This window comes from Lethenteron reissneri, chromosome 53 (assembly GCF_015708825.2).
Source record: "Lethenteron reissneri isolate LAM-NWPU_2019-01 chromosome 53, ASM1570882v1, whole genome shotgun sequence".
Taxonomy (NCBI): Eukaryota; Metazoa; Chordata; class Hyperoartia; order Petromyzontiformes; family Petromyzontidae; genus Lethenteron; species Lethenteron reissneri.
In genome coordinates this window covers 3,895,991-4,040,169 of record NC_083831.1, presented here as the reverse complement: position 1 = coordinate 4,040,169, position 144,179 = coordinate 3,895,991, and the positions used below count along the sequence as shown (strand labels likewise).

The following is a 144,179-nucleotide window of genomic DNA, read 5'->3' as shown; positions in this document are numbered from 1 at the left end:
GAAGAACAGTGTGCTATGAAGAAGGACCATTGCTTGAAACGTTGCCTGTTATGCATTTCTCACTTCAAGGCCGCACACACACACACATACACATTCAGTGTTATTCATGAATGTCCTGAGTTTTTTTTATCATCTTATATTATACGTGCATAGGGCGCCTTTACCCGAGGCGCTTAACGTGAGTTAAACAACGGCGACTGGGTATAATGATGTGATCGGCAGGCGCTGTACAGGAATTGAGGAATAAGTGACAGCAGCGATAGAGGGGTCACTTGGGGGGGGGTCACAGAAGGGCTACAGGGGAGGGACGTGAGGGCGTGGAGGGGCGAGGGGAAGGACGAGGAGGTGATATCTATGGGACCTCTTTGTTGTGCCAGTGTAGAGAAGTTCCGACGGACGTACTCTGACACGGAGGTAAGTTATGGACTTTCGCCAGGGTTTATTAAAGCTTATCAATAACACACAAGGGTACACAACTCTCAGGGGCTAGGGGTCCTACTCTGAGTCCGGGTCCCTGCCGGCTAGCTCCGGTCTCTCTCTCTCGTGTCGGATCGTGGACTCTGCCGACTCTACCGAGCGTAGAGAGAAGCACCTCTACGGCTTCTAGATTTGAAGCTTTCGTGACTGCAAGGATTCATTTTCTTAGGTTTTTTCGGGAAAGTCACGTAGGTAAAACATCAAAATTAATGAAATTAAAATAAAATAAAAATAAAATAAAACAAAAATCACGACGTTTCGGAGGCAACACAAGTCTCCCTCATCAGGTGGGACCGTCACAGCCGAATTAGCTGCATCAAGTGAGGCAATGATTCAAGATGTAATCCCTTCAACTTGCTTATAAGGCATTACATCTTGAATCATTGCCTCACTTGATGCAGCTAATTCGGCTGTGACGGTCCCACCTGATGACGAGACTTGTGTTGCCTCCGAAACGTCGTGATTTTTGTTTTATTTTATTTTCATTATTTTTGATGTTTTACCTACGTGACCTCTACGGCTACCACCGGCTTCTCCCCAGACTCACCACTCGATCTCTCTCTCTACCCCTGGTCCCCTCTTCACCCTGCTTACTCTACCCGTTCCCACAGTGACCCCGCTTACGTCACGGGGTCTCCCTTAAGTACCCTAGGAGACGTGACGTCATCGCACTGAACGGCACACCTGACGTCACGTCCCCATTTTACTCCTCTACACCTGTATCAAAGTGCGAAAAGTAAGAATAGATTTCACCCTTTCTAGCAAATCAAACAGGCGGTGTCGATGCCTTTTGCGAGGAGTCAAGTCTGCATTGACCACACGTACTTGTGGCAAAATATGCAACAAAACAAAAACCATCCTCTGATAATGTTTGCATTGTCCTTGAAACTGATTGGTCTACACCAGAGACAGCCTTCGATATGGCCTAGTCGAGTCACCAGTGTCAGACCCGAGAACAACGCCACAAAAGCGAACATGTACAAACGAGATCTTACGTTTTCGTGACTGCGATGTTCCATACTATTTGGTTCTTTCGGAAAAGTCACGTAGGTATAAAATAAAATACATTTTTTTATTACTTTGTAAAAAAAATAGAAAAATCAAAAAATTAATTTAATTAAATCACGACGTTTCGGAAGCAACACAAGCTTCCGTCATAAAGTGGGATAACCACAGCAAGAAATAAGGTGGGAAAACCACTGCAGTCATTTTATTTCTTGCTGTGGTTTTCCCACCTGATGACGGAAGCTTGTGTTGCTTCCGAAACGGATCATTTTTTATTTTGCATTTTTTATTAAAAAGTTTTTTCTTTCATTTTATTTTATACCTACGTGACTTTACCGAAAGAACCAAAGAGAAAGTACAAACGACATTGCACGCATCACAGCATTCATAGCTCGGCCTGCCCAGCATGGGCACTTGAGAAGAGGCGCGAGACGTTATCCGCCAGCACGACGCCCACGTTCCTCTCGAGCAGTGGTTCTTAGCCCTGAGGGGGGGGGGGGGGGGGGTGCGGCATGCCCTTTCTGCGGGGGTAGCGAGACGGGGCGAGGATTTTGTCCGAAGGCAAATCATCGAACACACAAATTAAGCACGGACACGTAAGCACAACTCTTCTTCTTGGTTATTTCGGTAAAGTCACGTAGAAGGGAAATAATATAATAAAAAAAATAAACATAATAAAATACAATTCTCACGACGTTTCGGCCACAACGCAAGCAGCCGTCCTCAGGTGAAGAACAGGTCTGTCGGAAAGACAGACCTGCCGACAGACCTGTTCTTCACCTGAGGACGGCTGCTTGCGTTGTGGCCGAAACGTAGTGAGAATTGTATGTTATTATGTTTGATTTTTATTATTTCCCTTCTACGTGACCTTACCAAGAGAACCAATAAGATGAATCCCTGCAGTCACGAAAGCTTTAAATCGAAACACAACTCCTCTGTTCAATCACGTGCTTATTAACATTCTCAAAAAACGTTTTAGCCACGAAGAACCATTAAGAACCAGCAAAGCTGCAGTAACGGTTAAGAAACTACAGCCTTAATGCGTACTCTTAGGTTTTTTCGGTAAAGTCACGTAGGTAAAAAAATAAAATTAAAATTAATAAAAGTAAAATAAAAAATAAAAATCACGACGTTTCGGAGGCAGGTGGAACCGTCACAGCACGATTGCTGTATCAAGTATCAAGTACTTGATACAGCTATCGTGCTTGATACTTGATACAGAAATCGTGCTGTGACGGTTCCACCTGAAGACGGAAGATTGTGTTGCCTCCGAAACGTCGTGATTTTATTTTACTTTTATTAATTTTAATTTTATTTTTTACCTACGTGACTTTACCGAAAAAACCTAAGAGTATGAATCCTTGCAGTCACGAAAGCTTCAAATCTAGAAGCCCTAATGCGTTTTGACCCCACGTGGTCTCGGGCAGCCCGCGTCACAAAGAGGAATGGAGTGACGCGTGGTCGTGACCAGCGGTGTCGTAGGAGCAGCAGCCGAAGGAGGCAACACGCCCGAGAGGGGGGGGGAGGGGGATCAAGACAACCGCGGAGACGGAGCGATGGAATCGGCTCGTGCGCAGGAGCTCGACGTGTTGTTGATCTTTTTGTTGTTGTTGGTGCACCGCGAGACCGCGAGATATGGCGAAGGCTGAGAGGGAGGCCTTCATCCAGCAGTGGACATATCACAGCCGATAACGATGATGATGATGTGGCTCTAAAGCAGTAGCATCATGTGGCGTCATAGCCTTCATCCAGCAGTGGACATATCACAGCCGATAAAGATGATGATGATGTGGCTCTGATGCAGTAGCATCATGTGGCGTCATAGCCTTCATCCAGCAGTGGACATATCACAGTCGATAAAGATGATGATGATGTGGCTCTGATGCAGTAGCATGATGTTGGCGTCATAGCTTTCATCCAGCAGTGGACATATCACGGCTGATAACGATGACGACGACGTGGTTACGAGACGGTGCCACGATCACGAGCTCCACATGCACGCAAGACACTTTCGCCCTAACTCAATGCAGCTGCATCGCCCATCACAGCCGAGCCGCGTTGGGACACGTGGGTTGGATTAGAGACGCGATGGAATTCTCGACGATTCCTCTCGGGCAACTGCGGGGATTTTGTTTTGATTCATTGGTGGAATCTGCAGAATGTTTTTGAACTCTCTCTCTCTCTCACGCACACACGGACGCACAGCTACATGCCGTACGAGGTGTCTTGACTCGGGGCTTAATGGATCTTCTGGTTGTTGATGAAAATTTCTGATTGTTCCAGCACGCACTATTATTCTCTTGTGATGATGGGGTCGTCTCGTCATTTCACAGATGTGATTGCTATCATTGGTTCCTTCGGTAAAGTCACGTAGAAGGGAAGTAATACAATAATACAACTAAAACGTAATAAAATTCTCACGACGTTTCGGCCGCAACGCAAGCAGCCGTCCTCAGGTGAAGAACAGAGCGGTGTTCATTAGGACGCTGTCTTTCCGACAGCCCTGTTCTTCACCTGAGGACGGCTGCTTGCGTTGTGGCCAAAACGTCGTGAGAATTCTATTATGTTTTACTTTTTATTATTTTATTATTTTTCTTCTCCGTGACTTTACCGAAAGAACCAAGAATATGAATCCCTGCAGTCACGAAAGCTTTAAATCGAGATGTGATTGTTGTTTGCATTGGTCAGGCTAACGGGCCTCGTCACGTGGGAGTGTCGGCCTCTACGACTCACGTGGTGCGGGATTTGGTTTCGTGCCGAGGCAGACTGTGCGACTGTTGCAACATCGGTGGCTAGAGCCTGCTGATGAGTTCTAATGAAGGGGTAGCCAGCCCACGCTTTGTCTCTCTCATTGCATCATCATCATCTGCTGCTGTCAGTGCGGTCACATTTGTTCGAATGTATTGTGACGGTGAGCATAGGCTGGTGGAGAGATGTTAACTACCTCGCCTGGTGTATAGGATGGTCGCGGGTTCGATCCCGACCCCGACACCTGCTGCTGAATTTTTGGAGTTTGCGGTGTCTCTCTCCACGTGGTCGCGTGGGTTTTTCTCTGGGTCCTCCGGTTTTTCCACTCCACATTTAGAAATGAGTTTAGATTATTAGGCTGCTATGTAAATGTCCTCGTGATAAGCCACTTCGTCGGGTTATCGTTTGTGGTCAGGTCGCCTTTGAAAAAGAGTTGGAGAGCTTTAGTGAGCCTTACCTGGTAAAAAAAAAAATAGCCTTAGATTTATTTGTATTTTTTTGCATAAATGACACGTTTGTTTACGTGCGCCTTGTTTGAAACCGCATACAGATTTGGTTAAAAGAAAGCGGTTACCGGTTTGACGCACAAACACACACACACATGCAGATAACACAATGCGTAGAGCAACACACGTGACTCGCTTAGTGTTGTAACTGAGACGCGAAAGGAGCTGCCACGGCGTAATGGTTCTAGATTTGAAGTTTTGGTGGCCATACTCTTAGTTTTTTTCGGTAAAGTCACGTAGGTAAAAAATTAAATATAAATAAATAAAATCACGACGTTTCGGAGGCAACACTAGCTTCCGTCTTCAGGTGGCACCGTCACAGCAAAATCACTGTAGAGGTCGCCGGTTCGATTCCATTCTGCAGGCACATGCAGTCGAAACGGTGGTGGAAGTTCACATTGTTTGGGTCTTTCGGTAAAGTTTCGTCAATAGGTTCAAAGAAAATAACAAAAACCAAAAAAAAAACAACGACAATTCAATCACAACACATGCGATCGTCCTCCTGATGACGATCAAAACTTTGTAGTTGTTTTGTTTATTTTCTTTGTTATTTTCTTTGAACCTATCTACGTGACTTTACCGAAAGACCCAAAGTATACGAATTCCTGCAGTCACGAAAGCTTTAAGTCAAAACGGTGGAAGTTTTTTTATCCCCCCCCCCCTCGCTCCCAACGTTACCTCCATCCACCCAGCAGTCGTACTGAATTCAACCACAGCTGATCGGCAGGGCCCGTACGGTGGGCTCAAGTGTGGGTACCCCCACCTCTTGCAACAGTATAGAAGAGTAGACCAAATACCCTCCATCTCCGTCGAGTGGAGTGCCCTTCCAGCCGGCGGTAGCGCGAGCGAAGCTATTGCAGGGCTGCGCCTTTAGCGTCGTTCTCTCGTCTCTGTGAACATTGCCTCCTTCGGGGACTTATCAGGCGGCGCTCTCTGATTCGCGATTCGTTGCGAAGACCTCCGGGACCGCCAGGGAGGGCAGCATCAGCGAGCCTCAGGGTATCCTTGGTTGGATTGTGGGGGGGGGGGGGTATTAATGCATTCCATGTATGGGGGGGGGGAGGGGGGGTTACCCTTCACTAATGAGTTCCAGAGAAGTTTTAGTGGGGGGCGGGTTACGTTTCTTCAATTCCCCGGCATCTCATAGCGCCCGACATCACCTCTCAACCGCTAATTGCGGAAGTGCCTTGCTGCAGTCCAGCTGATGGGGTTCCCCCAGCGGTGGACGTCACCGTGTGTGTGTGTGTCACAAGGAGTACTCAGCACCGGGCTGCAAGTGGACATTCGTCTGCCAGGAGAGGGGGAGGGAGTGGGCGGCTATGCTACCATGTGGTTCTAGATTTGAAGCTTTCGTGACTGCAAGGATTCATACTCTTAGCTCTTTCGGTAAAGTCACGTAGGTAAAAAATGAAATTAAAATTAATAAAAAAAACGACGTTTCGGAGGCAACACAAGTCTCCGTCATCAGGTGGGACCGTAACAGCCAGATTTGCTGCATCAAGTGAGGCCACTTGATGCAGCAAAAGTGGCCTCACTTGATGCAGCAAATCTGGCTGTGACGGTCCCACCTGATGACGGAGACTTGTGTTGCCTCCGAAACGTCGTGATTTTCATTTTATTTTTTATTAATTTTAATTTCATTTTTTTTTTACCTACGTGACTTTACCGAAAGAGCTAAGAGTATTACCATGTGGTCCTGTATGCAGGAGGTTGTGGGTTCGATCGGGGGCCCTGACGCCTGCTGCTGTATATTTGGAGTTTGCCGTGTCTCTCTCTCCACGTGGTCGCGTGGATTTTTCTCTGGGTGCTCCGGTTTTCCCCTCTACACATTCAGAAACACGCGTCTCGAGTATGTGGCTGCTATGTAACGTTCGCACGATGATAAGCCACTTCGTTGCGCTATCATTTGTGGCGAGGTCGCTTCTAAAATAGCTTTACAGCTCAGTGGGCCTTACCTGATAACATACACAAAACATGTTTTAGTTGAACCAATGATCATATTTCGTTACTGGCAAATGAGGTTCCAATGGTGTAAATGCTTACCCCGAGCTCTCATACTCTGATGGTGCATTGTCTTTCAGTTGTGCGCCTTTTGGCGTCATCTGGTCCAACACCAAATGAGAATAGGCTCTAAAGAAAGCTGTCTCGGGTGTGGACCAATCAACTTCAAGGACAGTGCATACATTATCAGAGTTATGTGTTTTGTTTGCATTCCAACTGCAGGTATTGTGGGCAATGCAAACATGACTCCTTGTAAAAAAAGGTGTCAGTTTTGTTGCCAGATAAAAGGGTAAAAAAACAATCATCATGTTTTAGTTGAGTTGAGTTATTTTTTTGCTACCCGTGCAATTCATCGCCCGTTTTCTGCGAGCAGTTGACCAAATTTGGGCACGTTCGACAAAGGAGTTTCCCAGGCCACCAGCGGAACCTGCTCATGGCCCCACGCCGCTGGCAGCACGAGGCACGCACGCACCTCGCAGCACATTCGGGTGACGAATTCCAGCCATGAGTCGCAAACCCACGGGGGGTGGGGGGCAGGTGGAGGAGGGGGCTTCAATATCGGCAGGGGGGGTGTGGGATTTTTACTTTCGATAAAAAAAAAACATTTAATCGATTTGCTGCATTGCAATGACCGTCACGAAATGTAACGAAAAGGTTGCAAATAGGAGCATGGAAATGTGATTTTAGATTCTAGATTTGAAGCTTTCGTGACTGCAAGGATTCATACTCTTAGGCTTTTTCGGTAAAGTCACGTAGGTAAAAAATAAAATGAAATTGATAGAAGTAATAATGGAAATAAAAGAATAAATCACGGGTGATCACCCGTGATCACAGGTGATTTATTATTTGATTTGATTTTATTGATTTTAGATTTTAGATTTTTCGGCACGGGAATTTTTAGCAACGGAGAGGCGAGAAAGAGGAGGAACAGACGAACGGAGGGGGGGGGGCGATAAACATTGCGGCGACCGTAAAAATTAGAGACTCGGTGAAGTTGTGGCAGGACACGGCGTGGCTGATGGTGATGGCGGCGGCCCTGTTGGACAAGGGCTGGCGAGTGAGTGGCAGTCAAAGGGATGGAGCGCTCTAACGCTTAGGCTTTCGCGACCAATATCATCCATAATAGAGGTTGTCGCCTGCTGAAGCTAGTCGTAATTACTGGCCAAACGTCGTACTCAGATTGTAAATGTTGTGGCTTGGCTCTCCAACACACCGGTTAGTGTTGTACTAGTATACTACACTATACACTACACTACTACACACTAGTGCTGTACTAGTGACGAATTGTCCACGTTCTGTTTACGTGACAACCCTTACTCGTTGGCTGTGTCGGGTGGTGGCGGGTTTTTAACGGCACATTCATAGATTCACGCGGTCTAACCCCCCCAAAAAACTCAAACCTTTAATTGTAAACAATCATTCTAGATTTGAAGCTTTCGTGACTGCAAGGATTCATATTCTTAGGCTTTTTTGGTAAAGTCACGTAGGTAAAAAAAAAAATTTATGAAAAGTAAAATAAAAATAAAATAAAAATCACGACGTTTCGGAGGCAACACAAGCTTCCGTCTTCAGGTGGAACCGTCACAGCACGCTTGCTGTATCAAGTAATTTTTTTTAATTACTTTTTATATAAAAAAAGAAGTACTTTTTATATAAAAAAAAATGTTTTTACCTACGTGACTTTACCGAAACAACCTAAGAATATGAACCAATCATCTGTCCTGCAAGGACGACCAAGAGCCCGACGCGGTAAAAAGCGGCGGTGGCAGCTCCAAGGACTTCGCAACCGTGCTGAGTTACGCGAATACCAACAGTGACGCAATGACCGCGAATCGTCGGGGGTTGGCACGAATTCAGGGTAGCCACGGAGACAGAGCTCTGGCTAGGCGGGGGGGGGGGATGTTCGGGGTTGAGCGTGGAGACGGAGAAGAGGGGGCGGTGATCGAGATCGCAGGCGGCAGGGGAGCGGGGAGTGTTTGTTAAAAACAGACACGCGCGAGAAAGAGACTTTTGAGTTTCAAACAACTTTTATTGCCGCCAGCAGCAACGGCGCTGGAGGGGATTTCGATATGAAATACACACAGTCACCAGCAAACAAATGAAAATAAACGCTGCAAATCCACGCGTTGTGCAGGCGCTAAAAGCACCGCGCACAACACGAAAGAAAAGTCACGTGGTGGTGGTGGTGGTCGGGAGGTGGCTGTATTTGTTGTTTTTTTTTAATAGAACTTAGCTGTTGTTATTTGTTTTTTTTACCCTTTTATCTGGCAACAAAACTGACACCTTTATTTACAAGGAGTCATGTTTGCATTGACCACAATACCTGCAGTCGGAATGCAAACAAAAAACATAACTCTGATAATGTATGTGCACTGTCCTTGAAGTTGATTGGTCCACACCCGAGACAGCTTTCCTTAGAGCCTAGTCTCACATGGTGTTGGACCAGATGACGCCAAAAGGCGAAACAACTCAAAGACAATGCACCATCAGAGTATGAGAGCTCGGGGTAAGCATTTACAACATTAGAACCTCATTTGCCAGAAGAAAAAAATATGATAATTGTTTTTTTTTTACCCTTTTACAGACGCGCGAGGGAGGTTAAAAGTATGGATCCGTGGCTGTAGTTGGTTATTTTTATCGATATAAGTTGAACGACCGTCTGCGATCTGTGAATCGGAATAAACGCTCACCTCAAATTCCTGACGAGCAAGACGGTTTATTGCAGCTATACAGAGTTCCGAAGAGTTAAAGTAAACTAAGTGCCATAGAACGGGGACTTTATGTCAGCTGGCAATGGCAAATTGAGTCAAGAGTCTCTCTTTTTTGTTTGCGAGAACGACCACAAGCCACAGAGGGTCTTCACAAAAAACCGGTGCGGGTCACGTCCTCCGAGGAGATGGAGCAACGTGAGATCGGTTCATGCGCAGCAGCGAGACGGGATCGTGACGTCGCTGGAACGTCAAGGATAGCGAAAGGCGCGGGCGAGATTTTTATCCAGTGGTGAATTGACCCTGGTTGACGATGATGGTGGTGGTGGGGAGCGGTGGTGCAGCGGTTAACGCGCTGAACCTTGCGACCCGGGTTCGATTCCCGCTCACGGCCAACACCCGTGACGGATTATCTGAACCGGTACTGGGCCTCCCCTAGGGCGACTCGGCCTCAAATGAGTACATGGTGCAGTGTGCAAACATCGCCACTGGGGAGACAAAGGCGGCCGGGCGTGGTTTTGGCCACTTACTTCCTCGTGTACCGTGCCGGCCTTCATAGGAGCTCGCTCACAGCGCTTGCCCTAACAGTCTGTTAAGGCTATCTAGGGGTTTTTTGCATTTCATGATGATGATGATGATACCACTCTAAATTTGGGAATGTGGACGCACAATGTAGCATTGTGCTGCGTGGAAGACGCGTCAAGGGACACTGCTAAATCCTCTTTTGGTCAGATGTCCGAGTAGTAATATTTCAATAAAGACGCCTTAGGACGCCGTTCTTTCTTGTGCCTGTATAAGGCTGCTTTTTATGGGCGCACTACAAGACTCGCTGTCCGCAATAAACATCCCGTAATCTGCTCGACATCTCGGATCAACGTGTCCCGTGCAAGCGCTGCTCAAGCAACTCACCCAAGAATCGTCATTCAGGGTATTGTAAGTATACTGATGATGCTATGTAGTTTATACTCTAGTTGTTTATGTAGTTTATACTTTAGTTTTTTACGTGGTTGTTTAGTAACTGCAGCTACATACTATTAACATTCCTTTCCTTTGTTAATGCTACCCCCCTTCCCCCTCCCTTTGATGCTGCTAATCCTGCATAATGCACGGGCATAATCTTAATTTGAAACCCCCCCGCCCACCTCCTACGCATTTTCCATATGCTAAATTCATCTTGATATGCTAATTATTTTGTCAAGGTCGCTCTTCTTCCCACCTCCCCCCCTCCAACCCAGCTTAAATATACGCTCCAAGCTTGGCAGTGTTTCATTCTTCACCTGAGGACGGCTGCTTGCGTTGTGGCCGAAACGTCGTGAGAATTATTTTATTATGTTTTATTTTTATTATTCTATTACTTCCCTTCTACGTGACTTTACCGAAAGAACCAAGAAGATAACAGCGTGCAGTTAAAGCGTTAAATGCGGCGAGGAACCCTGGTTTTATCGCCGACATGACAGCGCTTACCAGGCTTGACGAATTACACAGAGCGAAAAAGTACTCTGCGGAAGCATCTGCTAAGATGTGTGAGGCCTGCGATGTGTGAGGCCTCCAAACAACTGCTACTTCAGCAGGTTTTTTTCTTGCTGTGGTTGTCCTACCTGATGACGATTGCTCGTGTTGCGATCGAAACGTCGTGATCTATTATTTGTTTTCTACCTACGTGACTACCGAAAGAACCAAATAGTATAACACTGTTCAACACAGTTTTTTCTGGCATAAGGTATTCCAACGGTTGTAAGGTAATTTTGGGGTGCTGATTCCAAATCAGTTTTTGTCTATCCCATCAGGTTTTTGAGATATCAAATATTGCATTTTCAATAAAAACTGCAGAAGAAAAATATTAATAAATGGGGATATCTACAGAAAATGATATTATAAACAAACTATCCTAAAAATACAGCACCATATTTTAACACTAAACCAGTCACTGACTCGCAACAACTTGCAATCATAAGTGACAGAGTTAATTTCGGGTAAAATCAATGAAAATGGGGTATGCCCATAGCATAAAAATGAGATGCGATAGAGCAAATCTGAGATCAGATTTGGAATCAGCACCCTGAAATTAGTTTTAAAAAGCTGCAAAAGTCCAGGCCAAAAAAAATGTTTTTTTTTGTTGACCAGTGTAAGACATAGAGGCGATTATTACGGACGGACACAAAGATACAAATGCTCCCGTATAGTCTTCAGCGGACTGTCGGGGCAAGTGCTGTTAAGGAGTAGCACATATGATGGCCAGCATGGCACACACTAACGGGTTGGGTGGCCAACACCATGCCCGGCCACCTTTGTTTCCCCAGCATTGATGTCTGCACACCGCAGCCGGATACTCATTAACGACTGAGTCGACCTATCGATTCGGCCGATGACCGATTCAATTACTCGCCACTGTTCGTGGTCGTGAGCGGAAATCGAACTCGGGTCGCTGGATTCGTGGTGCAGCGTGCTGACCACTGACACTGCCTTTCTGCACAGACAAATCAGACAAACATACGCGCACACAGACAGACACGCAGATATGCATACAGCAGACATGAAGACACAGAGAGAGAGAGAGTAATACAAATAGATATGGAAACAGACAGATACGTTGACAAACCAACACAAATGTTCACTTTTAATCTTTAATCTACGTTTACGCGGTCCTGTTGAGATTGTCACAGCCCCATTATTTTGTCATTGTAGATACATTAAGTAGCACTCACTCTGCGGTGGATGAATGAAGCCCCGTCATTGCTAGCTAATTATTCAGATATTTTGCTGCTAGACATTTACACATTATAAGCTATGTTTTGAACTATCATTTGTGGCCAAGTCGCTTCTGAAAAAGAAGTTAATCAGTGGCCGTTACCTGGTAAGACACAGATAGTTGAGTTTTATTTGTATATTTTTCAGAGTGATTTGTTTACATTTCCCATACTTTGCACTCCAATCCACGTGTTTGCATTGTTTGTTGACGAACCGTGCTGAGCCGCCCCTACCAGACACCTGTAAAACGAGCTTCATAGCTCATCGGATTTTTTCAGCATGAATGAACATTCTGACTCTTGATTCCGAGTTAAGTACTCGAACCAAGGCAACACCGAGCCAGACTTTGAACAGGCACAGGAATGCACAAGCAGCAGCTGCAGAGGCAATCAGACTGCGAGATGGACACTCGAGAGACATGGAAGGAGACTGACCATTGGGCAGATGGAGGGGGAGAAAAGCCAGATTGATGAACAGACAGATAGACAAACGCATGAATGTTCAGGTAAATGGTCAGACAAGAAAAGGAGAGACAGGCGGACAGACGATTGATGAATGGATCGATTGAGAGATTGATAGAAAAACAGACAGGCAGATAGCCATACACATGTCTATAGACTTTTACTTTTAAATAACTTTTATTTCCGCCAGCAGCAAAAAGCACTGGAGGCAATTTCGATATGAAATACACAAAGTCACCAGCAAACAAATGAAAATAAGCGCTACAAATCCACGCGCTGTGGCGCTAAAAGCACCGCGCACAACATTAAAGAAAAGTCACGTGGTGGTGGTGGTCATCATCGCGCACGCCACGGTGACGAGCGAGCGCTTCAGAAGGTGAACACGAGGGTGCCATCCACGCTGCTACAGAGGGGGGCTTTTCCGACTCCCCAGCGTTTGAAGAAGACGCGCACATCACCTGCATGTGTGTGGTACATGGCGTGCTCCAGCCGGAGCCGCGCCTTAAGCAGGCCTTTGAACACTGGAAGCACAGAGCAGCCGTCAGTGTATATACAAGGCAGGCAAGGTAAGCGGGCAGATAGATAGGCGAACAGAGAGACAGGTACACACAAGCACATAGACTGAGCAGAACTCACACAGAAGGAAGAAACAGACAGAGGCTTTACTCAGTTTAACACGTAGGCTTTCGCGACCAATATTATTCATAATCAACGTTTTTGGGTTTAGATCGCGTTATTTATAAATGTGTCGTAACCCTCCACCACCCGACACGGCCAATCAGTAAAAAAGTGTCACGTTGACAAAAGACAATTAGTTCACTGGTTTAGCCCACCGGTGTGTTGAAGCGTGAAACCACAACAATTTACTACCCCATGCACGGAAGGTGTTTTCGTGCGTGTGCGTGTGTTTCCTCCCGGTCATGAAGCCCTCTCTCGTAAACACGCAGGGCTCCCTATGGAGACGAGATGCGTGTGTCTGCGAGTGAGCATGCGTGCCTGCAGGAGGAGGCTCGTAAAGGAAGGGCTTTGCTGCTCAGTGGTGAGGCAGTCGCCCTCCAATAACAACACTGGCGCGGTGCAGACGAGCGGGGCGAGAATGCAGCAAGTTGGCACGGTAGGGGGGTGCAACTCGCGCGTCTTGCCGGTCATCTCAGTCAGTTAGGGGGCCGTCCATAAATGACGTCACGCGATTTTGGACGATTTTTGACCCCCCCCCCCCTTCGTCACACGGCGTTATAAAAAGTCAGACCCCCCCCCTCAAATATGACGGAACAAAGCTCTCCCCCCCCCCCCCCCAAAAAAAAAAACATGCTTCAAATCGCTTTAAACTATTGTCATTATAGTGCGTATTTAATGTGGCGCTGCACTCTGATGTTGTAGAAGACATTTATTAAAAAGTCTATTTAATTAAGTAGAACGTGTTGTCTATATTTAGAGTTGCACATTTCTCAACCCCCCCCCCCCCCGCTCGTCACACATCGTCACAAATGTCTGACCCCCCCACCCCCAGGTGCGTGACGTCATTTATGGACGGCTCCTTAACCCATTACACCTGCTCAGTCTGTCGCGTGATCTCATTTCAGGGAGCCTTCGACGCTTCACGTGGTCTCAACGTGCACCTGGCCTGGCACAGGTATTGGTGTATGTAGGTCGACTCAGCCTCAAATGAGTGGCTGGTGCGGCGTGGGGAGACAAAGGCGGTCGGGCGTTGTGCAGGCCACCCCGCCCCCTCGTGTGCCATTCCGGAGTTCATAGGTGCTCACTAATAGCACTTGCCCCAAAATAAGGGTAAGGCTTCTTCTTGGTTCTTTCAATAAAGTCACGTAGAAGGGAAATAATAATAAAATAATAAAAATAAAACATAATAAAATAATTCTCACGACGTTTCGGCCACAACGCAAGCAGCCGTCCTCAGGTGAAGAACAGGTCTGTCGGAAAGACAGCGTCTGAAAGGGCACCACCAGGTTTGACAAACCTGTTCTTCACCTGAGGACGGCTGCTTGCGTTGTGGCCGAACCGTCGTGAGAATTGTATTTTATAATGTTTTATTTTTATTATTTTATTATGTTTTATTATTATTTTATTATGTTTTATTTTTATTATTTTATTAGTTCCCTTCTACGTGACTTTACCGAAAGAACCAAGAAGATGAATCACTGCAGTCACGAAAGCTTTAAATCGAAATTTAAGGGTAATGCTTTATTGGGAATCTTTTTCTTTGTTGTGTCTGAATGTGGGGAGCAGTGGTGCAGCGGTCAGTACGCTGCACCACTAATAGATACGGCGACTCGAGTTCGATTCCCGCTCACGGCCATCAACACAAGTGACGATTATGTGAGCTGGTCGTGGGCCGCCACTAGGTTGACTCAGCCTCAAATTAGTACCTGGTGCAAACATCGGCACGAGGGAGACAAAGGGGACCTGGCGTGGTGCTGGTCACCCACCTCCTCCTTATGCCGTGCGGCCATTATAGGTACTCGCTAAGAGCACTTGCCCCAAACGTGTGTCAAGGTTATACGGGTCGTCTTTACCTTTGCATTTTGTACCTCTGTCCTGCCAGCAGCATGCACGCGTGCGTCAAAGTCAGTCGATGTCAGGTTGCACGTGGTCGGGTAAACTGTGAGTACTCCCAGCTCATACGACGACATCCGGTGCATGTGGAAGAGTAGGCCTTCAAAAGGCCCTTCTGCCAGCAGTGACGTCGACTCAGCCGATCATGCAATCCAGGGTCGCTAAAAGTGATGAGTACCAACTTGTTGGAAAGCCATAGTGGAATTTACGTAATAATATCAACCTTTTTAGTAGGGGAAACAATGGGATCGATACCAGGTCAGTGGAAAATTGGCTACCGCACAGATCCTTTAGATTCATACAAAAACTCTCTCGCTATATATAAAAACAATAATAATGAAAATAAAACACAGGAAGACCTCGTTGAGATTAATCCCCCCCCCCCCCCGCGAAAAAAATACTTTTTTTTTGCAGAGGGATGTGACTTGGGATGTTTGGACAATAGAACTTTCAAGCGGGTTTATTTTTAAATGTGAAAGGAAATCGGAGTGGCCAGAGACACCCAACGCGTGCGGGGGGGGGGGGGCAGACATCACGTAGACATGGGTCTACTTTCTGTACTGCCTCCTACAGCACCAGTCTCCGGTTGCTGAACGAATCCATGAAAAAGTTGCACTCATCGCACGCAACGTGCTTGCCACAAATGAACAGTAATCACCTTTCTGATCTCATCAAGGAGCATTAAACATCATCACGCGAACTCCGGCCATCCTCGCAGCAGCTTTTGGCTAACCGTCGAACCGTCGAACAAAGACGGTCGCCGCTGCATCGCGCGGCGCTTTCAGATGTGCTTCTGCGGCCGTCTGGAACGCTCCTCCTTCCGATATTAGGAAGCCGCTGGGAGCTATGCACTTATAAATGTTGACTGAGAAACCACTTCTTTGGAATTTCCTTTTCGTTTTTAGTTTGTTGTCCTTCTCCCGCACCACCGATCAGCACAGTTGGCCACATACGGTGCGAAAGAAGGTCAACATACGTCCACACATATGTAGAGACGGTAATAGGGTCACTATGGCGTGAGCGCCATCCAGGGTTTGGGTGTCTCGGCCTCTCTCTGACACCGGCGTTGGTATGGCAGGGAAGCGGGCCCTAGAGGACATGGCCCCGTTGACGGGTAGAGAGTTGACACACGAGGACGTGATCTTTGGGTGAACGTGAGAGGGCACGTGACCGGCACAAGGTAGCAAGGGGGCCCAAAAAGGTGGCTTGAGGGACACGTGACACTGACCCAGAGGACATGGCCCCGTTGACGGGTAGAGAGTTGACACACGAGGACGTGACCTTTGGGTAAACGTGAGAGGGCACGTGACCGGCACAGGGTAGCAAGGGGGCCCAAAAAGGGGGCTTGAGGGACACGTGACACTGACCTAGAGGACATGGCCCCTTTGACGGGTAGAGAGTTGACACACGAGGACGTGCCCTTTGGGTGAACGTGAGAGGGCACGTGACTGGCACAGGGTAGCAACGGGGCCCAACAAGGGGGCTTGAGGAACACGTGACACTGACCCCAGATCCTTCGGGAAAGATCCAGAGGAGGGCGTGCCCGGAGGCAGTTGCGAAGCCACGCTCGGGAGGATAAGAGGGATGGTCGGAGAGCAATCGTCGCTGCATTGTGGAATCAACTCGTCGGTCTTCGGTCGTCATTTCGGGATTGAGCTCGGTATCGTGGGTCAGGCAGGGTCCCTGACTGACCCGGTTATGTAGTTAACCCGTCATGGTCCAGTGTAGTTAACCCGTTGTGTGTTCAGTGTAGTTAACCCGTCATGGTTCAGTGTAGTTAATCCGTTGTGGTTCAGCATAGTTAACCCATATTCTTATTCTTGGTTCTTTCGGTAAAGTCACGTAGAAGGGAAATAATAAAATAATACAAATAAAGCATAATTAAATTCTCACGACGTTATTATATGATGTTTTATTTTTATTATTTTATTATTTCCTTTCTACGTGACTTTACCGAAACAACTAAAAAGATAATGCTGAACTGGTAACCAATTGGCACTTTTTGTTTAACATGACGAACCTAACTCATTGGCTGTGTCGGGTGGTGGCGGAGTTCAACGACACCAATTTACACGATCTAACACAACAGCAACAACAGCAACAACACCCCTCGACTATGCATAATCGAGAGCGTGTTGACACAGCTGGTAGCGCGATGCGAGCCCAGCGTCCGTGCCGGTTAATACTTGCTGCGTGAAACCCGTTAAAATACTTAGCGTTTGCCTGGGTTCACAGTGATTGTTCATAGATCCCGTGAGGTCACACACACACACACACACGCCAAAATGAATACAAGTAGGCCATTGTGTGCTGTCGTCACGGTCCACATTTCAAGTAATTTATTACACCGCAAATGACTCACTCGGGATTACACAGCAGCAGCAGCAGCAGCAACAATCGCCACCCTCTCAACAAACCCCCCCCCCCTGCCACACACACTGCGAAAACATGGCAGGACCCTCTTGAAAAAGAGTCAAGGGACTCGGTAAGGTTTTTTTTGTGACTTTACCGAAAAAACCAAAGAGTATGGATCCCTGCGAAAACTTCCAATCTAGAATTATTTTTTTTTTGGTTCTTTCTGAGCAAACAGGCATTGTAATTCTTATCATAATATTCAAATACTCGCCTGCGAATACACTGCCTTTCGTGATGGCCGTCGCACGATAACAATAGCGCCAATACCAAATACACTCGGTGATTTCGCATGGATGAGCTCGGCGTTTTCCGAGTTCGATTCCCAGCCACGGCTGACGTGAGCGTGCAAAGCGATTTTCGAACCGGTCCTGGGCCCGTCCGTCCGCCCGCACCGCCCCCCCCCCACCTAATGTCACCAAGCCACATCAATCCTGCGATTCACAAATACGAAGTAGGCATCGTCATCATCGTCGTCGTGATCCGATCCGTTACTCCTGATGCAATCGTCTAACCCGACCACTTCAATGTATGATGGCGTCCTCTGGTCTAGCACCAATTGAGATGAGGCTCAAAAGAAAGCCGTCTCTGGTGTGGACCAATCAGTTTCAAGGACAATGCATATATCATTAGAGTGTGTTTTTTGTTTGCATTTTGACCACAGGTATTGTGGTTAATGCACACATGATTCCTCGTAAAAAATGTTTCAGTTTTGTTGCCAGAAAAAAGGAGAAAACCCCTATTTTTTTTATTACACTTCAATGTAAAATTGTAGTTGTTTTGCTCTCCATACATTTCAGCCGTATGAAGAAGATTGTGTGAGTCTATGGGTCCCTGTGATGAGTCCATGGGTCTGTGGTGAAGTATGTTGGACTGTTTGAGTCTATGGCTTTCTGTGTGAACATATGGGCCACTGTGTGAGTATGTGGGTCTCGGTGTGAATATTGGCTCCGTGTGAGTTTATAGGTCTCTGTTAGTCTATGTGTTTCTGTGTAAGTCTGTGTGTCCCCGTTTGAGTATATAATTATCATTGTGAGTGTCTGCGTCTCTGTGTGAGTATATGCTTATCTGTGTGAGTCTGTGGGTCTGTGTGAGTCTCTGGGTCTCCGTGTGAGTCTATGGGGCTCTGTGCGAGTTTATTGGTCTTCGTGTGAGTCTATGGGTCTGCGTGTGATTTTCTGGGTCTCTGTGTGAGTTTATGGGTCTCTATGTTAGTATATCTGTCTCTGTGTGAGTCTATGGGCCCTGTGTGAACCTATGCGTTTCCATGTGAGTATATGGGTCTGTGTGTGAATTTATGGGTCTCTGTGTGCGTCCATGGGTCTCTGTGTGAGTCTTTGGATTCTCCATGTGAGTCTATGGGTCTCTGTGTGAGTTTAATTGATCTCTGTGTGAGTCTATGGGTGTCTCTGCGAGTTACTGGGTCTCCATGAGCGTCTATGGGTCCCTGTGTTAATTTATCGGTCCCTGTCTGAGTTTGTGGGTCTGTGTGTGAGTCTATGGGTTTTCTGTTTGAATCTATGGATCTCCGTTTGAGTCTAGATGTCTGTGTGTGAGTCTATGGGTATCCGTGTGAGTCTCTGGGTTTCTGTGTGAGTCTATGGGTCTCCATGTGAGTCTATGAGTCTCCGCGTTAGTCTATGGGTCTGTGTGTGAGTCTATGGGTCTATGTGTAAATCTATAGATCTCCGTGTGAGTCTTTGGGTCTACGTGTAAATCTATGGATCTCCGTGTGAGTCTATGGGTTTCTGTGTGAGTCTATGGATCTCCGTGTGAGTCTATGGGCTTCTGTGCGAGTCTGTGGCTCTCCGTGTGAGTCTATGGGTTTCTGTGTGAGTCTATGGGTTTCTGTGTGAGTCTATTGGTTTCTGTGTGAGGCTATGGCTCTCCATGTAAGTCTATGGGTTTCTGTTTGAGTCTATGGATCTCCGTGTGAGTCTATGGGCTTCTGTGCGAGTCTGTGGCTCTCCGTGTGAGTCTATGGGTTTCTGTGTGAGTCTATGGGTTTCTGTGTGAGTCTATGGGTTTCTGTGTGAGGCTATGGCTCTCCATGTAAGTCTATGGGTTTCTGTGTGAGTCTATTGGTTTCTGTGTGAGTCTATAGGTTTCTGTGTGAGTCTATGGCTCTCCGTGTGAGTCTATCGATTTCCGTGTGAGTCTATGGGTTTCTGTGTGAGTCTATGGCTCTCCGTGTGAGTCTATGGGTTTCTGTGTGAGTCTATGGCTCTCCGTGTGAGTCTATGGCTCTCCGTGTGTGTCTATGGGTTTCTGTGTGAGGCTATGGCTCTCCATGTGAGTCTATGGGTTTCTGTGTGAGTCTATGGCTCTCCGTGTGAGTCTATCGATTTCCGTGTGAGTCTATGGGTTTCTGTGTGAGGCTATGGCTCTCCGTGTGAGTCTATGGGTCTCTGCGTGAGTCTATGGGTTTCTGTGTGAGTATATGGGTTTCTGTATGAGTATATGGCTCTCCGTGTGAGTCTATGGGTCTCTGCGTGAGTCTATGGGTCTCCATGTGAGTCTATGAGTCTCCGCGTTGGTCTATGGGTCTGTGTGTGAGTCTATGGGTCTATGTGTAAATCTATAGATCTCCGTGTGAGTCTTTGGGTCTACGTGTAAATCTATGGATCTCCGTGTGAGTCTATGGGTTTCTGTGTGAGTCTATGGATCTCCGTGTGAGTCTATGGGCTTCTGTGCGAGTCTGTGGCTCTCCGTGTGAGTCTATGGGTTTCTGTGTGAGTCTATGGGTTTCTGTGTGAGTCTATTGGTTTCTGTGTGAGGCTATGGCTCTCCATGTAAGTCTATGGGTTTCTGTTTGAGTCTATGGATCTCCGTGTGAGTCTATGGGCTTCTGTGCGAGTCTGTGGCTCTCCGTGTGAGTCTATGGGTTTCTGTGTGAGTCTATGGGTTTCTGTGTGAGTCTATGGGTTTCTGTGTGAGGCTATGGCTCTCCATGTAAGTCTATGGGTTTCTGTGTGAGTCTATTGGTTTCTGTGTGAGTCTATAGGTTTCTGTGTGAGTCTATGGCTCTCCGTGTGAGTCTATCGATTTCCGTGTGAGTCTATGGGTTTCTGTGTGAGTCTATGGCTCTCCGTGTGAGTCTATGGGTTTCTGTGTGAGTCTATGGCTCTCCGTGTGAGTCTATGGCTCTCCGTGTGTGTCTATGGGTTTCTGTGTGAGGCTATGGCTCTCCATGTGAGTCTATGGGTTTCTGTGTGAGTCTATGGCTCTCCGTGTGAGTCTATCGATTTCCGTGTGAGTCTATGGGTTTCTGTGTGAGGCTATGGCTCTCCGTGTGAGTCTATGGGTCTCTGCGTGAGTCTATGGGTTTCTGTGTGAGTATATGGGTTTCTGTATGAGTATATGGCTCTCCGTGTGAGTCTATGGGTCTCTGCGTGAGTCTATGGGTCTCTGTGTGAGTCTATGGGTCTCTGCGTGAGTCTATGGGTTTCTGCGTGAGTCTATGGGTTTCTGTATGAGTATATGGCTCTCCGTGTGAGTCTTTGGGTTTCTGTGTGAGGCTATGGCTCTCCGTGTGAGTCTATGGGTCTCTGCGTGAGTCTATGGGTTTCTGTGTGAGTATATGGGTTTCTGTATGAGTATATGGCTCTCCGTGTGAGTATATGGGTCTCTGCGTGAGTCTATGGGTCTCTGTGTGAGCCTATGGGTCTCTGCGTGAGTTTATGGGTTTCTGCGTGAGTCTATGGGTTTCTGTATGAGTATATGGCTCTCCGTGTGAGTCTATGGGTTTCTGTGTGAGGCTATGGCTCTCCGTGTGAGTCTATGGGTCTCTGCGTGAGTCTATGGTTTTCTGTGTGAGTATATGGGTTTCTGTATGAGTATATGGCTCTCCGTGTGAGTCTTTGGGTCTCTGCGTGAGTCTATTGGCCTCACTGCGCTATCACCAACGCTTCCTGTGGGCGCCACTAATGCACTGCCCGCCCTTACCCGCACCAAAGGAAACGCCGCATGGTTATTGACCCCAGCTCTCACGCCCCCCCCACCACCATCCCTCCGTCTCCTCCTCACCGCCACTCGCACAATTGTCGCGCTCTTTGTGTAAATACACAAATACACATGAACATAAATACCCCCACCCCGTCGCTGCTCCCAGTGTGTCGCTTGTGCAGGGCTGTCGGGGCAAGTGCTGCTAACGAGCACCAATGGAATGCCACTGGGTGGTGGTGGTGGTGTGTGGCCAGCGGCAAAACGCCCGGCCGCCTTTGTCTCCCCAGTGCGGATGTTTACACGAGGGCATCAATCAGTCATTTGAGGCCGATCCCACTTACCGGAGGCACAATTTGATATCACTCGCCAATGATTATTTCGGTCGCGGCCAGGAAGGGAACCCGCGTTTTCCTGGGTATCAGGCGGTCGTGATTAAATTTGTATTTTTTTTTAAGTACAACACAAACATTCCTCGATTTGAGAGCCGCGGGCTACCAGCCGGCGCCTGAGCCGAGGCAAGGCGTGTTTATTATTCTCACGATTCGATGTACATGAGCCTACATCCCGCGCTAAGACACGTGGCTCAAAGCCGTTGGCAAGAGAAAATAGCCCAAAGGATGAGAAGGGCACACAGAAGCTCGAGTCCCATGGGCGATCTCTTGGCCTTCTCTCCCGTGGCACTGTGGGACTGTCTGGGCCTTCACTCACGTGGCACCCGCATTGTGGCACTCTCTGGGCCTTCTCTTCCGTGGCACCCGCATTGTGGCACTCTCTGGGCCTTCTCTTCCGTGGCACCCGCACTGTGGCACTCTCTGGGCCTTCACTCACGTGGCACCCGCATTGTGGAAGTCTCTGGGCCTTCACTCACGTGGCACCCGCATTGTGGCACTCTCTGGGCCTTCACTCACGTGGCACCCGCATTGTGGGACTCTCTGGGCCTTCACTCACGTGGCACCCGCACTGTGGCACTCTCTGGGCCTTCTCTTCCGTGGCACCCGCATTGTGTGACTATCTGGGCCTTCTCTCACGTGGCACCCGCATTGTGGAAGTCTCTGGGCCTTCTCTCATGTGGCACTGTGGGACTGTCTGGGCCTTCTCTCACGTGGCACCCGCATTGTGGAAGTCTCTGGGCCTTCTCTCCCGTGACACTGTGGAACTGTCTGGGCCTTTTCTCCCGTGACAATGTGGGACCCTCTGGGCCTTCTCTCACGTGGCACCTGCACTGTGGAACTCCCTGGGCCTTCAGTCCCGTGAGACCCGGGGAGTCCAGTTCGGCAGGGATCTTCAAGTCCTTCCACCTACAGACATGCCTCTGCTACATCAGCAATTTTTTTCTTGCTGTGGTTGTCCCACCTGATGACGATTGCTTGTGTGTTGCGATCGAAACGTCGTGATCTATTGTTTTTCTACCTACGTGACTTTACCGAAAGAATCAAAGGGTACTATTTCAAACTATGAACTAAACTATGTTTAATATTGCCAGGTAAGGCCCGCTGAGCTATGTAGCTCTTTTTCAGAAGCGACCTGGCCACAAATGATAGCTCAACGAAGTGGCTTATCATGTGAAAATTTATAGCAGCCAAATATTCTTAACTCATGCTTCTAAATGTCGAGGTATCTAAACCGGAGGACCTGGAGAAAAATATCACGCGACCACGGGGAGAGAGACACGAAAAACTCCAAATAAACAGGCATCGGTTCGGTATCGAACATCACGACCTCCTGCATACCAGGCGAGGTAGTTAACATCTCCTAGCCACCGTGATGATGATGATGAGAGAGAGAGACGCAAACTCCAAATATACAGCAGGGTCCGGGGTCGTACCCGCGACCTCCTGCATACCAGGCGAGGTAGTTAACATCTCCTAACCACCGTGATGATTGTAATGCGGGCGCGGGCGACCTCCCGGATGTGACGTCACGGAGAGGTGGAGTTAGGTGACGTGGGAGCAAGGTTAAGGTTCTTAAGAGATGAGACCGGAAGAGGAGAGAGAGTGAGACTGGACCAGAGTAAGGCCACGTTGGGCGAAGCCAGGAGGAGTGGCACGGGCGGCCAGCGGTGGCCAGCTAAGGGAGCAGCCAGCGGAGCTGCGAGAGAAGACAGCGGTGGGGCTGCTGGAGAGAAGGCGGTCGAGGAGCTGCAGTGAACACAGCCGGCGAGGCTGTGTGTGGGAGAGGCTACGAGAGCGACGAGAGGAGAGAGAGGCTGCGAGAGCGACGAGAGGAGAAACTGCAGGAAAGCAGCCAGTGGGGGCTGCGTGAGGGTAACAGCCAGCAAGGCTACGAGAACAACGGGAGACCAACAGAGGAACTGTTGGCGTGACGGGGTTAACAGCAGTATCAGTGTCGGTATAGAAGTCTTATAGAAGGACAGCCGTGTGGGTTACGAGGAAGAACCGAATAAAGGACACCAAGCCAGACTTCATGGTCGAGTCCTTTATTACATTGGTGTCGGAAGTGCAACGGCATGTCGAAACAAGTGAGAAAGAAAAATGTTCCAGCGCCAGCATCGGCTTCTTCGTCCGAAGACGAAGACTTCCCTCCAAACATGGATCCTGCTGGGGTGGTGGAGGAGAGCCCTGCTGAAACGAGTGCGGGGACGGGAGTTGAAGATGTAGCCGCAGTGTCAGGGCCGCCGACAACATCAGACGCTGATCTGCGATGGCTGCAGGTGGCGGAGCAACTGGAGACTCTCAAGGACGTCCTGGGCCAATTGTGTCATCTCGTCACCCCAAGGACGGCGACGGAGAGAGCGGAGAGTGCTCCACAGGCCGCCACGGTATCTTCACTCCCGGCGCCATCGGCCACGCGGCAGGAGGCCGCCATCTTGCGCGTTCCGCGGCGGGAAACCGCCATCTTGACCACGCCGCGGTTCGACGCCATTTTGAATTTGCCACCGGAGGAGCCATCGGCGGAGGGCGGAGTAAAGCGAAGTCGGAGTCGCCATCTCACCACGGTCAAAGAATTCGCCATTGGGGGCGACTGGAGCGCTTTCGCCTGCAGATTTTTGGCGGCGGTCCGTTCTGCGAGATGGACCGATGCTGAGGCCTTAGAAGTGTTGCCGACTCTTCTGGACGACGAATCTGTTCGTTTTTTTCGCTCCATTAAGGCCGAGAAGAAGAGGACATTATACGGAGTTTTTCAAGAAATGGCCGACGCCTACGAGCCACCTGACGACGCGCATCGGCGATTCGCTCAACGACAACGAGCGCCCGAGGAGTCGCCTGTGGCGTACAGGGGTGCGGTGCTTGATTTGGCTATGGCCGCGTATCCAGATACAACACCTGACCTGCTCGAGCCTCTCATCTTGGGCAAGATGCTCGAGCTGTCGCGGGATCTTGGGATTCCCATGCCGGTGTGCGGGCATGAGAAGCTCACCTCCCGGGCGGCGGCGAAATGTCTGGATGCGCAATTCAACCTACGACGATGGAAACAAGTCGCGGCGTGGACAGGGGGGCCCGTCGCAGAGGGTGGTGCTCTGGATTGGGACCCTACGAAGTCGGTATACGTGCCGGATGGGGGGGGCCCTCAGGAGCTGACGGCCGCCTCGGGGCCATGGTCAAGCCGCGGTGGACCGGCCTCTCGTGCTGCACCACCGATACGAGGCCGGCGCGATGCAAGGCCTGCGCTTCGGCGCAATGACGCCGATTGTTTCCGCTGCGGACGGAGGGGCCACTACGCGAAGGACTGCTGGGCCCGCATCCCGGGTCCGCCACAACAGGAGGCCTCATCACCGGCCAAGCCGACCAAGGAACCACCGAACCAGGCAAGTCGGCAGGCACCAGACACCCGGCAAGGCTTTACACCTCACCCATCACCTTCGTTGTGCGGTCATAGTGTTGTTGTTAAAGAGAGACCTTCGACGGGGCCTTGTCGCTCTGTGACGCAGTGGCGCAAATTGGCACGGAGGGTTGTCGCGGCCGCTACGGGTTCGTCCACCTTGCCGGGGTCTATACAAGGGGTGGACGTGCGCATTTTGGTCGATTCCGGGGCGTCCGCGACTATTATTTCGGATGTCATTTTTCATCTGTTAGGCATCCCACCCGGGGCCGTGCGTCCGGTTTACGGGTCGTGCGTCGCTGCGAACGGGGGTAGTATGGGCATCGTGGGCCAGGTGGACGCTAAAATATCTATCGGGGATGTGTCGGCCTCGGGCGTTGTGTTGATTTCAAGATCCTTGGCAGTTCCTTGTTTATTGGGCACTGATTTCCTGGCTAAGATGCCTATTTTGATCAAAATTAATGAGAATTGTATTGAACTGCCGGGTGGCCGTCAAATTTCGTTTCTGCCGTCGCCCTGGGGGCGACCTGCTTCGGCCGTCCAAGTGCAGGCGCTATCCGTGGCATCTGTTGACATTCCACCTGGTTCACAGATGCTTATTCCCCTGCGGTATCGGAAGCCCCTGCCTAGTCAGCTAGGAGCGGTTGGGATCTTGTTGTCACCTTCAGCCTCGATAACGGCCAGGTTGGCGCTGGTTGGGGCGCAAACCATCGTCCGGCCAGATCAATTACCGTTTTTGCAGGTGCTCAATGCGGGTACTGAAAATGTTTGCGTCCCGGCCGGCACGGTTGTGGCACATGCCACCACGGCATTTACGGCTCACGATTGTTCGCATAGCCAGGAAGTGGTTGCTGGTGTTTCCGAGCCTGTGGCTTCGGATGATCGCTGGATTGCTAGCTTATGTGACGGAAATTCTTCCCTGTCTGTGGATCAACGGGGTGCGCTTCACAAATTGTTATTGACGTATTCGGATGTGTTCAGCTCCAATGATTTGGATTTGGGACGCACCTCGTTGCTTCACCATCACATTGATACAGGCGACGCTGCCCCTATTCCGTTGAATTCGCACCGAATGAGTCCCGCCGAGCGAGAACACGTTCGGGGGGCAGTGGAAGACATGTTGGCTGCGGATATTATATCGCCATCAAACAGCCCATGGGGCGCGCCTGTGGTTTTGGTTAAGAAAAAGGATGGCAAATTGCGATTCTGTGTTGACTTTCGAAAATTGAATAAGATATCGGTGGCAGATGCGTATCCCCTGCCGCGTATGGACGACTCCCTCGACGCATTGTCGGGGGCTAAGTTCTTCTCTACACTGGACCTCTCTTCGGGATTTTGGCAGCTTCCCCTTGACGAGCCCTCACGGGAGAAGACCGCATTCCGTACGCCGCAGGGGTTATTTCAATTTAACTGCCTTCCGATGGGGCTGAATGCGGCCCCTGCCACATTTCAAAGGCTCATGGAGCTCGTTTTGACGGGGTTGCAGTGGGAGACATGTCTCATATATTTGGACGATATTATCGTCTTCAGCCGCACATTTGATGAACATTTAAGGCGTCTGGAGACGGTGTTCGCGAGGATGCGCTCCGCGAACTTGAAATTTAAACCAAAGAAATGTCACCTACTGCAACGGTCCGTCCGTTATTTGGGGCACATCGTGAGTGCTGAGGGGGTGTCTACGGACCCGGAAAAAACGGCGTGCGTCCGAGATTGGCCAACTCCGGCCACCGTGGGGGATGTACGTCGCTTTCTGGGATTTGCCTCGTATTATCGAAGATTTGTACCGAATTTTGCGACCATCGCGAGGCCCTTGCAGCTCCTTACGGGTAAGGGACGTAAGTTTGCGTGGGGACCGCCAGAAGAGGCGGCCTTTCAGAGTCTGCGTAATCTGTTGGCTACAGCCCCAACATTGGATTATCCGGATTTCGATCAACCGTTCATTCTTGATACGGACGCGAGTGACACAGGTATTGGCACGGTGTTATCTCAGTCTAAAGGGGGCGTAGAGCGCGTCGTTGCGTATGGTAGCCGGGTCTTGTCGCCCGCGGAAACCCGCTACTGTGTCACTCGCAGGGAACTCCTAGCCGTTGTTTTTTTCTTACGTCAGTTTCGACCGTACCTGTACGGCCGTTCCTTTATCGTACGTACGGATCATGCGGCCTTACAATATGCCCTTAAAATGGATCAACCTTCCGGCCAGCTGTCGCGTTGGTTGGACACGCTACAGGAATTTTCATTTCAAATTCACCATCGCAAAGGGGTGCGCCATGCGAACGCAGACGCACTTTCCAGATTGCCGCAGCGCTCCCCTTGCAAATGTGCGTCGGGGACGCATAGATGTACGCCCAGCCTATCCCCCCCTCAGCCGCTGGTGTTGGCTGTTGAGGAGTCGGATGCTCCTGTGGAACCGGGGCCGACTGATGGGGTTTTGAATCTGCCACGGTCTGTTTGGATAAGGGAGCAGATGATGGATGAGTCGTTAGTGTCCTTGCGGAAGCGATCTAAAGTGGAGATTGGGGGTCCGGTTACGGAGGGTGCGCCGGAAACCGCGATCCGAGATGGTCTGCTCATGTGGAGGGAAGGTCTCCAGGAGCGCTGGCGTCTGGTGGTGCCTGCGTCCCTGCGATACGAGTTGATTAGAACTCTCCATTGTGACACGCTATTACATCTGGGTGTGCAGAAGACCTTGTTGACGTTGCAACGTCATTATTTTTGGCACGGCATGGCGACGGATGTCGTGGGGCACGTCCGCGCGTGCCCTGACTGTGCCCGGCGTAAGCCACCTAAACATCCTTATGTGCCGCCCTTACAGTCAATTCAGGTGTCTCGGGTTAATGAATTGGTGGCACTGGACATTTTGGGACCTTTCCCACCATCGGCGAGGGGTAATAAATATTTGCTGGTCGGGGTTGAGTACCTCTCCCGTTGGCCGATGGCCTGGCCGTTGCCCGACCAATCGGCTGCGGCCATTACCGACGCCTTTTTGTTCGGATACGTTATGGACAAGGGTGCGCCGGAGAGACTCCTCACGGACCAGGGCCGAAATTTCTCGTCTAAATTATTGGCGGAAGTGTGTGCGGGCCTAGGGACTAAGAAGGTCCGGACATCCCCATACCATCCGCAAACGGATGGTATGGTTGAGCGGCTAAACCGGACATTGTCTGCCATGCTGTGCCATACGGTGAGTGAGCAACAATCGGATTGGGACCTGCACATCCCGGGGGTGCTTTCGGCGTACAGGATGACTCCTCATGCGGCTACGGGTTATTCGCCGTTTTACCTTATGTATGGTCGGGAAAACGTGCCGCCGATGGATGTGCAGATGGGAACCGGTGTAAGGGGACCTTGTAAACCACTTCCTGACTACATTCGGGACACTGTTCGCCGGGTCTCGGAGGCGCGGGAGAGTGCCCGTGTGGCTACGGCCAAAGCTCAAGCCCGGAATGAGAGGTATGCACGGCGTTCCAAGGGGGAATGCCCCTGGAAGGTTGGGGACCTGGCCTGGCTCCATTGCCCGCAGGTGCGGCCGGGTACCTCTCCCAAATTTCACAAACCTTGGCAAGGGCCCGTCCGCCTCATTGAGGTTCCCAATCCTCAGTCGGCGCGTGTTCAGATTGGTTCTCGCCGCTGGTTTGTTCACACGTCGCGCTTGAAACCGTATGTTGCTCCCCTACATGATGAGCCCTGCAGCCCTTCCGACCCCGCTGCAGACACATCCGCGAGACACGCCCGAGACTGATCCTTCAGGGACACGGGACGTTGGTGGACTTCCAACAGCGACAGGGGGATTTTACCCTGTCGCTCCTCAAACTCCATCACGTTCCCGTTCCGCGGGTGGGCCGCCGACCGTCCGGGACGGGCCGGCGACCCGCACACGTTCTAAATCCCTTGTGTTTCGTTGATTGTTACGTTGCATTATTGCTCTTACTGTGTATTTATTGCCTGCTTCTGCTACGTTACTTGATTATTATGTTGTGTTGATTGTTCCTACTGTTATATTGCATGCTTGGTGTCCTTTGGTGTGTCAGGGTCGGTTTCGCCCGCATTACTGTTGGTGTTGTTCAGCCGAGGTCGGCTGGGTTTTTCTCCACGGGGGAGGGTGGTGTAATGCGGGCGCGGGCGACCTCCCGGATGTGACGTCACGGAGAGGTGGAGTTAGGTGACGTGGGAGCAAGGTTAAGGTTCTTAAGAGATGAGACCGGAAGAGGAGAGAGAGTGAGACTGGACCAGAGTAAGGCCACGTTGGGCGAAGCCAGGAGGAGTGGCACGGGCGGCCAGCGGTGGCCAGCTAAGGGAGCAGCCAGCGGAGCTGCGAGAGAAGACAGCGGTGGGGCTGCTGGAGAGAAGGCGGTCGAGGAGCTGCAGTGAACACAGCCGGCGAGGCTGTGTGTGGGAGAGGCTACGAGAGCGACGAGAGGAGAGAGAGGCTGCGAGAGCGACGAGAGGAGAAACTGCAGGAGAGCAGCCAGTGGGGGCTGCGTGAGGGTAACAGCCAGCAAGGCTACGAGAACAACGGGAGACCAACAGAGGAACTGTTGGCGTGACGGGGTTAACAGCAGTATCAGTGTCGGTATAGAAGTCTTATAGAAGGACAGCCGTGTGGGTTACGAGGAAGAACCGAATAAAGGACACCAAGCCAGACTTCGTGGTCGAGTCCTTGATTACATGATGATGAGAAAGAGACACACGCAAACTCCAAATCAACAGGTATCGTCAGGGTCGGGATCGAACCCACTACCTCCTGCATACCAGGCGAGGTAGTTAACATCTCCCAGCCACCGTGATGATGATGATGAGATAGAGAGACGCAAACTCCAAATATACAGCAGGCGTCGTCAGGACCGGGATCAAACCCACGACATCCTGTATACCAGGCGAGGTAGTTAACATCGCATAGCCACCGTGATGATGAGAGAGAGAGACACGCAAACTCCAAATATACAGCAGCAGGCGTAAGGGTCGGGGTCGAACCCACGACCTCCTGTATACCAGGCGAGGTAGTTAACATCTCCTAGCCACCGTGATGATGATGAGAAAGAGACACGCAAACTCCAAATCAACAGGTATCGTCAGGGTCGGGATCGAACCCACTACCTCCTGCATACCAGGCGAGGTAGTTAACATCTCATAGCTACCGTGATGATGAGAGAGACACGCAACCTCCAAATATACAGCAGCAGGCGTAAGGGTCGGGATCGAACCCACGACCTCCTGTATACCAGGCGAGGTAGTTAACATCCCAGCCACAGTGGCGTCCCCCTCCCCAAAGCCAGGCTGTGTGGCTGCCTTGTTACTGCGGATAATATGCACGCGCTCGAACAGGATGCCATGAATCAAAGGCAGAGTAAATGATACGTTTTGTTCACGTTCATTCATGTGGGGATTCATTAAATTATGTTCCAGCGCCCATCCTTTCCTGCGAGCATGACCCGAAAGAAAAACAACTTGCGCACTTAACTAAGCAACGATAAAAAAACAACAACCTCGCTTTCAGATTTTCGTTTGACTTAACACGCACGATAAAATATATATATGCCGTGATGCAAACTTCTCGTTGGAAATGTTTCGTATTGAGCCGCGACGTGCATCGTGGGAATGTGATGATGAACGCACGGGCGCGTGCGTCAACGTGTGTGTCAGTGTGTGTGTGTCAGTGTGTGTGTGTCAGTGTGTGTGTCAGTGTGTGTGTGTGTCAGTGTGTGTGTGTCAGTGTGTGTGTGTCAGTGTGTGTGTCAGTGTGTCAGTGTGTGTGTGTCAGTGTGTCAGTGCGTGTGTCAGTGTGTGTGTGTCAGTGTGTGTGTGTCAGTGTGTGCGTCAGTGTGTGTGTGTGTCAGTGTGTGTGTGTCAGTGTGTGTGTGTCAGTGTGTGTGTCAGTGTGTCAGTGTGTGTGTGTCAGTGTGTGTCAGTGTGTGTGTGTGTGTCAGTGTGTGTGTGTATGTGTCAGTGTGTGTGTGTCAGTGTGCCAGTGTGTGTGTGTCAGTGTGTGTGTGTCAGGGTGCCAGTGTGTGTGTGTCAGTGTGTGTCAGTGTGCCAGTGTGTGTGTCAGTGTGTGTGTCAGTGTGTGCGTCAGTGTGTGCGTCAGTGTGCCAGTGTGTGTGTGTCAGTGTGTGTCAGTGTGTGTGTGTCAGTGTGTGTGTGCGTCAACGTGTGTGTCAGTGTGTCAGTGTGTGTGTGTCAGTGTGTGTCAGTGCGTGTGTCAGTGTCTGTGTGTCAGTGTGTGTGTGTCAGTGTGTGCGTCAGTGTGTGTGTGTGTCAGTGTGTGTGTGTCAGTGTGTGTGTGTCAGTGTGTGTGTCAGTGTGTCAGTGTGTGTGTGTCAGTGTGTGTCAGTGTGTGTGTGTGTGTCAGTGTGTGTGTGTATGTGTCAGTGTGTGTGTGTCAGGGTGCCAGTGTGTGTGTGTCAGTGTGTGTGTGTCAGGGTGCCAGTGTGTGTGTGTCAGTGTGTGTCAGTGTGCCAGTGTGTGTGTCAGTGTGTGTGTCAGTGTGTGCGTCAGTGTGTGCGTCAGTGTGCCAGTGTGTGTGTGTCAGTGTGTGTCAGTGTGTGTGTGTCAGTGTGTGTGTGTGTCAATGTGTGTGTCAGTGTGTCAGTGTGTGTGTGTCAATGTGTGTGTGTGTGTCAGTGTGTCAGTGTGTGTGTCAGTGTGTGTGTGCCAGTGTGTGTGTGTCAGTGTGTGCGTCAGTGTGTGTGTGTGTGTCAGTGTGTGTGTGTCAGTGTGTGTGTATCATGGATACATGCCGGGTCCAAGCAAGAACATCTGCTGGACTACATAGTGACGGACCAGCGGATGCGAACCCATGTCCTTGACACCAGGACCTACCGTGGAGCTGATCTGTCCTCTGACCATCGACTAGTCATCTGTAAGATGCGCCTGCCTTTCTTCCACTCCGGTGGTGGGTGTACACCCAGGATCCCATTCCAACCAAAAGTGGCCTGGTCTCAGTTAGCTGATGAAAGTTGCAAGCGAGAATTTCATCATCGCTTGCAGATGGGGTTGGCATCGTCCCCCACTCCACCTGATGTCGAGGGGAAATGGGCGAGGTTTAAGACTGTGACTCATGCAGCTGCAATGGCTGCTTTGGGTACGCGGTCCAGACCTCCCCAGAAACCCTGGCTGACAGAGGAGGTGTTCAGGTTAATTGAGAAAAAGCGTCAGGCCCACTCTCATCGCCTACAGCATCCCACGTCAGAGAATGAGGAGGTTTACCGCAGCCTTCGCTCGGAAGTTCGGAGAGCCTTAAGGCGCTGTAAGGATGGGTGGTGGTCGCGGGTTGCTGAGGAGATGGAGTCTGCCTCAGTGGCCCGTGATCACAAATCACTATTTAACTCCATCAAAAAAGTAACCTGCAGCGCCACACCTATTACCATCATTAGAGGAAAAAACGGTGATCCAATCTCCGACCCCCAGGAACAGGTTTGCAGATTTGCTGAGCATTTCTGTGAGGTCCTGGGGGAGGGAAATTCTCTCAGCCAGGAAAACATCATGGCACAAAGTGGTAATAACCCTGCTGAGGCTGCGGTGCCTCAAATATTGGAAGAGGTCACCCCCTGTGAGTGGCTGGCTAAGGTGCCAGCTGTTGAGGAAGTACTGAGGGCGATCCGGAGTCTGAGACCAGGGAAGGCATCGGGCAGAGATGATCTCCCAAGCGAAATGCTGAGGGAGGGTGGCGTTTGTGCACAGACTGCCCTATATGACATCATAACAACAGTCTGAACCACTGGACGGGTTCCGCAGGACTGGAAGGATGCCCTGGTGGTTCCCCTCTTTAAGAAGGGGGACCGTACCGACTGTAGCAACTACAGGGGCATCTCACTCCTCAGTGTGCCGGGTAAGGTCCTGGCAAGGATTATTCAACATCGCCTTGCTAGGCACGCTGAGGAGAGGCTTGCGGAGCCCCAATGCGGTTTCAGGAAAGGGCGGTCCTGCACAGATGCCATATTTTCTGTCCGTCTGCTACAGCAGAGGTGTAGGGAATTCCAAAAAGACCTACATCTCTGCTTTATTGACCTGGTCAAGGCCTATGATACCATCAGTAGGACTGGGCTCTGGGTTGTTCTTCGTGCTTTCGGAGTCCCTGACTATCTGCTCACGATTATTAAGGACCTTCATGATGGTGAGCGGGCCCGGGTAAAACTACGTGGCCGGGAGTCGGAGCCTTTCCCTGTACACCTTGGGGTGCGACAGGGATGTCCTCTGGCTCCCACATTATTTAACATCTATTTTGACCGCGTAGTTCGTGAAGCCCTCAATAGCTGTACCGGGGGAATTTCCATTTGGTACAGATATAATGGGAGGCTGATCGACGCCCGGGTGCGATCAAGGGATGGCTCCCTATTGGTCAACCATGTTATGTATGCCGATGATTTGGTAATAGCTGCTCATTCAGAAGAGGAGTTGGAGATGCTGCTGCTGAGACTGGAGCGTGCCACTAAGAGGTGGGGCCTTACCATCAGCCCCACCAAAACTAAGCACCTGCCTGGGTATTTTGTACCATCGGACACTCCACCCCCACAACTCCCAATTGGTGATGGGGCAGTTGTGGAGAGAGTGGAGAGTTTCCCATACCTGGGCAGTGTGCTTATGACCGGCTCCAGTCTATCAGCAGAGGTCTCACTCCGAATCAGTCGAGCGGCAATATCTTTTCATCGGTTGCGTAACGCTGTGTGGAAGCTACCTGGTCTGTCGCTCCGCACGAAGCTTCAGGTCTTCTCGGCCACGGTCATTCCCTCCCTTCTCTACGCTTGCGAGACGTGGACCCCCCTGGTGGAGCATCTTCGCCGGTTGGAAACATTTAGGCTGGCCTGCCTACGATCCATCCTGGGTTTAACCAGGCTGGATTGTGTGAGGAGCTCACAAATCCTTGAAAGATCTGGGCAAAGTCCCATCAGTGAGCTCCTCCGGCAGGCAAGGCTGCGTTGGCTGGGTCATGTAGCCCGCATGCCCAGCCACCGAATGCCTAAACAGCTTTTGTTCGGCCGGATCGAGGGGGCTAGACGGGCGCGGCACGGGCTGGAGAAGAGATGGAGTGATGTGGTACAGGAGGACGTGGAGCTGAGTGGACTTGCCGATGACTGGTACCAGCGGTGTCAAGATCGGCCTCAGTGGAGGAGGCTCGTGAAGGACGCTACTGGGCAGTTGGAGGCAGTCGCCCTCCAACAACAACGGAGGGCGGAGGAGCGACGCTCACAACAACGAGCGGAGCGCCGGGTGGCTAAAGCACAGCAAGTCGGCACAGTAGGGGGCACAGGTGGTGCATCAGCCAGTCATCTCGGTCATCTCGGTCAGTCGACCCGTGGCACCTGGGTCTGCCCCGTGACCTCCTGTCAGCGGGCTTTCGACACTTCACGTGGCCTCAAGGTGCACTTGGCCTGGCACAAGCATCGTGGTGACGTCACCGCCACTTAGTGGCGAATGGCGGTTGTTGTTGTGTGTGTCAATGTGTGTGTCATTGTGCCAGTGTGTGTGTGTCAGTGTGTGCGTCAGTGTGTGTGTCTGTGTATGTGTCAGTGTGTGTGTGTCAGTGTGTGTGCGTCAGTGTGTGTGTGTCAGTGTGTGCGTCAGTGTGTGTGTCTGTGTATGTGTCAGTGTGTGTGTCAGTGTGTGTGTGTCAGTGTGTGTGTGTGTCAATGTGTGTGTCAGTGTGCCAGTGTGTGTGTGTCAGTGTGTGCGTCAGTGTGTGTGTCTGTGTATGTGTCAGTGTGTGTGCGTCAGTGTGTGTGTGTCAGTGTGTGTGTGTCAGTGTGTGTGTGTATGTGTCAGTGTGTGTATGTGTCAGTGTGTGTGTGTCAGTGTGTGTGTGTCAGTGTGTGTGTGTCAGTGTGTGTGTGTCAGTGTGTGTGTCTGTGTATGTGTCAGTGTGTGTGTGTCAGTGTGTGTGTGTCAGTGTGTGTGTGTGTGTGTCAGTGTGTGTGTGTGTGTCAGTGAGCGGTGGGTGTAGCGGTTAGCGCGCTCCACTACGAACTCGGTGACACAAGTTCGATTCCCGCTCACGGACAACACCGGTGACGATTATCTGAACCGGTCCCGGGCCTCCCCTAGGTCGACTCAGCCTCAAATGAGTACCTGGTGCGGTGTGTAAACATCGCCGCTAGGGAAACAAAGGCGGTCGGGCGTGGTGCTGGCCACCCACCCCCTCGTGTACCGTTCCGGCCTTCATAGGTGCTCGCTAACAGCACTTGCCCCTACAGTCTGTTAAGGCTATACGGGGGATCTTTGTCTTTATCTCTGTGTCAGTGTGTGTGCGTCAGTGTGTGTGTGTCAGTGTGTGTGTGTGTTGGGTGGAGCGGTGGTGTAGTGGTGGGCGCGACGCTGCGTCACGAACCCGGCGACCCGAGTTCGATTCCCGGCTCACGGACAACACCAGCGGCGTTGATCTGAACCGGACCTGGGCCACCCACAGGATGACTCAGTCTCAAATGAGTACCTGGTGCGGTGTGTATTCATCATCACTAGGGAGACAAAGGCGGCCGGGCGTGGCGGTGGCCACCCACCCCCTCGTGTGCCGTGCTGGCCTTCAAAGGTGCTTGCTAACAGCACCTTACCCAAACAGTCTGTTAAGGCTACACGGGGGATCTTTGTCTCTGGTGTGGTGCGTGGTGTGGTGTGTGTCTGTTGTGTGGAGCGTGGTGTGTTGCGTATGTGTTGGTGTGGTGTGTTGCATGGGGTGGTGTGGTGCGTGGTGTCGTGTGTGTGGTGTGGAGCGTGTGTGTGGTGTGTGTGGTGTGTGGTGCGTGGTGTGGTGTGTGGTGCGTGCGTAAGTGTGCTCCATGGCGCGCGCCCTTTAATTATCTGCCTTTTGCGCGGCAGATGTCGAATGAGTAGAATGTCATTCGACATCTGGTCCGCGGATCGTTGTGGGGCTTCGGGCCGACCGCAGATCCTCAGCGAGGTCCCGTGTCGCTTGTCAGACCGCCTGCCCCCCCACCCCCTCGCGCGCTCTGTGCCACTCATCAGCAAGTCGGAGCCGCGCCCCAAACTACCGAACCCACCGAGGTATCCGGCCAACGCCAGCCCCAATGTGCCATTGAACAATCGGCAGACTTCCTTGACAGCGTTTGCGATTATACGCGACGCGATGGGTCCCAAGGCCAGCGCTGAATTATCAAACAATGATGACGACGCCGCCCAACTATGCCTTGATATTTGTGGCTATGTTAGCTTTTAATACGTACGGCATGCGCGCGTTCTGATTTTCGACAGTATATTTTGTAAACTTGTTCAAGATATCTCCAATTGCCGGCAACATATACTGCAAAAAAAACCTCGAATTATCTTTCTTCCATGCCTCCCGTTCCCTTCCTCCCGGTCCCACCACGTCTCTCCCTCCTGTTCCACGATTTCCTCAGCACGTAACCTTCTGGGCGTCACCCGTGACTCTTCCCTCTCCCTCGCCGATCACAACTCCGCCAGCGACCGTGCTTGCCCTTCCCAAAGCCACCTCTCACGACCCTGGACCCTACGAATGCAAGTTTCCACCTGGCAAGCAACGACAAAGATCCCCCGTGTAGCCTTAACAGAATATGATAATTGTTTTTTACCCTTTTATCTGGCAATAAAACAAGTAGTGCGCTTTTTGGCGTCATCTGGTCCAACACCATGTGAGACTAGGCTCTAAAGAAAGCTGTCTCGTGTGTGGACCAATCAACGTCAAGGACAGTGCATATTATTTTCATTATCAGAGTTGCTTCTTTTTGTTTGCTTTTTTGACTACTTGTGTTGTGGTTATTGCAAACATGATGCCTTGAATAAAGGTGTCAGTTTTGTACCAGTTTAAAAGGGTAAAAACCTACTACTATATTTTGCCACTGGTAAAAGAGATCTCATAGAGTGCATACATTATCAGAGTTATGTTTTTTGTTTGCATTCCGACTGCAGGTATTGTGGTTAATGCAAACATGACTCCTTGTAAAAAAAGGTGTCAGTTTTGTTGCCACATAAAAGGGTAAAAAAACAATTATCATATTTTGTTACTGGCAAATGAGGTTCTAATAGTGTAAATCCTTAACAGACTGTTGAGGTCAGTGCTGTAAGCGAGCGTCTATAAAGGCCGGCACGGCACACGAGGGGGTGGGTGGCCAACACCATTCGGTCCCATACCTGTCAACCCCTTATCAGTGCTGCCTACCTTGTTTACAGAACAACTCAGACCGTATTGGTCACCCCGTTGCCCTTATACATCTCAACGTTCATCCTCCATCACAAGCGGAGAAACACACACATAGACAATATGTTGTTGCCCGTGTTAAAACGGCTGCACACCGTATGGACCTAAAAACTCAAATTCCCTGTACAAGAATACGGCTAAACTGTATGGGTTGACAGGTATGGTATAGTGTAGTGCATAGTGTATAGTAGTGTAGTGTATAGTGTAGTGTACAGTAGTGTATAATGTCGTGTATAGCGTACCTGTCAACCCCTTATCAGTGCCATATCTGATCACAGCCCAATGCAGACCGTATTGGTTACCCCGTTGCTCTTATAGATCTCAACGTTCATCCTACAAAGTGCCATCACAAGGGAGAAACACAAATAGACGCATTATTTCTCGCCCGTGTTGAAACGGCTGTACACCGTATTGCCTTGAAAACTCTAATTCCCTGCGTAAGACTACGGCCTAAACCGGGTGGGTTGACAACTCTACGTTCAACTTTCGCAAAATCAGCCCGCTTATTTCCACCTCTGCAGCAAACCTACTCGTCCATTCCCTTATCCGTGTCCCCGTCTGGACCAACGCAACTCTCTCAAGCTCGGTCTGACCATGTATTCCTTTGACGCCCCTTAAACAAATGCAAAACAACTCTGCACGGCTCTCATATTCAACCACCACACCCCCCACAGTTCCCATAACCCGACCCTCCTCGTGCAATTGCGCCAGGCTCTCCCTGTCGACTGCCGTTACCTCTTCGAATTCCTCACCCTGGTCGACAAATCCCGTCTTGGTCTTGCCCCACCGTATCTTGCCACTCTTGTATATTTGTACGTGTCGCCTTCTCGTCCTCGCTACGTGCCCAATCTTTGCTGCCTCTCTCTCTCTCTGTCTGTTCTTTCTTCTCCTTGTGCACACATGTCGGTGATGTGCAGAGCGTCTTCTTCGAACGCTGGGGAGCCGGACAAGCCCCTCTCTGTACTAGCGTGGACGGCACCCTCGTGGTGTTCACCTTCTGAAGCGCTCGCTCGTCACCGTGGCGTGCGCGGTGACCACCACCACCACCACCACCACGTGACTTTTCTTTTGTGTTGTGCGTGGCGCATTTAGCGCCACAGCACGTGGATTTATAGCGATTCTAGATTTGAAGCTTTCGTGACCTCAATGATTAATACTCTTTGTTTTTTTCGGTAAAGTCACGTAGGTAAAAATTTAAATTAAATTAAATCACGACGTTTCGGGCGCGACACAAGCGTCCTTCTTCAGGTAGGGACGACTTAGCGACACACTTAAGTGGTTGTGCTTTCGCTAAGTTGTCCCCACCTGAAGAAGGACGCCTTTGTTGCGTCCGAAACGTCGTGATATAATTTATTTTAATTAATTTATTTATTTATAGCGATTGTTTTCATTTGTTTGCTGGTGACTTTGTGTGTTTCATATCGGAATCGCCTCCAGTGCTGCTGCTGCGGGCGGCAATAAAAGTTGTTTAAAAGTCAAAAAGTCTCTCCCTCTCTGTTCCTCCTTCTCATTTTGCTCAATCCACGCGGTTTTTCTCTCTCTCTCGTTCTTCTCCCCCCCCCCCCCCACAACTTCATTGGAACAAACTCCCCCCTCCACATTAAGCGGTCACCTTCGCTCACGAAGTTTCCACTCCTCACTCAAAACTCACACTCATTGTTCCCTAGCTGACCCCCAAGACCTCCTTCAACTCCCCCCCCCTCCACGTGACTGTTCCCTCTTCACATTCTCATTGCGTGGCTATCACTCATTAACTTTATTCATCGTCATCAATTTTGCTTTCACAGAATTCTCGCATCATCATCATCACAGATATTCCCCCATCGCTTCCTCTCATCTCTTTCATTCACGTCATCTCCACCATCACGCTGTCAGGTCGTTGTTGTAACATTGTCAGTTCATGTACAGCGCCGTGGTTAAGGCGATATATATATAAATGACGTTAAGATAAGATATTTACTGCTGTTTTTTACGTTTTATATCGGCAATACTTTTAACACAATGCGTCCTCAACAACATATTAAGCACACGCTATTAAATACGTTGCCAAGTAATGCTGTCTGCGTCGCTTTGAACACGTGTACACACACGGAACACGTGTACATACACGCACATGGAACACGTGTACACACGCACATGGAACACGTGTACGCACGAGCAGACACAGAACATGTGTACACACGCACACGGAACACGTGTACACACACCGAAACCTCGAGCTTCATTTGAATTGGCTCTATTAACGCAGACAACGTCAATTGTTTAACGCGTCACGTGGGACCCGTTTAACAATCATCGGGCGCGTGCAGCGGGTTAGGTGAATTGGTAAAAGCGGAAGAACGCAGCGTGGCGTTGGTGGTGGTGTGAGGTCGCGAAGACTGGACGTTGGGAAACTCCGCCTTAGCCAAATCCACTGCCGGATGAAAGCCTCCTCAAACCGTGTCGGTCATGCGAGTCGTTTGTTTGACCATACTTCACCACGCTCGTTGGCTGCAGGTTGGTGCTGGTAGGTGAAGGGAGATTCAGCGAATCACTTGATTTCGGCTCGAACTCATGTGGTAGGCCAGCTCACAGCGCAGTGTGCTGACCACTAGACCAGCAGCAGCACTTCGCCCATTGTCTTTAATCCCATGGGAAGTTTCCAACTGGGCCGGACCCGGAGTGGTCTTCACACTGTGGGGGGGTGGGGGGGGGGGGTCTGGGAAGGGAAGTGGGGAGACACGGCTCCGGTTCCCTGCTGCGATGGAGTCAACGACTTCGTCATCATCATTGTCATCGCCATCATCAGTCAGGCATGGTCGATCCACCGTTGTTTGAATGCCCTTCCCAAAGCCACCTCTCACGACCCTGGACCCTACGAATGCAAGTCTCCACCTGGCAAGCAAAGATAAAGATCCCCCGTGTAGCCTTAACAGACTGTTGGGGCAAGTGCTGTTAGCGATCACCTATGAAGGCCGGAACGGTGCACGAGGTGGTTGGTGGCCAGCACCACGCCCGTCCGCCTTTGTCTCCCTAGCGGCGATGTTTACACATCGCACCAGGTACTCATTTGAGGCTGAGTCGACCTAGGGGAGGCCCAGGACCGGTTCAGATAATCGTCACCGGTGTTGACCGTGAGCGGGAATCAAACCCGGGTCGCCGGGTTCGTAGCGCAGCGCGCTAACCGCTACACCACCGCTTCCACACACGCACGAACGCGCACATGCACGGCTCCACATCTCTACGCGACAGTGATTATCCTAGAATTGAAGCTTTTGTGACTGCAGAAATTACTATACTCATTGGTTTTTTTCGTTAAAGTCACGTTCTCTATGTGCTATGTGTGTGATGTTCTCCTATGTGTTCCCTCGCTATGTGTTTTACCCCATTTCCACTTGATGATGATCGCTTGTGTTGCGTTCGAAACGTCATGATTTATTTCAATTAAATTTTATTTAGTTTTATTTTATTTCTACATACGTGACTTTACCGAAAAAACCAATGAGTATTGGATTTGCGACCTCTCCCTCGTTCGGCTGCCATTCTTTCACCAGCCTCAACCCGTAGGCTGTGGGGCCCCACGTGACCACGAAGGCAGTAACCCCGGGCCTCTCGCGCGAGAGCTTCCCCACTCGCCTGCCACTGGGCCAGGGGCCCCTCTGACAACGCCGCGTCCTGATCACCCCGTGAGTCCCAATTGATTCTTGCCAACAGCGGGGACTCACGCGGCCGAGAGGAAGAGTGGAGAGCGAGCCAGATGGTGGGGGAGACTGTCAGGTCAGATGCTGGAGGTCTCGCTGCAGATTGCTGGATCTGGCGGACAGTCGAACGCGTCTTTGATAGCGAGAAGGTTTTTGTGGTGGTTGTGGTGGTTGTTGTTGCCCCATCGGCTCTGGCCACGGTGACACCTCCTGCGCAGCAGATTGCTGGATCTGGCGGACGGTCGAACGCGTCTTTGATAGCGAGAAGGTTTTTGTGATGGTGGTGGTTGCCCCATCGGCTCTGGCCATGGTGACATCTTCATCTTGAGGGCCTTCAACCGTAGGCACTCGAGGACCCGGTTAAATCACCGGGGCGGCTGAGACGCGGCTGCGAACCCAGCAAGCTTCAACGACGCGTGCCGGGTTCCACGTCCCGAACCTCTGGGTCAAGCGAGCCGCCTCCTGGCGTCTGAGAATCCTCGATTTGGGGGGGAGACAATGCAGTCATTAGCGAGGGATGTACCGAGTCAGCGTCTCTCCGAGGCGGGCAAGTTTACGGATAGAACGGATGAGACGACGGCTGCAGCGTTTCCTGCTCCAGGAAGGGGCCTCCTGTTGTTCCGCACGGCCTCGCGCGGGCTCAGCGATCGGCATTGGGTGGCCGAGTGACCGGGTGACGACAGGGAGACAGGGTGACAGGAAGACAGGGTGACAGGGAGAAAGAGAGACAGGGTGACAGGGTGACAGGGTGACAGGGTGACAGGGAGACAGGATGACAGGGTGACAGGGAGACAGGGAGACAGGGTGACAGGGTGACAGAGTGACAGGGTGACAGGGAGACAGGGAGACAGGGTGACAGGGTGACAGGGTGACAGGGTGACAGGGTGACAGGGTGACAGGGTGACAGGGTGACAGGGTGACAGGGAGACAGGGAGACAGGGTGACAGGGTGACAGAGAGACAGGGTGACCGGTTGACAGGGTGGCAGGGTGACAGGGAGACAGGGTGACAGGGAGACAGGGTGACAGGGTGACAGGGTGACAGGGTGACAGGGTGACAGGGAGACAGGGAGACAGGGTGACAGAGAGACAGGGTGGCAGGGTGACAGGGTGACAGGGTGACAGGGTGACAGTGAGATAGGGTGACAGGGAGACAGGGTGACAGGGTGGCAGGGTGACAGGGTGGCAGGGAGACAGGGTGGCAGGGTGGCAGGGTGGCAGGGAGACAGGGTGACAGGGAGACAGGGTGACAGGGTGGCAGGGTGACAGGGAGACAGGGAGACAGGGTGACAGAGAGACAGGGTGGCAGAGAGACAGGGTGACAGGGTGACAGGGTGACAGTGAGATAGGGTGACAGAGAGACAGAGAGATAGGGTGGCAGGGTGACAGGGAGACAGGGAGACAGGATGACAGGGAGACAGGGTGACAGGTTGACAGAGAGACAGGGAGACAGGGCTATGATCCAACGGGACGGCCCAAGCTGATTTGACCAGAGGACTTGGACACATTGTGAGTGCCCACACGCACCTTGACTCCACCGCACACGCTCTGCCGATGGACTGTGGGCAGAGGTGAAGGGTGATGGGAGTGAGTGAGGGTTCGTGAAGGTGGATTCACTCGGCTGGCGATTTGTCTCAGCTGGCCATGCGAACGCAAGCGGCGACCTCTGCATCGCAATCGTCCAGCGCTGTGGAGGCAGCGGCGGGGGGTTGGTGAGATCGCCGCACAGATGGGTTGTGGAAATCCCTTCCCCGCGGGCGTCGAGGGGGTGCCGTGACCTGGATGACCGGGAGCAGAGCCGGCCCAGCCACTAAGCGACCCTTGCAATTGAAAATGGCCCTGTGGCCAGCAGAGGGCCCCCTAGAGTCACTGCTAGCTAGTGGGTGAAAAAAATCATACATCAAAGGGGCCTCCAACCAAATTTTGCTTAGGGCCCCCAAAGGTCTAGGGCCGGTTTTGACCGGGAGAATGGGGAATCAGCGACGTCGTGCGGACTAATCGCCGTCTGTTCGCATCTATACGGGGCGAGCGCGTTGGCCGCTCACACGCAAGGCGTGGGGCTGTTTTTCCGGGTTACCTCTCACACGTGAACAATGCACACGACTAATCGTTGAATTGTTTTTCCCCGTGAACATCTGGCAAATACAAAGCGCGACGTGGCGGCAGGAGTAGCAGCGGCAACGGGGTCCTCCTGAAAAAGTTGTGCTGCGACTCGGCGTGGCGCACCTCGCGAGAGATAAATAAAATGAAAAGTAAAACCAAAAAAAAGCATCGCGTGCTCGTGTTTAATTGCGGGCTATTTTGTGCGGTTGGCGATGCTGCTATTGCCGTATGCGTACTTTGTCGACACGCACACACACACGCAATGATGGCAGGCAGAGGCGAGTGAGCGAGCGAGCGTGCGAGGGAGGGAAATGCGTGTCAGCCAGATGTTGGGTGACGAATGGCTTGCGTCGTGAGCAGAATATTTGCTTGTTTTCCTGCAGGAGGAATCCGATGAGCTATGAAGCTCTTTTTTCCACAGATGTCCAGTAAAGGGGCACTGGCTAAGAACGTAACGACATCAGACACAGTACAAAAACACGATCGGAGTGCAAAGTACAAGAAAGGTAAACAATGATACTCTGATGGTGCATTGTCTTTGAGTTGTGCGCCTTTTGGCGTCATCTGGTCCAACACCATGTGAGACTAGGCTCTAAGGAAAGCTGTCTCGGGTGTGGACCAATGAATTTCAAGGACAGTGCATAGATTATCAGAGTTATGTTTTTTGTTTGCATTCCGACTGCAGGTATTGTGGTCAATGCAAACATGACTCCTTGTAAAAAAAAGGTTTCAGTTTTGTTTCCAGATAAAAGGGTAAAAAACCAATTATCATACTTTTCTACTGGCAAATGAGGTTCCAATGGTGTAAAGGTAAACAAATCACACAGGCTTGAGTCGAAGCTTTCGTGACTGCAGGAATGACTCTTTGGTTCTTTCGGCAAAGTCACCTAGGTAGAAAATAAATTAAATAATAGTGTGCAATTACATTTATGTTCTTTCTACGTGACTTCACCGAAAAAAACAGAGTAAATCACGCAAAAACATACAAATACAACAACTCAACCCTCCCCATCCTACCAGCACGAAGTCCACTGAGGTATGAGCTCATTGTAGTAGCAATGTTGTGAGTCGAGGGGTCGGCTTAGGCCCTCTGAGCCGAGATGAGGAACGACGTCTGGGACCCCCCCCCCCCCCCCCACCGGGGTTGAGAAGAAAAATGGAACGAAAGTTTGTGGGTTGTTCAAATTGACTCCGTACAGCTTGGATGCATCCATGGATCACGAGGGCCTTGGCGAAGAGGCGGTCACCCTCCTCACCACGGTGGACAAACAAACAACAACAACAGCCGCGTTGGTCGTCGCCGGTTGTAGCTGCTGCATGATGTCCGACGTTTCGCACCAGCGTGTTGGCTTCTTCAGCAACTGGATTCGGTTCGCGAGCGAAACGTCGGAGATTGCGCCGAACGACACGGCGTTACGACGCGGAAAATGCACGACCACCACTCACCCACCCACCCACACACCCACACACCCACCACTCACCCACCCACCCACCCACTCACCACTCACACACCCACCCACCCACTACTCACCCACCCACCACTCACCCACCCACCACTCACCCACGCACCCACCCACCCAACACTCACCCACCCACCCACCACTCACCCACCCACCCACACACCCACCACTCACACACTCACCCACCCACCACTCACCCACGCACCCACCCACCACTCACACACCCACGCACCCACACACCCACCCACCACTCACCCACCCACCACTCACCCACCCACCCACCACTCACCCACCCACCCACCACTCACCCACCCACACACTCTGTCGCAAAGATCTGCACATTATTGAATTACTGGTGTAATTGGGGCAGTGGTCACAGTTGGTTTCGTGCAAACATCATTTAACGAAAAATACTCAAATGTAAATATTCTATTGAATTTATGTCATGAAAAATGTCTCTATGTATCACATTCGTCGTAAATTGACGATCATCTGCCGAAAGTTTTCCTTGAGATTAATTTTGTTGAATCAGTACTTCGATGTTGCTTGGATTTCTGCGTCTCGACAAAGCAACGTAATAAATGTATAACGGTGTGCAAAAGGAAATTATAAATGAAAAAAACAGCGGTCCTGGTATATTTTTGGAGAAAATTGATTAATTTTGTAACTACTAATTAGTTGCAATATTAATATAAGCTAGATTTGAAGTTTTCGTGACTGCAAGGATTCATATTCTTAGGTTTTTTTGGTAAAGTCACGTATAAAAGAAATCGTTGCTATTATTTAATTTATTATTATGACTTTACCGAAAAAAACCTAAGAATATTAATATAAGCCTTTCACGCATTTTTTTTCTAATTGCATGAAAATCCACGTAGTCTACCCGGCGTTACACACAGCATGCCGAGTCCCAGGCGTTAGGCGCACAACTAATGCATCAAATTGATCTCCAGTCAAATATAATAAATTCGAGTTGTGCTTTCTACGCGTGTAGATTGCACCCCCTGGTGGTAGAAAGACGAAGCTGCTGTGAGCCTGATTCGTAAACACTTTCGCTGCAACGTTTCCCCAAACAGAATATCAGAATATTTATCTTGGAGAAATCAGAACTCCGGTCATCGCGTCTGCCCACCGCCACGCGACTTCGTCTTACTACGTTCCACGCTGCACGCACCCGATGATTGTTTTCAGGAGGGTCCTGCCGTTGCTGAATCGCAATTTATTTCTTTATTTGAAAAACGTTTTTAGACAATTGATGATGAGTCGTGTTTATTGTTCCACGTGTGGTGGAAACCGGGAGGTCACGGGCTGGGTGGGGAAGGGCTGGGTGGGGAGGGTGGGGAGGGGCTGGGTGGGGAGGGTGGGGAGGGGCTGGGTGGGGAGGGGCTGGTCACCCCGTGGTGCCCTTATAAAACTCAACGTTTAACCTACTCACGCCGGCTTGTGCCCGCCCTCACAGTCGGGCATATTTGCGGAATACACCACGCCGCCGTTGACCCTGGCCATTGACCGAGCAACCCAACGTTCCTACCAGCTCCCTCCGCAGGAATGTGTTTTAGAAGTGCTTTTTTTCTTTGGTTTGTCCTCCTTCCCCCGCACCTCCGATAAACACGGTGGATCATGTACGGTGCGAAAGAAGTTCAACATAAGAACATCAATTTTATATATACACACAGCGAGTTTCATCGAGATTTCTAATCGTGAAGAGACGCAAGCGAACCACGAGGCGTCGCAATAGCAACACAATCACCAACATCGGGCAGAATAATCTCCCCACTGCGCTGCTACCACAGATGTAGACGTCAAAGCGTTCGCAGCAGGCTGCTCACAAACAATCTCATGATCTTCTTGGTTCTTTCGGTAAAGTCACGTAGAAGGGAAATAATAAAATAAGAAAATCAAACATAATAAAATAATTCTCACGACGTTTCGGCCACAACGCAAGCAGCCGTCCTCGTGTTTTGGCCGAAACGTCGTGAGAATTGTATTTTATTATGTTTAATTTTTATTATTTTATTATTTCCCTTCTACGTGACTTCATCAAAAGAACCAAAGAGTATGGATTCCTACAGTCACGATAGCTTCAAGCCAAGATTTAACTGAATGACAGTGTCTTTTCGACAGACCTGTTCTTCACCTGAGGACGGCTGCTTGCGTTGTGGCCGAAACGTCGTGAGAATTATTTTATTATGTTTTATTTGCATTATTTTATTATTTCCCTTCTACGTGACTTTACCGATAGAACCAAGAAAATGAATCCCTGCAGTCACGAAAGCTTTAAATCGAAATCTCATGATCATCATCATCATCCGCCTTCATTAATCCACTGCTGGATGAAGGCTTCTCCGAGCCGTCGTCATCTGTTACAGTCGCTGCAGTTGCAACGATTCGGCGAGCTTCTGCACGCGAGCTCATTCCACGTCTCCTTCTCTCAGTTTCAGTTCAGTTTCATTGATAGGTGTAGCCATGTGAGCGCCTCTTGAATCGGGTGCAACCGCGACAAACAAAAACATGAACAAAGAAACATCTTAAAGTGACAGAAACGTCCATAAAAAACCAGCAAGATCTTCCAGAAAAAAAGCACCGTATACCAACGCTGTGTGCAAAAATCCCAGTGGGATGCAAGTCAAACAATAACAACCATAAGACAATTTAGATTAAAGTTATCAGGCTAACTCCGTACTTTAACAAACAAACATGGCTAATCAGGAGGTACAGGGTGGAAGGACAATAAACTAAGGAAATAGACTTTTTAATAAATGTTTTTTCCCACAACATCAGAGTGCAGCGCCACATTAAATACGCACTACAATGACAATAGTTTAAAGGGATTTGAAGCATGTTTTTTTTTTGGGGGGGGGGGGGGGGGGGGGTGCAGAGCTTTGTGCCGTCATATTTGAGGGGGGGGGGGTCTGACTTTTGTGACGCCGTGTGACGAGAAGGAGGGGCGGGGGGTCAAAAATCGTCCAAAATCGCGTGACGTCATTTATGGAACGGCCCCTTAGGTCGACTCAGCCTTAATCGAGTACAGTGCCTGGTGCAATGCGCATGCATTAGTTCAAAGTTCATTTATTAGGTATAGCCCTGTGAGCCATTCGACTCTTGAATCGGGTGCAACCGCAACAAACAAAAACACATGAACAAGAAAACATCTTAAAGTGACTAAGTGCAAACGGAAAATCCAAGAAAAGACAGCAAAATATTGCAGAAAAATCACCGTACACCAACACTCTGTGCAAAAATCCCAGTGGGATGCAAGTCAAAGAACAACAACAACAACCACAAGACAACTTAGATTAAGGCCAAAATCAGTAGCACTGGGGAAACAAAGGCGACCGGGGGGGTGGTGGTGGTGCTGGCCACCCACTTCTCTGCGTGCGCTGCTACCGCTACCCACCGACCACGAAGAGCCGCTGGTAGCGCAGCGCACGACGAACCCGGCGAGCAACCGAACCTACAACGGTAGCGCGAATATTTGAACCGGTTTAGCGCCTCCCCCTAGGTCTACTCGGCCGTAAAAATAAATAAATAAAACTACAGCGCTTGGGGAGATGAAGGCGAGCGGGCGCGGTGTTGACGGCCTTCATAGGTGTATTCTCGCGAACAGCACTTGCCCCAACAGCCCTGTTGAAGTCTGGGGGGGGGGGGGGGGTGGGAATCTTTGTCTTTGTTATGTTATTCGTATGCGAGCTGCAGAGAGAGAGAGAGAAACGCGGGCTGCCGCGTGTTTACAATTCCCATGATCCGCGCGGCTCGCCTCTAGAAAAGGAATCGAGCTCCAATCAAAGACCCCCCTGCTCCTCCTCCACCACCACCACCACCACACACTCCACACACAAGACAAAGGTCTGCCGTATAGCCTCCACGGACTCCAGAGGCAAGTGCTGTTTACGTGCAACCTACGAAGTCCTGGACGGTTACACGAGGGGGTGGGTGGACAGCACCACGCCCGACCGCCTTTGTCTCCCCAGTGGCGATGTTTACACCCCGCGCCAGGTACTCATTTGAGGCTGAGTCTACCACACACATATAAACGCACGCGCATACAAAGACAAAGGCCCCCCTCCATGTAGCCTGAACAGACTGTTGGGGCAAGTGCTGTTAGCGTGCACAGATGAAGGCCGGCACGGCACACGAGGAGAGTGTGTGGTCAACACCTCGCCCGGCCGCCTTTGTCTCCCCAGTGCTGACGTTTACACAACTCATTTGAGGCTGAGCCGACCTCCTCCACAGAGACACACGCGCGCGCACACAAAGACAAAGATCCCTCCCCCCGAGTGTAGCCTGCATGGGCTGTCGGGGCAAGTGCTGTTAGCGCGCGCGAGACGGTGGCATGGCCAAGCCGCGCGCCCGATCGCCCTCGGCTCCCCCTTAGCGGTGACGATTACACGCCGAATCAGTTGTCCATTTGGGGCTAAATGTATTCTTCGCAGAGGCCCGGGGCTGGTTCATATCTTCGCCACTCTGAACTCTGGTGGCCGTGTGCGTAGCGCAGACCACTGCGCTACCGCACTTCCAATTAGGACGGTTGGCTACGTACGGTGCGAAAGAAGTTCAACATATATACATGCAAGCACGCACGCTCTCCCCACAAGACACGCAACAACAACAACAACAACCGCCGCTCGCCACAGAGGGGCGAAGACTTCACCCACGGCGTTTGTGCCAGGCTAGGTGCCCTTTTGTGGCCACGTGAAGCGTCGCCGGCAGGAGGTCGCGGGGTCACGGCACAGATCCATGTGCGGTGGGTTGATCGACTGGGATGACTGACAGGCCGCATCAGCTGTGTGTGCACCACCACTGCCAACACGGAGATTTTGCAGCAGCAGCAGCAGCAGGAGCACCACCAGTTGGTGAATTTTGACAGCGATGTCTGCGGTCAGGATCAGCCAAATCGCAAGCGGGACGTTTGGAGCACGCGAACTTTTGACCGTGGGTTCGTTCCGCCTGATGGTTTACTCAGCTAAAGACATTTTTGTTGTTGTTATTTTACAAGGCAAGGCCTCACTGAGTTGTACAGCTCGTTTTTTTCAGATGCGTCCTGACCACAAATGATAGCTCAAAGAAAGTGGCAGTATCACGTGGACATTGATAGCAGCCAAATACCTGAAACGCATGTTGATTCTAAATGTGGAGGGAAAAAAACCCGGAGGACCCGGAGAAAAATCTACGCGACCACATTGAGAGAGAGAGAGAGAAATACGCATACTCCAAATATACAGAAGGCATCAGGGTCCCGATCGAAGCCACGACCTCCTGTATACCAGGAAAGGTAGTTAACATCTCACCACAGCGACATCACCACCACCACCACCACCACCACGCGACTCATTGAACATCGCCGAGTGAGCCGCTTGAGTGTGAGTAGGCGGAGCGGTGGCGCAGCGGTTAGCGCACTGCCCTGGCAATCCTGGGGTCGATCCCACCCCCCCCGTGGCTAACGCCGGTAGCGGGCGATGATCTCGCCCGGTATGCAGGAGGACGTGGGTGCGATCCAGACCCTGACGCCGTATATATTTTGGGTTTCTGCGTGTCTCTCTCCCCCATGGTTGTGTGGATTTATCTCCGTGGTTTCCCCTCCACATTTAGCAGCAACATCACCGCGTTTCGAGTATTTGGCTGCTACAGTGTGTAGTAGCTACATGTGTAGTAGTAGCTACATGTGTAGTAGCTACGGGCCCCGCATTTTCAAGGGTCCCTCGCTAAATGCTTTCAAGCTATCAATTCCGGTTCAGTGATTCTGAACTTGCTTCATTACTATAGTACTATACTGCCTTCAACATTCATGAGCGACCGGGTGTTCAAGGTTAGCGATTCGTCGTATTATCTGGCTGTTTAGCAAATGGGAAAAATCCAATTACTTTACTATGCGAGTATAAAATGTGTGTGTTTAATATTTACGTGTTTTTATTTTATTTAGGACCCTCTTTGCAATATATGCTACAGGCCCCGCACTAGCTTATTGCGGCACTGACGCTACATACACGCGACAATTGTCATTGTTTCGAGGCACACGCCACAGATCAGCAGGGCGGTGATGACAGCGACGAGACGCCTCCTCTTGAGAGGAGCTCTCTCCGAACAACGAACCCGCATTGGTGCACAGAGACACACGGGATATGTCGCGCTCAGCTCACATAGCCAGCGGCTCATAGCAAGCGCTGAGCTCACATAGCTAGCACTCAGCTCACACAGCCAGCACTCAGCTCACATAGCCAGCGCTCAGCTCACACAGCCAGTGCTCAGCTCACACAGCCAGCGCTCAGCTCACACAGTCAGTGCTCAGCTCACACAGCCAGCGCTCAGCTCACACAGCCAGCGCTCAGCTCACATAGCCAGCGCTCAGCTCACATAGCCAGTGCTCAGCTCACATAGCCAGCGCTCAGCTCACACAGTCAGTGCTCAGCTCACACAGTCAGTGCTCAGCTCACACAGTCAGTGCTCAGCTCACCGAGCCAGCGCTCAGCTCACATAGTCAGCGCTCAGCTCACATAGTCAGTGCTCAGCTCACATAGCCAGCACTCAGCTCACATAGTCAGTGCTCAGCTCACATAGCCAGCACTCAGCTCACATAGCCAGCACTCAGCTCACATAGTCAGTGCTCAGCTCACATAGTCAGTGCTCAGCTCACATAGTCAGCGCTCAGCTCACATAGCCAGCACTCAGCTCACATAGCCAGCGCTCAGTTCACATAGTCAGCGCTCAGCTCACACAGTCAGTGCTCAGCTCACCGAGCCAGCGCTCAGCTCACATAGTCAGCGCTCAGCTCACATAGTCAGTGCTCAGCTCACATAGCCAGCACTCAGCTCACATAGTCAGTGCTCAGCTCACATAGCCAGCACTCAGCTCACATAGCCAGCACTCAGCTCACATAGCCAGCACTCAGCTCACATAGTCAGTGCTCAGCTCACATAGTCAGTGCTCAGCTCACATAGTCAGCGCTCAGCTCACATAGCCAGCACTCAGCTCACATAGCCAGCGCTCAGTTCACATAGTCAGTGCTCAGCTCACATAGCCAGCACTCAGCTCACATAGTCAGTGCTCAGCTCACATAGCCAGCGCTCAGCTCACATAGTCAGCGCTCAGTTCACATAGTCAGTGCTCAGCTCACATAGCCAGCACTCAGCTCACATAGTCAGTGCTCTGCTCACATAGCCAGCGCTCAGCTCACATAGCCAGCGCTCAGCTCACATAGCCAGTGCTCAGCTCACATAGCCAGCGCTCAGCTCACATAGCCAGCGCTCAGCTCACATAGCCAGCGCTCAGCTCACATAGCCAGCGCTCAGCTCGCATAGCCAGCGCTCAGCTCACATAGTCAGTGCTCAGCTCACATAGTCAGTGCTCAGCTCGCATAGCCAGCACTCAGCTCGCATAGCCAGCGCTCAGCTCACATAGCCAGCACTCAGCTCGCATAGCCAGCGCTCAGCTCACATAGCCAGCACTCAGCTCACATAGTCAGTGATCAGCTCACATAGCCAGTGCTCAGCTCACATAGTCATTGATCAGCTCACACAGCCAGCACTCAGCTCACATAGCCAGCACTCAGCTCACATAGTCGGCGCTCAACTCACATAGCCAGCGGCTCATAGCCGGCGCTCAGCTCACATAGCCAGTGATCAGCTCACGTGCAGTCAAGCCATCCGCGTGGCTTACATAGCCTCACATGGGCTGACACATAGCCTGGCATAGCTGACACGTAACGTGGAACAGCTGGCAAAGCTTGGCACATAGCCTGAGCCTGACGTAGCCGAGACAGAGACTGGCATAGGCTTTGATTGGCTGCCATAGTCGGATAATTTATTCTGACGTAGCCTGCCAGGTAGCCTGGCATAGCCTACCATAGCCGACACAGACACTGACGGTCTAACATCGTACGAGACGTACACTTGGCACAGCCAATGCAGAGACTGGCAAAGCCCGACGCGTAGCTTGACGACTCACACACAAAGTCCACCGACGGAGCCTGGCACAGATAGGACACGCTTGCTTTGCCATAGCTAGACACAGCCAATGTATAGCCTGATAGCAGCGACATGTAAACCTGACGTGCCGCTCGCTGCACGGAGCCTGTAGCCTTCAGACACCCTCGGTCGCACTTTCCGATGAGCACGTTTTTATTTTATTTTGGCCGCGTACGGTGGGAAAGAAGGTCAACAGATACGCGCACACATCACACATCACACGCACACCTACACTCCACACACACATCACACATCACACGCACACCTACACTCCACACACACACCACACATCACACGCACCATCAGCGCCGCCTCGAGTCCAAGGGCTGGCTCATAGCCCGCTGCCGGCTCGCACGTTTGGTTAATTGCGGAACGATGTTGCGATAGGGAGTTGTGTCACCTGCAGCGCGCACGCATACACACCTACACTCCACACACACACCTACACACACCTACACACACACACCTCACACATACACACCTACACTCCACACACACACAACACAACAACCGCCATTCGCCACTAAGTGGCGGTGACGTCACCACGATGCTTGTGCCAGGCCAAGTGCACCTTGAGGCCACGTGAAGTGTCGAACGCCCGCTGGCAGGAGGTCACGGGGCAGACCCAGGTGCCACGGGTCGACTGACCGAGATGACCGAGATGACTGGCTGATGCACCACCTGTGCCCCCTACTGTACCAACTTGCTGTGCTTTAGCCACCCGGCGCTCCGCTCGTTGTTGTGAGCGTCGCTCCTCCGCCCTCCGTTGTTGTTGGAGGGCGACTGCTTCCAACTGCCCAATAGCGTCCTTCACGAGCCTCCTCCACTGAGGCCGATCTTGACACCGCTGGTACCAGTCATCGGCAAGTCCACTCAGCTCCACGTCCTCCTGTACCACATCACTCCATCTCTTCTCCAGCCCGTGCCGCGCCCGTCTAGCCCCCTCGATCCGGCCGAACAAAAGCTGTTTAGGCATGCGGTGGCTGGGCATGCGGGCTACATGACCCAGCCAACGCAGCCTTGCCTGCCGGAGGAGCTCACTGATGGGACTTTGCCCAGATCTTTCAAGGATTTGTGAGCTCCTCACACAATCCAGCCTGGTTAAACCCAGGATGGATCGTAGGCAGGCCAGCCTAAATGTTTCCAACCGGCGAAGATGCTCCACTAGGGGGGTCCACGTTTCGCAAGCGTAGAGAAGGGAGGGAATGACCGTGGCCGAGAAGACCTCAAGCTTCATGCGGAGCGACAGACCAGGTAGCTTCCACACAGCGTTACGCAACCGATGAAAAGATATTGCCGCTCGACTGATTCGGAGTGAGACCTCTGCTGATAAACTGGAGCCGGTCATAAGCACACTGCCCAGGTATGGGAAACTCTCCACTCTCTCCACAACTGCCCCATCACCAATTGGGAGTTGTGGGGGTGGAGTGTCCGATGGTACAAAATACCCAGGCAGGTGCTTAGTTTTGGTGGGGCTGATGGTAAGGCCCCACCTCTTAGTGGCACGCTCCAGTCTCAGCAGCAGCGTCTCCAACTCCTCTTCTGAATGAGCAGCTATTACCAAATCATCAGCATACATAACGTGGTTGACCAATAGGGAGCCATCCCTTGATCGCACCCGGGCATCGATCAGCCTCCCATTATATCTGTACCAAATGGAAATTCCCCCGGTACAGCTATTGAAGGCTTCACGAACTACGCGGTCAAAATAGATGTTAAATAATGTGGGAGCCAGAGGACATCCCTGTCGCACCCCAAGGTGTACAGGGAAAGGCTCCGACTCCCGGCCACTTAGTTTTACCCGGGCCCGCTCACCATCATGAAGGTCCTTAATGATCGTGAGCAGAGGGTCAGGGACTCCGAAAGCACGAAGAACAACCCAGAGCCCAGTCCTACTGATGGTATCATAGGCCTTGACCAGGTCAATAAAGCAGAGATGTAGGTCTTTTTGGAATTCCCTACACCTCTGCTGTAGCAGACGGACAGAAAATATGGCATCTGTGCAGGACCGCCCTTTCCTGAAACCGCATTGGGGCTCCGCAAGCCTCTCCTCAGCGTGCCTAGCAAGGCGATGTTGAATAATCCTTGCCAGGACCTTACCCGGCACACTGAGGAGTGAGATGCCCCTGTAGTTGTTACAGTCGGTACGGTCCCCCTTCTTAAAGAGGGGGACCACCAGGGCATCCTTCCAGTCCTGCGGGACCCGTCCAGTGGTCCAGACTGTTGTTATGATGTCATATAGGGCAGTCTGTGCACAAACGCCACCCTCCCTCAGCATTTCGCTTGGGAGATCATCTCTGCCCGGTGCCTTCCCTGGTCTCAGACTCCGGATCGCCCTCAGTACTTCCTCAACAGCTGGCACCTCAGCCAGCCACTCACAGGGGGTGACCTCTTCCAATATTTGAGGCACCGCAGCCTCAGCAGGGTTATCACCACTTTGTGCCATGATGTTTTCCTGGCTGAGAGAATTTCCCTCCCCCAGGACCTCACAGAAATGCTCAGCAAATCTGCAAACCTGTTCCTGGGGGTCGGAGATTGGATCACCGTTTTTTCCTCTAATGATGGTAATAGGTGTGGCGCTGCAGGTTACTTTTTTGATGGAGTTAAATAGTGATTTGTGATCACGGGCCACTGAGGCAGACTCCATCTCCTCAGCAACCCGCGACCACAACCCATCCTTACAGCGCCTTACGGCTCTCCGAACTTCTGAGCGAAGGCTGCGGTAAACCTCCTCATTCTCTGACGTGGGATGCTGTAGGCGATGAGAGTGGGCCTGTCGCTTTTTCTCGATTAACCTGAACACCTCCTCTGTCAGCCAGGGTTTCTGGGGAGGTCTGGACCGCGTACCCAAAGCAGCCATTGCAGCTGCATGAGTCACAGTCTTAAACCTCGCCCATTTACCCTCGACATCAGGTGGAGTGGGGGACGATGCCAACCCCAGCTGCAAGCGATGATGAAATTCTCGCTTGCAACTTTCATCAGCTAACTGAGACCAGGCCACTTTTGGTTGGAATGGGATTTTGGGTGTACACCCACCACCGGAGTGGAAGAAAGGCAGGCGCATCTTACAGATGACTAGTCGATGGTCAGAGGGAAGATCAGCTCCACGGTAGGTCCTGGTGTCAAGGACATGGGCTCGCATTCGCTGGTCCGTCACTATGTAGTCCAGCAGATGCTCTTGCTTGGACCCGGCATGTATCCATGATGTTGTGTGGATGCGCCGATGCCGGAAGAGCGTGTTGGTAATTACAAGCCCATGGGCTGCACAAAAATCTAGCAGCCTCCTACCGTTATTATTGAGCTGATCTGGCCCATGCCTTCTAATCACTCCAGACCAGGTGTCAGCATCATGACCAACTCGGGCATTGAAGTCACCCAACAAGATGACTCTGTCCCGAGTGGCCACTTTAGCCAGCACCTGTGACAGGAGGTCATAGAAAGCGTCTGACTCATCGGCTTTGCTTGCATCCCTCCACGGATGTTCGTCTTCGGTGGGGGCATAAGTAACCACGACCACCACTCCTCGCCTCCGGTTGATGGGAAGGCGAGCCCAAAGTATCCTGGGGCTTACAGCTTCCCACACCTCACCGCCACGTTCCCACGCCCCCTTCATTCTTTTGTTCAGAAGAAGAGCCACTCCCTGTTGTTTGGCAGTCTCCTGCCCCGAGTAGAGGACTGTCCACCCCTCATGGTGGCAGGAGCCAGAACCGGTCCACCGGACCTCCTGAATGCCACAGAGATCCAGGCGGTACCGGTCCAGCTCCCGACAGAGGAGTGGCAGCCTCTCCTCCGCAGTGAGCGTTCGAACATTCCACGTGGCCACCCGCAATGGTTTTTTGTTGTTTCTGGAGGAGCCCCGAGGGTGAAAATTCAATCTCCTGGCTCCACCAAATGGGGTTTGGCCATTAGACGTCATAAAAGCCTGACCCCCACACACACACACCTACACACACACACACCCACACTCCACACCTACACACACACAGAGGAGTTGACACAACTGACACACACACAGAGGAGTTGACACAACTGACACACACACACAGAGGAGTTGACACAACTGACACACACACAGGGGAGTTGACACAACTGACACACACACACAGGAGTTGCCACAACTGACACACACACAGGGGAGTTGACACAACTGACACACACACAGGGGAGTTGACACAACTGACACACACAGAGAGGAGTTGACACAACTGACACACACAGAGAGGAGTTGACACAACTGACACACACACACAGGAGTTGCCACAACTGACACACACACAGGGGAGTTGACACAACTGACACACACACAGAGGAGTTGACACAACTGACACACACACAGAGGAGTTGACACAACTGACACACACACACAGGAGTTGCCACAACTGACACACACACAGGGGAGTTGACACAACTGACACACACACACAGAGGAGTTGACACAACTGACACACACACACAGTGGAGTTGACACAACTGACACACACACACAGGGGAGTTGACACAACTGACACACACACACAGCGAAGTTGCCTCAACTGACACACACACACAGAGAAGTTGACACAACTGACACACACACAGAGGAGTTGACACAACTGACACACACACACAGAGAGGAGTTGACACAACTGACACACACAGAGGAGTTGACACAACTGACACACACACAGAGGAGTTGACACAACTGACACACACACAGTGGAGTTGACACAACTGACACACACACACAGGGGAGTTGACACAACTGACACACACACAGCGAAGTTGCCTCAACTGACACACACACAGAGAAGTTGACACAACTGACACACACACACAGAGGGGTTGACACAACTGACACACACACAGAGGAGTTGACACAACTGACACACACACAGAGGAGTTGACACAAGTGATACACGCACTGAGAAGTTGACACAACTGACACACACACAGTGGAGTTGACGCAACTGACACACACACAGAGGAGTTGCAGCAACTGACACACACACAGAGGAGTTGCAGCAACTGACACACACACACAGAGGAGTTGACACAATTGACACACACAGATGAGTTGACACAACTGACACACACACAGATGAGTTGACACAACTGACACACACACAGAGGAGTTGACACAACTGACACACCCACAGGGGAGTTGACACAACTGACACACACACACAGAGGAGTTGACACAACTGACACACACACAGAGGAGTTGCAGCAACTGACACACACACAGAGGAGTTGCAGCAACTGACACACACACAGAGGAGTTGACACAACTGACACACACACAGAGGAGTTGACACAACTGACACACACACACAGTGGAGTTGACACAACTAACACACACACACACAGAGGAGTTGACACAACTGACACACACACAGAGGAGTTGCAGCAACTGACACACACACAGAGGAGTTGACACAACTGACACACACACACACAGAGGAGTAGACACAACTGACACACACACAGAGGAGTTGCAGCAACTGACACACACACAGAGAGGAGTTGACACAACTGACACACACACAGAGGAATTGACACAACTGACACACACACAGAGGAGTTGACACAACTGACACACACACAGAGAGGAGTTGACACAACTGACACACACACAGAGAGGAGTTGACACAACTGACACACACACACAGGAGTTGCCACAACTGACACACACACAGGGGAGTTGACACAACTGACACACACACACAGAGGAGTTGACACAACTGACACACACACACAGTGGAGTTGACACAACTGACACACACACACAGGGGAGTTGACACAACTGACACACACACACAGCGAAGTTGCCTCAACTGACACACACACACAGAGAAGTTGACACAACTGACACACACACAGAGGAGTTGACACAACTGACACACACACACAGAGAGGAGTTGACACAACTGACACACACAGAGGAGTTGACACAACTGACACACACACAGAGGAGTTGACACAACTGACACACACACAGTGGAGTTGACACAACTGACACACACACACAGGGGAGTTGACACAACTGACACACACACAGCGAAGTTGCCTCAACTGACACACACACAGAGAAGTTGACACAACTGACACACACACACAGAGGGGTTGACACAACTGACACACACACAGAGGAGTTGACACAACTGACACACACACAGAGGAGTTGACACAAGTGATACACGCACTGAGAAGTTGACACAACTGACACACACACAGTGGAGTTGACGCAACTGACACACACACAGAGGAGTTGCAGCAACTGACACACACACAGAGGAGTTGCAGCAACTGACACACACACACAGAGGAGTTGACACAATTGACACACACAGATGAGTTGACACAACTGACACACACACAGATGAGTTGACACAACTGACACACACACAGAGGAGTTGACACAACTGACACACCCACAGGGGAGTTGACACAACTGACACACACACACAGAGGAGTTGACACAACTGACACACACACAGAGGAGTTGCAGCAACTGACACACACACAGAGGAGTTGCAGCAACTGACACACACACAGAGGAGTTGACACAACTGACACACACACAGAGGAGTTGACACAACTGACACACACACACAGTGGAGTTGACACAACTAACACACACACACACAGAGGAGTTGACACAACTGACACACACACAGAGGAGTTGCAGCAACTGACACACACACAGAGGAGTTGACACAACTGACACACACACACACAGAGGAGTTGACACAACTGACACACACACAGAGGAGTTGCAGCAACTGACACACACACAGAGAGGAGTTGACACAACTGACACACACACAGAGGAATTGACACAACTGACACACACACAGAGGAGTTGACACAACTGACACACACACAGAGAGGAGTTGACACAACTGACACACACACAGAGGAGTTGACACAACTGACACACACACAGAGGAGTTGACACAACTGACACACACACACAGAGGAGTTGGCACAACTGACACACACACAGAGGAGTTGACACAACTGACACACACACAGAGGAGTTGACACAACTGACACACACACAGAGGAGTTGACACAACTGACACACACACACAGCGAAGTTGACACAACTGAAACACACACACAGAGGAGTTGACACAACTGACACACACACACAGAGGAGTTGACACAACTGACACACATACAGAGGAGTTGCAGCAACTGACACACACACAGAGAGGAGTTGACACAACTGACACACACACAGAGGAGTTGACACAACTGACACACACACAGAGGAGTTGACACAACTGACACACACACAGAGAGGAGTTGACACACCTGACACACACACACAGAGGAGTTGACACAACTGACACACACACAGAGGAGTTGACGCAACTGACACACACACACAGAGGAGTTGGCACAACTGACACACACACAGAGGAGTTGACACAACTGACACACACACAGAGGAGTTGATACAACTGACACACACACAGAGGAGTTGACACAACTGACACACACACACAGCGAAGTTGACACAACTGAAACACACACACACAGAGGAGTTGACACAACTGACACACACACACACAGAGGAGTTGACACAACTGACACACACACAGAGGAGTTGACACAACTGACACACCACACAGAGGAGTTGACACAACTAACACACACACAGAGGAGTTGACACAACTGACACACACACAGATAAGTTGCCTCAACTGACACACACACACAGAAGTTGACACAACTGACACACACACACAGAGGAGTTGCCTCAACTGACACACACACAGTTGAGTTGACACAACTGACACACACACACAGCGAAGTTGACACAACTGACACACACACACATGAGTTGCCACAACTGACACACACACAGAGGAGTTGACACAACTGAAACACACACACACAGAAGTTGACACATCTGACACACACACACAGATGAGTTGCCTAAACTGACACACACACACAGAGGAGTTGACACAACTGACACACACACAGAGAAGTTGACATAACTGACACACACACACAGAAGTTGACACAACTGTCACACACACACAGCGAAGTTGCCACAACTGACACACACACACACACAGCGAAGTTGACACAACTGACACACACACACACAGCGAAGTTGCCACAACTGACACACGCAACACAGAGGGGAGTTGACGCAACTGACACACACACACAGAGAAGTTGACTCAACTGACACACACACACACAGCGAAGTTTGCCTCAACTGACACCCACGCACACAGAGGGGAGTTGACGCAACTGCGCGTGACGCCCTCGCTGCGAGGCGCGTCTGTGCACGCGCACGCGCACAGACGCGCGCGTGCACGCGGCGAGCGAGCGGCGATGCTGCGCGTGTCCCCAGCGCACTCGTGCGTGAAGATGGAGGAGCAGGAGAGCGCCGAGTGGGGAGGATTTTACGCGAACCACGCGGAGGTGAGCGACACAGACGGGGGACACGAACGCAGGGAGACACAGGGAGACACGAACGCAGGGAGACACAGGGAGACGCACGCAGACACACGCAGACACAAACACGGCAGCATGAATACACAGACGGAGACATAAACGCAGACGCACACAGACAAACACGGCACTACATGCACAGACGGAGACACAGATACACAAACACAGGGACACAGAGACACAAACACGCAGGCACACGTACACAAACACGGCAGCATAAACACACAGACGGAGACACAAACGCACGATACACAAACACGCAGGCACGCGTACACAAACACGGCACCATAAATACACACACAGACACACTAACGCAGGCACACGTACACAAACACGGCAACATAAATACACAGACAGAGACACAAACGCACGAACACAGGAACACAAACACAGAAGCATAAATACACAGACGGAGACTCAGATACACGAACACAGAAACATGAACACACAAACACGGCAGCATAAATACACAATCATCTACACAACTGTGCGCAGACAAGCATACAAATCTATACACAAACCCATTCACGAACATGAAGACACAACCGCGCACAGACACATACACAAAGACATACACAAACATATAGAAGCCCACACGCAGACACATACACGCAACCGCATACAGACGCACATACACACGTACAAAGCTATACACAAACATATACGCATGCACACACAAACAGTACACACTAACACATATACGGTATACACACAAAGCAGACACACACTAAACGTTAACACTTAAACGTACACATAGACATACAAACAACCCCGTATAGACATTTACAGACTGTTGGGGCAAGCGCTGTTAGCGAGCACCTATGAAGGCCGGCACAGCGTACGATGGGGTTAGTGGCCAGCACCACGCCCGGCCGCCTTTGTCTCCCTCGGAGACGATGTTTACTACACACCGCACCAGGTACTCATTTGAGGCTGAGTTGACTTAGGGGAAGCTCAGGACCGGTTCAGATAATCGTCGCTGGTGTTGGCCGTGAGCGGGAATCGAACGCGGGTCGCCGGATTCCTAGCGCAGCGCGCTAACCGCTACACTACACACACGTGTTCACACCCACATACGTGTTCACACGCGTGTTCAGACATGCTTACTCACACGCGTTTTCACACACACACACATGTTTACACACACTCGTGTTCACAAACACACGCGTGTTCACACACACACATGTTTACACACACGCGTGCACACACACACGTGTTTACACGCACACACATTTTCACACACACACACGCGCGTGTTCACACACACATGTTTACACACACGCGTGTTCACACACATACGCGTGTTCACACACACACGTGTTTACACGCACACACATGTTCACACACACGCGCGTATTCACACACACACGTGTTTACACACGCGTGTTCACACGCATACACATGTTCACACACACGCACGCGTGTTCACACACCACGGAGGAGCACGATGACTGCAGGGTGATTTCAAATCCCCCCGCCAGCCTCTCTCCATCACCACTTAGCAAAATCCCTCATTCGACACAAACACTTCTCTGTATCATCTTGAAGAACACACTGGGGGTGGTGGCGGCGGTGGTGGGTGAGATGCGCCTTCATTGTCGATGCGTCTCACCGCGCCGATGATTCGCTTCGATCACAGAACTTTCGAGTGGCTTCGAGACATTTCGTTATACAGGGTGCTTCAAAAATATGTGAACACTTCAGAGAAATTTGCAACAGAAGATTCCAGGCAGGTGTTGACAACGACGGCGAACAAGTGGGAGACCCTTTGACTTGTTGAAGCTATTAACATTACACTTGTTATCATGTTACAGTGCATATTATCCTATTCTTTGGGTCTTTCGGTAACGGCACGTGCATCGGTTCAAATTGATAAAAAATAAAATTAACAAATCAGGCGGAGAGGTGACGACCGCTGGTGTTGCGATCGAAATGTTGCATTTTTTTGTTTATTTTTTTTTTTACTAATCGGGTTTTCCCCTTTTTTTTCTGGCAACAAAACTGACACCTTTTGCAAGGAATCATGTTTACATTAACCACAATACTTGCAGTCAAATGCAAACAAAAAGTATTGTGGTTAATGTAAACATGATTCCTTGCACAAGGTGTCAGTTTTGTTGCCAGAAAAATAAAGGGGAAACCCGATTAGTATATTTTGGTACTGGCAAAGGAGGTCCGATGATATATTTTATTTCTATTAATTTGAGCCTATCCACGTGACTTTACCGAAAGACCCAAATAATATGAATCCCTGCGGTCACGAAAGCTTTAAGCCAAGTCTATTTTCCGTTCCTTTTCCATTACAAACGATCTTCCCATATACGTGTCAAAAACAAAAAATAAGCACCATGCAGTATAACCATTGCAATGATAATGTCAACTTGTAACGCACCACCGCCGTAGACTATTCGCTCATTACCCTCGTAGAGAGCGAGAGAGAGAGACGGGGAGCTCACGACTCAGAGACGCTAGGAGGATGGAGGAACCACGGATAAGCAGGAAGGCAGCAACGTGGTCACGCCGTGGCTACGATCACCCAAGCGGCCATCTCCAGACGCCAGGGTGTTGTCGGCCCCAGAGAAAACCCACGCGTGGCGACAGAGGTGTACGATATCCCCGTGCAGATGGAACAGGTTGAGTCCACTGCTCTGTTTCGATTCAAAGCTTTCGTGACTGCAGGGATTCATCTTCTTGGTTCTTTCGGTAAAGTCACGTAGAATTGAAATAATAAAATAATAAAAATAAAACATAAAACACTGCTCTGCTTTACCGCATTCCACCTGGCGAGCCGGGGTACGGCTCCCATCTGTGCGGTGATCGACCAAACCTCGCTGCTGCCTCCTACGCATTGCAGGCCACGTGCCTAGCCACCACCGCCTTGCTTGACCATACTTCACCACGCTGGTCGGCGCGGGTTGATGAAGGGAAGGGGTGGGGGGGGAGTTGCCCACGACCGTTTAGATGTCGCTCGCCGCCGATGTTAGCCGTGGCCCGGACACGAACTTGGGTGACTGGGTTCGTGGGAGCAGTGCGCTAACCACTGCGCCACCGCTCCGCCGACACGTATGTGAACTTTACGACGCGTATATGTTGAACTCTCTTGACGAAGCAAACGCGGGAATGGGGGAGGGGTTCATCCAGAAGTAGATTTCCAAACGAGCTGCAGGTGATGGAAATTACGCATGCATCGATAATGTAGTGTTTTTTATTGGTTAAATCGCGTAAATATAAATGTGTCGTTAAACCCGCCACCACCCGACACATCCAATGAGTAAGGTGTTGGCACGTAAACAGAACGTGAGCAACTCGTTACTAGTACGGCAACACCGGTGTGTTGGAGAGCCAAGCCACACCATTTACAATCCGAGCACGACGTTTCGCCAGTAATTACAACCGGCATCATCAGGCGGGCAGACAGATTCTACATGCTTCCGCGCATGCAGAACTTCTTTCGCACCGTACGTAGGCCAATCGTTGCCAATGGCGTTGCGCGATGTCTACGCCGTTGCATCGCGTCTACCGCGCTCTCGAGAGCTGTCACGAAAACAGAACGAGAGCGGTGTCCTCGGCGTGGCGAGACGCTTCGGGGATGTAAGACGCACACCCAGCAGCGTTTCCTTTCAAACACGGAGACGTGAAAGGCTGCGTTCTTATAATGCGAACGAAACGCTGCAGAGGCCTATAGCGTTAATTACTCATCGGAATTTAACCAACGTATAATCACCGTCATCATCATCATCATCACCGCCTTGGTTATTATCTCCGCCGATTAGCACGGTTGGCTACGTACGGTTGCGAACGAAGTTCAACGTACACACATCGTCATCGCGACATTCAATGAAGGCCTCCTGTGTTCGTTGCACCTTTCTAAGGCGACGGAGTCGCGTGAACGATGACATACGGAGACGCACCTCCGATTAGCGCGGTTGGCTACGTACGGTGCGAAAGAAATTCGACGTGGAGTGATGCCGTGCCAGCCGCAACCTACGGCAAGGCTGAGTGACGATAATGAATTTTGCGAGATGAGTCACAGGTTTGTGTGACTTAAGTTTGCCGTGGGATTGACCGCGTGTCGTGCGAACGGAAAGCAATGCAAGGCGTAGCAACGTGGGTGGAAGAAGAAGGTCCATTTCAAAAAGGTCGGCGATGTTCGATAATTTTTCGTTTTATTACTCAACGGCTGTTAACCTTGGGGTGCGAGATGCCCTTTCTGATGGGGGGGTAGCGAGACATGTCCAGATTTTTTTTTTAAATAAGAAAAATCAGCAACAACACAAATGAAAAATGCGGGCACGTTACGTAACAACTTTGTTTCATCAGACCCCGTGTGTTTATTAACATTATACATATTTCGTGTTTTTTTTTAAAGGTTAAGAACCCACAGTGTTGTTGACGAGTGTGTTGTGTTGTTGCCATTAATTGCGCACCACTACCAACGCAGTGGTTGCAGCACCACCAACCACTTTGTTTATCATGTTCAGTGCTGCTCGCTAACAGTACTAGCCCCAACAATCTAGAATGGTCATACGGGGTGGCGGCTGTGGGGGGGGGAGGTTTACATAATTAGTTATTTCTATATATGTACATATTTGCGATGCGTGAATAATTGAAATAGCATAACAAGCAATGCGCTTACAAATGCGAGATCGCGTTCATCGAGATCAGGGGTCGTCGGCAAAAAATCTTCGCCTCCAGCGGCTCACGCGGTGCCACGAAAAGGAGCTGTTGCTGCTTCGTCGTCGTCACAGTTATTTATTAAGGAACCACTGTCTCCTAATCACATTCCATTGCGGCTCTTGAAATATTAGAGGTTTTTTTTCTTCCGTGTAACCGATTTTTTTTTTTTCAGATTCCATTGCGGCTTTTTAAATATTTAGAGGTTTTTTTTCGTGTGTACCGAAATATTTTATTTTATTTTTTTACCTTCTTGTTATTTTGGTTTTCCGACCCCCGCTGCCATAGATACAGATCATGCAGTGGGCGCTTTGCCAGTCGGCAATTGATGGTGTCGATTGCGCGAGTCTGACTATGAGATTCACAGCAGAGGTCGCAAACGGGTTTTGATTCCTTACCCGTACCCGTACCCGACCGCACAAGGGTCGCAATCGGGTACCCGTACCCTACCCGATACCCGACTACCTGTACCCGGCCGGGTATCGGGGAGGGTACGGGTACCCGATTGCGACCTCTGGGATGAAGCCACGTTGCAGGCACGGGTGGGTTGATTCTAGGAACTTGAATTGTGAGAAGAGACAAGACGTTGGAAATGAGTGACAAACGGTTACTCACCAGTGACTCACGGCCTACCCGTACCCGTACCCGGCTGGGTATGGGTAGCCGGGTATCGGGTAGGGTACGGGTATCGGGTACCCGCTTGTGACCTCTGATTCATAGTGGCCAATCCAACGCTTCACGTTTCATTCGCTCGCATTTATTCACTTATCCCGAAAGAATTCATGGTGCAGCATCATCATAATTACCAGCATCATCATCATAATCACCATCATCATCATCATTTCAATCACTGGTTCAGACATTACTCGTTACTACCACTGCAGCTACGGACGTTGCTGCTAATCGAACTCAGGCAGTCAGGTTCTTAGTCGTTTAGTATATATGTGTGTGTGCGCGTGTGTCAGTGGACACATCGGGACACCCATCCAAGCGAAATATTTTGAATTGAATGAGAAAAAAGAAGATTGCGGCGCGCTAACCGTTGCACCACCGCTCCCCATCGGTGGGATACAAATCACTTATCTATATTTACTTAATTGTAAGCTTTCGTGACTGCAGGAATCCATACTCTTTGTTTATTTCGGTGAAGTCACGTAAGTATAAAATAACATAAATCACGACGTTTCGGGCGCAACACAAGCGTCAATCATCAGACTTTACCGAAAGAACCAGAATATATTGACTTATTTTATATACTCAATTGTGTGGGTCTCGCTTTAGCACGACCAAACTGTGCGTTTGAAGAAGGACCATGAGCCGAAACGTTCCCTAATATATCTAATTTCCCTTTTGTTGAAGCACAGATGTTTAATAAAAGGACATTATTCACAGTTTTGCATATATATATTCTTGCAAGAGGGTAATTTTATAACGAAAAAAGATGACAACACAGTCATTAAAAACCCTGCCCTAACAGCATAACAAATATATTACAGGCGACGTTTCAGGCAATGACCATTTTTGTTATATATTGTCTAAATGGTATTTCCCTTTGATGGGGCACACCCAAAAAGTTAATGCGCCCCTTTTTGTTGTTTCATGCAAATGTGAGATTTTCGTTCGATACAACGGCAAATATTCCCGCAGCAAACAATGTTTGCCGCATTTACGTTATCGTTGAAGCAGAACTAAATATTCAACACACGGTAGGAGTAGTAGTAGTAGTTTGTTTGTCTAAAATAATTGTGAAAATTCGCAATAAGCATTTCTTTGAGTCAGACCACTCAGTAACGACTGTTATTGTCAACCCGTTTCGTCGTGTCCTGAAGATGCTTGACGCAGCTGCATATGTCACGTATCTTACCCGCACCAGCGATTAGCACGGTTGGCTACGTACGGTGCGAAAAAAGTTCAACATACATATATATACACATCCATACGTGTCTTGCACTGCCACTCGATTTGGTTGTGAGAATGGATCCTTTAACTCACTCACCAGCTCACTCGCTCACTCAGCAGCTCGCTCACCAGCTCACTCGCTCGCTTACCAGCTCACTGTCTCACTCACCAGCTCACTCGCTCACTCACTCGCTCACTCACCAGCTCCCTTGCTCACTCAGCAGCTCGCTCACCAGCTCACTCACCAGCTCACTCACCAACTCACTCACTCACCAGCTCACTCACCAGCCCACTTGCTCACTCACCAGGTCGCTCACTCGCTCACTCGCTCGCTCACCAGCTCACTCACCAGCTCACTTGCTCATTCACCAGCTTACTCGCTCGCTCACCAGCTCACTCACCTGCTCACTCACCAGCTCACTCCGCAGCTCACTCGCTCATTCACCAGCTCACTCACCAGCTCACTCCGCAGCTCACTCGCTCATTCACCAGCTCACTCACCAGCTCACTCCGCAGCTCACTCGCTCACTCACCAGCTAACTCACCAGCTCACTCCGCAGCTCACTCGCTCATTCACCAGCTCACTCACCAGCTCACTCGCTCGCTCACCAGCTCGCTCACCAGCTCACGCACCAGCTCACTCGCTCGCTCACCAGCTCACTCACCAGCTCACTCGCTCGCTCAACAGCTCACTCACCAGCTCACTCGCGCGCTCACCAGCTCACTCCGCAGCTCATTCGCTCATTCACCAGCTCACTCGCTCACTCACCAGCTCACTCAGCAGCTCACCCGCTCGCTCACTAGCTCACTCACCAGATCACTCGCTGGCTCACCAGCTCACTCACTCATTTACCAGCTCACTCGCTCGCTCACCAGCTCACTCACTCACCAGCTCATTCACCAGCCCATTCGCTAACTCCGCAGCTCACTCACTCACTCAGCAGCTCACTCGCTCACTCACCAGCTCACTCACTCACTCTCTCACCAGCTCACTCGCTCGCTCACCAGCTCACTCGCTCACTCACCAGCTCACTCACCAGCTCACTCACCAGCTCACCAACTCACCCGCTCACTCACCAACTCACTCGCTCACTTACTCGCTCACTCAACAACTCGCTTGCTCACTCACCAGCTCACTCGCTCACTCAGCAGCTCACTCACCGGCTCACTCGCTCACTCACTTGCTCACTCACCAGCTCACCCGCTCACTCACCAGCTCACTTGCTCACTCACCCGCTCACTCACCAGCTCACTCAGCAGCTCACTCGCTCACTCACCAGCTCACTCACTCGCTCACTCACCAGCTCACCCGCTCACTCACCAGCTCACTTGCTCACTCACTCGCTCACTCACCAGCTCACTCACCAGCTCACTCGCTCACTCACCAGCTCACTCGCTCGCTCACTAGCTCACTCACCAGCTCACTCGCTCACTCACCAGCTCACTCGCTCACTCACCAGCTGACTCACCAGCTCACTCGCTCGCTCACCAGCTCACTTGCTTGCTCACCAGCTCACTCACCAGCTCACTCGCTCACTCACCAGCTCACTCGCTCACTCACCAGCTGACTCACCAGCTCACTCGCTCACTCACCAGCTGACTCACAAGCTCACTCGCTCACTCACCAGCTCACTCGCTTGCTCACCAGCTCACTCACCAGCTCACTCGCTCACTCACCAGCTCACTCGCTCACTCACCAGCTGATTCACCAGCTCACTCGCTCACTCACCAGCTCACTCGCTCACTCACCAGCTCACTCACCAGCTCACTCGCTCACTCACCAGCTCACTCGCTCACTCACCAGCTGATTCACCAGCTCACTCGCTCACTCACCAGCTCACTCGCTCACTCACCAGCTCACTCACCAGCTCACCCCGCAGCTCACTCGCTCACCGGTGAGTTAGCTGAACAAATGCAACAACGGCCACTTCGTCAATCCCGTGCTTCTCACGTGGACATTTTCATTCGTTTGGCTTGGTCGGGTGGCGGAGGGTCCCACGACACTAATTATAGCCAGATCGTTACGTTGGCTTCACCCCAAAAATAATTTACGCGTTATAAAATGGCATTATTCATATTATTACGAAGGGTCAGATCGCGTAAATATGAATGCGTCGTTAAAGCCGTAAACCACACGACACAACCGATTCGTAAGGGATGTGCCACGTGAACAAAACGCACCAATTCGTTACTGCTGCAGTCCACCGGTGTGTTGGAGAGTAAACCCACAACATTCACTATCTGAGTACCACGTGTCTCGGCTATGACATCCAGCATCATCGGGCGATATTTATCCGGAATTGCAGTATTATGATTATACGTCAGTTATATTACTAACGCTCCTTACACATTACATTGATAATAATTGTTTTATTCATGGACAGCGTGATAATGAATACCACTTGCAAGGTTTACAGTTTATTACCTGACATTACTCGCCACCCATCCTCATAGACATACAAAATAAAGATCGCCCAATGTAGCCTCACAGGATAAAGTGATGTTAATGAAAACGGACACACACATATATATACAGTCTGTACATTGCATTGACATGCCCGGAAACTCACGTATACCTACAAAGACAAAGATCCCCAGTATAGCCTTAACAGACTGTTGGTGTAAGTGCTGTTAACGAGCACCTACGAATAACGGCACGGCTCACAAGAGATTGGTTGGCCAACACCACGCCCAGCCGCCTTTGTCTCCCTAGCGGCGATGTTTACACACGGCACAATTTACTCATTTGAGTCTGAGTCGACCTAGGCGAGGCCCAGGACCGGTTGAGATAATCGTGTTTGGTCTCGGCCTTGAGCCGGAATCGAACTCGGTTCACCGAGTTCGTAGAGTGCTAACCACAACACTACCGCTACACGACACATTTGAGACATGAAGATAAAGATAAAGATCCCCCGTATAGCCTTAACAGACTGTAGGGGCAAGTGCTGTTAGCGAGCACCTATGAAGGCCGGAACGGTACACGAGGGGGTGGGTGGCCAGCACCACGCCCGACCGCCTTTGTCTCCCCAGTGGCGATGTTTACACACCACAGCAGGTACTAATTTAAGACTGAGTCGACCTAGGGGAGGCCCAGGACCGGTTCAGATAATCGTCACTGGTGTTAGCCGTGAGCGGGAATCGAACCCGGGTCGCCAGGTTCATAGCGCAGCGCGCTAACCGCTACACTACCGCTCCCCATTAAAATTTGAGACATACCTATATACACACACACACTCATGTATACTCAGATAACCAACTCATATTCACACGTATACATTTTGCCTCACGTTAATTGTTATGGAATGCCTATGTGGAGGATTTTAAGACTTTTATTCTCAAGACGATTCGTCACATGTTGTGAAGTTAGATCAATCAGCTCACGCCTCGCTTGCTTGGGTAATTGCGTTAAAATGTAACACTGAGAACACACGGGGGTATCATTGAACTGTTGATTATTTGCGGACTAGTTCGCTAACTTAGGCGGAAGCTTCATAAAAAAAACAATTCCGATGATAATCATTATTCATACTCATGATGTTAACCAGCCGAGAGCGGTGGCGCAGTGGTTAGCACACTGCGCTATCAACGTGCCCGACCTTAAGGTTCATTCCCGACCACGGCTAACATCAGCGGCGAGTAGAGCAACCCGAGTCCTCTACCATTCACCATCCCGCGACGATCAGCGGTGGTGAAGCATGGTCACGCAACACGGATGAAGAAGGTTGATCCAGCAGTGGATTGAGACTGTCTGCGGATGATTTTTTGTTACCAGCAGCAGAGAGGCCGCTGTTGCTCTGCAAGGGAAAATGAGAAGAAAGCCGTCAAATAATCCGCATTTTTGCGACAAAAAATGACTAAATGCTAAGATGTATGTATGTTGAATTTCTTTTGCACCGTACGTAGCCAACCGTGCTAATTGGAGGTGCGCGGGGGAAGGACAAGAAACTAAAATAAGTTCTAAAGAAATGAGATTTCAACGTAGATGATTTTAAAGTGTCTAGTTTCCGGTAGCTTCCTTATATGGGAAGGAAGAACGTTCCAGACAGCCATAGAAGCAGCCCATCTGAAAGCGCGCGATGCAGCAGTGACCGTTTTTGTGGTGGATTGTGATTTTATTTTACTTTTAAAGAAGATTCTGGCGAAATAATTGCGTTAATCGGAGCAATTTTCAACGAGCCGTGGTCAGTCTTCTGTATTCATGACTCCCACTTCTTGGTGTCGCTAGCTATAATTACGCTGGTCTACAGCCACAAAGCTTCCGAAATAAAAATGTAGTCCAACTTTACTAATTCTGGGTCACTGAGAATGAAAATGACGCTAAAATGTGTTGATTGGCTCTAGTTTTCAAGATATGCTGCTGTGTCAGTATATACAACCCTTGACTTGGGAATGGCGGAGGATAAGCGAGTTATAAATGAAAGGGCTCTCAATTTAAATCAGAAATTACTAAAACACATCTTTGACTGGATCTATGAATAAATCTATGACTGGGTTTGGACAGTACTTGATTTTCAAAGAAAACAATGGCAGACATGAAATACCAATAACACTGGTCAACACACTTTTTTTGGCATAAGGTATTCCAATGATTATAAGGTAATTTTGGGGTGCTGATTCCAAATCTGGCATCCGTTTTTGTCTATCACATCAGGTTTTTGAGATATCAAACATTGCATTTTCAATAAAAACTGCAGAATAAAAATATTAAATAAATGTGGATATCTACATAAAATTATATTATAAAAACACTATCCTAAAAATACAGCACCAAATTTTAACACTAAAGCAATCACTGACTCGCAACAACTTGCACTCATAAGTGACAGAGTTAATTTCGGGTAAAATCAATGAAAATGGGGTATGCCGATAGCATAAAATGAGATGTGATAGAGCAAATTTGAGATCAGATTTGTAATCAGCACCCTGAAATTAGTCTAAACCAGCTGCAAAAGTCGAGGTCAGAAAAAAATGCTTTTTTTGTTGTTGACCAGTGTAGTTATTATTGGTATTTCATGTCTTGCCGAACGTATTTTTTCGCCGTTTCAGTTCAACCCATGTCCGTTTGTTACAGAGGAAATCGCGGTGTAGTCAGTAACCCAGCTAGATTCAGGGGAAACAGCCCGCAACAGCCACTAACCGCAGAGTCATTGTTGGTGTGGAGAAGTGCCGGCCAGCAGCCAGCCAGAAAACTCGAGGCATGGATTGTTTTGTTTAAAGTAGTATGATTGGGGACGCCGCGTTGGCGAGATGTTAACTACCTCGCCTGGTGTACAGGAGGTCGTGGGTTCGTTCCCGACCCTGATGCCTGCTGTACATTTTGAGTTTGCATGGTGGCGAGATGTTAACTACCTCGCCTGGTATACAGGAGGTCGTGGAGTCGAACCCGACCCTGATGCCTGCTGTACATTTGGAGTTTTCATGGTGGCGAGATGTTAACTACCTTGCGTGGTATACAGGAGGTCGTGGGTTCGATCTCGACCCTGATGCCTGCTGTACATTTGGAGTTTGCATGGTGGCGAGATGTTAACTACCTCGCCTGGTGTGCAGGAAGTCGTGGGTTCGATCCCGACCCTGATGCCTGCTGTGCATTTGGAGTTTGCGTGTCTCTCTCCCCGTGGTCGCGTGGATTTTTCTCCACTTCCTCCGCTACCCCATTCCCCCTCCACATTGAAAAATCACAATGCGTTTCAACTATCTGGCCGCTTTAAAATTCTACGCGACGAGAAGCCACTTTGCTGAGCTCTCATTTGTGATGAGCCTGGGTGTCTTCTGCAAAAGAGCTACGTAGCTCAGTGGGACCTTACCTTGTTAAAACAAACTATTATTTACTCTTTTTATTTTTCGATTTAAAGCTTTCGTGACTGCAGGGATTCATCTTCTTGGTTCTTTCGGAAAAGTCATGTAGAATGGAAAAAAATAATTAATACAAAAAAAACGTAATTAAATAATTCTCACGACGTTTCGGGCACAACGGCTGCTTGCGTTGTGGCCGAAACGTCGTGAGAATTATTTGATTATGTTTTTTATTATTTTTTTTATTTTTTATTTTATTTTGTTATTACCATTCTACGTATTATTTACTCGTTTTCATTTAACAGTTTCAACGTGTCTCGCAGGCCTACCCAACCATCGGAAGCATGGGGGCCATGACGTCCTTCAACTCCTACATGGCCATGAACACCGCCGCCGGACTGGTCACCCCTCCGCCCTGCTACGGCGGGGGTGCAGCCGGAGTCTCCCACGGGGGCACCTTCACGACGGGCGGCCCCCCGCAGAGTCTCAGAAGCCCCAGCCCCCTCGGCTCGGGGGTGCAGGGCTCTCCTCCCGGCGGCTCGCTCGGAGGGCTGCAGGCCGGCCACTACTCGGCCATCAAGAACGGGGGGCCCTACGGCCTTCACAGCGGTGGCCTCGGTGGCCTCGGCGGCGGAGGCGGCACTCTGGGAATTCGGACCTCGCGCGAATCTAAGCCGCCTTACAGGAGCAGCTACGCGCACGCAAAGCCGCCGTACTCGTACATCTCGCTCATCACCATGGCCATCCAGCAGTCGAGCGGCAAGATGCTGACGCTGTGCGAAATCTACCAGTGGATCACCGACCTGTTCCCCTTCTACCGGCAGAACCAGCAGCGCTGGCAGAACTCCATCCGCCACTCGCTCTCGTTCAACGACTGCTTCATCAAGGTGCCGCGCTCGCCCGACAAGCCGGGCAAGGGCTCCTTCTGGGCCCTCCACCCGGACTCGGGCAACATGTTCGAGAACGGCTGCTACCTGCGGCGGCAGAAGAGGTTCAAGTGTCACAAGAAGGCCCCGGGCAACGGTCTCGCCGGGGCTGCGGCCGCGACGAAGGGCGAGAGGCGGCAGCACGCGGCGAGGGATGAGCACAGGGAGCGGGAGGGGGAGGAGGGGGAGGAGCGGGAGGAGGAGGAAGGCGCCGTGGCCGTGACCGTGGCGAGGCGCGCGGACGTCAAAGGATCGACGCAATCGTCGTCGTCGTCATCGTCTGCGTCGGCGACTTACCGCAACGCGCCTGCTTTGTCGGAACAGCAGCTGTGCATGAATGGAGGCGACAGGTCCAATCATCATCACCACCAGCAGTTGCAGCAGCAGCAGCAGGATGCAGCACATCACGGCCATCACAACCACCACGGTCACCACCACAACCACAATCACCACCATCACCACAACCATCATCACCACGCCCTGCAAAACCAAGACGCGCTCAAAATCGACCCGCGCTGCAACTTCACCCACCCATTCTCCATCCACAGCCTCATGTCTGCGGCTGAGCAGCAGCAGCATCATCATCATCAGCAGCATCATCATCAGCAGCAACAGCACCATCATCATGAGCACATTGACAACCCTCGCTACTCGGCGTTCGGAGCCCTGGCCGCGTGCAGCTCTGTCGAGGCGACTCACGCAAAGGATCCCGTCTCGCCGCTCAGCGCCAACGAAGCCACCTACTACTGCTCGCAGGGCCTCTATCAGCGAGCCACCATCCTACACTCGTCATAACGACACACTACAACCCCTCCTCCTCTCCACCCCTGCCGCTGTCACCCCATCGCCCACCCCCCCTCTCAGCTGCCTAAGCAGTGGAAACTCAATCACGGGGGGGGGGGGGGTGATGATCATTGCATTCAGATCGGGCCGCAGAGTTGGTCACCTGGCTGGGTAGGTGGCGGTGCTGCCGGAGACGGGAGCCTCCGTCACTCGAGGCAGCTGCAACTGAAGAGCCCCCCACACCCAACCTCCCCCCCCCCACCAGCAGCGAGTGCGCGAGTTTGTCGCCCTGCTGCTTGCGAGTCGGCCGGACGCACGTGGCGCACGTGACGGGAGAGTTGTCTCGGAGTCTACCCGCGCGACGTTTCACGCCGACGCGATGTGACGGGACGGTCGCCTTCAGAGGCGTGCGGGCGTTGACTCAATTTGATGTCTCCGGGTGGACGTGGAGACGAGGGCGAGAGCGAGGGGGGGGGGGTTTGATCAACTTGCAGCGTCGTTTCAACTGCGGCACCCGGAGATGGATCGCGAACCGACGACTTCTGGATGGCCAGTGCGGTGTGCTGACCATTGCAGCAGCAGCAGCATCAGGCAGCGCTTGACTGATGACCCTAGCAAGGCCGGACCACACACTCCTCGTCATCTTTGTCGTCGTCGTTGTTACGTTGTTTTGTCTCTCCACGTGGGTCCACTTCCTACGGCTGTTAAACACTCACGAGTGGTGATTCGGGGATTACACCCCCTCCCCCTCGACCCCCCCGAACCCTCCCGACACCCCCCCCCCCTCGTTTTGGGTGGTCATCCTTCGTTGCTCACTTTGGGAACAAATCGCCCTCCCAAGATCCCTGTAAGTGGCAGCACCATTTGCTCAAAACGAACACGGACACACACACACGCACACGAGACGGTGATTATACAGATCAATAACACCACGATCGGATCATGGACAGAGCCGTCAATGCCCACCACCATCGCCACTATCATCATCATCATCATCACCACCTCGCCAGAGATGTCCACCATCCACCAGATCCCTCAACTGCTGCTCAGTGGAGACACAACGAAGCGTCTCACACCATCGTCTGATCCGTGAATATTTTCTTCCACTTGGACATCCGACTCGTGCAGAGACCACTCCAATGTTACGTTGTCGATACCCATTCCTCAACGCATACACCGTGTTTATTTGTATAATTTGTATATATATGTGTGTGTGTGAACTCTAGATGCGATGCTTGTTTTGGTATTCCGAGAACACTTCCCCCCCAAAACCTCCAGATTCTTGACTCCCGCTTCCACGCCTCCCCCCAAGTTGGTCCAAATGTGCCGTCAGCGAAATTGTCACGAGCCGAATAATCTGTGAGGAAATGTAACGGAGGGGGGTGGCGCATCAGTTGAACACAGATCGTTACTCGGAGACATCCTCCGAGTGGCGTTAGTTTGTGTCAACTTGGTCAAAGCATCGGAATTCATCTTCAGTGTTCGTTTCCGCATCTCAATTGTGATTCATATTCATATTTCTCGCGCGCGCACGTGTGTGTGTGTAATGTATGTATGGATGCATGAGTGTATTCACACGAAATACAACGGATTGATTTTTATTTTATATCTAGGGGGATTTTTTTACAGATTGAAGTGAAAATCGATAGTTGGTTCACTAAGAATATGGACGTGAACGTGGGGTTTTAGATGTTGCATTGTCACCTGGAGAAAATAAATATCTCGACGTTTTGGTCGACTGGCCGTTTGCAGGGAAAGAAAACATGTAGCGCAGTTTGGTCACTTGGTTAACGTCCATACACTGCACATCATTGGCTCTGCTCTGAGACAAGAATCATTATTCCATCATCAACACCGTTATCACCATCAGTTTCATCATCATCGTGATCACCAACATTACCACCACCACCACAATCATCATTATCATTTACATCATCATAAATTATTATCAACACCATCGTCACTATTATCGTTAATTTTAGCGCGTTTCACATATCCTGTGACGACTCTACTTGGTATAACATTATTGCCTGAATAAGGCAATTCACCCGAAACGTTAGACTCTTTCTTTCATCTCAGTCGCAAAAGCCACATGAATGTAAATGAACGGAGTGTTCCTTTAATGTTGTACAGCGCACGATTTTCATTTAAATTTAAAAATAAAATCTCACTGGCTATGCATATGTATACGCATGCATCAGCACAACTTCGCTCACTAATGTCATGATAATTAATCACAACTAAAATATGTTACAGACCTTGATCAATCCACTGCTGAATGTGATCTCATGGTAGCATCCGTTATCTTAGCCGAGCAGGTTAATTAAGCCAGAAGGTCACGCCGGGTTTGGCCACGGGGCTTCGTTTGACCATACTTCACCTCGCTGGTCAGTGTGGGGTTAGTATGGTGAAGTGTGTAGGTCAAGGGTAGCCGTGGCCGGGAATCGAACTCATGTGGCCGAAAATCGCCACCTCTCCAATCAGTAAACACGCGCGTGTGTTGACTTTCGTGTCCGCGATCATATCGATGTTGCTGCAGGCCAATACATCGGACATTTGGCAACCATTATAGTCAATTATTTGCTCATAAGTAAAATAAATCACCACCAATTTGCCGAACGTCCACTAAAGTTTGTTCTCTAAATAATCCGAGGTGAAAAAAATAATTTAATTTTCATATTTATATTTCCATTTTATAGAAGTGGTGCAAAAGCCAAACTGGAAACTAAAGTTTTGTTTACATCAGAAACATTCTAATTTTCGAACCTGGCTACGGCAAAATGTCGGGCTAGGATTCGTACAATGTTCAATTGTGTATTCGAACCTGGCCCTAGGACGCTTAGTCAAAATATAAAATCGGAATTTTCATCACAAAATTTTCGAGTGTGACATGTGTGTTCTTTGTTTTTTTTAAAGAGTGTGACGGTACAGCCAATAAAAAGCGGCCACATATTGCTGCCGGTTTAGCAATACGAAGCTTTTACGCGCAGAATTCAAGGCGCATCCTTGCAGCTGCTGGCGGATATCTTTACATTAAGAGAAAGCTATAAAGAACAGGTCTACAGACGATGTTTGGCCTACTCTTCCACGCTGGCCAGATGTACGAAACACGGAACAAACGCCAATTTAAATTGTAAGTTTCGCTAAGAAAGAGTTCGTAATGGTGCATGGGTGACGCTTTGTATATGTATGAGGTTTGTGTGTGTGTGTTTAAACATCGCCACTCAGAAGACAAAGGCGGCCGGGCGTGGTGTTGGCCACCCCACCCCCTCGCGTGCCGTGCCGACCTTCATTGGTGCGAGTCGATAGCAGCACTTGCAGTCTGTTCAGGCGACACGGGGGTGGGAGTCTTTGTCTCTTTGTGGCGGAAGGGAGCGGTGGCGTGAATGGTTGTCGCACCGCGCGCTATGTACAAATCCCTCCACTTCGAGTTGAATTCCCGACCGCGGCTAACGTCATTGGCGAGTTATTAATCTGAGTCTGTCCCGTGGACCGTCCTACATGTCAACTCAGAGTTTAGTGAGTTGTGTAAACATGGGGGCGACACAGACCGTGGTTCCGTGCCGGCTATGATAGGTGCTCGCTAACAGAAGGTGCCACGATTGGCTACGTACGGTGCGAAATAAGATCAACACGCGGGATTGGGTGTCGGTGTCTCTGTCGTTAACTTTCGATTTAAAGCTTTCGTGACTGCAGGGATTCATCTTCTTGGTTCTTTCGGTAAAGTCACGTAGAATGGAAATAATAAAAAAAAAAAAATTCAACATAATAAAATATTAAATTTCGATTTAAAGCTTTCGTGACTGCAGGGATTCCTCTTCTTGGTTCTTTCGGTAAAGTCACGTAGAAGGGAAGTAATAAAATAATAAGAATAAAACATAATAAAATAATTTTCACGACGTTTCGGCCACAACGCAAGCAGCCGTCCTCAGGTGAAGAATGCGTTCCAAATACATGTACTTCTTCACCTGAGGACGGCTGCTTGCGTTCTGGCCGAAACGTCGTGAGAATGATTTTATAATGTTTTTTTTTATTATTTTATTATTTCCCTTCTACGTGACTTTACCGAAAGAACCAAGAAGATGTCTCTCTCGTTGTTGTGTACAATCCTAACGTTGCATAACATTCGTCATCATCTGCCAATCAAGCGTGGGTTTAAATGTGAGATTAGTTACTGGATCGGTCGTTCAACTGCCCGGAAAACGCAAACGCTCTCGGGACAACATAAATAAGCACGAAGAAATGTACCACCAATTAATCTTCAGCCACTTGTCAATAGTTTGCAATTGTATACTGTATATACTGCATGTGCGCGCGTATGTACATAGCGTTCCAAATACATTTAATTCTTTATAGCGCACACGTCCACGTGTATACTGTGATGTATACTGTCATGTATACTGTCGTGTTCACGCGCGCACTGGGTACGCGTGGGTGGAGCGGTGGTGCAATGGTTGGAGCGGTGGTGCAGTGGTTGGAGCGGTGGTGCAGTGGTTGGAGCGGTGGTGCGCTACGCCACTCGGGGGCTGTCGATTCCACGGCCACGGCTAACGTCAGTGGCGAATGATATCCGACCAGCGCGGTGAAGTATGGTCAAACAATCCGCCCCCCTCGCCACTTTATCCAACAGTGGAGTTATTTATTCATCAGATGATGATTGCTTGTGTTGCAGTCGAAACGTCGTGAGAATTGTATTGTTTAACATTTTTATTATTTTATTGTTTCCCTTCTACGTGACTTTACCGAAAGAACCAAGAATATGAATCCCTGCAGTCACGAAAGCTTTAAATCAAAAGTGGAGTAACTGTTTAACACCTAGGCTTCCGCAACCAATATGATTCACAATAGAGGTTTTTTTGGGTCGGTTAGATCGCGTAAATAATTTATACGATGTCACTCCCAAAAACACAACCTCTATTAGTGGAGTTACAAATTGCCTGCACGGTATCATGTGATTCTGCACCTCCGATTATCACGGTTGGCTACGTACGGTGCGAAAAAGGACCACATAATATGCTGTACACGTGCATTTTCTGCGCTGTGTAGACACGCGTGCAGAAGCGTATATATGCACATACATGAACTATTGAGAGTCATACACGTAGCATCGATGTGTGTGTGTGACAGAGAGCTGTCCTGCGTCTCGACTTGGTCGACTCAGCCTTAAATAACATGAGACAAATATCACTCGCCGGGTTCGTAGGGCAGCGTGCTAACCACTCAGCCACCGCTCCCCCAATGTAATATTTGTCACCATGTAGATGATCGCTGCCGCTGTTGTTATTAAATTAGCGTGCTCCAGCCATGGGGATTGGGAAGCAAAGATTCGTTTGCGGGTCTGCGAATGAAAATCAAAGTCGGCAACCAACTCAGTCCACAATCACCCCGGACGGTCGATAAAGTAGGCGCGCCGATTGACTGTGCGAAGCAAACGGGTTTTCATCCCGTGGACAGACTTTGCGCCCGGTGGAATGCGGAATTTCCCCCTTTTTTGCCCATTGGCTTTGGGGCCGTCGGGAATATTGTCCGCTTCATGAAAAGGGTCCGTCCATAAATGACGTCACGCGATTTTGGACAATTTTTGACCCCCCCCCCCCTCGTCACACGGCGTCACAAAAAGTCAGACCTCCCCTCAAATCGCTTTAAACTATTGTCATTGTAGTGCGTATTTAATGTGGCGCTGCACTCTGATGTTGTTGGAGTGTTGTTAAAACAATTCTATATTTATTTAAAGTTGCGCATTTTGATGTGACGTCACATTTCTCACACCTCCCCCCCCCTCGTCGCACATCGTCACAAATGTCTGACCCCCCCCACCCCCCCCTAGGTGCGTGACGTCATTTATGGACGGCCCCAAAGGGGGTACCTGTTGCCTGCACTCTGTATACACAACGCTGCGTGTCTTGCATAGTTGATCCATCCTTTAAATTCGAGTGTGCCCTTCGACCGATGCTAGAACGCGTGGCTGAGGAATCTGTGGCTCATGGGCCGCAAATCGACGGTGAACATCAAAGACAAAGACCCCCCTATAGCCTGTAACAAACTGTCGGAGCAATTGCTGTTAGCGAGCACCTATAAAGGCCGGCACGGTACACGAGGAGATGGGTGACCAGCATCACATCCGGCTGCCTTTTGTCTCGCTAGTGGTATTGTTTACACACTGCACCAGGTACTCATTTGAGGCCGAGTCGACCTAGGGGAGATCTAGGACCAGCTCCAGATAACCATGCCTGGTGTTGGCTGTGAGCAGCAATCGAAACCGGGTCACCAGATTCATAGTACAGCACGCTAACCGATACGCTACCGCTCCCCACCAACACCCACAACTGCAACGAACCAACACACGCACACAAATGCATTTCACCCGCCACTGCCAACATTCGAGGCCCCATCAATTGGGTTCGAGAGGTGGAATGCATTCGACCTGCAAACGACACTGCCGCGCCAACGCTGTGCGGCGGTGGTGATTCGTCGTTATTTGTCACGTGTCAATTCGATGACGTTCATGGACGAACACGTGTTCCGCTAAAGGGGTCGCCCACCTGGCCAGGTTTGTCCCGGTGCTGTCCTCGCTTCGAGGGAGGCGTTTGCTGTCCTGGGAAATCTCGCAGTCTTCCAGGGGGACATTACAAGTCCCGATTTGTTTTTTGTCAATTGCATCGTCACAAAAAAACTACTCATAATCAACGTTTTTGGGTCTAGATCGCGTTATTTATAAATGTGTCGTAACCCTCCACCACCCGACACGGCCAATCAGTAAAAAAGTGTCACGTTGACAAAAGACAAATAGTTCACTGCTTTAGCCCACCGGTGTGTTGGAGCGTGAAACCCCAACATTTACAAGTTGAGTAAAGAACGCGATCTAAACCCAACAACGTTGGTTATGAATAATATTGGTCGCGAAAGCCTCCGTGTTAAAGAAAACTACTACACCACTCACTCAAGTCGACGCGTTCACATGTAGTTCCCACCTCCACTGGTGCTGTGGGATGTTTATTCTGCTTCTTCCAATGACATGTTCCAGTTTTTGGTACATCAGAGGTGGCAACCATATCCCACCAGCAGTATTAGAAAGCCCTATTACGCCCCCCAAGTTCAGCCGCTGCCGCACTCGAGCAAATGCGATTGCATGCAACTCGGATGCGCGCAACCGATATCGCTTACACGCGGACGTCTCCGCAACCAGTTGCTCGACGGCGATTGGTCGGCGATCTTGCTCGGCGGCGATTGGTCGCGACGTGCGCCCGTCACGCGCGACGACAATGAACCTCGCTACGACCCCGAACGCTCCGTGTGCCACGTGCTTGCTGCCCAACCACTCGCTCAGATGCGGGACAAAGCTTTCGGGAAAGGCCTCCCCCTCCACCCCCGCCACCCCCCCCCCCCCCATTTCCGCCCCTCCCACCCCGCTTTTTGACACGACGGGAGAGTCGGGGGGCTGTGCGTGGTTCGCTTCTCGCTACCCGAGTGGGACCCCGCGCTGTATTTATTGCGGAGTTATCGAGCGCGGTGTTCCAGAGAGAGAGAGAACGCGAACAACGCATAATTAAAGGTCGTTGCAAAAATTAAATGTGGCCGTGCGGTTTGAGTTGTTCATAATTCACGCCTCTCCGGATTTATACGACGCACTATTTTTTGTATTTGAAAGCAGACGTTAGGGTGCGTCTTATAATCGGGTGCGTGCGTCGCTCAGTGTGTGTATGGCTCACTCTGGCCCATCAGCCAACCCGTGGCACCTGGGTCTGTCCCAAGACCTCGTGTCAACGAGCTCCCTACATTTCGATTTACAGCTTTCGTGACTGCATGGATTCATCTTCTTGGTTCTTTCGGTAAAGTCACGTAGAAGGGAAGTAATGAAATAAAATAAAAAATAATAAAACATAATAAAATAATTATCACGACGTTTCGGCCACAACGCAAGCAGCCGTCCTCAGGTGAAGACCAGGTCTGTCGGGGAGACAGCGTCTGATTTAATTTTATTATTGTATTACTTCCCTTCTACGTGACTTTACCGAAAGAACGAAGAAGATGAGGTCCCTACACTTCACGTGGCGGCCTCAAAGTGCACCTGGCCTGGCACCAGGCGCCGTGGTGACGTCACCGCCACTGCGTGGCGAATGGCGCGGCTATTGGTGTGGCTCAGCCTCAAATGAGTACCTGGTGCGGTGTGTCAACGTCACCATTGGGGAGACAAAGGAGGCCGGGCGTGGTGTTGGTCACCCACCCCTTCATGGGGGCTACTTGCTCATAGCACTTGCCCCTAAAAGGCTGTTAAGGCCATACGGGGGAGCTTTGCCTTTGTATGCGCTACGCTACGAACCCCGGCCACCCGAGTTCGATTCCCGCTCACGGCCACCAACACTGCTGACTTTTACCTGAACTGGCCCTGGGCCTCAAACGAGTACCTGGTGCGGTCTGTAAACATCGCCACTAGGGAGATAAAGGCGGCCGGGCGGGGAAGATACTCTCTGGAGGGGGGCTCTCTCGTGCTCCCTCTTAGTGGAGGCCCGACCGTACGCAGTGGCGCGACCAAGGCAATTGCAGGGCTGCGCCTTAACCTATTTCATTTCTAATTATGGGTGGGGGGGGTGGGGGTAGGGGGCCGGTCGAGCAGTGGTTAGAGCACTGCGCTATGAACCCGGTCACCTGAGTTCGATTCCTTTTTTCTTCATTAACCCGTAATGATGATCGTGGTGAAGTATGGTCAAACAATCCGCCATAGCCTGCATCTGATAGATGTACTATGAACGGTTTAAAAAGTCGTTGTTTTGACAAAAACAATGCGTGTTTCGGCAGTAGTTTCGTTTTCTTTCGTAACGCAGTTGCTTTTGGGCAGATTTCGATTTGCTTCATCGCTGGGCTATGCATCCCTCTTACTGCACCCGTGCTGTGTGCAGGGTGACAGGTGACCGAACAGGTATGGGGGCTTCCCAGCACAATTACAAATCATTATCGACGATGTACAGGTGACACGATGGGTCTAACAGAGGCAATGTGATGCATTATGTATGTGCACATGTACACACACGCGCGCGCGCGCACACGCGTGCAAGTAAATAAACGCCTTCCCCGTCCACTGCTGTTAAGGGACCTCCTAAATATTTGTAATAAAACATTGCATGGCAAAGACTCAGCATACCCGTATAGCCTACACAGGCTGCTGGGGAAAGTGCTGTTAGCAAGCACCATTAAAAGCTAACAAGGGAAAATCAATGTTATTGAACCTTGACATTGGTGTGGATTGCAAGGGTCCTGTCGGTATACGAGCTGGCGGTTGTCGGCTTGTACACTCATTGCAAGATTCGACTAATCGATGTGCATCAGCCATCACGCCAGGCCCAAAGTAAAGGGAGCCACAGTGGCTATGAGATGTTAACTACCTCGCCTGGTATGCAGGAGGTCGTGGGTTCGATCCCGACCATGACGCCTGCTGCTGTGTATTTGGAGTTTGCGGTGTTCTCTCTCTCTCTCCCCGTGGTCGGGTGGATTTGTCTCCGGGTCCTCCGGGTTTTCCCCCTCCACATTTAGAATCAACGTTATGCGTTTAGAGCATTTGGCTGCGATACATTTGCACAGGATACGGCCTCTCCGTTGAGCTATCGTTCGCGGCCAGGTCACTTGTGAATAAAAGAACGACGTATAGCTCAGTGGGCCCTACCTGGTAAGATACAAAAAAAAACGTCGGCAGTTTGATAAATTATAGTTTACACTCAGCGGGCGCGATGCAATGGCAGCGAAAAAATGGTGAGGAAGTTGACATCCACGTCCCAGTTGCGGCGTGGCTCACCACATCGCGTGGCTCCCGCGTGCCACGTGGCTCCCGCGTGCCACGTGGCTAGCGCGTGCCACGTGGCTCCCGCGTGCCACGTGCCTCCCGCGTGCCACGGGGCCATGGACTGGCGATCGGTGTACGACGAGGGCGGCGAGGCGCGGTGACACGGCGAGCGATGGGAAGGAGCGGTGGCCTGAAGTGTCGTCGGTCGATCAGAATATTTGTTTCCATTGGAGGAGTCCGACGCTCAATCAGAACTGGTGGACGGGGGGTGGGGACGGGGGGGGCACATCGGGACCCGGCAAGATTTTGGCGGTGGCCTCGAACCGTCGAATCGAGAATTCGTCAACCGGCTCCCTGGCGCGGTCTTAGGGTCGGCCCACTGCTGCTGATGGTGGTGGCCCGGAGTTTGCTGCTAGGCTGTGGAGGTGGCTGTTGCGTTCCCGCTCCCCTGCAGGAGAGATGGGTCGGTGTCTCCTTCATTGCCACTGGTTTCCCAGCCCTCTTTTGGGTCCTGTACCATCTTTGTTGAATATTGTTTCAAACCGAGAACCTCCCCCCCCGCCCGCCCTCCTCCCTCCCCGCTCACCCCCTTGCCTGACCCCAAGATGGTTCTGAGACGAAAATGTATGAATGATGAAGGTTAACATTTTAACCAATTGTACAATTTTGATGAGGTATCCTGGCTGGCTAGTAACTGTGCCATCGAATTATAAGTAATATTTTAAAATACTTTTTTTTAAAACACGCTCTAATGAAATGTACCGTACGAGTAATGGCAGAACTCCACGACTCCATTATAACGTATGGGACCGTGGCCAATTACAGCCCACGTGAGTTGAGCGTGGACAATTAGACCCAAGGCGAAACATAACATATAAAAAATGGTTTAAAAATATATATATATTAATGATAGAATATAGTATTGTCATCAGTATGACATAAGTATACGAAGTTTGCAGTCGATACCACATTGGGAAGTTGGTTAAAATAAAGTTACAAAATTTGAGGATACGACAACAACAACAACAGACAGAGTGAGTTAAATAAAAGCGTTTAAAAACAAATTCAACGGGCGCTCTCCACGCGTGACGTAATCTATTCGTGCTGGCTGGTTACTCTTGGAAATCCGCCTTGTTTACCCTCGATGAGATTAGGAAAGTATTTACGTACCTCCATACTACGCGGATTCAAATGTCACCGTAGTTATTTTATTGTGGCAGATGCACGCGCGATTACCCACCAACGACTCACACGCTTGACACGATTCCACACATTTATAAATCAACTCACGGTCCCCCCTCCCCCCCAAACCCCCCCTGCGACTTTGCCACGCTACCCCCAGGGGGTCTGCTTAGCCCACCCGCCCCCCGGTTGAGAACCACTGCTCTGGTCCCACTTTGAGTCTCGCCTCCAGCCAGGTTAGGGCCGCAGTACGTCACCCCGAGAAAGCCGTGGGCTGTCAGGGGGGCGGCTGAAGCGGTCGCCCCCACCCCGTCCCCCACGACAGCATCGCCGGCTCTCGTCACCTCGGCCAACAGCGGTGGTGGTGGCAGCGGAGTGCTCAAAGGGGCCGTCCATAAATTACGTCACGCGATTTGGGATTTTTTTTTTTTACCCCCCGTCCCCCTTCGTCACACGGCGTCACAAAAAGTCAGACCCCCTCTCAAATATGACGTCACAAAGCTCTGCCCCCCCCCCAAATAAAACATGCTTCAAATCTCGATTTAAAGCTTTCGTGACTGCAGGGATTCATCTTTTTGGTTCTTTCGGTAAAGTCACGTAGAAGGGAAATAATAAAATAATAAAAATAAAACATAATCAAATGCAATTCTCACGACGTTTCGGCCACAACGCAAGCAGCCGTCCTCAGATGAAGAACAGGTCTGTCGGAAAGATTTTTTTGTTCTTTAACTCATTCAGACGCTGTCTTTCCGACAGACCTGTTCTTCACCTGAGGACGGATGCTTGCGTTGTGGCCGAAATTTCGTGAGAATTGTATTTTATTATGTTTTATTTTTATTATTTTATTATTTCCCTTCTATGTGACTTTACCGAAAGAACCAATAAGATGCTTCAAATCGCTTTAGACTATTGTCATTGTAGTGCGTATTTAATGTGGCGCTGCACTCTGATGTTGTAGGAGAATACATTTATTAAAAAGTCTATTTAATTAAGTAGAACGTGTCGGCAAGACTTATTTAAAGCTGCGCATTTTGATGTGATGTCACATTTCTCAAACCCCCCCCCCCCCTCGTCAGACTTCGTCACAAATGTCTGACCCCACCCCCCTAGGTGCGTGACGTCATTTATGGACGGCCCCAAAATGCCACCCCCGCTACCGCCGGACGATGTTACCGCCTCAGGGTGAAGAGAGCGGAGGCCGTCGGACTGCGAGAAGGGCTGCGTGCAGAACGAGAGAGAACGAGAGAGTGAGCGAGAGAGTGACCGAGAGAGTGAGCGAGAGAGTGAGCGAGAGGTGGGGGTTTACATAAAGCAAAGTAAAAAAATAAAAAATAAATGTTACGAAATGATGAACGAAGCAAAGTGCCGACTACACCGAGCATCTTCTTGTTTCCACTGATCGTAAAAAAAAGAGAGAGAAGAGAGAGCGGCACACGCGGCTGGGGTTGCTGTTTTAAAACGGCTGTCTGTTTATTGACGACGCAGCAATAGGCACAAAACACGCGAGATCGTGAGCGGTCACATGGCTGACAGCGTGGGGGGGGGGGGGGGGGGCAAAGTTACGAGTTGCAGGGCTCCCTTTGACAGCCAAACAAGATATAGGTTTTCAACAACGGTGTTAAAGAACAAAAAGTTATTCAATTTACGTGTTTCAGCGAGAGGAGCCGCAATGCACGTTGTCCCTCGGCGAACGTTTTTAATCTGTTACGCGGGAACTGCTTTTGGCCGAAATAATTGTTAATCGAAATCACTTATTAGTTGAAAAATAAGTAAAAAATCACTGAGTTTGCAAGACAGCCGTTGCCACTTCCACGATAATGCAGATTTTTTTTTGGGGTTAGATCGCGTAAACCCAAAAACCCGCTATTATGGATGACTGTGGTCGCAACAACCGACGTGTTAAAATGGCCGCTCTAAGTATAAAACGCTCTTAAATGGGCGTCGCTGATTGGCCGAGGGCATGGCCCAGCCGCACGCGAGAGCGCGCGGATTGGCCGAAATCGGCGACCGCGTGCGACACGTCAACGTGGCGATCGTCAAAATGCTAACGTCAGTCGCATGGGAGGGGAGACGTTAACCGAAAAACCGTCCATCGATGTCACTGTTAATCGAGAGGACTGCTTTATATTCTTGGGTTTTATCGGTAAAGTCACGTAGGTAAAAAATAAAAATAAATAAAAGTAAAATAAAAATAAAATAAAAATCACGACGTTTCGGAGGCAACACAAGCCTCCGTCTCGCTGTATCAGCGAGCGTGCTGTGACGGTTCCACCTGAAGACGGAGGCTTGTGTTGCCTCCGAAACGTCGTGATTTTTATTTTATTTTATTTTACTTTTATTAATTTTAATTTTTTACCTACCTGACTTTACCGAAAAACCCCAAGAATTTGAATCCTTGCAGTCACAAAAGCTTCAAATCTAGAATTAAGGACTGCTTTAGATAACAGCCTAGACTGTGCGAGACAAATCAAATATTGGGGGGGGGCCCACCTGACCGATTGCCGGTACCCCCTAAGCTGATAATGTATTTACTACGCCACTGACTCCAACTAACGACTACCAGAAGCTTACACCCTCCCCCCCGCCCCAATTATCGGCCCTTTTAACCTCTGCCCGTTGCCCAATCCCACCCCGCCTTCACATCCCGCTGCCTTTTTTTGTACCAATTCGAAATCCGCGGCCAATTCGGCTGGCAGCCGTTTCTCGATCCAGCCCTTCGATTCTATTTGCCAGACGTGGTGCTGCTCAGCCGATCGGGGCTTAACCTCACGTTGTGTTTTAATAATGACGAGTCGTCCAATGCCATCGTGTTTGAGGTTGCATCTGCTTTATAATTGTCTATGGCAGATTTAAATTATCTTCTTGGTTCTTTCGGTAAAGTCACGTAGAAGGGAAGTAATACAATAATAAAAATAAAACATAATAAAATATTTTATTTGTATTATTTTATTATTTCCCTTCTACGTGACTTTACCGAAAGAACCAAGAAGATGAATCCGTGCAGTCACGAAAGCTTTAAATCGAGATTTAAATGAGTATTTTTTAGATACAGCGTGCATTTTGATAATAATCTATATATAAATAACATTTTCTTTAAAAAATTATATTACGATTACGATTTGCTAGCTATTTTTATTTTTTTATAAGCGTTGATGAAACCCAATTTAAGAGCCTCTTGGCTCACAGGGTTATTAAAAATAACCTGAAACTGATGTCGTGAAGTGTCATGTGCTCGGCTTCCTTTTGCAAACAACCGTGATGCTCCAAGGGGAAAGTTTCCAATCGTTCTAGATTTGAAGCTTTCGTGACTGCAAGGATTCATATTCTTAGGTTTTTTTCGGTAAAGTCACGTAGGTAAAAACATTAAAATTAATAAAAGTAAAATAAAAAAAATCACGACGTTTCGGAGGCAACACAAGCTTCCATCTTCAGGTGGAACCGTCACAGCCAACCATTATATAAACGGAGTGGTTGCTCCTGTAATCGCTCTTTAACTTGATACAGCTATCGTGGCTGTGACGGTTCCACCTGAAGACGGAAGCTTGTGTTGCCTCCGAAACGTCGTGATTTTTATTTTATTTTACTTTTATTAATTTTAATGTTTTTACCTACGTGACTTTACCGAAAAAACCTAAGAATAAGTTTCCAATCGGTGCAGGGTTGCCAGGCGTATGGCGTGTAGGGCATCGGAAACGTGAACGTCGACGAGTGTGGAACAAAAGTTGGAGGCGTTCGCAAAGTTTGGAAATGCACGCGTGGAATTTGGCATTGGGAAGTGCCGGCAGTAAGAGGAGCACATGAGAGAAAACGCAAGTTAGAGACAACAACAACAACATCAGTTAGAAACGTGCACAAAATGGACTCGGCCTTTTGTGCATTATGCAAACACCATCAGCAGTTCCCTGATTTGTTTTTGCGCAAAAAGCTGTGTTTTTTTAGTACATTTGTCGTTGTGTTGTTAAGATAGCTTCATAATCATTCACTTGACGTCGGTTTTTGGTCGCTGAATGTATACACAAGACGGCAACTTCAGGGTGAGTGGGCATGGGTAATTTACACCATCGTCGTCGTTACGAGGGGTGATGAACGTTGCTGGTCAAGACGAACGGTGCAAGTGGCAGCCAAAGCGGGGGGCCGCGCACTCTCTCTCTCGAGATCCACGGCCACCGTGGAGACGAAGCGATGACTTCAACTCGTGCACGCCAACGACTCGGACGCGTCACCTGTCGGCATGGGCAGCGCTCTCGGCTTTGAGACTCAGCGCTCGCCTGAGCCGAGCCTCTAGCCCCATGCGTTCGGAGAGGGCCTGCTCCAGACGAGAGGACAGACTGTGGCTCCTACGCCAGGCCTCGCTGGAGGGGTCAGGCGGCGCTGCTGCCTCGTTCGCGGCGGTCCCTTCGACCCCCTGGGCGCTCCGAGCGTGACCCTGGGAAGCGGAGCTGCAGAAGCTGCTGGTGCGAGCGAGACAGCGACAATTAGTTCTCGATTTGAAGCTTTCGTGACTGCAAGGATTCATATTCTTAGGTTTTTTTCGGTAAAGTCACGTAGGTAAAAAAATACAATTAAACTTCTTGGTTCTTTCGGTAAAGTCACGTAGAATGAAAGAACCAAGAAGATGAATCCCTGCAGTCACGAAAGCTTTAAATCGAAAATTAAAATTAATAAAAGTTAAATAAAATTAAAATAAAATTAAAATCACGACTTTTCGGAGGCAACACAAGCTTCAGTCTTCACGGAAGCTTGTGTTGCCTCCGAAACGTCGTGATTTTTATTTTATTTTTATTTTATCTAACTTTTATTAATTTACATTTTACATTTTTACCTACGTGACTTTTCCGAAAAAACCTAAGAATAAGCGCCAATTAGGTTTCGGACGAGGTGGACATCGTACCTGGTAGCTAGCCCGGTGACGTCGTTGAGGCTTCAGTCGTAAGTGGGCTTCTTGTTGTTGTGGTCAGTTGACTGGGAACCAGGCCTTTGAGCCGATGCGTTTTTACTATATTAAACTATATTTACACCATTGGAACCTCAAATGCTTACCCCGAGCTCTCATACTCTGATGGTACATTGTCTTTGAGTTCTGCGCCTTTTGGCGTCATCTGGTCCAACCCATGTGAGACTAGGCTCTAAGGAAAGCTGTCTCGGGTGTGGACCAATCAACTTCAAGGACAGTGCATACATTATCAGAGTTATGTTTTTTTTGCATTATGACTGCAGGTATTGTGGTCTATGCAAACATGACTCTTCGTAAAAAAGGTGTCAGTTTTGTTGCCAGATAGAAGGGTAAAAAAATTAATTACCATAAACTATATTTGTTTATCAGATAAGGCCCCCGATGAGCAATACAGCTCGTTTTCAGATGCGACCTGGCCACAAACGGTAGCTCAGCCAAGTGGCTTATCATAACGTGGACATTTTTTGCAGCCAAATAAATCTTAAACGCGTGACGTTGATTCTAAACGTGGAGGGGAAATCCGGAGGACCCAGCGAAAAATCCACGCCACCACAGGGAGAGCGAGAGAGACACCTCAAACTCCAAATATACAGAAGGCGTCGGTGTCGGGATCGAACCCACAAACTCCTGTAGACCAGGCGAGAAAATTCACATCGACCACACAAACAGCATCGTCGCTTCTGTCTTTTCACTTAGCCTCCAACACGGAGCAGGCGAAGTTAAACAATGGAAATCCATCCACGTTCGTCTCGGACCAGTTTGAACAATGATGACAAAAAACGTCCTCACAAGTTAAACGTCTAATTTGAAGTGTATTATGAGCGGTGTAGAGAGAGAAAAAAAATTGGAAGATTTATGGGGACGAGTCGACGGTTTGACGCGCACGCTAAAGCCCAATGAACCATCACCAGTCCACCACGACCACCACCACCACCAGTCCACCACGACCACCACCACGACCACCACCACGACCACCACCACCACGACCACCACCACCACGACCACCACGACCAGAATGTGTAAAACCTAGTCTTATCTTAATTTACAATCTGTTGCAATTCCCCAAAAATTCCATGTGAAAGAGGAAAAAGAAGATTTGGAAATTAAAGAGCGACTTTGGCCCATCCTCGCTTCCACGAGCGTTATCTGCAGGGGACGCACACTCCATACGGTGGCCTCATTACGTTTTTTTTTAAATAAAAAAGGTTCAAATAGTGCAAACTTAAACGTCCCCCTCTGTTTTTTTTCTCTCTCTCTCTCTCCTGCCCATTATATTGTTCATTTACGTATTTTCGGGGTACAAATGCCTCTGTTGCGTGGTTGTTCGCCATTTGGGAGAGGAAAACTAAAGGGACCAGGCCTCTGTGCAGTGCGTTCTGATCGCAGAGTTTGACAGCCCCCGAAGTTGTTTGGCTACGAGATTACCACCGACCAACCACCACCCCCCCGTTCCTCTCTCCCTGCGCACAGCTCCCAGCGGTTGCCGTAATCATCGTTCGGCTCATAGAGCCCCCCCCCCTCCAACCACACAGCCAACCACCCTCTCCCACCGGAACAAAGACAATGGTCCCCAGTATAGTCTTAACAGACTATTGGGGCAAGTGCCGTAAGCAGAATCGGAATATTTATTTAAACTGCTGGAGGAATCCGATGAGTTATAAGGCAATTTTTTTCGCAGATGTCCAGCAACAAAAAGTAATAAAAAAAATACAATAGGAGTGCAAATTATAGGCAAGATAAACGAATAACTTTTATGCATATACATATAAAACTAAACTATGGAGGCCAGCATAGCAGACCAGCGGGTGGGTGGCCAGCACCACGCGGGGCCGCCTTTGTCTCCCCAGTGGTAATGTTTGCACACCACACCGGGTACCCATTTGAGGCTGAGTCTACCCAGGTGAGGCCCAGAACCGTTTCAAATGATCGTCACTGTTGTTGGCCGTGAGCGAGAATCTAACTCGGCTTGCGCCGGGTTCTTTACTGACCTGGCTGCACCATCGCTGCCCTAACCGCTGCACCACCGCTCCCCCCCACTACCTAACACACACACAGAGACGAGACGACTAGAGCCCCCCCCCCCCCCCCCACTGCACAAACGCCAAACCCAGCAGATGGTCCGGCAAAGATACCGGTAACAACACCACGAGAATCTTAGACCGCGCGCGCTCAGGCAAACGCATCTGCCATCCTCGGGGGCCGCTTAAACTTCTACGCAAACAGCCATTACTTGGGAGGCGGCGGCGGGGGGGGGGGGGCTTTGTGTGAAAGAAAAAAAAATAGAAGGGGGGAAAAAAAATTCGTGCCCTTTTTTTTTGAGTAAAGATGAAAATCTGTGGGCAAATACAATCTGCGCTACGTGCAAGAGGTGGGGGGCGGGGGGGGGCACGTGGCAGTCAGTAGCAGCAGCAGCTGTGCCCGCGTCTTAGCGCTTATTAATCGGAGCCGCGAGAATGTATCCGAGCAAACGACTTGCGGAGAGGCTTTAAATTGGCTTAAAAGGTTTAAAGGGGCGATTCTTTTTGACGCGGAATTTTTTTTATTTTCGCTGCACGAGGGGGGGGGGGGGGGCACGTCAACGAAACGGAAACTGTGAAACGTGGCGTTGTGCAGCGGTTACGATCGGAGACTGTGACACGCGGTGGTGTGGTGCGGTGGTTAGTGCAGCGCAAAAATTAATCTGGCGAACTGGGGTAGGGAGAAAGACGGGAGGCGAGGGGGGGGCAGATAACCACACCCGGTCGCCTTTGTCTCCCCTGCGCTGATGTTTACACACTGCGCCGCGTATTTCGGCTGAGTCGACCTATGGGTAGCCCAGAACCGGGGTTGATATAAATGGCCACTGAACCTGGGTTGTCCGGGTCGTGGGGCAGTGTGGACCACTGCTCCCTCACACACACACACACGCGCGACCACGTCTACACACGCACGCAACTCTACACAGAGCTGATTGAATGATTCAGGGAATGAATGCATTTATATTTTGCATATCTGAGCGTCAAATATCTGCCGTGATCAGTTAACGTCCCAAACCTAGTGCATGAGTTGTGCATCGTGTAAATGTTGTTTTTTTAAATAAAGATGTTCACATATCTGCCCTTTTTACATATCCGGCTATCTCCAATTCCTCATCCAAAAGTCGCAAACCCCTCGTGAAAGATCCGTGAAAGATCCTAGACACGTGACGAGAGCCCTTGCTTCGATCGTACACGAAGCTTCTGGTGCAGTAACCCCTGAACCGCATCGAATGCACAAACTATGGCAACAGCAGCAGCAGCAGCAGATGCGTATACTCGATGATGATGACAATGATGATGACAATGATGTTGACAATGATGATGACAATGATGATGACGATGATGATGACGATGATGATGACGATGATGATGACGACGATGATGACAATGATGATGACAATGATGTTGACAATGATGATGACAATGATGATGACGATGATGTTGACAATGATGATGACAATGATGATGACAATGATGTTGACAATGATGATGACAATGATGATGACAATGATGATGACGATGATGATGACGATGATGATGACGATGATGTTGACAATGATGATGACAATGATGATGACAATGATGATGACAATGATGATGACGATGATGATGACGATGATGATGACGATGATGATGACGATGATGATGACGATGATGTTGACAATGATGATGACAATGATGATGACAATGATGTTGACAATGATGATGACAATGATGATGACAATGATGATGACGATGATGATGACGATGATGATGACGATGATGTTGACAATGATGATGACAATGATGATGACAATGATGATGACAATGATGATGACGATGATGATGACGATGATGATGACGATGATGTTGACAATGATGATGACAATGATGATGACAATGATGTTGACAATGATGATGACAATGATGATGACAATGATGATGACAATGATGATGACAATGATGTTGACAATGATGATGACGATGATGACAACGACGATAACAATGGTGATGACAGTGATGATGATGATGATGACAATGATGATGACAATGATGATGATGATGACAATGATGATGATGATGACAATGATGATGACAATGATGATGATGATGACAATGATGATGACAACAATGATGATGACAATAATGATGATGACAATGATGATGATGATGATGACAATGATGATGATGATGACAATGATGATGACAATGATGATGATGATGACAATGATGATGACAACAATGATGATGACAATAATGATGATGACAATGATGATGATGATGACAATGATGATGACAACAATAATGATGATGACAATGATGATGATAATAATGATGATGACAATGATGATGATGATGACAATGATGATGACAATAATGATGATGACAATGATGATGATGATGACAATGATGATGACAACAATGATGATTACGATGATGATGGTGATGATGATGATGATGAAAATGACGATGCACAAATGGAAAACTAAAAACTCCCGGGCGGTGCGCCATACAGAGGGGGAGGAGAAGAGGGAGGCATTATCACAGCGATGACGCACCACTGCGCTACCCCTGACGCACACATCTAGCGCATTAACCACCCCGACGAAACATGACAGCGCTTGCTCTCCATCAATATCAGCCTTATAAAGAATCAGACAGATCCATAGACTCACTGAAATCCGTAGACTCACATCGAGACCCATAGTCTCACACAAATATCTATAGATTCACACTGAGACCCACGTACACACGCAAAAATTTGTATATTCCGATGAAGAACCATAGACTCACATAAAGACCCACAGACACACACGGAGATCTGTATATTCCGATGAAGAACCAGACACTCACATAGAGACCCACAGACACACAGGGAGATCTGTATATTCCGATAAAGAACCAGACACTCACACAGAGACCCACAGACACACACGGAGATCTGTATATTCCGATGAAGAACCAAAGACTCACATAGAGACCCGCAGACACACACACAGAGATCTGTATATTCCTGTGAAGAAGCATAGACTCACATAGAGACCCACAGACACACACACAGATCTGTATATTCCTGTGAAGAACCAGACACTCATATAGAGACCCATAGACACACACACAAAGATCTGTATATTCTGATGAAGAACCAGACACTCACATAGAGATCCACAGACACACACAGAGATATGTATATTCTGACGAAGAACCATAGACTCACAGAGAGACCCATAGACACACACACAGATCTGTATATTCCTGTAAAGAACCAGACACTCATATAGAGACCCATAGACACACACACAGATCTGCATATTCTGATGAAGAACCAGACACTCACAGAGAGACCCACAGACACACACACAGATCTGTATATTCCGACGAAGAACCATAGACTCACATAGAGACCCACACACACACACACACAGATCTGCATATTCCGATGGAGAACCATAGACTCACATAGAGACCCATAGACACACACCCAGATCTGTATATTCCGCTGAAGATACAGACACTCACACAGAGACCCACGGACACACACAGAGATCTGTATATTCCGATGAAGAACCAGACACTCACATAGAGACCCACAGACACACACATAGATATGTATATTCCGATGAAGGACCATAGACTCACATAGAGACCCGCAGACACACACACAGATCTGTATATTCTGATGAAGAACCAGACACTCGCATAGAGACCTATAGACACACACAGATCTGTATATTCTGATGAAGAACCAGAAACTCACATAGAGACCCATAGACACACACACACAGATCTGTATATTCTGATGAAGAACCAGACACTCACATAGAGACCTATAGACACACACACAGATCTGTATATTCTGATGAAGAACCAGACACTCACATAGAGACCCATAGACACACACACAGATCTGTATATTCCTGTGAAGAACCAGACACTCACATAGAGACCCATAGACACACACAGATCTGTATATTCCGATGAAGAACCATAGACTCACATAGAGACCCACAGACACACACAGATCTGTATATTCCGATGAAGAACCAGACACTCACATAGAGACCCACAGACACACACAGCGATCTGTATATTCCGATGAAGTACCAGACACTCACACAGAGACCTATAGACACACACACAGATCTGTATATTCCGATGAAGAACAAGACACTCACATAGAGACCCACACACACACACACAAATCTGTATATTCCGCTGAAGAAACAGACACTCACATAAATACACACAGAGATCTGTATATTTTGATGAAGAACCAGACACTCGCATAGAGACCTATAGACACACACACACAGATCTGTATATTCCGATGAAGAACCAGACACTCGCATAGAGACCCACAGAGAAGGAGGCATCGTCGCCCCTCCACTCCTCCTGACGCACTCATCTGGCGCATTAACCACCTCGATTTAAAATCACCGCTCCTGCTCTCGACGTCAACACGAGCGGCCAGATGAAGACAAAGTCAAAGAAGAAGGAGTCCCCCAGGGAGTGGGATGGTGCGGAGTTGCGCGGCGCGCGTGTGTGACGGCTGCACCTGGAGTAGGTGTGGAGCTGCTGCAGTTCTTTCTGCAGCTTGTGGCAGCGTTTCAGGGCCGCGTCTCTCTCCCTTTGAGCAGTCGACAGCGCAATCTGACGAAGCAAAACAAGTACTCTTTTTATATATATATTTTTTTAAATATATATTTTTTTTGTTTAACAAACATCACTACTTAAAAAAAAAATTACAATTATTTTTTAGCTACATCTTGTTTTACTATATATTTTACATGAAATAAAAATAAATCACGACGTTTCGGGCGCAACACAAGCGTCCGTCATCAGGTGGGAAAGCATAGTCTGCTGCTGAGGCAGACTATGCCTCAGCAGAAGAAGTGGCCATGGGCTAGTGTTGCGCCCGAAACGTCGTGATTTATTTTTATTTATTTTATACCCACGTGACTTTACCGAAAGAACCAAATAGTATGGGTTCCTGCAGTTACGAAAGCTTCAAATCAATATTTTTTTTAAACTATATTTAAAAAAATTGCTACGTACATTTTTGGTTTTGCTATATATATTTATACAACTGAGTTACGTAGCTTCTTTTTTTTCAGAAACGACCTGACGATCACAAATGATAGCTCAAAGAAGCGACTCATCATCTTCGTGGACATTTATAGCAGCCAAATACTCGAAACGCGTGATGCTGATTCTGAAACGTGGAGGGAAAAACCGGAGGACCCGGAGAAAATCTACGGGGAGAAAGACACGAAAACTCCAAATATACAGGTAGGCGTCAGGATCGGGATCGAACCAACGACTTCCTGTGTACCAGGCGAGGCAGTTAACATCTCGCCCTGAGAACCCCTCCCACCCGCAGCAGACAGTCGTTTGGCAACACCACCAAACATTATTGTCGTGAAGTTCAGCCACTGTCATTATCGCCGTGGTGTGGCGACGAGAAGGCGAGTAGATTTCCACTTAAAGCTTTCGTGACTGCAGGGATTTATCTTCTTGGTTCTTTCGGTAAAGTCACGTAGAAGGGAAGTAATAAAATAATAAAAATAAAACACAATAAAATAATTCTCACGACGTTTCGGCCACAACGCAAGCAACCTGAGGACGGCTGCTTGCGTTGTGGCCGACACGTCGTGAGCATTATTTTATTATGTTTTATTTTTATTATTTTATTACTTCCCTTCTACGTGACTGTACCGAAAGAACCAAGAAGATGAAGGGGAGTAGAGTCAAGGACGTCACGCGTGGGACAAGGAAAAAGGAACGCGACATGAGAATAGAGGAGAGAACGGATGGGGGTGATGAGGAATTGGATGGAGAGGGAGCTGTGTGTCTGTGGGCCTCTGCGTGAGTCTGTGGGTCTCTGTGTGAGTCTATGGGTCTCTCTTTGTGGGTTTCTCTGTGTGGGTCTATGGGTTTCTGTGTGGTTCTTTCTGTGAAGGTCTATGGGTCTCGGTCTGAGTTTATTGGTTTTTCTGTGAGTCTATGGGTCTCTCTGTGTGGATCTGTAGGTCTCTGTGCGGGTCTGTGGGTCTCTCTGTGTGGGTCTCTCTGTGTGGGTCTATGGGTCTCTGTGTGGGTATGTGGTTATTTCTGTGAAGGTCTTTGGATCTCTGTCTGAGTTTATTGGTTTATGTGCGAGTCCATGGGTTTCTCTGTGTGGATCTGTGGGTCTCTGTGCGGGTCTGTGGGTCTCTCTGTGTGGGTCTATGGGTCTCTGTGTGAGTTTATTGGTCTCTGTGTGAGTCTGTGGGCCTCTCTGTGTGGGTCTATGGGTCTCTGTGTGAGTTTATTGGTCTCTGTGTGGGTCTATGGGTCTCGCTGTGTGGGTCTTTTTGCGTGATTTTATGGGTCTCTGTGTGAGTCTGTGTGTCTCTCTGTGTGGGTCCACTGTTTTCTGCGTGGGTCACCCACTCACACGCGCGTGATGACACCCGGCCGGGTCTACGCTCCGCACCCTTCCCCCGATATTTGACGGCACGACGCGGCACTGTGAAGCACCTTGCATGATGGGCGGGGTAGAGAGGTGCCGAGTTCAGGAGGTGCGGGAGGAGGAGGAGGAGGGGGGGGGCGGTCGTGGGACGGGTTGTTTTGGGGGGGGTGGGGGGTGATGGTGCGTGCTTGTGCGAAGGGGGAATTATTCCGCTCGAATCAATCGGGCATTGATCGCGCGACGCGCGCGACGGGGACTGATCTGTCACCGGGCGACAATCCCCCGACTGTCAGCTCGTGAGGGATTAGAGATGAGGATGTGGCTTCCTCCTCCTCCTGGGATGCTATCGCTGTCACCGCTCTCTACTTTTACTCTCTCTCTCTCTCGTGCCTCTCTCGCCTCTCGTTCCATCCTCTCGATCGACTTCCTTTCTCTCTCTGCTCTTTTTGCTCTTCCCCGACCTCTCCCGCTGTCTCTATCACCTCTCTCTCTCTCTCTCTCTCTCTCCTCTTGACGTAGAAACGCTTAGTCGGCTCAGAAACCTACTTGCTGTACTTCCTCGAGCCACCTCATTCGCTGAGCAGGTGGCCACCCCCAGAACACACGCGTCGCGCACTGCCGCTGCGACGATCGCTTCCGTGACGAGGCGCTGGGTGACACGCGAGGCCACGCGTCTCCATGCAAGTCTGACGGTCACAATGCAAGTCTGACGGTCCTCTGGGGAGTAGCGCGGTTCGTATGGGCCATGGGCGCAAGGCGCAGTCGCACCGCCTGCGCTCTCGACAGCCACGCCACGGCACGTAATATGTTGAACTTCTGTGGCACCGTACGTAGCCGACCGCGCTAAATCGGATCCGCAGTCCAATGCCCTCCTTGACCCAGAAACAGATTTCGCACCGCACGCTTATTTTCTCAGCCCCCGTCGGTGACACGGCGCTGGGATCACGGGAGGGGGAGGTGGGGCGGATTAACGCTCTCGCCCACTCGCCCTCTCTGCTATCCGCTAACCAAACCCCCCGTCACCCTACCCCCCATCGCAACCCCTAATCCCCGCAGGCCCACCCACACACTCAAAGCCCTTGCCGCACTCGGGAGGGCGACAGGAGGAGCAGGAGGAGGAGGGCGGAGGTGGCGGCGGGCACGCGAACACGAGAGCCCAGCGAGCGAGCGAGGGGTCTCATTGTCGCGAGGTGTAAATGAGCGGAATTAATGATTCGGTGCCACCGCCTCCGCCGCCGCGCCCTGCGGACACAACAATTTGTGGGTTTTTTTTGGTAACAAGGCGGCCACGGAGGAGCCCTCGACGGTGAAGTGGCAGCACGGAGTGGCGACCACGTGCGTCGCCTCCACTCGGATGGCACTCGGTGGCGAGAGGGGGTCACTGATTGCCGGGGTCGTCAGTGGCGTGGCACCCTCATGGAGAGCACCGCAAGTGGACCACGCGGTTGCGCCGCTGCTCTGCGGCTCTCTCCGAGTCGACGGCACGACGTCCGACGTTTCGATCCCGCGGGCCCCTTTTGCTTGGCTTGCTCAGGCATACAAAATTTCGCGCGGTGTCCGTGCACAAAATAATAATGGCAAAAAAAACCAAACACCACTGCAACAATTTCGATTTAAAGCTTTCGTGACTGCAGGGATTCATCTTCTTGGTTCTTTCGGTAAAGTCACGTAGAAGGGAAATAATAAAATAATAAAAATAAAACATAATAAAACACACTATGGGGACCTCATTTGCCAGTAAAAATATGATAATTGGTTCTTTACCCTTCTATCTGGCAACAAAACTGACACCTTTTTGCAAGGAGTCATGTTTGCATAGACTCCTTGCAAAAAGGTGTCAGTTTTGTTGCCAGATAGAAGGGTAAAGAACCAATTATCATAATAAAACACTATTCTCACGACGTTTCGGCCACAACGCAAGGACGGCTGCTTGCGTTGTGGCCGAAACGTCGTGAGAATTGTATATAATTACGTTTTATTGTTATTATTTTATTATTTCCCTTCTACGTGACTTTACCGAAAGAACCAAGAAGACCACTGCAACAGTTGGCTCATAAAGAAGCTCGCGGAGCGAAACGTAGGACATCGGGAGAAGCGCGTGGCGGTAGCGTGTCGCTCAGGATGGCATCGCGTTGCGCGCATGAGTCAGGTCGCAGAAAGGTTCTCCGTTGTCCACGCCTCTTCTACGATGATGTGTACACACCACCACACCAGCGGTCCTCCCGTATGGGAGAGATCTCCAACGCGGCCTGAAGCTCTCCTCTCGCGTGCCCGAGGGGCTTCCCACGACCGCCCCTTCTAGCTCAGTCCGTCAGACGTTGCAACTTTCATCAGCCAGCCAGCCTGCCTGAATCACCAAACTCACGCGTAAACGCCATTTCAATCGCCTTTTGGCGTCATCTGGTCCAACACCATGTGAGACTAGGCTCTAAAGAAAGCTGTCTCGGTTGTGGACCAATCAATTTCAAGGACAGTGCATACATGACCAGAGTTATGTTTTTTGTTTGCATTCCGACTGCAGGTATTGTGGTCAATGCAAACATGACTCCTTGTAAAAAGGTGTCAGTTTTGTTGCCAGATTAAAGGGTAAAAAAACAATTATCATATTTTGCTAATGGCATTTCAATCCCCTATCCTATCCCATTCGATGCTTTTGCTGGTGGAGCCAGACCATTATGTTGTCCTTTCCCCGTACCTACGATTTGTTATCCTTACGCCCCCGCACCTCAGGTTGGATATGTACGGCGCGAAAGAAGTTCAACCTACTGCACACTCACAAGCGGCTGCTGCGACTGAACGGTCACGATCGTTTCTGGAAGAGCGATCGGCCGACGTGTGACGAGCGAGTTTTATCATTAATGACGGATCGTCTTCGACGCCCGTTGGTCGTTCGCGCAAAGGTCACCTTCACAGGTGGTCCCGAGCTCATGGTGGACATTCCACATTACCCCCGGGACCAGGTACTGATTACAGTGGTCAACAAAAAAAACATTTTTTTCTGGCCTGGACTTTTGCAGCTGTTTTAGACTAATTTCAGGGTGCTGATTCCAAATCTGATCTTAGATTTGCTCTATCACATCTCATTTTTATGCTATCGGCATACCCCATTTTCATTGATTTTACCCGAAATTAACTCTGTCACTTATGATTGCAAGTTGTTGCAAGTCAGTGACTGCTTTAGTGTTAAAATATGGTGCTGTATTTTTAGGATAGTGTTTTTATAATATAATTTTATGTAGATATCCACATTTATTTAATATTTTTCTTCTGCAGTTTTTATTGAAAATGCCATATTTGATATCTCAAAAAACCTGATGTGATAGAAAAAAAACTGATGCCAGATTTGGAATCAGCACCCCAAAATTACATTTAAACCGTTGGAATACCTTATGCCAGAAAAAGTGTGTTGACCAGTATTATCACTGACACTGGTTGTTGTCAAAAGCGGATTTTCGATTTGTATACAAATGTCTTCTGCTTAATAATAGGGGTTTTCTCCTTATGTCTGGCAACAAAACAAGTGTTAAGATGTTAAAAAAACAAACGAGGAATCGTGTCTGCATTAACCACAATGCTTGTGGTCAGAATGCAAACGAAAAACACTGATAATATATGTGGCATTATATTGGAAACTGATTGGTCCACACCAGAAACAGCTTTCTTTTGAGCCTCGTCTCAAACGTTGCTAGACCAGAGGACGCCTCTTCTTACTCTTCCTCTTCTTTTGCAAATGAGACGACGAGAGCGACATGGCGACTCTTTGATTCGAGGGCCTCACGGCGGTGACCGGTGCAATGGTCCGTGGCACTTTTATCGTTTTATCGTTTACTGTTAAATTTGAATCACAGTTCCTATGATCACCGTTGCATGGTTTTTATAGCTATATGTTGGTGATTTCGAAAACGTTTTGGTTTAGCCATATTTTTTTGGTGTAGTACAGAGTTAGACTGATAACTTTAATCTAAATTGTCTTGTGGTTGTTATTGTTTGACTTGCATCCCACTGGGATGTTTGCACACAGCGTTGATATACGGCAAGGCCATAGCCATGGAGTCAACATTGGGGGGGACCAAATCTTCCAGGGGGTCTGGGGGTCCCCCCCACCCCAGAAAAAAATCTAAATTTTAAAACAAATCTTTTGCCATTTCCTGCCTAAAATACAAAAAAAAAACACTTCCACATAGGATGGACTTTTTATTTATGTTTTACAATAATGTCTAATAGTGTATTGTATTACATTGCTCTGTTTTTTTTATTTTAGACCTTTTCTTGTCTCATTGTATGTAATGGCAGAGATTCGGGATTAATAAAGTACAACCATAACCACAATCATATAAACAGAAATCTATTTTATAGCAATATATTGGGTGGGGGGGGGCATTTTGAGCATATTTGAATATTGGGGGGGGGTGTGTCCCCCCCCAATCGATATTTTCATGACGGCCTTGATATACGGTGCTTTTTCTGGAAGACTTTGCTGTTTTTTCCTGGATTTTTCTGATGCGCCTAGTCACTTTAGGATGTTCCTTGTTCATGTTTTTTGTTTTGTTGCGGTTGCACCCGATTCAAGAGCCACAGGGCTATACCTAATACATGAAAGTGAACTGCACTTTTGTTGTCCAGAAATCACCTTCTGCGCGCGTGGAACGCTCGTTGTGCTTCTGCGTTGCCTTATCTCGTGCGTTTGGTTTGCTTGGCCAATGGCTTCTGAGTTTTAGTTTTTTGAGCGTAACGCACCCACGCAAAACGTTGCCCTAACATTGGGCCAATCGTTGGTCCGACGGTCCCAACCACATGCCGACGTCGGGACAACGTCGGTGCAACGTTGGCAACGTCAGGACAACGTCGGCATGTTTACCGGGTATAGAGCAGCAAATCCGCATTGTGTAGCGATTGCGATGAGTTTGAGCGGCGCTTTGAGCTCCGGTTAGGATGGGGAGTTCGAGACAGAGAAGGAGGAGGTGGAGGAGGAAGGGGGGGGGTGAGGTGGAGGCCGACATTGCAATTCATCCCACGTAGGACGTGGGGAGGGGGTGAAAGATCAGCCGCCCATCGAGATTCCGCGTCTCGACTCACTTCGTTAATTTTCATCGCCCGCCCCGTGTTTACACAGTGCCAAATTCCGTTGCCTAGGCAATCGGAGGTCTTACAATCGGGTGCCCGGAACAGAGGCTAAGCTGTCTATAAGCAAGGAGGAATCGCATCAGCGCAAGCTTTCTCCCGTCCGCGCCACCACCGCTATTTTTTGTTTCCCTATTATCCATTTATCCACCTCCTCCTCCTCCTCCTCCCCGCTTTTGATTGAGGGGCTGTGCGCGCGCGAGGATGCCGAACATATTCAAGGCGGTGAAAGTGATCGCGCTTTGGGCCCTGATGCTGGGCCCATCGCTCCCCCATCCGATTGTCCCCATCGCGACCGTGATTATCGCAGAATTTGGTTTAATTGTTGTTGTTGTCTTAATTCTTGTCCTCGCCAAGTTAGCGGTTTGTTGTTGTTTGCTGCTGCTGTTGTTGTTGTTGTTGTCGCAAATCAAACATGGTGTGCCTGTCCCATCGAGAGCCGCGCACGTTGGCAAGTTTGGTTTTAGTTCAAGAGCGGCGACATTTGCAGTGGTAACGTGCGCGCCTTACAGCAAGGAGCGCCTGAGTTCGATTCCCAACTCGGGCACATCTCTATGTGGAGTTGGACTCCCCCCCCCACCCTGTTCCGCATGGGTTTTCCTCCGGGTTCTCCGGTTTCTTCCCATGGATAAAGGAAACCCGCCACACAATGTCACCCGCACTAGCCAAAACAACAAACCCGTTTCCTTATAACTGCTAGTTGCGCTTAGATTGTTGTCCTTCTCCCGCACCTCCGATTAACCACGGCTGGCTACGTACGGTGCGAAAAAGTTCAACATAGGGTACGTACATACATACAATATTTACATGACCCCTGGACCAGCTGGCCACATTCACAATATTCTTAGGTTTTTTCCGGTAAAAATTTAAAATTAATAAAAGTAAAATAAAAATAAAAATCACGACGTTTCGGAGGCAACGCAAGCTTCCGTCTTCAGGTGGAACCATCACGGCACGATAGCTGTATCAAGTTGATACAGCTATCGTGCTGTGACGGTTCCACCTGAAGACGGAAGCTTGTATTGCCTCCGAAACGTCGTGATTTTTATTTTATTTTTACTTTACTTTTATGAATAAAAAATTTTTACCTACGTGACTTTACCGAAAAAACCTAAGAAATATGAATCATTGCAGTCACGAAAGCTTCAAATTTCACATTCACAACCTCACTCTAACGTGCGCGTCTGCGAGCATGTACGCGGCTGATGGGCCACAATCACCAAAGGCAATGCAAGATCTCAACAGACATCGGCGAAGCTGAGCAGCGGGTTGGATGGGCGGCTGCTGTGCACGGGCGCCAGGTTGCCACGGGCTCCGCGAGGGTCGTGGGTGTCGCAGAGGGCAGCTTGGGCAGCAAAGCGCCGCAGTGCGATGGGCCCAAGTCGGTGTGCTGTGTTTTCGCAGGGCTGCGTCGGCCAGCGTGGAGAGTTCAACACGTAAGGGCGTTCGCAACCAATATTATCCATGATGAAGATTGGGATTTTTTTTCCTTCCTGACCCCCCCCCACCCACCCACTCTAATTAAGACCGAAACAGGAAGTGCTATTTCACAATTCTGGCAAATCGCCTGATGAAGCTGGCTGTAACCACCAGCTAAACGCGAGAGTGCTCAAATTGTTAATGTTGTGGGTTTACTCTCCAATACACCGGTGTGCTGAAGTAGCAAATAACTTTCGATTTAAAGCTTTCGTGACTGCAGGGATTCATCTTCTTGGTTCTTTTGGTAAAGTCACGTAGAAGGGAATAATAAAATAATAAAAATAAAACATAATAAAATGCAATTCTCACGACGTTTCGGCCACAACGCAAGCAGCCGTCCTCAGGTGAAGATCAGGTCTGTCGGAAAGACAGCGTCTGTTGCGTTTCGTTTGCGTGACAACCCTTACTTAATTGGCCGTGTCGGGTGGCGCCGGGTTTTAACGACGCATTTATATTCACGCAGCGGAAAGCTATCGGTCGATACAGCTGGTGAATATGATGATGATGATGGATCGTCACGTGCTCGCGTGACCACCTCTACCACTGCCCAGAGGTCGCAAACGAGTTTTGATTCATCTTCTTGGTTCTTTCGGTAAAGTCACGTAGAAGGGAAATAATAAAATAATTAAAGAACAAAGAAGATGAATCCCTGCAGTCACGTAAGCTTTAAATCGAGTTTTGATTCCTTACCGGTACCCGTACCCGACCACATCAGGGTCGCAAATGGGTACCCGTACCCTTACCCGGCCGGGTACGGGTACCCGTTCCCTACCCGTACCCGTACCCTACCCGAAATGAGTGATAAACGGTGACTCACCAGTGACTCACGGCCTACCCGTACCCGGCCGCACCAGGGTCGCAAACGGCTACCCGTACCCGGCCGGGTACGGGTAGCCGGGTATCGGGTAGGGTACGGGTATCGGGTACCCGGTTGCGACCTCTGCCACTGCCGCCACCGCTTGCCCGCTCCCCGCCACTCGCCTTGAGCTCCTGCTCGGGGTCGTTCGTCTGTCCCGAGGAGGCGCGGGCGCTCAGCTCCCCCTTCGCGTGGCTCAGCTCCTGGTCGAGCGTTTTGCACTGCGGGAGAAACGCGAGACGCGACGCGTGTGAACGAGGCACGTGGGAATGTGCATTTTAATAATAATAATGATACTTTATGTATGCTGACTAATTGCCACGTAAAAAAAACTTGATTTTAAGCTTTCGTGACTGTAGGAATTACTATTTTGTTATTTGGGTAAAGTCACGTGTAAAGAAAATAAATAATAGAAAACGACGTTTCGATTGCAACGCACGCAACCGTCATCAGGTATAACTAAATTTGAGAGAGAGAGAGAGAAAACACAGACACAGAGACACAGAGAGAGAGAGAGACACACACAGACAGACACACAAGCAAAGAGTGACAACACAGAGACACACAGAGAGAGACACAGACAAAGATACACAAGCGGAGAGAGACAACACAGAGACACACAGAGACACACAGACAGACACACAAGCAAAGAGAGACAACACAGAGACACACAGAGAGAGACACACAGACAGACACACAAGCAAAGAGAGACAACACAGAGACACACAGAGAGAGACACACAGACAAAGATACACAAGCAGAAAGAGACAGCGCAGATGCACACAGAGAGAGACACACAGGCGGAGAGAGACAACACAGACACACAGAGAATGTCTATGGTGTGTGTCTCTCTCTGGCGCATTTAGTTTGTAGATCCCATCGTGCCACCGCGTACGGGAAGCCAGGAAACAAACAGAACCTGGGGGGCATATACGGCCAGAGCTGGGGGGGTAAAGGGCATGTCAAAGATGTGAGTTTTCAAGACAGACTTAAATAGATAGATATATATTAACGATTCCGATTGTCTTAGCGGCAAAGTGTTCCAAAACTTGGGCGCTACACTTGCAAATAGCGCCATCGCCCCAGGCAACGATCCTTGACCTGACAGGACTAAGTAGAAGGCGATACAAATATCTCAGGGACCTCGTTGGAGAGTCAACGCGGATTCGGTTCCTGCCAACATTGTGGGGCTAACCCAGCGAGCGCTCGAACTCGGCAGGGAATTTTCACCAACATTCACACCGCCTCCCCCCGGCTCCCCTATGTGGGATGTGTGCGAGACCCGTGCGACAAACGGTGGACAGCGAGCATGTTTGTCTGGACACCGTTGCGTGTGTTCAGCCAGGCGCACACCTGAGCAAGCGGTGGCGCGGTGACACATTTCGGCGTTCAAGCGTCGAACCCGCTCAGTGGCTTTTGCGGCGATGAACTTTTTTCGTGCGCCGCGTAACAACAACAACAGCAGCAGCAGCATCATTTCGCGACCTGTTGGGCTTTGGCCGTCACGACCCTTTGCCGCGCCGCTGCTCGCTCGAGATGCGTTCGAAGCGCTCGGCAGGGCGACGAAATGAGCCGCGCGCTGTTTCTAGAGGAGCGACTCGATCAACACACGGGTCCCTTCGCGGCCAATCGACCGTTCGGCGTCCTTAGCGTCGCGGCGCTGACCCGGGCGATGGCGTCGTCTCGCTCGGCCACAACGGCGCGCATCTCCTCCGCCGTGATGCGGTCGCGTCGCGCCTGCCCCTTGCGGATGCGGCTCACCAGGGCCGCTCCGTAGCGCTCGATGTCGCGGCCGGAGTTCGCCTCGCGGACGCCCTCCAGCAATTCTTCCACGGCCTGCGCGCGCGCGCGTGCGTGCACACGTGCGTAGGTGTGTGCGTGCGTGCACACGTGCGTGAGTGTGCACGTGCGTGTGTGCGTGCACACGTGCGTGGATGTGCACGCTCGGTGGCTTCAATTTAACAGCAAACCGATTCATCTTCTTGGTTCTTTCGGTGAAGTCACGTAGAATGGAAAAAAAAGTAAAAAAAATAAAACATGATAAATAAGAATACATAATAAATAAGAATTATTTTGTTATGTTTTATTTTTATTATTTTATTATTTCCATTCTACGTGACTTTACCGAAAGAACCAAGTCACGAAAGCTTTAAATCGAAAAAAAGCAAACCGATTGATGCGTGTGTGCGTGGGTGCACAAGTGCGTGAGTGTGCGTGTGTGCGTGTGCACACGTGCGTGCGTGTGCGTGTGTACACGTCCGGCCTTCATAGGTGCTCGCTAACAGCACTTGCCCCTACAGTCTGTCAAGACTATACGGGGGATCTTTTTGTGTACACGTGCGAATGTGCGTGCGTGCGCTTGGGGAGGTCAAGGAGCAGCCCTGCCAACTGTTTCGCTCGCGCCACTGCAAGGCGGAGAGGCCCTTGACTTGAGCAGACGCTCCTGAAAAATAATTGTTTTTGGCCTACTCTTCCACGCTGGCCGGACATCTCGAAAGCGGTGTGCGGACACTTAACCGATTAACTGTGGTGTGCCCGTTTCGCGGACAGAGTGGACACGGCAAATGTACAACTTTGTACTGTTCGCCCTCGCGCGCTGTTCTCCGGCCTGACACTGGTGACGAGAAAAGGGTAAACAGAAGACCTCTGGTGGAGGGGGGGGTCAATCAGTTTTAAAGACAATGAATATATTATAATCAGAGCACGTTAATTTGCATTGTTTTGCCACAAGTACGGGTTGGGCAATGCAGACTTGGTGCCTTGCAAAAGGTTTCTATTTTGGTGTTTAGACTTCTTAACACCTGTTTAATTGCCGGAAAGGGTAAAACCTATTCTTTGTTTTCATCAATCTAAAACACCTTTTCCATCGCACGTGTGTTGCACGTTCAAATAAACAAAAATGAGAAGCTGCCACGGCGGTTGAAAACGGTTAGCAGCGCACTGGGAACTTGCAACCCAGAGGTCGCCGATTCGTGTGTGTATGTGTGTATGTGTCTGTGTATGTGTGTATGTGTCTGTGTGTGTGTATGTCCGGCAAAACAACCTCCTACCTCCTCGCGGTGCCGGACGGGCAACACTGTCGTGGGCAGTGCTGTGGGGGGAGGGCCAATGCCCATTGGCCTCTCCCCTCATGGCGTCTGTGACCACCACAGTGGCTAAACGGGGGCTCTGGACGGGTGTGAGGGGCTGGTAACCCCTCCACCTTCAATTCATTACCACTAAACCACGAATTAAACATAAACCTGTAACAAATAAGCTTGTGCCGGAGGCCCCGGGGGGTCAGGCTTATATGACGTCTCCTGGCCAAACCCCATTTGGCGGAGCCAGGAGATTGAATTTTCACCCTCGGGGCTCCTCCAGAAACAACAAAAAACCATTGCGGATGGCCACGTGGAATGTTCGAACGCTCACTGCGGAGGAGAGGCTGCCACTCCTCTGTCGGGAGCTGGACCGGTACCGCCTGGATCTCTGTGGCATTCAGGAGGTCCGGTGGACCGGTTCTGGCTCCTGCCACCATGAGGGGTGGACAGTCCTCTACTCGGGGCAGGAGACTGCCAAACAACAGGGTGTGGCTCTTCTTCTGAACAAAAGAATGAAGGGGGCGTGGGAGCGTGGCGGTGAGGTGTGGGAAGCTGTAAGCCCCAGGATACTTTGGGCTCGCCTTCCCATCAACCAGAGGCGAGGAGTGGTGGTGGTGGTTACTTATGCCCCCACCGAAGACGAACATCCGTGGAGGGATGCAAGCAAAGCCGATGAGTCAGACGCTTTCTATGACCTCCTGTCACAGGTGCTGGCTAAAGTGGCCACTCGGGACAGAGTCATCTTGTTGGGTGACTTCAATGCCCGAGTTGGTCATGATGCTGACACCTGGTCTGGAGTGATTGGAAGGCATGGGCCAGATCAGCTCAATAATAATGGTAGGAGGCTGCTAGATTTTTGTGCAGCCCATGGGCTTGTAATTACCAACACGCTCTTCCGGCATCGGCGCATCCACACAACATCATGGATACATGCCGGGTCCAAGCAAGAACATCTGCTGGACTACATAGTGACGGACCAGCGGATGCGAACCCATGTCCTTGACACCAGGACCTACCGTGGAGCTGATCTGTCCTCTGTCCATCGACTAGTCATCTGTAAGATGCGCCTGCCTTTCTTCCACTCCGGTGGTGGGTGTACACCCAGGATCCCATTCCAACCAAAAGTGGCCTGGTCTCAGTTAGCTGATGAAAGTTGCAAGCGAGAATTTCATCATCGCTTGCAGCTGGGGTTGGCATCGTCCCCCACTCCACCTGATGTCGAGGGTAAATGGGCGAGGTTTAGGACTGTGACTCATGCAGCTGCAATGGCTGCTTTGGGTACGCGGTCCAGACCTCCCCAGAAACCCTGGCTGACAGAGGAGGTGTTCAGGTTAATTGAGAAAAAGCGACAGGCCCACTCTCATCGCCTACAGCATCCCACGTCAGAGAATGAGGAGGTTTACCGCAGCCTTCGCTCGGAAGTTCGGAGAGCCGTAAGGCGTTGTAAGGATGGGTGGTGGTCGCGGGTTGCTGAGGAGATGGAGTCTGCCTCAGTGGCCCGTGATCACAAATCACTATTTAACTCCATCAAAAATGTAACCTGCAGCGCCACACCTATTACCATCATTAGAGGAAAAAACGGTGATCCAATCTCCGACCCCCAGGAACAGGTTTGCAGATTTGCTGAGCATTTCTGTGAGGTCCTGGGGGAGGGAAATTCTCTCAGCCAGGAAAACATCATGGCACAAAGTGGGGATAACCCTGCTGAGGCTGCGGTGCCTCAAATATTGGAAGAGGTCACCCCCTGTGAGTGGCTGGCTGAGGTTCCAGCTGTTGAGGAAGTACTGAGGGCGATCCGGAGTCTGAGACCAGGGAAGGCACCGGGCAGAGATGATCTCCCAAGCGAAATGCTGAGGGAGGGTGGCGTTTGTGCACAGACTGCCCTATATGACATCATAACAACAGTCTGGACCACTGGACGGGTTCCGCAGGACTGGAAGGATGCCCTGGTGGTCCCCCTCTTTAAGAAGGGGGACCGCACAGACTGTAACAACTACAGGGGCATCTCACTCCTCAGTGTGCCGGGTAAGGTCCTGGCAAGGATTATTCAACATCGCCTTGCTAGGCACGCTGAGGAGGGGCTTGCGGAGCCCCAATGCGGTTTCAGGAAAGGGCGGTCCTGCACAGATGCCATATTTTCTGTCCGTCTGCTACAGCAGAGGTGTAGGGAATTCCAAAAAGACCTACATCTCTGCTTTATTGACCTGGTCAAGGCCTATGATACCATCAGTAGGACTGGACTCTGGGTTGTTCTTCGTGTTTTCGGAGTCCCTGACCCTCTGCTCACGATCATTAAGGACCTTCATGATGGTGAGCGGGCCCGGGTAAAACTACGTGGCCGGGAGTCGGAGCCTTTCCCTGTACACCTTGGGGTGCGACAGGGATGTCCTCTGGCTCCCACATTATTTAACATCTATTTTGACCGCGTAGTTCGTGAAGCCTTCAATAGCTGTACCGGGGGAATTTCCGTTTGGTACAGATATAATGGGAGGCTGATCGACGCCCGGGTGCGATCAAGGGATGGCTCCCTATTGGTCAACCACGTTATGTATGCCGATGATTTGGTAATAGCTGCTCATTCAGAAGAGGAGTTGGAGGCGCTGCTGCTGAGACTGGAGCGTGCCACTAAGAGGTGGGGCCTTACCATCAGCCCCACCAAAACCAAGCACCTGCCTGGGTATTTTGTACCATCGGACACTCCACCCCCACAACTCCCAATTGGTGATGGGGCAGTTGTGGAGAGAGTGGAGAGTTTCCCATACCTGGGCAGTGTGCTTATGACCGGCTCCAGTCTATCAGCAGAGGTCTCACTCCGAATCAGTCGAGCGGCAATATCTTTTCATCGGTTGCGTAACGCTGTGTGGAAGCTACCTGGTCTGTCGCTCCGCACGAAGCTTCAGGTCTTCTCGGCCACGGTCATTCCCTCCCTTCTCTACGCTTGCGAGACGTGGACCCCCCTGGTGGAGCATCTTCGCCGGTTGGAAACATTTAGGCTGGCCTGCCTACGATCCATCCTGGGTTTAACCAGGCTGGATTGTGTGAGGAGCTCACAAATCCTTGAAAGATCTGGGCAAAGTCCCATCAGTGAGCTCCTCCGGCAGGCAAGGCTGCGTTGGCTGGGTCATGTAGCCCGCATGCCCAGCCACCGCATGCCTAAACAGCTTTTGTTCGGCCGGATCGAGGGGGCTAGACGGGCGCGGCACGGGCTGGAGAAGAGATGGAGTGATGTGGTACAGGAGGACGTGGAGCTGAGTGGACTTGCCGATGACTGGTACCAGCGGTGTCAAGATCGGCCTCAGTGGAGGAGGCTCGTGAAGGACGCTACTGGGCAGTTGGAGGCAGTCGCCCTCCAACAACAACGGAGGGCGGAGGAGCGACGCTCACAACAACGAGCGGAGCGCCGGGTGGCTAAAGCACAGCAAGTTGGCACAGTAGGGGGCACAGGTGGTGCATCAGCCAGTCATCTCGGTCATCTCGGTCAGTCGACCAGTGGCACCTGGGTCTGCCCCGTGACCTCCTGCCAGCGGGCTTTCGACACTTCACGTGGCCTCAAGGTGCACTTGGCCTGGCACAAGCATCGTGGTGACGTCACCGCCACTTAGTGGCGAATGGCGGTTGTTGTTGTTGTTGTATGTATGTGTGTATGTGTGTATGTATGTGTGTATGTATGTGTATGTATGTATGTGTATGTATGTCATATCGGTCAGTCGACCCGTGGCACCTGCTGGGTCTGCCCCGTGACCTCCTGCCAGCGGGCTTTCGACACTTCACGTGGCCTCAAGGTGCACTTGGCCTGGCACAAGCGTCGTGGTGACGTCACCGCCACTTAGTGGCGAATGGCGGTTGTTGTTGTATGTATGTGTATGTATGTGTGTATGTATATGTATGTATGTGTGTATGTAGGTGTATGTGTATGTGTGTATGTATGTGTGTGTATGTGTGTGTATGTGTATGTGTGTATGTATGTGTATGTGTGTATGTATGTGTATGTGTGTATGTATGTGTATGTGTGTATGTATGTGTGTATGTATGTGTGTATGTATGTACGTGTGTGTGTATGTATGCATGTGTGTACGTGTGTGTATGTATGCACGTGTGTGTGCATGTGTGTGTGTATGTATGCGTGTATGTATGTATGTGTGTTGAATTTTTCCCCCACTACCGTGCCTAGCCACCCGTGCTTAATTGGAGGTGGGGGCAGGACAACAAACTAAACACAAAACGCCGTTCCATAAAATTGAGGTTCGATTCCATTTCCGAAACGATGTGGGTGGGGGTCAAGTTTCTTAAATCCTTGTCCCTCTGTCCACCTGGCAGCGTGAATGGGTTAACCATACTGCAGTTCCTCCATTGGCAGGTTCACGTGTGTGTGGGGATTTCTATTCTGTCCGTGTGCACGATGCCAATGTCGAGGTCTGCTACTGCCAGCCACGACGAGAGGGCTTCAGTAGATTAACACGTAGCAGGCTTTCGCGACCAATGTTATTCATAATCAACGTTTTTGGGTTAAGATCGCGTTAATGAGTTAATGATGACGTCACCCTGCTGCTGCTCTATATAAGAACGGGAGACACAGCAGAGCCTCACCATTCTGGCGAATTGCCCGATGATGCTGGATGCAATTACCAGCGAAACATCGTACTACTCAAATTGTAAATGTCGTGGCTTCAACACACCGGTGGGCTAAAGCAGTGAACTATTTTGTCTTTTGTCAACGTGACACTTTTTTACTGATTGGCCGTGTCGGGTGGTGGAGGGTTACGACACATTTATAAATAACGCGATCTAAACCCAAAAACGTTGATTATGGCTTCAGTAGAGCTCGTTCCTGTCGTTATCACTCTTCCTCCTCCTCCTCTGCATCAATCTGTTTTCCGTTAAATTGAAGCCACCGAGAGTCGAGAGAAACTCCCTAGATATTTACCGCTTGCTCTCCGCCAGGGGTGGAGAACCTTTTTTCTGCAAAGCGCCATTTGGATATTTATAACATCACTCGCGGGCCATGCCAAATTATCAACTTAAAAATTAGCCCGTTATATGTGGTCAAACGTTTAATTAACTCGCCCCTAATGCGATGGCTGGAACTGCTTCTCTTTGGTGAGGCGTGTGTGATGTTAGCTGGTGGTGATGATGTTGCTGCTACTCGCAACTGCTTTTCCAGGTTTGCTCCTAGATTTATTGATTTCGAGTTCCGCCTGCGGTTGCCTTGGCAGGGCCACACCAAATGATTTCGCGGGCCTTGTACAGCCCGCGGACCGGACGTTGCCCACCCCTGTTCTACAGAGTCGAACAATGCGTCAGATGGAGAACTTTGTTGCTACAGAGGCATAACCACTGAGAAGAGAAAGGGTGATCTTTCGCAACCGGTAAATATGAACAGATGATATTACGATGATGCCTGCCACATTATTTTCCAGAATCTTTATTCCGATGTCGAGGCCTGCTGCGAGCCACGAGGAAAGGGCTTCAGGAGTTAGTCGAGTTCGTGTAGTTTTTGTTGTTGCTGTACCTCCTCCTCCGTTGAAGGACCGCAGACGAGGGTGGGTTTACTCCATAGCCTGGGCTGCGTGGCCACAGTCGCATGGTGCTCCTACCTCCTCCAAGACGTCTGGCTGGCGTGGAAGAGTAGGCCAAATACTGGCTCGAGGAGCTCTCTGCAGCTTCCTCTTCTGTCAGCAGTGCAGTGAGCGAGCACTATCAGGGCTGCACTTTTGCCAGCGCCCTTTGCATTATTTAATTCATCTTATCGGTGGGGGGGGGGGGGGGGGGTGTGATGTCCGGTAATACATCGTGTTGTGTAAAGTGCGTACGGTATAAGAGACAAGCCCTACACAATGCAACTTACCAAGTCGAGTTGCTCACAATTGTAATCAAATATCCTGAAAAGAGAGAAATGGAATGAGCAAATGTAATGGATACGATGTTTATATTCGCTTTGCCGTGTCACACTGCACATAACGGGAGGCAAAAAAATTAATGTTTCGTAACATGAATGCTGCGCTGTACACATGAATAACATCCACACACTAATGAAATTGTACAATACATATAAATATCGATTTAAAGCTTTCGTGACTGCAGGGATTCATCTTCTTGGTTCTTTCGGTAAAGTCACGTAGAAGGGAAGTAATAAAATAATAAAAATAAAACATAATAAAATAAAATAATTCACCTGAGGACGGCTGCTTGCGTTGTGGCCGAAACGTCGTGAGAATTATTTTATTTTATTATGTTTTATTTTTATTTTTGTATCACTTCCCTTCTACGTGACTTTACCGAAAGAACCAAGAAGATAAATACAAATAGACAATAACACAAACACAGCAATATCAATATCTTAAACTATAAATTTGGAAGTTTTATTTACCTTTCACGAAGATATAAAATCGCGAATAATCGAATTTAGCGATAGAAAAATCGGCGAATGTAGATATTTGACTGTACACTCCGTTCTCCTATAACGCAGCGTGCCGTTTTCAAAACGCGAATTGGATATAACGCGATTAACGTATTAGGCAACACTTTTGTTTTGTTACAACGCAGATGCGATTTGGATATTAACGCGACCGAGTGAACAGAGAACTACGTCGCGCGAGTCGGAGTAAGCGTTCGTACGGCTGCCTCGAAGTTGCATCATCGCGCAAGGCATTGGGATGCTGCTGGATGCTTCTAGATGCGACCCACGTGCCCCGGTGTTCGTGCGGCCTGCGCACGAATCTCACGGGGCTTATAGCGGACGGTGCTTTACTCCGATCTTATTTATTATAAGGCGATTTTCCTGTAAAGAAACTATCACCAATTTTGATTTAAAGCTTTCGTGACTGCAGGGATTCATCTTCTTGGTTCTTTCGGTAAAGTCACGTAGAAGGGAAGTAATAAAATAATAAAAATAAAACATAATAAAATTATAATAAAATTAAATTTAAAATTAAAATTAAAATTGTATTATGTTTTATTTTTATTATTATATTACTTCCCTTCTACGTGACTTTACCGAAAGAACCAAGAAGACAACTATCACCACTTTACAGGACAATACTGCACGTACGTGCATTAATAGTGGCGTGTGTCATTAGCAATTCGACACCGCCGTCAGTGACACTTGGCGGTCTTGGAGAAGGAAAAAATACAAATATATAACAGGCGACGTTTCGGGCAATGACCCTAATTCATAAGACAACACACGTTGATTGATGCGTGCGAGGTTCTTGTCATTTGCGCTCTTGCCCCACTGCTCAACGCGGTTATCACCCAACGATTCATGCAACATTTGAAACACGTGTTTGCCACTCCGTGAAGCAGACGGTACGTCGTAGTAGTGTGAATATCGTATGGTTAATAGACTCACAGCGCTGCCGTATGGTAGTAGAAGTTCATGGCAATTGCACCAGGGCGGCCGTTGGAGTCCGAACCACAAACTTCTGCAGCAGGCAAGCATATAACGCGCTACCGTTCGGGCGCGTCACTGCCCCGGCTGATGGTTTGTGACCGCGCGTGTGTGCGTGGTGTGTGTGTGAGTCGTGTGCCGTTCCGGCCTTCATAGGTGCTCGCTAACATCACTTGCCCCGAAATTATGTTAAGGCTACACGGGGGATATTTGTCTTTTTTAAGCGTAGCGGTAACATAGGGGTTAGCGCGCTGCGCTACCACACCCAGCAACCCGAGTTCGATTCCCGCTCACGGCCAACACCGTTGACGATTATCGGAACCGGTCCTGGGCCTCCCCTAGGTAGACTCAGCCTCAAATGAGTACCTGGTGCGGTGTGTGTAAACATCGCCACTGGGGAGACAAAGGCGGCCGGGCGCGATGCTGACCACCCACCCCTCGTGTGCCGTGCCGGGTTTTATAGGCGCTCGCTAACATCACTTGCCTCGGCAGTCTGTTAAGGCTACACGGGGGATCTTTGTGTGTGTGTGTGCGCGTGCGTTCGTCACCCACTCCGCTTGTTCCTTCTCCAAGCGTCGGGCTCTCTCCACGGCCGCCTCCCGCTCCTCCTCGGCCGTGTGAACCCGCGACAGCATCGCCTCGTCTCTCTGTCGCTGCGCCACCAGGATCTCGTCCACCAGCACTGGCAGCAGCAGCAACAGCAGCAGCAGCAACAGCAGCAGCAGCAACAGGAGCAGGAGCAGCAGGAGCAGCAGCATCAACAGCAACAGGAGCACCAACAGCAACAGGAGCATTAGCAGCAACAGGAGCATCAACAGCAACAGGAGCATTAGCAGCAACAGCAGCAGCAGCAGGAGCAGCAGCAGGAGCAGCAGGAGCAGCAGCATCAACAGCATCAACAGCAACAGGAGCATTAGCAGCAACAGGAGCATCAGCAGCAATAGGAGCAGCAGCAGTAGCAGGAGCAGCAGCAGCAATAGATGCAGCAGCAGCAACAACAGCATCAGTAGCAACAGCATCAGCAACAGCAGCAGCAGCAGCAGCAGCAACAGGAGCAGCAGCAGGAGCAGCAGCAGTAGCAGGAGCAGCAGCAGAAATAGATGCAGCAGCAGCAGCATCAGCAGCAACAGGAGCATCAGCAGCAACAGGAGCAGCAACAGGAGCAGCAGCAGGAGCAGCAGCATCAGCAGCAGGGGCAGCAGCAGTAGCAAGAGCAGCAGCAGCAATAGATGCAGCAGCATCAGCATCAGCAGCAGCATCAGCAGAAGCAAGAGGAGCAGTAGCAACAGCAGCATCAGCAGCAGCAACAGCAGCGATAGCAGCAGCAGCATCAGCAACAGGAGCAGCAGCAGTAGCAGGAGCAGCAGCAGAAATAGATGCAGCAGCAGCAGCAGCATCAGCAGCAGCAACAGCAGCGATAGCAGCAGCAGCATCAGCAACAGGAGCAGCAGCAGCGCCATCAGCATCACTTCAAGCTCCCATTGCGTCGATGGCCCTTCCGCCATCAATGGCATTCGCAAGACAATGGCAGGGCTGCATCTTCACCGTTTACTCAATCCAAGTGCGTTCATTTGAGAGGGTGCGTGTGTGTGTGATGTTAACTACATCGCCTGCTATACAGGAGGTCATGGGTTCGATCTCGACCCTGACGCCTCTGTATTTTGAGTTGACATGTTTCTCCCTTCGTGGTCGCTGTGGGATTTTTTTCCTTCCAGATCCTCCAGTTTTTCCCTCCACATTTAGAACCAACGTGCGTTTATAGTATTCGGCTACGGCTATAGATTTCCACATGATGATAAGCCAATTCGTTTAGCTACCATTTGTGGCCAGTTTGCTACTGAGAAAGAGTTATACAGCTCAGTGGGCCTTACCTGGTAAAAATAAAAGTTTAGTTGAGATGTGGTGTGTGCCACCTATTAGCGTGGCATTCCACGAAAAGTCCACGCCAAAATTTTTGTAAACGACCTCTTTTTATTTGACCAAATAAGGCCCCCTGAGCTACATAGAGCTATTGTTCAGAAGCGACCACGCTACAAATGAAAGCTCAGCAAAGTGGCTCATCGCGTTGAAATGTATAGAAGCCAACATACTCGAAACGCGGTGATGTTCATTCTAAATGTGGATGGAAAAACCGAAGGAACTCGGAGAAGAAAAATTCCACTCGACCAAGGGGAGAGCGAGAGAGACACCGCAAAACTCCAAATATACAGCAGGCGTCAGGCTGAATAGCCATGGTGTCGCAGTGCGCCACGTACCCACATACATAGCATCCCGACCGGGTCGGCATCACAAGTGGCGGCGGAACGAGAGGCATTAAAAAGGCGATTTCGCTAAAACCATGCGCTCTTTCCCCACGGGGTCTCTCCCCTCTCCGTGTGTGTGTGCGTTCGGTCGATTCCGCCATTGGCAGTCGCCGGGAGGGATGGATGGGGATGGATCCGGGGGTGATGATTGGATGGAAAAAATTCGACCGAGCTCTTCTGGCTCACCTGTGCGCTCACCCGGCCGGCTCTTTGTAATTTGGACGGGAGCCAGTGCACAAACAAACATTTGAAATGTGGGTGTGGGGAAGTGACCGGAGCCTTTGGGAGGCGGTGTGGGATAGATTGGGGGAGGGAGGTCTCATTGTAGATCTCTCTCTGTGCTTCGCTCGCTCTCACTTTCTCCCTCTCTCTCCTCGCTCTCTCGGTCCGTTGTGTGTGTGTGTGTATGTGCCCGTGTGTGTGTGTGTGTTGGACTCCCATCGGAGAGAAAAGAGGAATTGGAGACGAGGCGGGGAGAGGCTGTGAATACGCATGGCGGTGTTGTGCAAACAACGACAGGACCAGTGGTGTCACGGCGGTTAGCGCCGGGGAGAGAAAGGGAGAGAGGGGGGGGGGGGCAGACAGCATATGGATTCGACCGGATGGTGCCAGGAATAATAATAATCTTCGCTCCTATGGGCTGCTGATGGTAGATGCGGATACAGAGACTGCAATTTCACATTCATTTTGGTCAAGCCCAGCAGATAACGGGCGCGGTGCTGTGATGTCACATTCCTCGAATTCTGTGGGTCGGGGGGCATTGCGCCCGTGACGATTGCGCCTGTGTTGTGGATGACCACAGTCGCGTCATGCCGGAGAGTTTTGAACGTTCCATTTGTGGCTCTCCGCGTCTATCTATCGCTGCCGTGGTTTGTGTCGTGGGATGCGGTTTGGGGCAGACCACGAGCTACGTGGAAGATCAAACTCCAGGGTCGGGTCTTTCAAAATGATGAGGATGATCGGGCCGGCTTTGGTAGAGATGCCGCGCGCGACTTACAAGAACGACGATAAGTAAACAGGTGCGGGTGCAGAAACGGTGTGTAATCAGCATCATCATGAGCCATAATCACCATCAGCATTAGCCATGGTGTAATCACCATCATCATTAGCCATGGTCAATCCACTGCTGAATGAAGCCTACGCACCCCCTCTGCCTTCCCAAGCTGCCAACGCGACCAACCCACGCACGGTGTCACGTGCACACGCACGCACGTTGAACTTCTTTCGCACCGTACGTGGCCGACCGTGCAAATCGTCGGTGCGAGGGAACGGAAACAAACCAGACACTTAAAATCCAGTTTTAAAGAAATGCGTTTTCAATCTTGATTCAGCCTTGCACGACTGCTCGGGCAAGGGCTCTTGGCAAGCATCTATTGCGAGCAGTGTGGCCAGCACTACGCCCGGCCGCTTTTGTCTCCCCAGAGCTGATGTATTTCAAGCCGCACCAAATATTCATTGAAGGCCACCTACCCACCCGAGGGTGGTGGTGGGTAGCCAACACCACTCCCGGCCGCCTTTGTCTCCCCATAGTGCCGATGGTCACACGTCGCACCACGTGCTAATTTGAGGCCGAGTTGACCTACGGGGAAGCCCGGGCTGTGAGCGGGAACCGGGCTGGGCAGGTTCCGTAGCAGCAGCGCACAGTGGTGGCTATGAGATGTTAACTACCTCGCCTGGTACACAGGAGGTCTTGGGTTCGATCCCAACTATAACGTCTCTATCTATTTGGAGTCTACATTGAGATGTTAACGACCTCGCCTGGTGTACAGGAGGTCTTGGGTTCGATCCCAACCGTTAAGTCTCTGTATTTGGAGTCTAAATCGATATGTTAACTACCTCGCCTGGTATACAGGAGGTCTTGAGTTCGATCCTAACCGTAAAGTCTCTATATTTGGAGTCTAAATCGAGAAGTTAACGACCTCGCCTGATATACAGGAGGTCTTGAGTTCCATCCCAACCATATCGTCTCTATATTTGGAGTCTAAATCGAGATGTTAACGACCTCGCCTGGTATACAGGAGGTCTTCGGTTCGATCCCAACCGTAATGTCTCTGTATTTGGAGTCTAAATCGATATGTTAACTATCTAGCCTGGTATACAGGAGGTCTTGAGTTCCATCCCAACCATATCGTCTCTATATTTGGAGTCTAAATCGAGATGTTAACGACCTCGCCTGGTATACAGGAGGTTTTGAGTTCGATCCCAACCGTAAAGTCTCTATCTATTTGGAGTCTACATCAAGATGTTAACGACCTCGCCTGGTATACAGGAGTTTAGAACCCGACCCTGACGATGCCTGCCGTATATTTGTGGCTTGCGTCTCTGTCTCTCCCCGTGTTCGCGTGAAATATTCCCCGGGTCCTCCGTGTGTGTCCCTCCACGTTCAGCATATCGCGCGTCCAGACCAATTGGCTGCTGCAAAGTCGCACGCGACAAGCCGCCGCTTCGTCCGGGCCATCATTTGTGACAGCCGGGTCGGTCCTGAAGCAGAGCTACGTCACTCAGTTGGGGGACCTTGCGTGGTTCAAATGAAAATCAAAACACCCACTGCGCCCCCCCCCCCCCACCCACAGCGCAATCCACACACGGAGTCGGCGCGTCACCTGCAGCCTTCTCGGCCACCCTCGCCTCCATCTGCTTCACCTCGAGCTCCAGGCCGCAGCGCGACGCCGACAACTCCTCGTCCGCCTCCCGCAGCCTCTCCTGGAGCTGCTCGCAGAAGAAGGCGGCAGCAACCCGCTCGATACACGAAACAAAGACAAAGATCCCCCGTATAGCCTCGGCAGACTGTTGGGGCAAGTGCCGTTAGCAAGCAGCACCTATGAAGGCCGGCGCGGCGCACGAGGGGGTGGGTGGCCAACACTACGCCCGGACGCCTTTGTCTCCCCAGTGGCGATGTTTACTGCACACCGCACCGGGTACTCATTTGAGGCTGAGTCGACCTAGGGGAGGCCCGGGACCGGTTCAGATAATCGTCGCTGGTGTTGGCCGTGAGCGGGAATCGGACCCGGGTCGCCAGGTTCATAGCGCAGCGCACTAACCACTACGCCACCGCCCCCCCACATACACCCTGACACACACACCTACATATACTCAGAGAGAGTAGCAGCAGCACCCTGCTGAATACAGAGTTCCTGCTCTGCACAGATACTCCCTGCGCCGCAATGACAGAGGCGATAAAGATGATCACAGTCGTGATGATGATAGTGATGACAGTGAAGGTGATCACAGTAGTGATGATGATGATAGTGATGGCATTGATGATGATGATGATGATAGTGATGGCATTGAAGATGGATCACAGTAGTGTTGATGATGATAGTGATGGCAATGAAGATGATCACAGTAGTGATGATGATGATAGTGATGGCAATGAAGATGATCACATTAGTGATGATGATGATAGTGATGGCAATGAACATGATCACAGTAGTGATGATGATGATGATGACAGTAATGGCAATGAAGATGATCACAGTAGTGATGATTATAGTGAAAGCAATGAAGATGATCACAGTAGTGATGATGATGATGATAGTGATGGCATTGAAGATGATCACAGTGATGTGATGATGATAGTGATGACAGTGAAGATGATCACAGTGATGATGGTGATGGTGACGATGACGCAGACGATTGTGCGGACGCTCACCGCCTCGTTGTGCGCATTGGCGGTGTCCAACTCCACCCTGAGTAGCTCCAGGCCGCGGGGCTCCAGGCGGAGCGACTCCCCGCGGAAGAACACCGAGCTCGCCCGGGCTCCATGGAACTCCGAGTTCCTCGCTGACTCGACGGGGGGAGGCGCCCTGGGCGGGAGATAGATAAGAGCAGCAGCGGCGGCAGCGATAACTCGAATAGCTCTTAGGTTTTTAAAAAAATATTTTTTCGGTAAAGTCACGTAGGTAAAAAAAATAACCCCTAAGAGTATGAATCCTTGCAGTCACGAAATCTTCAAATCTAGAACTCGAATAGCCATCACATTATATGTACGTATCTGTGTTGAACTTCTTTCGCACCGTACGTAACCAACCGTTCTAATCGGAAGTGCACGCGGGGTGGGGAGGGACAGCAATCTAAACCCCACAAGGCAATAGGAATAAGGATAATGTTAATTTACAAGGCGTCTCTTCTTTCGCGCCGCTACGGTCACTCGTCCCATGAACTTCCATTGCAGTTGAATTCTCATCCAGGGGTTAAAACAGCAGCGGCGAGTGATATATCCTGAACGGGACCTCGACTGCCATAGGGGCCGTCCATAAATGACGTCACGCGATTTTGGACTATTTTTGACCACCCCCCTCTCAAATCACACGGCGTCACAAAAAGTCAGACCCCCCCCCCTCAAATATTACGTCACATAGCTCTGCCCCCCCCCCCAAAATAAATTAAACATGCTTCAAATCGCTTAAAACTATTGTCATTGTAGTGCGTATTTAATGTGGCGCTGCACTCTGATGTTGTAGGAGAAAACATTTATTATAAAGTATATTTAATTAATTAGAACGTGTTGTCTATATTTATTTAAAGTTGCGCATTTTGATGTGACGTCACATTTCTAAACCCCCCCCCCCTTCGTCACATATCGTCACAAATGTCTGACCCCCCCCCCCAGGTGGGTGACGTCATTTATGGACGGCCCCATATCCACGTTCAGCAACCTTGGCACGGGTGGGCCTTCTTCCATCCAGCGATGGATTGGCATCAGCGCTGCGAGTCGCGATTGTGAATACGCACCGCACATTGCCCTGACAGTGAGCGAGCTCCACGTTTTTTTTGTCTCTACCTACAAAAGCATCGCCCAGTCGTTCCATGTGAGACTAGGCTCTAAGGAAAGCTGTCTCGGGTGTGGACCAATCAACTTCAAGGACAGTGCATACATTATCAGAGTTATGTTTTTGTTTGCATTATGACTGCAGGTATTGTGGTCTATGTAAACATGACTCCTTGTAAAAAAATGTGTCAGTTTTGTTGCCAGATAGAAGGGTAAAAAAACAATTATCATATTTTTACTGGCAAATGAAGTTCCAATGGAGTTCCACGTCGTTTTAGTCTCTACCTACAAAAGCATCGTCGAGTCGTCCTCGCCCCGCTGCATTCAGGAGATGTTTGTCGACGAGTTCCATTCACGGGATGTTTGGCCGTGGCGTGGGAGGCAAATCGGTAGCGCGTGGAGGAACCCTACCAAGTGCGACGAGGGGTCGTGGGTCACACTCAAAGCTCCGCACGGATAGATTTAAGAATCCATAGCTCCATAATAGAGGTTTTTTTGGGGCGTTAGATCGCGTGAATATATAAATGTGTCGTTAAAACCCCGCCACCACCCGACACAGCCAACCAGTAAGGGTTGTCACGTAAACAGAACGTGGCCAATTCGTCACTAGTACAGCACTAGTGTGTAGTGTGTAGTAGTGTAGTGTATAGTGTAGTGTGTAATAGTGTAGTGAAAAGAAGTGCAGTGTATAGTGTAGTGGTGTAGTGTAGTAGTGTAGTATACTAGTACAGCACACCGGTGTTTTGGAGAGCCAAGCCACAACATTCACAAACTGAGCACGACGCTTCGCTAGTAATTACAACTAGCTTCATCAGGTGACAGCCATATTTGTGGAGATGTCCACCTGCTTCGTTCCTTAAATAGAGGCGTAGATGTGGTGACCACGCTTCTGCGCTCTTTTTGTGCAAAGTGTGGGGAGGTGGGGGGGGTTAATGAGTGAGCGTGCATTATGCATGCTCATTATGCGAGCCCATTGAGTTGGTCCTTCCTGTCCATTGTGTGTACTAATCCATACCTGTACCGCCACCATCCTAGGCTACACCTCACAGCCCCGTGCCTTACAGTGCCTGGCGAGCACGCAACCCGGTGGCGAGATGTTAACTACCTCGCCTGGTATACAGGAGGTCGTGGGTTCGATCCCGATCCTGACGCCTGCTGCTGTATATTTGGAGTTTGAGTGTTTTTCTCATCATCATCACGGTGGCGAGGAGATGTTAACTGCCTCGCATGGTATACAGGAGATCGTGGGTTCCATCCCGACCCTAACGCCTGCTGCTGTATATTTGGAGTTTGAGTGTCTTTCTCATCATCATCATCATCATCACGGTGGCTAGGAGATGTTAACTACCTTACCTGGTCTACAGGAGATCGTGCGTTCCATCCCGACCCTAACGCCTGCTGCTGTATATGTCTTTCTCTCTCTCTGGCCGTGATCGTGGGGGGTTTTCCCCAGGTCATCCGGTTTTACCCCTCCACATTTAAGAACATGCTTTAAGAGTATCTGGACGCGCTGAAAATTACTCCATTGAGTTATCCTTTGTGACCAGGTCGCTTCTGAAAAAGAGCTAATAGCTTGTAAATAAAACCGTTCAGTGCACAATTAAATCTGCGTCTCATCACTCACGGCCTTCGCGCGTACTCGGCACCGCTGCCACAGCCAGGAGTGGTGGCACGATGATCGGGCTTGCGGCTATCACCGCACGGTGACCTGTGACCTGAACCAGCAGTGGCAGCAGCAGCAGCGCCGTTCTCGCGAGACAGCGGTTGACAACGCGTCACCGGCCGAGGCAATTCTGGTGAATCTTCCGCTTGGGCCGGTGGCCTCGGCAAGTTTCCCGTGATGGAGCGGGAATCCGGCAGCCCCGCCGACGGCGTCTCCCACCCTAGCGACTCGAGCGCGTCGCTGGGAGACTCGTCGAAGGCGACCTCCGCGCCGTCGCGCGTCCACCGCGGGGACCCTTCGAGCCGCTCCGGGAGCGCGCTGAGCGAGAGGCCGGAGGTGCCGATGGTGGCGCCCTCCGACACCTCCTGCCACTTCCCGTCGCCGAACGCCGTCGCCGTTGAGTCGCCGCTCGCGAAGGTGGTGGTGGTGGTGGTGGCGGTGGTGGCGGTTGCGGTGGTGGCAGTATCTGCGATCAAAGCGTCGCTCGGACGGAGGGCGGTCGTCGACTTTTCCCGAGGCTCGCCAGCGACGTCCATCTGCGTAACGAGAGAGCACGCGCGCATCCATGAGCCGTTGAGCCGTAGGCCCGAAATTGGTTCATCGGTACTAGCTAGGATGGCGACTGCTACCAATGATTTGCTGAAAAGCGGCTGATCCCGAGATGGGAAATATGTGTGAGAGCTTGGACCTTCTCGTAGCTTTTTGAGATAAAATGTCATTTTAAAGGAGTGTGTTTGATAGCGAGAGTGGCTTTGGAGGAAGAAGAAAACACCCGGAACGTGACTTTAATTCTTGACTTAAAGCTTTCGTGACTGCAGGAATTCATATTCCTTGGGTCTTTCGGTAAGACCCAAAGAACGTGACTTTAATTCTCTATGGAAAGGTGACAATTCGTGGGAAGGGTGGCTATCAAGCACACAGTGTGATCTCCACCCTTGGTGGATACTGCCAATGATGAACACTGCCCGTGGTAGATCTTGGAAGACATTACCACTCCAAGTGGTGCCAACCAACCACCTTGGCCGATGGGCTACACGGCTACACTGCTGCATTCGGGTCGTGCCGCGCGCTGTTCATACGATGCCCGACGTTTTGCATCCGCGTGACGGGATCAGCTTTGAGAACTGAATTCATTCGAATTCAACTGAATTCAACTTCGAAAAGCCCGAACAGCTCTAGAGGCTGTGAAACAAATGCGGCACGTGGCTTGCGTTTTCACGCTGCGTCCAAACCGCACTGCTCACGTTGATCGTGAATCTTAACCTCCGCATTTAAAGAACTAACAAAAAAAAACACGATGTGCCTAATCTCTGCTTGCACTGGCAAAATAAAAAAATTTCACCCGATCGAATCGAAAGTCTCCGCGCAGAATTCCACTGCAATGAAGCCCCGTGGTGGCTCCAACTCTCTGATGGGGAAGTGGCATCTAATTCTAGATTTGAAGCTTTCGTGACTGCAAGGATTCATATTCTTAGGTTTTTTCGGTAAAGTCACGTAGGTAAAACATTAAAATTAATAAAAGTAAAATAAAATAAAAATCACGACGTTTCGGAGGCAACACAAGCTTCCGTCTTCAGGTGGAACCGTCACAGCCACGACAGCTGTATCAAGTAACAATTATATAAACGGAGTGGTAGCTCCTGCAATCTCTCATTTACTTGATACAGCTGTCGTGGCTGTGACGGTTCCACCTGAAGACGGAAGCTTGTGTTGCCTCCGAAACGTCGTGATTTTTATTTTATTTTACTTTTATTCATTTTAATGTTTTACCTACGTGACTTTACCGAAAAAAACCTAAGAATATGAAGTGGAAACTGTAGAAGTGATTTAATTCGCATAGGTGTAGTGGCACTAGGCAGATGGTGAGCCGAGTTCAATAACGGGGCCATGGCTAACATCAGTGGCAAGTGACATCTGAACCGAGTCCTGGGTCTTCCCCGTCACCAGCGTGGTGAGGTATGGTCAAACAACCCCCGCCCCGGTGATTGACACAGCCTGGAGGAGGCCTGCATGCAGTAGTGGACTGATAGAGGGCTGGACGTTTACGCTGTGTGTGTGTATATACTGTATCAGTTAAAGGCGCAGCCATGCAGTTTTTAATCACCCCACTGCTAGCGGAAGGGGCCTCTACGAGAGGAAGAACCAGAGTGGTCTCGCGTCTCTTCTCCGAGACGCGTGGGAAATAGGTACCCACATTTTACACCACCGCACGCGACCTGCCGATTTCACTTCACTGCGCCATCGTACCGGCGGCAGTTGGCAGGCATCACCCGGCCATCCAACACCTTCACGCAACATGAGCGAACACTCTTCTACAGAATGCAACAAAAACAACAAAAATAAACCACGGCTCTCTCTGTCTGTCTGTCTGTCTGTCTCTCTCACTCTCTACTTGTCCGCTGGACCAGGCGATTTACAATACCGCCTGGGCTGGGTGCTCAACGAGGGTGGCCGCGCATTATCTGCGCGCAGGCAGCAGGCGATGTGTGGAGCAGCGTTTATTCCGCACGCGCGAACCGCCCGGAATGTTAAGCGTGCGGCGAGCAATCTGCCGTGTGGCGGTGGTGTGGGCGCGGGTCGGTGGGGGAGTGGTGGTGGGTCACGTGTGAGGGCGCAAGTGGCCCAGGATTGCCACCTCTGAGATTCAGAAAACTCGGGACGTGTCATCGTAATAACAAGAAGGTTATTGCTCCGAACGCGAGGACGGGAGGGAATTTACCTGTTAACTACGTCGCCTGGTGTGCAGGACGTCGTGATTTCGATCTCGATCCCTTGTACATTTTGGAGTTTGCATGTCTCTCTCCCCGTGATCGCGTGGATTTTTCTCCGGGTCCTCTGGTTTTTCGCTCCACATTTAGAGTCAACATGCGTTTCGAGTCTTCGGCCGCTCCAAAAAAAAAAAAACTCTTTAGCTTAGTTTAGAATCGGTCCGTCTCGCTAGGTAGGGCTGGAAACCACAGCTGGAATGTTTATAAGCAACCAGCGCCATGTGATCTAGCCTAGGGAATTAACCCAGCAGCAGCTATCTCTGTACATTAGTCTACCAGTCGTAAGGGGTGTGGGGAGGGGGTGATATTTGTGATGTAGAATAGCAATTGAGAAATGTGAGATGTGTCCTTTTTTCCCATGGCCTAGTCTCGCGAAAGGCATCACGAGATCTCTGTGACCTCCGCCGTGAAGCCAGCGACGCGTACTATTTCCAACCGTCAATACACGCAGCGCAGTATTAACCAGGGCGGCTTGCTGGTTTCGAACCGCGATCCTCTACAACAAGGGGATTGGGGGGGGGGTGCGCTGGGCACGTCACTGTTATGGGAAGGATAAGGATCTCTCGTGGTAGCAGACGAGGGGAGAGCAGCAGCGTAACGAAGCGTGGGGGGCAGGGGGGTGCCTCGCCCCCCCCGCCTCCGTGGTAAAAGCTACGAGTTGTGGGCCCCCCTTGACAAACACCACGAGATATGTTTTCAACAAAAAAAAAATACGAACTTATTTTAACACGCGGTTTAATATTTTGTTGTTTTAATTGAAATTCTTTCATTTACGTTCCACGCTTTATTTTAATGTAATTCAAGTCAAATAATGGGGGGGGGGGGGGGGTTGGGGGGGCACCTGACCGATTGCCGCACCCCCTGAGCTGATAATGTCGTGATTAGGCCACTGATAATGTATTTATTGGCCACTTGGGGGAGAACCACACACACGCGCATCGTCTTGTTCCCCCTCCCTCCGCACATCCGATGAGCACGCATGGTTACGTACGGTGTGAAAGAAGTTCAATAAAAAAATCATTCAAATGTATAATTGCCCATTCCATCCTAGGATTCCATTGTGCATTGCATGGACATCAACAAACAAAAACAGAACCCAGGTGCAACCGACAAAACTAAGGACGGGAGGTCACTTTCAAGAGATGGGGTGTCAGAGCAGACTAAAAAAGACCTATTTAAGTTAAATATACCTATTCATAATAAAGGTTTTTGGGTTAGATCGCGTAAGTACAAATGCGTCGTCACCTACCGACTCTGTGATTGCCTGATTTCAAGTGGCAAGTCCTGATCTCGAGAGTGCCACGCTAACAAAAGCCCGATCACCAAAAAGAGCGCAACCTAGAACACGCGTGCGTACGCGTGACCTGCGTGCGTGCGCGTGACCTGCGTGCGTACGCGTGACCTGCGTGCGTACACGTGACCTGCGTGCGTACGCGTGACCTGCGTGCGTACACGTGACCTGCGTGCGTACGCGTGACGTGCGTGCGTACGCGTGACCTGCGTGCGTACACGTGACCTGCGTGCGTACGCGTGACCTGCGTGCGTACGCGTGACCTGCGTGCGTGCACGTGACCTGCGTGCGTACACGTGACCTGCGTGCGTGCGCGTGACCTGCGTGCGTACGCGTGACCTGCGTGCGTACGCGTGACCTGCGTGCGTGCGCGTGACCTGCGTGCGTACACGTGACCTGCGTGCGTACGCGTGACCTGCGTGCGTACGCGTGACCTGCGTGCGTACACGTGACCTGCGTGCGTACGCGTGACCTGCGTGCGTACGCGTGACCTGCGTGCGTACGCGTGACCTGCGTGCGTACGCGTGACCTGCGTGCGTGCGCGTGACCTGCGTGCGTACGCGTGACCTGCGTGCGTACACGTGACCTGCGTGCGTACGCGTGACCTGCGTGCGTACGCGTGACCTGCGTGCGTGCGCGTGACCTGCGTGCGTACGCGTGACCTGCGTGCGTACGCGTGACCTGCGTGCGTACACGTGACCTGCGTGCGTACGCGTGACCTGCGTGCGTACACGTGACCTGCGTGCGTACACGTGACCTGCGTGCGTACACGTGACCTGCGTGCGTGCGCGTGACCTGCGTGCGTACTCGTGACCTGCGTGCGTACGCGTGACCTGCGTGCGTACACGTGACCTGCGTGCGTGCGTGTGACCTGCGTGCGTACGCGTGACCTGCGTGCGTACGCGTGACCTGCGTGCGTACACGTGACCTGCGTGCGTACGCGTGACCTGCGTGCGTGCGCGTGACCTGCGTGCGTACGCGTGACCTGCGTGCGTACGCGTGACCTGCGTGTGTACACGTGACCTGCGTGCGTACACGTGACCTGCGTGCGTGCGCGTGACCTGCGTGCGTGCGCGTGACCTGCGTGCGTACACGTGACCTGCGTGCGTACACGTGACCTGCGTGCGTACGCGTGACCTGCGTGCGTACACGTGACCTGCGTGCGTACGCGTGACCTGCGTGCGTACACGTGACCTGCGTGCGTACGCGTGACCTGCGTGCGTACACGTGACCTGCGTGCGTGCGCGTGACCTGCGTGCGTACGCGTGACCTGCGTGCGTACACGTGACCTGCGTGCGTACGCGTGACCTGCGTGCGTACGCGTGACCTGCGTGCGTGCGCGTGACCTGCGTGCGTACGCGTGACCTGCGTGCGTACACGTGACCTGCGTGCGTGCGCGTGACCTGCGTGCGTACACGTGACCTGCGTGCGTACGCGTGACCTGCGTGCGTACACGTGACCTGCGTGCGTACACGTGACCTGCGTGCGTGCGCGTGACCTGCGTGCGTACGCGTGACCTGCGTGCGTGCGCGTGACCTGCGTGCGTGCGCGTGTCCTGCGTGCGTGCGCGTGACCTGCGTGCGTGCGCGTGACCTGCGTGCGTGCGCGTGACCTGCGTGCGTACGCGTGACCTGCGTGCGTGCGCGTGACCTGCGTGCGTGCGCGTGTCCTGCGTGCGTGCGCGTGACCTGCGTGCGTGCGCGTGTCCTGTGCGTGGCAGTGAAGCGGAGTGCCCGGAGAACGACCAACACCGGTGCGCACGTCTGCACACGGTGGGTTTCATTAACAACCCACGTGCCGTGACCCCTATTGTTGAACCCGCCTTGCGGCGTTGGCCCCTAATTACACTGGAACGTGACAATGTCTGCCTCGGGACCGCTAATTGGCACGGCCACCGTGCAATGCTCATTTGGCTGTCGACAACAACCGTCACTGCATCTCTGTCCGCTTCCGTGCTGAACGTGCCACGGACGCACACGCGCCACACGCGCAGTGCAAACACCGCAGCGCGAATAGAGGAGTAAAGACGAAGATCCCCCGTATAGCCTCGGACAGCCTGTTGGAGCAAGTGTTGTGAGCGAGCGCCTTTGAATGCCGGCACGGCACACGAGGGGTGGGTGGCCAGCACCACGCTCGACCGCTTTTATTCCCCCAGTGGCGATATTTACACACCGCACCAAGTATTCATTTGAGGCTGAGTCGACCTAAGGGAAGCCCAGGAGCAGTTCAAATAATCACCATTGGTGTTGGCCTTGAGTGGGAATAGAACTCCGTGGCTTCGTAGCGCAGCGTGCTAACCGCTACACTACCGATCCCCACGAACAAACAACAAAGACAAAGATCCCCCATAGAGCCTTAACAGACTGTAGGGGCAAGTGCTTTTAGCGAGCACCTATGAAGGCCGGAACGGCACACGAGGGGGTGGGTGGCCAGCTCCACGCCCGACCGCCTTTGTCTCCCCAGTGGCGATGTTTACACACCGCACCAGGTACACATTTAAGGCTGAGTCGACCTAGGGGAGGCCCAGGACCGGTTCAGATAATCGTCACTGGTGTTAGTCGTGAGCGGGAATCGAACCCGGGTTTCCAGGTTCATAGCGCAGCGCGCTAACCGCTACACTACCGCTCACACACACACACACGTAGACACACACTCACGCGAACACACACAGACATACACACGTACACACACACGCACGCGCGCGCGCGCGCTCCAATACAAAATGCCATGGAGCATGCAAAAAAATGGTATATTTACACAGGTAATTAATGCATAAAAAATATGCAAAATGAAAACAATCGTGATGAAATTGTGACTCGGTGCTTATTTGCTCAGCGGGGGGGGGGGGGGGGGTGTTGCGCGCGTGCGTTGAGTGTTAGAACGCGTGCGCTACGCCAGCTGTTATATCACGCGAAGTGCACAGCACGAGTGAGCGGGGCGTCGTCGGCTCTGTTAGGTATATATGCATGTATGATGTATGTATGGTGCATGTATTATGCATGTACGTACGATGCATTTTATGACGCATGTGTAGTGTATCAATCTGGACGCACTAAGAGTTGGAGGCAAATCCTTTATTCCGTTCCATATAGTCACAGGGGATATCTACACACGATCCGTACGCTACCTGACCAGCGACACCGAGGAGGTGAAGATGAGGACGGTGGCAGCACGACGAGTTCCTTTCCCAGACAACAGCCTCGACTGAGTGTCGGAGCCTCCCTTTTATCCTCTCATCAGAAGGTTCCAGACTCTGCCCACGTGTCTCTCTGGCAGACCGGGCTGCTCTACCCATAATCCTCCTCTCTCTGAGCATCCCAAGCTACGTACCCTAGTGACTCATTCTATGTCACTACACATATGTAGTGTGCTAATTCAGAGACACTAGGAGGAGGCACTCTCTCTCTCTCTCTCGTTTGTTTCGCCCTTCACAGCCATAGGGGGTAATTACACACCGGGTCAGGACAGCCAACATGCTTCATGACCCACGGCTCGAAGAGGCGAAGACCACGACGATGGCAGCACGACGAGTTCCACTCCAGATGGCAGCAGCCCCGACTGTGAGTCGGAGCTCGCCTTTTATCCTCCCCAGCGTCGCCAGGCTCCGCCCTCGGCCACACCCCCTTTTGGATCCCCCCAAAGGCTCCGTGCCTCGCCCACGTGTCCCACTGGTAGAACGGGTTGCTACCCCCAATCCCATTGTCTACCAATCTCCCAGCGCTACCGTGACTCATTCAATGTTTGTTTGTTGTAGTACAGAGTTAGACTGATGGCCTTAATCTAAGTTGTCTTGTGGTTGTTGTTGTTTGACTTGCATCCCACTGGGATTTTTGCACATTTTTGTGTACGGTGCTTTTTCTGCAATATTTTACTGTCTTTTCTTGGATTTTCTGTTTGCACTCAGTCACATAGTCACTTTAAAATGTTTTTTGTTCATGTTTTTGTTTGTTGCAGTTGCACCCGATTCAAGAGCCGAATGGCTCACGGGGCTACACCTAATAAATGAACTTGAATGTCACTATACATGTATCATGCATGTTTGATGTTCGTATGATGTATGCATGATGTATGTATGACGCGTGTATGACGTCTTGTATGATGCACGTGTAGTTGTGTATTCTCGCGGACACTGTCAGCTTTTCTCTTGTGTCACTTTATTACTTCGCATCCCACATTCTTGCTCCGAACTCTCTCTCTTACTACCGCTAGCCTGTTACTGAACACTCCGCTAGGCCGTTAGCCTTTTCTCACACCTCCAACCTCGTCCGTGCCCCCAGTGGGGGATCAGCCAACACCGCTGGGGAGCACGAGGTGTTGAGGGCGAGGTCCCAGGCTTCTTGTCTCCGGCTCTTGTCCTCTTCGTTCCTTCAGCTCCAACCAACTCAACCCCGTATTCTCCGCACACCTCTTTATATCCCCCTCCTCAATAAGGGTCTTCAATTGCCCCCTATTAAGCCGGCGCCTCGGTGGCGCCTCCTGCAGGTGCTTCCTCTCCCTTATCGTCTCCATCTCCCGTTTCTCCGGCGCCTACTCCGTGTTTGCACGCTTGCACCTGCCTGTCCCCGAAAGCACCCACCTCATTACCGCTTCTCCCCTTAATTGCTGGCGCCTCTCTGGCGGCTGTTCCATGTCCTAACGCTTGCACCTGCTCGCCCTGAAATGCACCCGCTGTTTGAAAATCCCGCGCGTGAATGCATCCGCTGTTTGCAACCCTGCGGGCGTTATGCCACTACGTATGTATGTACTAGCTTTACTACCCGGCTTCGCCCGAGACTGGGATTCTTGTCTTGGATTAACACACGGCCAAGGCGGAGGGTGGGGGGGATGCATGACGTCAGCAGGCACACTGCGTAACGCTGCCGCATGCGGGTGACATCACAGATGTGACGTCACCGCACACTCGCCGTGCAATAAATTAATTTTAATTCCATTATTTCGCCTCCCCCCCCCAAAATGCAAAATTCTATTTTTAGATTTTTTCATTGTGTACAGTCTGGAAGCTACCCACATGCCAAATTTCAAGTTTTTTGCATGTTGGGAAGTATGCTAAACATTTCGAACAGACACACATATTCACAAATTTCCCTTTTATATATGTAGATGTATGGATGACAAGGCCGTAGCAATGGAGTCAACATTGGGGGGGACCAAATCTTCCAGGGTGTCTGGGGGTCCCAACCCAGAAAAATATCTAAATTTGAAAACTAAATTCCTGCCTAAATCATAAAAAAAAAACACTAACACATGGGATGAACTTTTTATGCACTTTTTTTTTACAATATCTAATAGATTATTGCTCTGTTTTTACTTTTTTAAATAAAGTACAACCATAACCGCAATCATATAAACAGAAATCTATGCATTGATTTATATGAAGACAATTCCAGATATTGTGGACAAGTTTTAGCAAATTGTTATTTTTTTTATTTACATAGCATAGCAATATGTTCTTATAGCAATATAATGGGGGGGGGGCATTTTGAGCATATTATAATTACGGTCTTGATGGATGATGTCTTGTATGATGTATATATGATGTATGATGCATGTATCATGTATGTATGATGCATATCAACGGGACCTTTTTGGCAGTATCAAAGTATGAATTATAGTAATTATTTATATTATTTGGGTCTTTCGGTAAAGTCACGTAGATCGGTTCAGAAAAGTAACAAACCTTTGTGGCAATAAAGCAGGTGTTAAGATGTTCAAACACCAAACATAAGAAATCAAATCTGCATTAATCACACACAGTACTTGTGCCAAAGCATGAAAACAAACACGCTCTGATAATGTATGCATTGTCTTTGAAACTGATGCATATGTATGCATTTACGTATAACTTCTTTCGCACCGTACTTAGCCAACCGTGCTAATGGGCGGTGGTATATTGCACTTCCCCACCTCCGGAGCACGTAAGAGCCATTTTAAACACTACAACTAATTAAACTCTACACATCTGAAAGGGCAACCCCCTCTCAAGCCACACTGAGGGTTTCCAGGAAGAAAAAAAATGAGCACAACTAATATTTTCACCTGCACCACCACCACCATCATCATTATTATTATATAAACTCCTCGACTTGTCATATTCCTCAAAGATAATGTCTCCTGGCATAAGCTCAAGCAGACACACCCTTCCCATGCTGCCAAACGCGTAATACACACACGCACACGAAACAGAGACAAAGATTACCCATATAGCCTCTAACTCAATGTTGGGACAAGTGCTGTCAGCGAGCACCCATTAAGGTGTCTCCCGAGTGATGACGAGTGTTCTTTGTTTTACAGACCACCGCACCCAGGTACAGTACAGTGCTCATTCAAGGCTGAGCCGACCTTGGCGAGGCCCAGGACCGGTTCGGATATTCGTCACCGTTGCTGGCTCAGGCCGTGAGCGAGAATGGAACTCGGCTGGTCGTGTCCATTGCTCAGTGCGCTCACCACTACACCACCGCGTCCTACACAGGCACAGACAAAGGTCCATATTCTTGGGTTTTTTCGGTAAAGTCACGTAGGTAAAAAAATAAAATTAAAATTAATAAAAGTAAAATAAAAATTAAATAAAAATCACGACGTTGCGGAGGCAACACAAGCTTCCGTCTTCAGGTGGAACCGTCACAGCACGCTTGCTGTATCAAGTAAATGAGTTAGAGTTGAGTGGCATTTACTTGATACAGCAAGCGTGCTGTGACGGTTCCACCTGAAGACGGAAGCTTGTGTTGCCTCCGAAACGTCGTGATTTTTATTTTATTTTTATTTTACTTATATTAATTTTAATTTTAATTTTTTACCGAAAAAACCCAAGAATATGAATCCTTGCAGTCACGAAAGCTTCAAATCTAGAACAGACAAAGGTCCCCCGTAAAGGCTTCGAACAAACAAGCGCTGTTAGCGAGCACCTATGAAGGCCGGCAAGGTACACGATGGGGTTGGTGGGTGACCAACATCACGCCCGGCCCCCTTGGTTTCCCGGATAGCAGGTGCTCATTCGAGGCTGAGTCGACCTCGGGGAGACCCAGAACTGATTTAGATAATTGTCACTGATGTTGGTGATTGGTCGTGATCAGGAATTCTTGATTTGAAGCTTTCGTGACTGCAAGGGTTCATATTCTTAGTTTTTTTTTTCGGTAAAGTCACATAGGTAAAAAATGTAAATAAAAATTAATAAAAGTAAAATAAAATAAAAATAAAAGAATAAAAATCACGACGTTTCGGAGGCAACACAAGCTTCCGTCTTCAGGTGGAACCGTCACAGCACGATAGCTGTATCAAGTACTTGACCTGAAGACGGATGATGGTGTTGCCTCCGAAACGTCGTGATTTTTATTATTTTTATTTTATTTTACTTTTATTAATTTTAATTTAAAATTTTTACTTACGTGACTTTACCGAAAAAACCTAAGAATGTGATCAGGAATCTAACTCGGGTGGCTGTGTTCGTGTGCGCAGGGCTCTAACCACTACACTACCGCCCCCCACGCAGACACAGTGAGACAGACAGACACACACACACACGCACATACATACTGAGGGCAGCGTTATTATCTCACAACAACTTTGCCACTCAACTCGAACTGATGACGATTCCCTCGGGCACTTCGCTCAGCGATCCCACGCGGTGCTCAACATTATCCAGGAGCACAGCAAGGTTTGTCCAACTAACAACGTAGGCCGCTTTGTCAATCCACTGCTGGATGGAGGCCTCCACTCGCCGAGAGGGTTGTGGGCGAGGTTACGTGACCTCGCGTTGGTGTTGGTGAAACGACGAGTGCAGGGCCGGGTTCAAATTTCATTCGCCACTGATGTGACCCGTGGGTGACTGGGCATCAAAGCCAGGATGCTGGATTCATTGAGCAGTGCGATAACGACTGCGCCACCGCTCCTCCGCGACAATTGGCACGTGCTTAGTACTCTTGACTCAGAGCAGACGAGTGAGTCTCATGATCGCTTCCTCTCACTGAGTCGTCCTCTCTCTCTCTCTGTGAGTCGTTTTCTCTCTCTCTGAGTCGTCCTCTCTCTCTGAGTGGTCCTCTCTGTGAGTCGTCCCCTCTCTCTCTCTGAGTCGTCCTATCTCTCTCTGTGTGAGTCGTCCTCTCTCTCTGAGTCGTCCTCTCTCTCTGAGTTGTCCTCTCTCTCTGAGTAGTCCTCTCTCTCTGTGTGAGTCGTCTTCTCCCTGAGTCGTCCTCTCTCTCTGAGTCGTCTTCTCTCTTTGTGAGTCGTCCTCTCTCTCGTTGAGTCGTCCCCTCTCTCGCTCTGAGTGAGTCGTCCTATCTCTCTGTGAATCGTCCTTTCTCTCTGTGAGTCGTCCTCTCTCTCTCTGTGAGTCGTCCTCTCTCTCTCTCTGAGTCGTCCTCTCTCTCTGAGTCGTCCTATCTCTTTGTGAGTCATCCTCTCTCTCTGAGTTATCCGCTCTCTCTCTTTGAGTCGTCCCCTCTTTCTCTCTGAGTCCTCCTCTCTCTGTGTGAGTCGTCCTCTCTCTCTCTGAGTCGTCCTCTCTCTCTCTGCGAGTCGTCCTCTCTCTCTGTGAGTCGTCCCCACTCTCTCTCTCTCTGAGTAAGTCGTCCTATCTCGTTTTGAGTCGTCCTCTCTCTCTCTCTCTGAGTGAGTCGTCCTCTCTCTCTCTCTCTCTGTGAGTCGTTAGAAGTTGACCTTAATTAGCAATACCACTTCCCCTTACCAACCCGTACTGACCAGTACGGTGAAGTACGGTCAAACAGTTGACATTATCGACTACACAAGATGTCCCGGCGTAAATCCACTCCAGTAACGTACAGAGTTCGATTTAGCAGGAGCTGTTAACGATTATGAAATGATCACTGCGTGTAGGCGACAGTTTAAACAGCAAAACCTACAAGGATGTTTTAAAGCCCTTACCGTGTATATGGATAATTGGTGTATTAACACACGCGGTGTATGTGGATACTTGGTGTATTAACACACGCGGTGTATACGGATACGCGAACTCACCTTTCTCCCCACGTGTTGCAGAGGAGTGGCGTGCGTTGCGTTGCGTGTGTGGCTGAGTGAACTCGTGGCGCTGTATATCCGTGATCAATAACAGAGAGCCACTTCAACCTCTCAGTCGTTTAGTCGGAGGTGCAGCTGCACTCTTACAGCCTCGCTGCGCGGTGTACACAGCAAGGAGCCACTGGGTTACAGTCCCGACTCGGGCACCATTTGTTTTGTGGCGTTTGTGTGTTCTTCCCCTGTGCCGCAGAGAGTGAGTGGAGTTTGTGTGTTCTCCCCCTGTTCTGCAGTGAGTGAGTGGAGTTTGTGTGTTCTTCACCTGTTCTGCAGAGAGTGAGTGGAGTTTGTGTGTTCTTCCCCTGTTCTGCAGTGAGTGAGTGGAGTTTGTGTGTTCTTCACCTGTTCTGCAGAGAGTGAGTGGAGTTTGTGTGTTCTTCCCCTGTTCTGCAGTGAGTGAGTGGAGTTTGTGTGTTCTTCACCTGTTCTGCAGAGAGTGAGTGGAGTTTGTGTGTTCTTCACCTGTTCTGCAGAGAGTGAGTGAGTGGAGTGTGTGTGTTCTTCCCCTGTACTGCAGAGAGTGAGTGGAGTTTGTGTGTTCTTCACCTGTTCTGCAGAGAGTGAGTGAGTGGAGTTTGTGTGATCTCCCCCTGTTCTGCAGAGAGTGAGTGGAGTTTGTGTGTTCTCCCCCTCTTCTGCAGAGTGTGAGTGAGTAGAGTTTGTGTGTTCTCCCCCTGTTCTGCAGAGTGTGAGTGAGTGGAGTTTGTGTGTTCTTCCCCTGTTTTGCAGAGAGTGAGTGAGTGGGGTTTGTGTGTTCTCCCCCTGTTCTACAGAGTGTGAGTGAGTGGAGTTTGTGTGTTCTCCCCCTGTTCTGCAGAGAGTGAGTGAGTGGAGTTTGTGTGTTCTGCCCCTGTTCTGCAGAGTGTGAGTGAGTGGAGTTTGTATGTTCTGCCCCTGTTCTTTAGAGTGTGAGTGAGTAGAGTTTGTGTGTTCTCCCCCTGTTCTGCAGAGTGTGAGTGATTGGAGTTTGTATGTTCTGCCCCGGTTCTTCAGAGTGTGAGTGAGTAGAGTTTGTGTGTTCTCCCCCTCTTCTGCAGAGAGTGAGTGAGTGGAGTTTGTGTGTTCTCCCCCTGTTCCGCAGAGAGTGAGTGAGTGGTGTTTGTGTTTTCTCCCCCTGTTCTGGAGAGAGTGAGTGAGTGGAGTTTGTGTTCTCCCCCTGTTCTGGAGAGAGTGAGTGAGTGGAGTTTGTGTGATCTCCTCCTGTTATGGAGAGTTTGAGTGAGTGGATTTGTGTGTTCTCCCCCTGTTCTGCTGAGACTGATTGAGTGGAGTTTGTGTGATCTCCCCATGTTCTGCAGAGTGTGAGTGAGTGGAGTTTGTGTGATCTCCCCCTGTTCTGCAGAGAGTGAGTGAGTGGAGTTTGTGTGTTCTTCCCCTGTGCTGCAGAGTGTGAGTGAGTCGAGTTTGTGTGTTCTTCCCCTGTTCTGCAGTGAGTGAGTGAGTGGAGTTTGTTGTGTTCTCCCCCTATTCTGCAAAGTGTGAGTGGAGTTTGTGTGTTCTTCCCCTGTTCTGCAGATAGTGAGTGAGTGGGGTTTGTGTGTTATCCCCCTGTTCTGGAGAGAGTGAGTGAGTGGAGTTTGTGTGTTCTCCCCCTGTTCTGGAGTGAGTGAGTGTAGTTTGTGTGTTCTTCCCTTGTTCTGCAGATAATGAGTGAGTGGAGTTTGTGTGTTTTTCCCATGTGCTGCAGTGAGTGAGTGAGTGAAGTTTGTGTGTTCTCCCCCTGTTCTGCAGAGTATGAGTGAGTGGGGTTTGTGTGTTCTCCCCCTGTTCTGGAGTGAGTGAGTATAGTTTGTGTGTTCTCCCCGTGTTCTGCAGATAATGAGTGAGTGAGTGGGGCTTGTGTGTTTTCCCCCTCTTCTGCAGAGAGCGAGTAAGTGTGTCCATTAAGGGTGCCACACAATGTGCCACGAAAAGTGACGTTTGAGTGTCCTGGGATCACTCCCCTCCTCTCACGTCGCTTCTCTTGCCGTCAAAGTCGACAGCGATTGAGGTTTGCGGTTCAGTTCCACCGGGCCGCCCTGGTTAATACCACGGCATGTACTAGCCACAATGACACTACTCCTACCACTATTACCGGTTCAGCGCCAGCGGGCCGCCCTGGCCAATACCGCGGCGTGAACCAACCACAATGACACTACTCCTACCACTATTACCGTACACGCCGCCTGCTTCACAGCGGACGTCAAAGATCGCCCGTGACGTAATTCGCAAGAGTCGAATGATGCCACGGTCCAAAGTTTGCCAAATTCTAAACTTGCACTGCAAATTGACTAAATTGGGCACAATACAGGGTTTTTTTGGGGGGGGAGGGGATAGAGCTCAAATATGTGTCGTTAAACCAGCCACCACCCGACACAGCCAATTAGGTTTTCTAAGTAAACAAAGCGTGCCGATTGGTTACGACTTCAGCACTCCGGTTGTGTGTTGGAGAGTAAACCCCATAAAGCATTTACAATTCAAGCATTGTGGTGTTTTTCCGGTAATTACAACCAGCATCATCAGGCAACAGCCATAATTGTGGACAATTCCACCCGTTTCGGTCTTAAATAGAGGTTGCCGGGGGGTAAAAGCTGATGCCATCACTGTGAGCCTATCAGGTGTAATTACCAGAAGGTATGGTGGTTAAGGTAGTCAAGATACTCAATTGAGATTCTCCAGAGCAGCAAGCAATTTTAGCACCCGTGCTGGCAGCATACCAACGCCCCGAGGTCACTCCTGCAACTGGGACCCCTCCTGGCTCTCTCTCTCTCTCGAGTTCTAGGCTGGTTACGCAAAGCAACAAACGAACAACAAATAGGAATAGGGCTTCGCCCCTTCTGGAAATGAAAGAGGAGGTGCTAAGATGTCAAAATAGCAAATAGATACGTTTTTGGCAAAGGAATCAAGTACTGCATTAACAAAACACAGTACTTTGTGGTGAACATGTAGACAAACATGCTCTATCTTCTTGGTTCTTTCGGTAAAGTCACGTAGAAGGGAAATAATGAAAATGTTTTTTTATTATTATTTTATTATTTCCCTTCTACGTGACTTTACCGAAAGAACCAAGAAGATGAATCCCTGCAGTCACGAAAGCTTTAAATCGAAACATGCTCTAATAATATACGCATTGTCTTTGAAACTGACTGGACTACACCAGAGACAGCCTTCTTTATGGCCTTGTCTCACCAGTGTCAGACCAGAGAACGCCGAAAGACGAACAGTACAAGGACAATGCACGTATCAGAGCATTTATAGCTCGGGATGAGCAGCTATGCCATGGGACCTTGTTTGGATGTTATAGGATGTACGTGTCGCGTTACGTAACGCGACAGTTAAACGATTTGTAGCAGCAGTCAATAACTCGGGAGAGACCGGAGTTCTTGACTCACAAATGTTCAAATCAGTTGCTAGGAGTTGCACTCGGTCCGGTCGTGACGGTTCCATTTTCGGCCGATAAATCGGTAACCGCCATGTGGGCTGTCGATCAGCGGTCACTAAATCTCCGTCCTGCCATAGGAATGTGGAATATCTCACCGGTGGTTTGTTTGGCGTTGCACAACGATCATTAGCGCTTCGCAAAGCACACGGTGACTCTTCATTTTGATTTGCGGGTGTTGCGTAGGCCGACATCTGTTGCCAGGAAACAAAAAATCAACTCGGTTAGTAATGAAGAAAAAAAAAACATTGCAGAGAGGCAAGGAAGGAGGAATGACTGTTACTGAGCCCTCCACAACGAGCCTAAACGATTGCCACTTGTTATGTTATTACACTACTCTATTAAGTTGAGCGTGAGCTTGATGATCCATATCTAACAGGGAGGGTCCCTGAACCACACACACCTGGCATGTCACCAGCATGTGTTTAAGAGAGCCTGATTCTGCAGCTGATGAAGCACTGAATGTAGAAACAGGCCCAGACTTTTTAAATCCTTTATATTAAGTTCACTTGTTTGCTTGCTTGCTTGCGCGCTTACGACCGTGCACAACTTTCGGTCGTTTTTAACCCACTTCCCGTGATCCAATGGAGCTGATATTTTGCACACAGACTCGTTGTGCGTGACAATTTATTTTCGTGAAATTTTTGTTTCAAAATTTTACACTTTTTAGGAATTTTAAAAAAATATTTAATTACCAATTGCTTAATGGTGGCAGGCAATCATCTGACCCATAGGTCGCAGCCATCTCAAGCCAGAAGACGAGAGGACTCTAGCCGCCACGCATATAAAGGATTTATAGTGAAAAACTTTGTTTTTACGGGTTCATTTTTTTGCTTGCGTTGATCAGATCCCGCTGTGAGCACGTGCTCCCAGAAGGCCATGCGGCCGATGGGATGTGTTGATAATTAATACGTTTAATTCTTAAGACGTGGAGATACAAAGACGCCTAGTGGGCCGTCGTGCCTGCTTATTTATTGATGTATTCATCCCGTCACCGATGTCTCCCACGACAATGACGCTCAGTGATTGCTTCGTGCCGCGTGTCGGAGTATGCGCCGTTCACATCATCTCCGCGGTGCCCTCCGCGCAAGGTGTGAGGTGACGGGGCATTACTGCCGCTGCTCAGGCACGTAGCAACTTCCGGTGGAATGGCCTCCCACTCGAGGGATGCTCTTAGACAGCCGAGGTCGGATCGGAGCGAGCCGCACTTCACCCCACCGCACGATCGAAAACTCACCGCAGTGTGGCCCCATGTACGCTGCCGGGTGGACAGACTGGGGGGGGAAAGGGGGTAGAGATTTAAGAAACTCGCACAATAATTGCTACTGCCTCGCCGGGCGATGGAGTCGAACCTAGGACCCTCTGGATTGCAAGTCCAGTGCGCTGCGAACCATTGCATC

The 144,179-nt window shown here is 50.2% G+C and overlaps 2 protein-coding genes across 2 annotated transcripts; one reads left to right on the top strand and one right to left on the bottom strand.

Annotated features, from left to right (window-relative positions):
* The first annotated feature begins 61,049 nt into the window (after positions 1–61,049).
* Positions 61,050–75,268, top strand: LOC133356294 (forkhead box protein A1-A-like). Its single transcript, XM_061573731.1, has 2 exons — positions 61,050–61,151; positions 73,871–75,268. Exons 1-2 carry the CDS (start codon positions 61,062–61,064, stop codon positions 75,266–75,268), a joined length of 1,488 nt encoding a protein of 495 aa, XP_061429715.1. The 5' UTR covers positions 61,050–61,061.
* A 14,551-nt stretch (positions 75,269–89,819) lies between these two features.
* Positions 89,820–139,360, bottom strand: LOC133356288 (mirror-image polydactyly gene 1 protein-like). The gene is made up of 10 exons (XM_061573723.1): positions 139,305–139,360; positions 126,237–126,811; positions 123,494–123,647; positions 122,445–122,550; positions 118,091–118,220; positions 115,997–116,030; positions 108,737–108,907; positions 107,197–107,292; positions 97,720–97,814; positions 89,820–90,664 (listed from the first exon to the last, which is right to left on the bottom strand). The coding sequence occupies exons 2-10, from the start codon at positions 126,809–126,811 to the stop codon at positions 90,433–90,435; spliced, it is 1,593 nt and encodes a 530-aa protein (XP_061429707.1). The 5' UTR covers positions 139,305–139,360; the 3' UTR covers positions 89,820–90,432.
* Positions 139,361–144,179: the final 4,819 nt, after the last annotated feature.

What these genes read in the sequence shown, in the direction of transcription:
- LOC133356294 (XM_061573731.1), top strand. Translation starts at nt 61,062, where the DNA reads ATGCTGCGCGTGTCCCCAGCGCACTCGTGCGTGAAGATGGAGGAGCAG. An exon ending in TTTACGCGAACCACGCGGAG is followed by an intron (nt 61,152 to 73,870) that starts GTGAGCGACACA and finishes CGTGTCTCGCAG; the next exon opens with GCCTACCCAACCATCGGAAG.
- LOC133356288 (XM_061573723.1), bottom strand. Translation starts at nt 126,811, where the DNA reads ATGGACGTCGCTGGCGAGCCTCGGGAAAAGTCGACGACCGCCCTCCGT. An exon ending in ATTGTGAGCAACTCGACTTG is followed by an intron (nt 108,908 to 115,996) that starts GTAAGTTGCATT and finishes GCGCGCGCGCAG; the next exon opens with GCCGTGGAAGAATTGCTGGA. An exon ending in GAGACGACGCCATCGCCCGG is followed by an intron (nt 107,293 to 108,736) that starts GTCAGCGCCGCG and finishes TTTCTCCCGCAG; the next exon opens with TGCAAAACGCTCGACCAGGA.